We start from the raw sequence: 127,970 nt of genomic DNA on the forward strand, positions 1-127,970 counted from the left end.
ATAACGCATTAACTAACACTGAATAATTTGTTACAGTATTTATTAATCTTTAATAACATTAGTTAATAAAAATCCTGTTCATTGTTCAGGTGAGCTCAAATCTGTTAAATATTATGAACAGATAAAACTTTGATTTTAATAAAGTATTAGTAAATTGAAATGAACATAGATTAACAAATACTTTAGTTTTCATTGTTAGTTCATGTTAACTAATATTGTAAATTATTATTAACAAATGGAACCTTATTTTAAAGTGTTACCAAAAATCCTTGCAACATAATTTTTAGGTTTTTATTAATTAATAATATATGCTGAATTATTACCTACAAAACAAATCACAAGTTTAATAATTATTATTATTATGAATAATAATAATTTTAATCTATTGACAGCCTTTATCTTCATTTTACGACTAATTTTACTTCAATGAAAGGTTAGACTTTGTAGCTATCATTTATAACAATAAAAATTAAAATTATTGCTTTTAAGGATTCAGAAGAAAGTCTTCCCACTAGTGGTTATTTGGAATAAAGCAAATGCTGATGGTGGATAATGCAAATGTTAATATAACGCTTATAAGCTCCTCTGTGCATATCGAGTTATTAAGAGGAAGCTCAGGGTTCATATACACAGAGGTATGCAATGTGTATCGAACAAAAACTAAAATCTTGCTGCAGCGCTGCAAACGTGTACATATTAGAGCCCCACAGTGATTTTAAAATATGCCCAAAGTACTGTATCCCACTGAAAACATTTAAACTGCACAAACTGTAACCCTTGAGCCTAGTATATCTCAGGCAACACAGGACTTCACAGCTCATTTGCTACACAATTATACCTTTACAATACACAAGACACGTACTATTGGACTGAACAAGAATTCAGGAGCAAGTATTGAGACAGCAGCATAATCATCGCATAGGTTGTTGTCGTTTTGTTTTTTTTGGCTGTGGAAAAGAACACACGCACACGGAGAGTACATTCACATCATCTTTGAGTGCATATTATGTATAATACCAGTACAAGAGGATCAGACTCCTCCTGGTGGGAAACCTTTTCGGTAGTAGTGTGTTCTCGACTTGCTTGGAAGACTAAATTTCAGTAAACTCTTGCTGGATTCGACTAAAGCTTTCGTGTCCTATGTGCCCCCATACCATTGATGTTAAGTGTATGCATCCAGTTGGCCAACATCCTTCCCCCCACCATTTTACAGCCCTTGCAGTACGACAGTATTTTCTCACCTCATAATTGCTTGAAGTCAGTGCTGTATGTAAAGGCAGGCCATGCGACAGCACTTTCACATGCTGATATTGAGATTACAGGAAGCACTTCTCAAATGCTTGCTTTTTTTCATTGTTTGGTTTCATTTGATAAGAAATCATGCCTCTAGCCGCTAGTGTTTGTTTTGCTTGTTACAAAAAGTCCGAAAATCTGTTTTCGTAGTTGAGATCCATCGCCTATCGCCAGTGCTCTAGTTCAGTTTTCTTCTTTTTTTGACGCCCATCATGTGTCCGTGAAGAATGGTTTGGGTGTAGGTGTCAAGTCCTAGGTTGGAAAAATAGAAAGGAAGGTTACAATGAATCTGCGATCTTACAAGAATCATGACATTCAGACCAAAAAGGAGCTTGACATGGTCTATGTTTTGCAGCATGGTGGTCCAAGTTGGTCTACCAGCTCTTACCAGCATGATTTTACACAAACCTTTTATATAAGAAAAAATACAGCATGCTTTTATACAGGTCTGAATGACACCAAATACCAGTTAACAAAACTTGAAGAAATGTGTACAGGATCTTTGGAAATCTACAATAGGATAAAATTCCCAATAAGATAAACATCTGAGCAGAACATCAAAATTATTCTTTAGAAAGTTAGGAAAAGTTAGGTGTGTTTTTGGTACTCTAACGGTCATTGCACACTGAGTCCAAAATTTTTGCACGTTAAAAAATAAATACGACCTCACATTGTGTCAATCATGTTTGCACACTGCCATCCAAAACTTTCGTCCGTTAAAAAAAAATTCAGATCAGGTTCGATTTTCTGCGTTTTCACATCCGTAGCATGCATTTTGATAGGAAAGGATGAGGAATATGAAAAAAACGGAAAAAAACGAACACGAACATTTCGGAATCAGTGTGCAATGACCTTTACACAGTAAAAAAATCAAAAGTTGAGAAAACTTAATTTAAGGCAACCAGCAGTTTTCTCAACTTTTTATTGTCTAAACTGAAAAGAAGTTGAGAAAACTCAAAAATCTGCTGATGATTCATAGCACCTCTGCAGGTTCTTACCAAAAAAAGGTTCTTAAGATTTCTTCGCACTAAGAAAGAAACTAGTTCTTTTAACTGTCCACTAAATTCTTTAATGGCATTGCTGTGAAAACCCATTTTGGAACCTTTATTTTCAAGAATGTAGCAAGACATTATTCCAAAACCAATATCATTTTCATAAACATTGCACAACATCCAACAAGAATCCAAATTTCTGCAATTTCAATTCTGGTATGATTCAAGAGGATTTTTATCAGATCCCATTAGGATTCCAAATTATGAGAGGATGGGAATAGGATCCTGTATACATTCCTTTATAGTTTTTTTTTTTTTGTTGACCATAGGTAAAATACATAATCAAGAGTTATTCTGTAGCTAAAAGGGAGGGAGGGCAGACAAATGCTAATTGGACACTTTCATATATTAGCTTGAAATGGATAAGATGTCAGAGGTGTTTAGGAGGTAATGCAGTGAGGTGATAAGTGGTTCTTTAATAAAGTACAACACTTAATAGCATAACTAAGGGGACACTTTATACAAAATTAGAAGATGTATCTATGCCTAAATAGTTAATTTTTATTTTAAAACCCAACTTTTACCGCAGCCTTGCTCAGTCAGCTGATTTAGGCCCCCATTGCTTTCATTGTCCAATAAACTATCAGAGACATTGTTCCAATCAAACGCACTTACTAGCTGTAAATAAACAAGTTATCAGTATATTTCTGGAACAGAACTTCTTATATTATTTAAAATTCCTTATACATTTACAAAGTTGGATTCGATGCCCTCAATACTGCTGGATGATTAAATACTATGTTTTTAGTTTTCTGTATTTTGATTCATCTTATAAGACATCTAAATTCAAACAACCTTAAACTAAAATACCCGGTTCATCCTCAGGAACAGTGCATTATGTCCCCATGAATTACTATTATTATTAACAAGACAGAATGTAGTCTAATAATTCATTAAAATTGTTTAAAATATTATTTTATATCAGCATATTAGTCAATTTATTAGTCAAATTCATCAAACATTGCAGTCTACCAAAATTCTTAAATTTTTCATTTAGTGAAATTATAATATTTTATATCAATAATTATAATAACTGACACTAAAATAATTCTAAAGTATATCTTTATCTGTTTAGAAGTTCATGGAGTCCCGATTTTAATGTACTACCATTCAAAATATATTTTTTTTAATTCAGCAATTATGTAATAATTTGATCAAGAGTGACATTTATAATGTTTCAAAAGACATATTTAAAAAAAAATAGCTGTTAAATTTTTTATCATAGCTTCCACAAAAATATGAAGCTGAACAACTGTTTTCAACATTGATGATCAGAAATGTTTCTTGAGCAGCAAATCAGCACATTCGAGTGATTTCTGAAGCATCATGTGACACTGAAGACTGGAGGAATGATTCTGAAAATTCAGCTTTAAAATCACAGGAATAAATTGCATTTTAAAATATATTCAAATAGAAAAAAATTACATTTTATATTTTAAATTGAACTAGATCCCTGTTTTAGTATGTGTTTATCAATCAAATGCAGCCTTGGTGAGCTTAAGAGGCTTTCAAAAACATAAAAAATCTTTAAAACCACAAATATTTCAACAGTGTAGGACTTTAGGATTAGACTCAGTAATGATAAATAACCATTTGTACTTAGAAAGGCTCAAGCTGCATATTTAGGATTAAGGGTAATAGTTTAAGAATCTTACACTGAGAAACCCATATTAGTTGATCACTAATGGTGTCTATAGTACTTAAGGCCTGAGCTGGAAAAATATGTTTTCTTGAAATTTGATTGAATCCTGTTGGTTAGCAGGATTACATTAGCACAAAGTGCAGCAATGTCCTGTACCTGCAGGGAGGAGTGAGTCAGACTCACTGCTTTACTCTCCGCAGACTCGCACATTTGACTATTTGAGCACCTCCCCTCTTCATATCCACAACATCCGGCTACGGAGGAGAGCAGGTGGGGCGGGAGAGGAGAGGAGCAGTGGAGAGCGGCATCCAGGGGAGGACAGAGAAATGAAGGGACGGGAGTGTGAATGAGTAGAAACAAGGTGTAACAGAACAGATGGAGAGGGCACAGTGAAACAATTAGGTGATGTGTTAATGGAAAAGAGATCAAGTTCAATAAGCAGAATGTACAATAACACACAAAACAAGAAGATAGCATGGAGAAGATAACGGAAGAGAGACACGGGTTCAGGGAAAAATAAATAAGAGAGGATAAAGAAAACAGGAGAGAGAGAGAAAAGCAAATAGCATCAGAAAAGGCCAACACAGAAGGACAGGCACAGTCTGGGCAAAGTGAAGTTTAATTCAAGTCGAGCGTATACAGGGAAACTTGATATCAACCACAGAGAAACGAATGATAATGAACATCAAATGAAGTTATCAATGAGGGTTAACTGGGACACCCATAAAGAGGAATCACATATGAACCAACCTGGTGATGTAATTTCCTCTACAAGATCTACAAGACACAAGATTGCATAGTGCTTACTACACTGTAATGCTCACTGTAACCTGCAATATTTACCTTATAAAGATATATTTCTGCCTGCTTTAACCTGCTTTAAAAATACCTTTGCTGGTATAAATGTATATATGTAGCTTTAGTGATGATACACAATATATCTGACTTGAATAAAACTGGTTATTTTTAGGATACCATTTTTTCAGTGTATTTTAAAAATAATATGTGAAACAATATGCAGTATGCTATAAACAGTAGCATGCAACACAGGTCAATTTAATTTAAATTAATTAATTCAGCAAAATGTCTCATCACTTGTCAGTTAGATTAAATAAGGAGTAATGAAAAATATGTTAAATATGGGTTGATGATTTTGGAAGTTAATACTTCTGTATACCGCAAATTTGGGCAGATGTAATAGGTCAGTATTCCATGCACATAGATGTTTGCATAATGTACTGCAGAAGAGTAGCATGGTAGAATATAGCATTTTATATTTAGCCCCCCCCCAAAAAAATTATACCACACTGAGCATCCTGGTTCTGACTGATTCCTCTTTTTGGAATGGAAAGAAATTCAGGAAATGAAAAAAGTGCCCAAAAGAAAGAATAATGATGCACTGGGGTGAAATTAAGCACTATAATCCAATAATATGATGACCAGTTCTTCATTACCAATTCAAATCTGACTGGAGTGACCTAAAATCACTTTTTTATATTAATAATATAAAGGACAATTATGATAAATAAGTAAAAAAATTCTAATATTAAAGACGATTTTTAATTAAGTTTAAAGTGTATCTATACAGGCTTACTAGCTTCTCAATTCATCCAGAGCATATTTTGTCTACTTTCAGGACCTTGGAACATGCTATTTTTTCCATTCAGATGTCCTTTTCCTCAATAAGCTGAAGAACTCTTGTTGCATTTCTTAAAGGTGAAGCGTTTAATTTCCTTTAAAGGATTCATGGAGCATTCTTGCAGATACATTATCTCCAGGCTGCATTTATAGGCTGCATCTTCTATAAGATCTACAATGCAAAAAACAAAAAAACAAAAACGACAGACAAAACTTTGGTGTTTCCTGGTCTAAGCCTTCAAGCATCTATCAGTTTGCTTATTCTTCTTCAAACCACACTCTGTCAGCACAGCGAACTCAAAAGCCCACCTTGCTGTCACGGCCCAGGACGGCATAGCTCATGAACTGTTCTCCATCAACGTCTGCCTCATTGATATCCTGCGGCAGCCCTTCTATGATGAGCTCCTGTCCCCCTTCCTCCCCTTTTCCTCTCCGGACCACCTTCCTCACAATCTAGGTCACGGATGGGTGAGATCATTGAGAATCGGTGGATGAGCAGAAGGTGCATGAAAAGGAATGTATGAGAGGAAATTAAGAGATGGGAAACAGTGTAAGAAACATGCAAAAGTAATGTCTTAGGATGTTTGACAGAAAGGAAACATGTTCTTTAAAGTTGCACTTAAGGTAAAATTGTGCAAACCATCTATTTTAAGTCCGGATATGCTAAAGCTCTCAAGATCATCTCAACATAACAGTGCATTTCTTTGTCAATTATCATTAAATTACTCTGTTAAATTTTTACGTTATGTTGACTTTACGAACTGTTTGAAAATGTAGTGAGCTGCCTTGCTGTCTACTATTTTCGCAGACGCTGTCCTAATCCCATATGTGACACATTTAGTACATAGACAGTATCTCTTTCACTCAACACACACACACGCAAAAGTATACATACCCCTTCATTTATTTCACGTTTTGTTATGTTGTAACCTTATGTTAAACTGCTTTAAATTACTTTTTTCCCCCCACATCAATCTACACTCCACACACCATAATGACAAAGCAAAAACAGAACTGTCACAACTTTGTAAATTTATAAAAAATAAAAAACTGAAATAAGTATATTGCATAAGTATTCAAACCCTTAACTCATTACTTAGCTGAAGCACCTTTGGGTAAGCATTTTTGGGTATGATGCGACAATATTTGCACATCAGCATTATCTGTCATTCTTCTCCTTGTCTCTTCACCTCTCAAGCTGTGTCAGGTTGGATGGGGGGCAGACGCACATTTTCAGGTTTCTCCAGAAATATTTGAATGGGTTCAATCCCAGTCTGTGGCTGGGCCACTAGGACATTCACAGAGTTGTCTGTAAGCCACTAGGTTCATTGTACTGTTGGAAGTTGAACCTTCTGTCCAGTTTGAGGCTCTGAATGCTCTGGACTAGGTTTTCATTAAGGCTCTCTCAATATTTTGGTACATTGAGCTTTTCTTCTACTCTGATGAGTCCCTCAGTCCCTGCATGAGGCTGCTACCAGCACACTTTACTTTTTGGATGGTAACCTGCAGGTGATGAGAAGTACCTGTTTTTTTCTAGCATTGTGCTTGGAATTGAGGTTCATCAAACCAGAGAATCTTGTTTCTCACAGTCTAAGGGTCCATTAGGTGCTTTTTTTTTTTCTTTTGCAAATTCCAAGTATGTTTTCATGTGTCTTCACCGAGGAGAGGATTGCATCTGGCCACACCAGCATAAAGCCCAGATCAGTGGAGTGTTGCAGTGATGCTTGTCCTTCTGTAGGTTTCTGCCATCTGCATATGAGATCATGAAGCTCAACTAGAGTCACCATCAGCTTTTTGGTCACCAAGGCCCTTCTCCATCAGTTGCTCAGTTTGGCCAGGAGGCCAGCTCTAGGAAGAGTTCTAGTTGTTTAAAACATCTTCCATTATGGATAATGAAAGCTACATGATTATGTGAACCTTCAATGAAGCAATTTTTTGCTGAACTCTTCCCCAGATGTGTTTGATGCAAACCTGTTTCTGAGCTCTAGAGAGTTCTTTTGACCCCAGGGCTTGGTTTTTGCTCTGATATGCATTTTCAGCTGTTAGACCTTTTATTAAGATGTGTGAGCCATTGCAAATCATACCCATTCAATTGAATTTGCCACGGGTTAACTTCACTTGAAGTGTAGTAATATCTACAAGCAATATAAATGCTCCTGAGCTAAATTTTTAGCTGTCCCAGATAAGGGTTTGAATACTTATGCAATGGAATCATTTAAGATTTTTATTTTTTAGTAAATATGCAAAGATGTTAAGAACCTGTTTTTTTGCGTTGCCATTATGATGTATGGAGTGTATAATAATGTGAGAAAAAAATAATTTAAAGCAATTTAACATAAGGCAGCTACATAACAAAACATTTTTTAAAAAAATGAACGCGTATGAATACTTTCGCAAGGCACTGTGAAAGTATTCATACCCATTTATATATATATATATATATATATATATATATATATATATATATATAGTCCCCTCCAAAAGTATTGGAACAGTAAAGGCAAAATTGCTCTGTTGTCTGTGGAGTCAAGACATTTACAAATATGATTAAAAGATGAATATGAGACAAAACTACAGAATGTCACATTTTATTATTGGGTGATTCAACACATAGATGTTTTACCAGCTAAGAAGTTCCGCACTTTTAGAGTTTCATCCCCCTATCTAATGTGAGCATAAGTATTGGAACAGTTGCCTCACAGGTCTTTCTAAGTGATCAGCTGTGTCCTATTGCATTAATTCTTCAGATATTAAAAGCAGGGAATGTGTCGTATCAGTTATATCCATTACTTCTGTATTCTGAATCTTTCATTCGATGATGACACACGAACTAGGATGAAGATGAGGGAGCTGACTTTGAGAGAAAAGCAAGCAATTTGGATGCTAAAAGAAAAGAGGAAGTCAGTTAGAGCTATAGCAAAAACAAAGTGCATGGAGAAATCAAGAGTTTGGAAACCACCAGCAACACCAGCAATTACCTGATCGGCTGAGAAAACAACAGTAGTTGATGACAGACAAATCATAAAAGCTGTGAAAATGAACCCTAAAAAGACGTGTCTGTAAAATCACCAACAACTTCCAGAAAGCTGGGGTGATGCTCTGACAATCTACTGTCCTCAGGAGACTTTGACACAGAATTACAGATGCTACACAACAAGATGCAAACCTCTGACCAGCACCAAAAACAGAAAGGCAAGATTAGAGTTTGCAAAAAAGCACAAAGGTGAGCCAGAAGAGTTTTGGAACTGTGTTTATGGACCAATGAGACAAAGATGAACCTTTATCCAAGTGATGGGAAAGCAAAAATGTGGAGAAAAAAAAGGACCTGCAAATGATCCCAAGCATACAGCCTCATCTGTAAAGCGTGGTGGAGGTGTTGGCATGGCATGGGCATGCATGGCTGCCTCTGGAACAGGCCCTCTCAACTTTACTGATGACTTAATATATGATGACAGTAGTAGAATGAATTTGGAAGGGTACAAAACCATCTTGCCTACCAATATTCAAGAAAATGTCACCAGATTCATAGGGAAGCGCTTCACATTGCATCAGGACAATGACCAAAAACACCCTGCCAGTTCAGTCAAGGAATTTATAAGGGCAAAGAAATGGAAAGTCTTAGATTGCCCAAGTCAATCTCCAGATTTAAATCCGATTGAACATGAATTTCACCAGCTGAAGAGAGTAAAGAGAGTAAACTCCCCAAAACAAACAACAATTGGAATTGGTGCATTAAAGGCTGGGAAAAGTATTTCAAAGGATGAGACCAAGAGTCTGGTGATGTCTATGGGTCACAGACTCACTGCTGTGATTGTGTGCAAGGGATCTGCAACTAAATAATAGCTTTTAATGATGTTTTATGAACAAAGTTTGGGAGGAGCGCATCAGATACTTAGCCTAATTAACACAGGAGGTTCGCACCCAAGTTAATCAACGCACGGATATAAATACAGCTGACATATCTCTATTCATTTGACGGTTAATCAGCATCCATCCACCACCCCTTCTCCACTCAAGAGGTATCACTAGAGTTCTCACCACACTATGGGGGGGGGGGGGGGGGTACTCTGGGTTTGGGCCATTCCTGAGCCTGGAGCCCTTCCCCAGGACAGCACGCCAAATACGCATTACCTTACTCGTGCTAAATATATGTAAGTGTGAACTCGTGAAATCTTTTATATCTGCCTTATGTTCAACTGCCCCAATACTTATGCTCAATTCAATGAGTGGGATGAACTCTAAAAGTGCTGTTCTTTTTATTTGGTAAAACCTGTACATGTTGAAACGGCTAATAATAAGATGTGACATTCTGTAGTTTTGTTTCATATTAATCTTTTAATCATATTTGCAAATGTCTTGACTCCACAGCCAACAGAGCAAGTAAAAACAGCATTTTGTATTTACGTATCGTTGTGTAATATTAAAATTAGTTTGATGATCTGAATCTTATTTGACAAATAAGCAAAAAATTTAAAAAACAGGAAGGGAGCAAAACCTTTTCACAGCACTCTATATATATATACATATATATATATATATATATATATATATATATATACACACACACACACACATGTGCCCAACTGTAGAATCTTAATGTGTCTAATAAAATATTTAGTGCCTAAATATTTTTGAGTATACCCTAAGCATGAAAATACATAGTAGACACAATTATTGGGTATAATAAGCAATTTAACTTTTTTTTATTGGTAAAGTTCACTACTCAAAGAAATATAAGAACATAGACCCCTTTCTCTTTTTTAGGGTTCTTAGAAGCAAAAGTCATCATTGTTGGGTAAGAAGTTTAAATGGAAATGGTGAATGGAAAGACAACTAACTACCAAACTAATTACCTATCTAAATATCCATGATATTGGATATCCATCCAATATCCACCGTACCGGTGGTCAGAAAAAAGAAAAATGTCACATTTATAGTCGTTGTATGAGAAACAGTGAATTAGCATCCTTAACTAATTTTCTCAAATTTATAGGGCCTGTTTGTCGAATGAAAACTCAGCAACTTATTTGCTCATTCTCGCACTCACGTAACGTACGAGAGACTGAACGTGAACCAGTGCCCTCCCTGATATACTAATGGCAATGCTCTTTTTCGTTCTTTGCTTAGAATTTCAGAGAAATTGGAAATACTTTTGCAGTGATGCTGTTAATGAACAAGATGTTCACAAAAAAAAAAAAAAAAAAGATTAATTCATACAGGTCTTACATATTTGGAACGATATGACGGTTAGTAATTTATGACGGTATTTTCATTTTTGAGTGAACTATCCCTTTTAATAACTGCAAACGGTCTGTGAAAAGGGTCAATTCCTAGTTTCTTTCTGTGCCATCTTGGGTGGACTTTTTTCACATTTGTCAATGTATTCTGGGATTGTCTTCTCTGAGAACAATACATGAGATGTTTCTTAGAATTTGGTCTAAATGAGGTAGCCTACTTTTTGGCACAGCTGCTACTTCAGTTGAAATGCTGTCTACGTGGGCAGCTCATTAGACTTTGAAACAGAGCAACAAACCCAACCATGTTCATTTGTATAGCTTAACAAAATGATTGTTGAGATGCATTTGAAATGGATTTGGAATGGTAAATGAAAAAAGCAGGATGAGACTGCTGACCTTTTTGGTGACGATGTTGCCATGCTCATCTGTAAATTGCTCCTCGCTCACTTGCTCTCCTTGAAGATCCTCTGCCTCATCACCCTGGGTGAGATATGACAACAGCAACTTAAAAAAGCGACATGGTCTATTGTGTCTTCATGCACTCTTCGATTTGATATGCTCGCAATCGTCCTGTCTATAGTCAATAAAGGTGAGGATCTGCGATCATGCAAAACTAAGACTTTGATGCAGAGGCTTATGTATCTGTCATGAGTAGGATACATCTCTGTTTACCAGTGTTTCCAGCTGGTATTGTGAATTTGTGATGCAGGGTGATAGAAATGCCACAATTTAATGATTAAATGCAGAAAACAATAAAAATGTGAAATATTATTTAAAATGAGTCATTAAGTTTTACATTCATTATATTTACTAGGACAAAGTATTTTACATTTTCTATTCTATTTAAGTACATTTTCATGTATCTGGAATATATATCAGAGTATTTTTATTTTTACTTTACTACATTCCAAAGCATAACATTGTAATTTTTACTCCCTTACATTTCATTAAAAAATATTGTTCGTTCCTTGTTATGTCAAACTGAAGAAACAGACACTCACTCACAGATGTCATAATGATATCCAATTCATGAATGAACTGATTCTTTTCAGTGAACCCATTGAACAGGTTCGCAAATCGCCAAAATGAATGATTAATTTTGTAAAACTGATCTGATCTGAAAACTGCAGCTGTTGATGATATAAATCAATAACATTCTTCCTAAACTGTTAACATATTTTGCCCCATGTTATATCTGTTTTTTTATTGTCACCACACATTTTGGTTTTCTTCATTTTAAAATAGTATTTGGTATATTTTATTTTCACTTGTTTGCACACTTAAATGATCAATAACTTAATTAGATTATAATAAACTGAAGTTTAATATTTTGACAATTTATGTTTTGATAAAATGTATTTATTGAAAATTTGCAGATCAATACTTGTGTCTTTTCCACTAATCTTCCTTATTAAACTTAAATAAATATATAAAATAAATAAACAAACATAGTCCCTCAATCAGTATTTTTTACTTTTAATTCTTAAGTACATGTAAAATTGAGTACTTTTGTACTTTTACTAAGGTTAAATAAAAAAGGAGAACTTAAAATATTACCTCTTTAAAAAAATATATGTATATACTTTTACACAAGTACTTGATTTATGTAATTTGTCCACCACTGAAATGATCTAAATTGACATGAGTAATACTTTTTTTTAAATGATCTTTTGACATAACAGGCTATTGCATTTTAAAAACATAACAAAAGTTTCCGACCTTTATAGACAGGTTTTAAAGGAGACAATACTCCACAATATATGATTATACCAAAATTACTAGTGAACCTCAAGAAACATTTAAAAAGCATGTCATGACCCCTTTAAAAGCGTGTCCTTCAGGAGGTCAGCAAACATGAAAGGTTGACAGTCTCTTAGATATTGTATAAAATCAACCTATAAAACATTTGAAATAAAAAAAGCATAAGAATGTGTATGAGGAATGCAACATGTGTCAATGACTAGACTAGCCTTAAATACAGAGCTTGTAACATCCAGTGCTTAGTACCATATGGCTGCTTTGATATTCATCCTAATGTTTTATAAAAAACAATTTCACTCACACCGAACCAACTATAGCTGTTCACTGTACTACTGTTCTTACAGGCCACTGCATGCCATGCTTGTTTGCAGGAGTGCACTCAAACGAGGTCAAATGAAACTGAAACCAGCCGTCCAAGGGTCACTGTAATCCCCTAGATTTACAACCTACTACAGCTGAGGTCTCTGCAATTTCTCTTTAATGGCACTGTCTTTAAGAAATATCCCAGATTATATATCAACAACAATCAGCGGTACCTTCAGTATAACCCTGCGGCGCACAACTCGAGTGGTGACGTTTTCCTCTTCATCAGCCACACCTTCATTCTCACCCAACTCACGATCCAGCTGAGTGTGAATGTAGGCCAGCACCGATCGGACAGAGCTGCTGGCAATATGCAAGACGTTTTGGCAGCTGATGACCATGAAGGCCAACAGCACGAAGCTGAACAGCAGCTCAGTCACCAGTGCCCACATAGTGTGGCGGTCGCTCTCTCACAAGCACTCAGAAACACGCTCCAACAGCGAGGTGAGGTCCAGAGATTTGGGGAAGGATGCTATCTTCCCCTAGTTTCCGTCTTCCACTCTATCCACAGCTTTCATTTAAAGAAAGCAGGCAATTCTTAATCTGAGCCTATTCCTTCCTCTGTCATTTCCACATTCAGCTGTGTTGGGAATGTGGTTGGCTTTAGCTTCCTTTTTTGACTGCACTCTCTCTCTCTCTCTCTCTCTCTCTCTCTCTCTCTCAACCTTCCAAAAACATCTCCCTTCTGTCTAGTGTCTGATTGCACATGTGATCTGTATGCTTTAAATACCCACAATGTGAGGACAACTGTCTTGTTGTGGCTCTTAGTTTGTGAGTGAACGAACAGCTTCTAACATTTCAAAAACAGCATTTTCACACCAGGTGCCTCCTTTGGTTTACATGTGGTATTACACAGTTAAACTAAGCAGACATTTACATCAACTACAGACACAATAGAACCATTCGTTAGAATGCTTATGTCTGATTACTTTCAAGTTTCATGTTAATTATTAAAAACAAAGACCTTTTTTCCTCAGACGGGCACTACTGTTCGAAAGTTTGGTGACAGTAAGATTTTTAAATGTTTTTGAAAGAGGTCTCTAATGACTGGATTTTTGATGAAAAGTACAGTAAAAACAGTAATATTGTTGAAAACCGTTGTTCATTTTTTTTTCGGAAACTGTGATCCATTTTGGCAGGTTTTTTGATTGATAGAAAGTACAAAAGAACAGCATTTATTTAAAATAGTTTTTTTGTAGCATTATAAATGTTTTTACTGTCACTTTAAATCAAGTTAATGTGTCGGTGCTGAATAAAAGTATTATTCAGCAAAGACTAAAGACTTTTTAAAATGAAAAAGTTACTAACTCTAAAATATTGAACAGTAGTGTACATTGTAAGTGCATTTCTGGCAACGCATTTTTTTTTAATTCTTTGGTATGCAGCAACATGCAGTTCACTTTAACTAGAATATTCCTTATACACTTTTCACCTCCCCCCATAAAATGTTTCGCGTTTTTCATGCAAATTATACAAAGTCAGCTATTTTCCTTTATCATTTTAGCACAATTTTCACAGCTAAAAAAGCCATTGCAGTTTATGACCTTACTGTCCATGCTTTCCAAATCCATATATAACATTCCTCCTCCCACTAGCCAGTGCAGCAGGAGCAGCCCTTTGGATGACAGAAGGAGACAAGATCTATTTTTAGAAACCAATGGGTTGTGTCCTTCTAGGGGCTGGCTGTACTGTATGTGTGTGCGTGTTCCCTATGTTATGTCCTCACAAGGATCATAATACTATCATTTTTGACTTTGTGTGGACATTTTTTTTGGTCCCCACAATTAAACACCAAGCTTATAAATCATACAGAATTAAATTTTTTTGAAAATCTAAAACAGTAGAAAGTTTTGTGTGAGGGGTTGGTTTAGGGGTAGGGTTAGAGTTAGTAAATACAGTCTGTACAGTGTGAAAACCATTATGCCTGAGGGATGTCCCTATAAAACATGACCTGTGTGTGTGTGTGTGTGTGTGTGTGCACGTGCTCGCACACGCATTGCACCACAAGTAAGTACAAACATTTGTGTACTTGAGTTTTTATCAGCCTTAGGGGAATAAATATTTTTCAAAGCTTATTATCCATGTCCACTTATTATAAGCCACTTTGGGCTTGTTTTAACAGTTCCCTTGTAATATGGTCTGTCACAGATGGCATTTTGGGCTTGCTGGTGCTTGGTCTTAACGTCATTATTCATTGTTTTAATTTGTTTTACCATTTCCTTTCACTCCTCACCCATTTCTTCCCCTAGTCCAATGATGCATAAATTCACATTGTTTTTCAAATCTAGTCACAGAATATTAAAATGACTGAAGGCTAGTAAATAATTATCTTGAAGTACACTATGCAATATTTTTTTAATAGTAAACAACAAACCAAATCACACTAACAAAGCTTGCTGTCTTCACTACAAAGGTTTAAATCAGTATGATTCGGAAAGGTGCAAATGTTGGTTAGCATACCACGTAATGCCACTACAGATTACGTTTAGGTTTGAAAATGCTTTTGAAATAGTTTGCAATAAAAGCTGATTTTTTTTATGGGGAGATACCAACCTCCATGGCTCGCCCACTGGAGACATTCTGCCTTGATAACAAGTCTCATTATAGCTTTGAGGTCATTGAATTGCTGTCAGAGTTGTATGACAGTCAGTGTCATAGAATACCAAAGAAATTTATAAATAGTGCCAAAACCCAATCCTACCTGTGGCAGAATTAAGTCAACTTCATCCATAATATCATTGCAGGTCAAGGCAAAAACAAATAATCAATACGTGACAAAAAAATGTCCATGATATGTGAAAACACAAATTAAATCAGATAAAAATTAATCTGAATCCCAACTCTTACCTGTCCCCTTAGATGCATGTCCTCCCAACCCCGAATGTTAGCTGTTCTGTGCGGGAAGCCTAGTCCTTTCTCAAAAGGTTGAGTTCCCTGATAATGCCCGTGGATGATCTCAGAATGCCCTATGTCCCGCACTGGTTCAATTAGAGCTTCCTGGGCTAGGCAAGACTGCTTAGAATCACAGTCCACTGTGGCTCGTACTGATGACATCATAGACTCCATTGCCTGTCTAGGAAGAGAGCACTGTAGAGATCCAACTCTGTTCTGGGTTTGTTCTGGGGTCGAGAGCCAACCAGGAGCCCCCTGATCCTGTAGATAAGATAGGAAGGACCCACCACTTAACCTGAGAAATGAGACAGAAAATTAGAAAGAGAGGTAATGACAATGTAGTTGGCAGTAATCACTATGAGTGGAAGTAACTAGGGCTGGGCGATATATCGCATGTGATATGCATGTGGATCTCCTCAGTAAAGCCGGTTCCTTGATTAGCGCTAAATCTGCATCACCTGTTTTCAAATGGAGCAGCATTTAATACACAGCTATACACAATATCGCTTTCATTATCGCTGATATATCGTCTTCGATAATGAACGCGATATTGCCTAGCTTGTCAGTGAACTACGGCTCCGTGTATTAAATGCCGCTCCATTTGAAAACAGGTGATGCAGATTTAGCAGATTTATTGATTTAGAAGCAGTGTCTAATCTTGCTCCTGCAGGGCCAACTTCCAGCAGAGTTCCAGCCCCAATTAAGCACCTCAACCAGCTCATCAAACTCTTCAGGATCACTATAAACATCCAGGCAGGTTTGTTAGAACTAAATTCTGCAGGGATGTTCCCTCCAGGAGCAGGATTAGATACTGCTGGTATAGACCTAAAAACTTTCAAAACTATTTTATAGGGTTTTTGACTACTGAAAATCTTTTGGAAAGATGTTTTTGTCAGTTTAACAACTGGCATGTTGTTAAATAACAAAACAATTTATTTAACAATCTGTCCTTATATCCCTTACTGCCTGGTTTTCATTCCTGTCAAAAATGAAATATAACACTACCCTGACCAAAAGTCCATTTCTAATTTAGGATGAGGGGCTGTTCTCATTCTAGAGGCCGAAATTTTTTATAGTGGGAGATCATTAGTCATTAATATTTTCAGTCCATTTTCCCAGAAGAAAAAGACGAAACTCTTTGGCACTATTAAAACATCACACTGTTTGTTTGAGCTTCTCGACCAGCCTGAAACAACAATGGGTCTGGGACTGAACTATCATGGTCTGGAGAGAATTTAGTGCAGTTTTTTGCAATTCCATTTGGTGACGCTAGTAGCATGGAAATAAGACATGTAAGGATGACACATATTCTTGGCGGGCTCCCTAAAAAACATTGGCAAGAGTCTTTAAAATCAAGAATTGTGAATGATTACCTGATGATACTTCCTGAGGAATATATAGCAGAGTCCCTACTGGTCAACAAAGTAATTTAGAGTCTAATGGACAACTCACCTGTCATCACCAGGATCTGCCCGTCTTCTTAGCACAGGTGACTCACTCATTCGAGCATAAACTCGCTGTTGCCCTGAAATGAGAGATATGCTATCTTCTACGTTTGTGCTGTCACCTCCTCCTTCTCCCAAACCTCCACTGGAATCGTCTTTAATGTTGTTGACTTCTTGACCTACAGCACCTTCTAACCTCTCCGACCCCTGACCTCTGTCCAGAGCATTGATGTTGACCCCTTCGCTCAGACACAGCATCCCAGCAGCACTGTAATCTGAATCCGCCCCAATGGATTGATCCTCAAGTAGCTCGATGGAACCACTTAAGCCTCCCTGAGCAACAAGTCCCACTGGTCCGTTTGCACCGGGAGTCCCGCTCCTCGAGTGGCCCAGGCTCCTGTTCAGTAGCGCCTCGGAGTCATCAGCATTGCTGCACTCCAGTGAGGAGTCCTCTATGGCCACAATGGAAGGACTATTGCCTGAGGGCCAAACCTGTACCTCAGACATCTCCATGAGTGTGTCCTCTTCAGTGGTAGCGATGGGTGCACACTCCATGCTTGACACTTCTTGCCAGTAGGGCTCATTGCCCAGTGGCGAAGGTAGACTGTACTGCATGGAGGCCGGTGAGACTAGTTCTTCCTGTACCACCAGCCCGTAACCTGGAGCGACACAGAGAGAGGCACACTGATACAGGCCCCCCACTGCGCCCCCCAATCAGCCCCCACCACAAGTGAACCCAGGAGGGATGTGCTCCAGATCAGGGGGTTAGGGAGGGAACATTGGAGAGCAAGCTGCAAGATTGGAGATAGCTAAAGCTGCTGCAAGCCATTTCTTGTCCCAAGTACCTGACAGATATCACTGAAATAGATGCCCTGAAATTGTCTATGGGCACATGAGTGCATCTTGCACATGGTAGCCAATCAGAGAACTCTCTGCCTTTCAAAGATTTCACATAGTTGAGTTGGCAGACATTGGATTAATGCAGTGGTGCAGCATCATACAAAGTTGCAAGGCATATCTGGAGGAAGTAGGGAAGGTGGCCAGCATTGTTTACAGCAGCTTTGGGCCAGCAGCAAGAGCACAGGCAATTGTGGTATCACCAAGTATGCAATTTTATAAGACTGTTGCTGCCCCACTTCTTGTCACAAGAGATAAAGGGGGTTAAAAAGAACCTTTCAACTGTCACCAACCAGGAAGTAAAAGACACCCCTTCAGAACTGTGGAGTTGGGGCAGAGCACCCTGTACACACATGCTTCTTCCATGCTCTCATTCTCTGAGTCATGACATTTTAGCCTCTATCAGACTAAAGAGCATGCATGCAAGCAACCAGCAAAGATCAATAACCATTGTTCTCATGAAGAAGGGTAATGTCTTACACATACACAACTGTCAACAGTACTAAACACATACAGCTGAAATGAACTCATTGCAATTCATGTAACTTTGATACAAGTCATATCCATGTAGTTTATGTGTAAAGTGGTAGTAAAGTGTGAAAACACATTCTCTGAAACTCAAGTTCAGTTTCAGACATTCTTCCCAACAAACTGGAAATTACATAGACTCCAGTCTTAAAAGGGAAGTGTGTATTTCCATTGCTCTATTTGTTTGCACAAAAAAATTGGCTCAACCAATAATAGAGGGCTGGGGTGGGACAATCTGGTTGCCTAATCAATGGCAGTTCGACCAATGGAAACAGTCTTGTTTATTTGTTTGATTTTGTGATTGTAGTCATGCAGAAAATACACACTTCTCCTTAAATGACAACAAATTTGCAAACAAACAATAGCTATACATATATACCTGTAGATATGGATAGCAATATATAGATACTTTTATAGATACCAATAAAAATCATTGTGGCTTAAAAAAAAAAAAATCAAAAGTAGTAGACAATGAGTGTGTTTTCTTGTTAAGCCAACAATATGTAAGGTCATGTATGCATCTTAGTACTATTTTATTATTTGTTGTCTGTTTTTATAAGAAGCTCATTTTGGTGGTTATAAGTGTTCTGTTGTAAACACACTCATTGAGAGAAATGTCAATAAACTCAAGTGACACTATACTCTAGAGAGAAAGATGTGTATTGTCAGAGAGAGAAAGTTATGTGTATTGTCCAAAATAACATTCTTACTCTGACATAAACAATGGACCTCATTGACTAGTCTGTTTCCTCTCCCCAGTTTACGACCCCTGTACAGATAAGACCTCTCATACAGAGCACACTACACACGCCAAAGAGATATATTAACCACATGGCCCTGGAATGGAAGTTCAGAAGGTGGATAAACTCAATCATGTGACCTCATGCCTGTGTAGTTTCTTTGAAAAATTGCAAACACTTTACAGGATGGTTCCATTTGATAATATCAGTTCACTACATTACTTAATACGCATTAACAATTAAAACTACTTCTAAAGCATTTATTAATCTTATATCATTTTAATTTTAACATACTTTGTCTAACATACAAATGTACTGCTTGTTGTTCCTTATGTTAGTTAATGCATTAACTAATGTTAATTTATAGTTACTGAAAAATCATTTAAGGTTAAATGGATATTAGTTGGAATAAAATACTGTTACAGACATCTATTTAATAATCTAAAACAAATAAATAGCGATGTATAGTGATCAATGAGTTTTGGGGAAAACATTTAGTATGTTATGCAGCTACAGTATTATGTACAAAAGCCCTAAAAATGTAGTATGTATACTATGTACAGGACAGCATCCATTTGAGTACATATATTTCAGTACTACATTAACTCTTGTGCATTTTATGTGCATTAAATGCCTTTTATGACAGACAAAGAGTGGGAAACAGACATAGACATACAAAATACACTTACAAAAACACAAACGAATAAGGCACAATCACAAGCTTGTGAGGACAATAAAGTAGCCACAAAAGAAAAAACAATAGAAAAAATTCTGATATAAAAATCCCCCCCAAAAAAGCAAATCCATAACATGTTATGCATAAACAGAAACATAACATCCGTTATCACACAGAAAATAATTGTGAACAAATAGAGAAAAGACTTATTTGTATAAGTATTTAAAAAAAAAAAAAAAAAAACTTATTGTGAGGTGTTTAATAGGATCCCTGAATTCACAGGTAATAGACAGACATGAGGAAAATGACAACATTGAATATAAATAAGTGATTGTACAGTGACCAGGAAGGCTAAAAAGAAAGGTAACAAAGAAACAAACATATTTCTGTGCTCCTCAAGCAAAGAGCTTAACAGCTATCAAAGATTGAATAGCACCAGCAAGGACTTCATGCAGCTATAACATGCCATGCAAGTTCCATTGTTGGACATCATGCCAAAAAGTGATATTTTATTTGAAGGGCACCACACATGGAAGATAACATATGCCATAAAGACATTTTAGTGATAACAGAATATAATTACTCCCTGAACTGCACTCTTTTAGGTTAGGTGAAGTTAACGTTACCAAAAGAATGACTTTATTTTGTTTCACTTATCTTTATGGTAATGCATGCACCATGTGAATTGTCATTGTGTCCTGTTTCAGAGCCCTTCAAGCTAAAGTTTTATTGAATTCTCCATGGAGAAGCATTCATGCTTTATGCCCTCCTGTAATACATGCAGACAGGGTCCAAAATTAACCTAAGAGCCAACTGTGAGTAAAACTGGATTTGGTGCGTAAATAGAACAAAGTCACTGACCAGCTGGTTGGTTATCTATTGGTTTAAATCAAATAATCTGAATTTTGCTTATATACATCATGTAAGTCTGCCAAACAAAACACGTGTTGTAGTTTATTTGTTTTTTCTCTATGTGAGAAAAACATATATTAAATAATGCTTGCATCAAGTCACCAAAGCTAAAGTGGCTAAATAGTTTAATTGTCATATAGGGTTATACAAATTTGAATTAAATTAATTTAATTTATAATAAAAAAGAGAAACATACAGTTTCATAAAGATGTATGGCCACAAAATTTTTACCAGCCACTAGCAGATGGTTACTGGTTACTGGTGACTGGTTACTTTTGGACCCTGCATGCAGAGATTATGGTATGAGGTACATCCAAGAAAGTGCCACAGGAGCATGTAAACAGGCCTCATAGCAGAAAGACAAGAAAGGGTTGTTTGGGTGAAAGGAGACAGAGCGAGCGAGAGAGAGAGAGACACAGAGAGAGAGAGAGAGAGAGAGAGAGAGAGAGAGAGAGAGAGAGAGAGAGACAGAAAGAAAAGGAGACAGGTGAGTCAGAAACACCTCCCTCCTGTAGGGGGCGCTAAGCATACAACTGGTGATGGAGGGGGTTGATCACAGAACAGAGCAACAACTTTCCTTTTTTTGGAGGGGGGAAGGTGGCTTGGGGGGAAAAAGAAAACACACGACTTGTCTGAGGACAGAGAGATAAATGAGGGCCAGAGGTCAACATGATGTCTGTATGAGGTCAAAGGTCAGAGAGGAGGTGCACAGGAGGAGAAGGAGAAGGAGAGGAAGAAGGAGAAGGAGAGGAAGAAGGCTGGGCTGCATGTGACATATCAAGAAAGGGAACAGGTTTAATGCTCTACTGAATAAACAGAGAACTGCCATTTTGCCCACTATTCCAAGACGTCACTCAAAAAAAGCATAGTTCTCCCTTTTGAATTTACTAGGGTTTTGTGAACTATTCTTGTTATTCATAGCAGACTATACTCCACAGAGATAGGGACCATTAAAATTATGCTAACGTAAAAATAGCTTTCATTTCAGTATCTCACTATGGATACAAGCCATTTTCATTGTCATTGTATTCCACTGAAGCCCCTACTCCATCGATGCTTGTGTCTAGGAGTCACTCCACACCCCTGCATAGCAATGAGTGTGTTCCACTTTGATTTTAGGGTATGTTAACATTTGGAGATTAGTTCTGTTGGTTCTGGTATGGACAAAAATATGTTTAGGCCCGATTCGCTTAGCGAAGTATTATTTTTAACGTCAAACCAAAAGGCATAAGGATATAGTAACAATGCCTTTGGTCCATGTTGCATACATTCTAGAGTTCAACTGGAAGTAGACCGAGACCCCTTGAAATGGTGGGGTTTGTTTGGTGCACACTGCACACTAAGGTGCAGATGGCAGCATTCACATTTGAACCACACTAACAGTGCAGTCACACCAGAATTTGTAAAGCTTATAGCACTTTCCATTCATTCCTATGGTATCCGTAAACGGCGACTGACCCTGCGTTCCCTTCGGAAGGGCTCATCCCTATGCCCTAAACTCTTCAAAGTGTTTACCCTCCGGAGTGAGAGCTTTGAAGGGTTGAAGGGAGTAGGGGACCAAACAACTGTTTCGTGAAGTGCCATTCTGCGTCAACATCCCGTGCCCACACGGAGGCGCTATGGAAAGGAAAGAATCTGCACAAAGGATCATGAGGGCCCGAAGTGTCCATCAGTTGTACCCTTCGAAATCGTTCATTCCGAAGGGCCCTTTGAAGTGGCCAGTTTTGAACACTTCGGTTTGGAACGACCCTTCAATATGGCGGCCATGATTATTTTCACTCTGAAGTGCCCTTCGGAGGGTGATATATCCCGTTTGGAATGCACCGTCAGTATCGCTCAACTTTAACTAAAATTCAATGGCATCGAAGATACAGTCCCCGCCATAAGTATCGGAACAGTAAAGACAAAATCGCTCTGTTGGCTGTGAAGTCAAGACATTTGCAAATATGATTAAAAGGTGAATATGAGACAAAACTACAGAATGTCACATTTTAATATTAGCCGTTTCAACACATACATGTTTTACCAAATAAAAAGAACAGCACTTTTAATGAGTTCATCCCACTCATTGATGTGAGCATAAGTATTGGGACAGTTGAACATAAGGCAGATATAAAATATTAAAAATGATTTAGTTGCAGATCCCTTGCACACAATCACAGCAGTGAGTCTGTGACCCATAGACATCACCAGACTCTTGGTCTCATCCTTTGAAATACTTTTCCCAGCCTGTAATGCAGCCAATTCCAATTGTTGCTTGTTTTGGGGAGTTTCTGTCTTTACTCTCCTCTTCAGCTGGTGAAATTCATGTTCAATCGGATTTAAATCTGGAGATTGACTTGGGCAATCGAAGACTTTCCATTTCTTTGCCCTTATAAATTCCTTGACTGAACTGGCAGGGTGTTTTGGGTCATTGTCCTGATGAAGCACTTCCCAATGAATCTGGTGTCATTTTTCTTGAATATTGGTGGACAAGATGGTTTTGTGCCCTTCCAAATTCATTCTGCTACTGTCATCATATATTAAGTCATCATTAAAGTTGAGAGGGCCTGTTCCAGAGGCAGCCATGCATGCCCATGTCATGACACCACCTCCACCACGCTTTACAGATGAGGCTGTATGCTTGGAATCATTTGCAGTTCCCTTTTTTTTCTCCACATTTTTGCTTTCCCATCACTTAGATAAAGGTTCATCTTTGTCTCATTGGTCCATAAACACAGTTCCAAAACTCTTCTGGCTCACCCTTGTGCTTTTTTGCAAACTCTAATATTGCCTTTCTATTTTTGGTGCTGGTCAGAGGTTTGCATCTTGCTGTGTAGCATCTGTAATTCTGTGTCAAAGTCTCCTGAGTACAGTAGATTGTCAGAGCATCACCCCAGCTTTCTGGAAGCTGTGATTTTACAGACACGTTCTTTAGGGTTCATTTTCACAGCTTTTATGATTTGTCTGTCATCAACTACTGTTGTTTTCTCAGCCGGTCAGGTCGTTGTTGGTTGCTGGTGGTTTCCAAACTCTTGATTTCTCCGTGCCCTTTGTTTTTGCTCTAATTGACTTTCTTTTTTCTTTTAGCATCCAAATTGCTTGCTTTTCTCTCAAAGTCAGCTCCCTCATCTTCATCCTGGTTTGTGTGTATCATCATCGATTGCAGGATTCAGAATACAGAAGTAATGGACATAACTGACACGACACATTCCCTGCTTTTAATATCTGAAGAATTAATGCAACAGGACACAGCTGATCACTTAGAAAGACCTGGCAACTGAGGCAACTGTTCCAATACCTATGCTCACATTAGATAGGGGGATGGAACTCTAAAAGTGCTGAACTTCTTAGCTGGTAAAACATGTATGTTTTGAATCACCCAATAATAAAATGTGACATTCTGTAGTTTTGTCTCATATTCATCTTTTAATCATATTTGTAAATGTCTTGACTCCACAGCCAACAGAGCAATTTTGTCTTTACTGTTCCAATACTTTCGAGGGCACTGTATAATGGGATTGGTTATCAAGGCCGTTACACTTTCTCCAATAGTAAGTAACACACAGACCCTCTCATTTCCCAATAGACAATTTCTGGTTTTGCTACAACCCTAATTAAACAAACCTGATCCAGCTAATCAAAGCCTTTAGTGCTAGAAACTTCCAGGCAGGTGTGTTGAAGTTGGTTGGAGCAGGACAGTGGCCCTCCAGGAGCTGACTGACCTCTGGAATCAGATAAGCCCTTTACACAATCTGACATGGCTGCGGTTGGAATTGAACTGCGGGGTTCGTCTGGTCAGAGGAGAACTGGCCCCCCCAACTGAGCCTGGTTTCTCCCAAGGTTTTTTTCTCCATTCTGCCACAGAGGGAGTTTTGGTTCCTTGCCGCTGTCGCCTCTGGCTTGCTCAGTTGGGGACACTTAATTTCTAGTGATTATCGTCGATTTGATTGCACAGATACTATTTAAACTAAACTGAGCTAGACAATGACATCATCTCTGAAAATGCCTTTAACTGAAAATTTACTGTTTAATCTTATCATTATATATTACTGACACTCTATCCTCCAATTTGATACTGTTAAGTGCTTTGACACAATCTGTATTGTTAAAAGCGATATATTAATAAAGGTGACTTGACTTGACTTCGACATGCATTTTACAAATTTATGCACAAGGTGCACTTTGTGTTGTTTTAATTTATTTAAGGCTGTTGATTTGATGACCTCTTATGGAAATAACCTATTTTTTGGACAATAAAATACAGTGCAATGTGACAGTTCCATTGAGTAAGCGAGTGAGGTACCACCTCCTCTCTTTTCAATACTGCCATCATAGCAGAAATTGCAAAGGCTTGCAAGGAAATTAAAGGAAGAGCTTACAGAAGAAAAATAGCAGGTAAGAAAGTGCTCCTAAAATTGGTTGCAGTAACATGTAGAAACAAACCGTTCACAAGCAATTGCCCATCCAAGGGAGATCCATGCTCTGGGTTAATGGGATACTCCACATGACCCAATAGGGCCTTTATTGAACAACTCAGGGGTACAGACGCCACAAGCTCTAAATTCCCATCAAAAGCAGACAGTTTGCAGTCAAGCCTAACAAAATGGGCTTCCAATGGATTTACTGTCTTTCAGGGACTTGAACTCCACTTTAGTGCTCACCAATTACCACTTATCTGGGACAATGAATCTGCCATGCCAGAAAAGACACAGTGTGATCAGGCAGTGAAACTAGTGGGTGTTGTTAAAGATCTCTTCCCTTGACTTTAGAGATGCACCGAGCCATGGAAAAGGCCAGAGCCTCATGGTCATACAGGAGAAAAGGTGGCAGCTTAATCTCAGTCTATCATACAAAGGAAGAGTCCTGGATGTACCAGTGATCCCGGAGGGGATTTTCTGCACAGTTTTGATACACAAGCTGAAGTGATATAAGGAATATATGCAGTTCTGTTTACCAAGGAAGACACGATCTGTCCCTCCCACATCACCCTGCCAAACTGTTGTATAGGTGGCAATAAGCCACATTTATATTTGTTGGGTCAGAGTGGGATCCTGTCCAAAGATTTGTTTACTTGCTACACCACTGAGGGACAAACCAGGAACTCTCCCCACTAGAGGAGCGAGGAAATAGAAGAGTTTACTCTGCAGGGCAATAGCCAAAAGGCGAGCAAATAGTGTACTCACGAACTGTCACAAGCACTTTAAATGCCCACAGTTTCACAGTGTTTATCCTCAAAATAACATTGCATAGCAAACTAATCCACAAACTGGCAAAACATTTGAAGAGCTACTGCTCCCTTCAAGGTGGTGAGTCACTCTGTCCCAACACAGGCTGTTTGCACATTCACAGTGCAGTGCACAAACTCTCTTGCAGCTCCAACACTAGATGCCACCACAGTGCTGTGCATTAACAATGGTGAATATGCATCAAGTCCCAGACTACAGTTAGATCGCTCTCTCACATGCACAGGGTGTGGACCTGCTCTCCGGAAGCCATCATTTTTAGAGGGAATGGAAACATCCATTGTGTGTGATCGAACAGATTCAGAACCATTGAGCCAAACATTGGGAAGACAATCACCAAGCATCAACTTTTGCACTGGATAGTGGAAGTGGTGGTCTTTCTCGCATATTTCAGAAGAGAAACACATGGACACTCTAGCTTTCAGAAGAGGCCCTATCTGGTTTAATGAGCACATTTAACAAGGGAATGAATCCTTGTGTTCTGTTTCAAGGGTTGCAATATAGGATGGCTATGCAGCGGTGTGGTGTCTGCACTGTACAAGGCTTTATAAATAAATCGTGGAAGAAGTGCTCTTTTTTTAAATACAATGATGATAACCACATTACTTAGAGGTAAGGGGGTGACTAGACACAAGCATTGTATTTGTATTTTGTATTTGTATGTAAAAGGGGCTGGCATAATGAAACAGGCAATTCACAGAAGGGGCATATGAAGTAATGACACTCCTCACTACACTCTATTCATATATAAGTGTGAGCCACTTTATCAAAAGTCAATATCCCTGTGCTGAACACTGTGATTTAAAGGTTGTGGCTGATGGTCACAACAAGAAGATTTGTTTAAAACGGAACCATTACAATTAATATATCTTAACATACTTCTGAACAAGAACTAAATCCTTTTAATCTGAGATCTGATATCACTTAAATTGTTCATGACATGAAGAATATAGTTTTCCTTGATCTGTTGAAACTTCCTCCCAAATTAAGAGTGTTAACTGAAACAAGGCTGCAAAACAACTTTTCTACTTTGACAACTTTGTGACATCAAATGAATTGATCAAGTGCATGATTGCCTCCACAGCAACACATTTTTGCCTATTTTTTTAACACCACCTGGCGTGCAAGTAGGGGTGAAGTATTGTACTAAGGAAAGGGCTGGACAGGCACTACTATTTCAAAGGTGCTTAAATGCAGGATTTGTGTCCATCTGTGCTGTTTCTTAATTTTTTCCCCCTATGCTACTGATAGACATCTTTGACCAATGCAACATATCTCATTCCATAAGATGCTGTTTAACTGTTTAACTATTAAGAGTGCATCTTGCGAACCATGACTGCTGTTCAATAGTGTGCTATTTGTTATGAATTCTTTATTTTTATCTATAGTGAATGAGATGTGTATGCTTCACATAATTGTGTTTATTTATGATTATTTACTGCCATATACTGTAATCTACTTGATATGGCAGGGGTATTGATACGTATTTCCTATGCAAAGGGTTTTAACCCTGTCATGACAGTGGGGATTTACAGTGAAGTCATGAAACACAAGAAGCACAATAACAGCATCTTTAAATCACTGAGACACTGAGCACGTGGAGAATGGTCATGTATTAATAAAATATGATTATGTATGAAATATACATTATAAGTGAACCTCATGGAAAATAATACAATAAGAAGTTGTGTTATGACCCTTTTAGTGGCCCTTCAGTGTGATATATATTTGCACTGGACTTTACCCCCTCAGCATCTGTAGAACAAACATGTTTTACTCTATACTAAGGCTTTCAATCGTAAAGAAGTGCATCTCTCTGTACGAGTAAAATATATGATAATGGTTCCACAAAAACACAGGAAGCATGCTACTGAATTAACTGATATCTGGAATTATTTAGGTTACTTTTGTTAATGGTAAAAGGAACCAAATTTCATCACATATCAGGTAGCCAATGCACAGAAATTATAACTGACAGACTATATAACTGGGGTTAAATACAACATAAGCTGTATTGACAAGATCTGTTGCATGCTGTTGAAAATGTTAAAGTGTCAAGTTGTCTAAATTGTCATTGTGAGGTGGGACTACTTTTCTTTATGGACTTTTGATTACCTAAATTTTTCTGATGGATTTTCCCATGTAAACGTTAAAGACCATCTTCCAGGTGAAATGTATTGAAAACAGTATTAAGTAACGGGTGAAACAAAGGCTGTTGTGCCTGATTGTAAGTGATTAATTTGCCACCATATGGTCAAGGCAAATATAAAATAGTTACTGTCTGTAACAGAACTTGGGAAATGTTTCTGTGATGTCAGGGTCTTTATATACTTGGTAAAAATGTGCATGTGATCCAAGACAACTGATAAGGCTTTGCCGATCTCAGCGAATTTTCCACTTTTAAGAGAACCTACATGATTGTATCATGCCTCTTCACAGTATTTTTGTGTGAATATCAAGCAACAGTGGTCTATAAAGGAGTTCAAATTGGACAGACAGTGTTGGTAAGTGATTCTTTTACATTGTGGATGTACAAGATTTATATGTAAACATGTTTTCACTCATATTTACAAAACATGTATACTACAAGCCACAGATAATGTCAGAACTTAAGTTGTATTTCACCCAGTAATATAAATATAACTGAATAGATAACTTAGAGTCAGTCAGTAGTGTGACAACCTTCATGGTTTGTCTGATGCTTAATGTTCATTTAGACATACAAGAACATCTCCTTAAGCTCAAAGATTTCCCAATTTCAATGGGAAAAGAGGATCTTTGAGAAGTTTTAAAATATTTCCCTGAAAATTAGTCAAAACATTTGGACAGGCTACATAGAATAGCAACATAACATAGTTCTGGAGGGGTGTCTTCAGTTCTTGTCCTGGTGACAGCAGAATTGGAAGAGGAAACGTTAGGTTCATGGCCAAAATATAGTGGGGGGCAAGGGTTTGAGCAGAAAAAACTGCAGCAGATTATCAACTGGATGAGAGGGAAAAGCCAGCTATTGGAAAAAATTATTATGTGGGACAAGTGAGGAAAGTTTCACAAAGCAGTGTCTCTCACTTACCATTTGTGATGCCAGGAGATATATGGTCTCTCTCATGATGCCTAGACCTGGAAGCATCTTGTTCCCAGCCCCCCTGCTGACCTGTTGGTGGTCCCTGGCCTTCCAACATGTTCACAATGTCCACTCGGTCAATGCTCTTGAGGGCCACATACAGGCTGTCCACTACAGTGGTGAGAGACACACAGATGGTGGAGAAATGGAGAAGGGGAAGACAGGGTAGTTGGACATAAAGGATGAGGACAGAGACACACCACTGACAAAACCAAAGGATTTCAAGACACTATTAGGAAAGACATCCAAGTAACAATAATTTCAAAACGGCATTAGGGTTAAGTGTTCAAATCTTTATTTACTCTTGTTATCCAAAATAAGTAGATACTGTGAAAAAATCTGTCTCAGTCACGTGAACTTTTCTGTACAGCCACCATATTTATCACCATCATGTGGAAAGCAATGGTAGAGAATTAAAAAAAATCCCACAAGCTGTATCAAGACATAAAGTCAATGATAGGAGGAAGTCTTGGGCGGACTATCATGTGACCAGTGCGCTTTTCCTTATTTTCACCTAACAACACTGGGGAGGCCCACACCTGCATAAAGTTGCTCAACAGTACAATTCTCACTCTTATTTGTCTGTGTCTTTCTACTTTCATTGAGAGTCATTAAGCAGATGTTATTTTTCAGTCAAGTTCTCTTTTCCACAGTTTCAGCATTTTGCAAACTGTGTAACCCCTCCACGTAAACCATCCATCGGTAGGATGTGCACCAGTTTGGCAGTGTTCAGTGTTCTTGTTTTGGGAAGTTTTATTTTGACAAAAACTTGTGAGGTTTATGGAATAGGGCCAGGGGCGGATCTAGAAAATAATTTTTAGGTGGCAAAGGGGTGGCATGGGGTCTATGAGGGGTGGCAACACCAAAGCAAGCCCCCTTGCATAGTTTTTGGGGATTTATTGACTGACATGCGCAGTTGTGTTCACAAATATTGCATTACCATTAAGTAATCATCTATACTGTTTAAAATGAAAAATTTATACATTTCAATATCAATCATGGCACCAAGTCATTACACAATATAAAAAAACTTCAACAGGTTATAAATGTTTCTGAGCTTGTATCATTAAAGAAAACATGCGGTTCTATTAATGTTAGGCTGCTTAGATGGTATAAATCACATTTTAGTGCAAGCTTAAGAGCAAGTTTCAGAGTAAAACTTTTGAATTTCCTAACATTAGAAAGAAATACAATAATATCAAAGCACTGAAACTGGATCAGTTTTGAAAACAATGTTTGATTTTCTGTTATTACCAGAGGTTATTACCAGAGGAGGAAAACCTACATTTCACTGCTGGTTATACTCTGTATAATTGTGTATGTGACAAATAAAACTCTTGAATCTTGAGGTGGAAATGTCTGTAATCACCCAGAACACACTAATAGTCTAGCAACACCCCAGCAACTGCATAGCAAGAGCCTAGCTACCACCCACAATATCCTAGCAACCAACTAGCAACACTTTAGCAAACATCTAGAACAACTAACTGACCAAACTATTTACAGTATATGAACTTGGTATGCACCACAATACAGTACAGTAAAAAATAAATAAATAAATAAATAAGTAAATTCAGCATCCTCTGCATATTTGGTCAAATTTCATTACAGTATACAGTACTATAGCTGGCTACCAGTCGCAGCTCGCATCGAGTTCAAGACACTGATGTTTGCATATAGAACAACCACAGGCTAAACCACAGCACTAAATTCCTGGGGGTGCACATCACAGAGGATCTCACCTGGACCACCAACACCATGTCACTCTCCAAAAAGGCACAATAGCGCCTACACTTTCTCCGCCGGCTGAAAAGAGCAAGTCTCCCTCCACCCATCCTCACCACATTCTACAGGGGCACCATTGAGAGTGTGCTGACCAGCTGCATCACTGTCTGGTACGGGAACTGCAGACCCTCCAGCGGACAGTGAACACAGCTGCAAAGATCATCGATGCCCCCCTCCCCTCCATCCTGGATATTTTCCTTACACGATGCTCCAGCAAAACCAACAGCATCCTGAAGGACTCCATCCATCCCTCCCACAGTCTCTTCCAGCTCCTACCATCAGGAAGACGGTACCGGAGCATCAGAGCCCGTTCCGCCAGACTGCTCAACAGCTTTTTGCCCCAGGCTGTGAGAGCCCTGAACTCAAACCACCCCGCCCCCCTCTGAAACCCCATGCAAACCCCTACCTGCTGAAACATGGACCACCCCCCACCCAAAACCTTACCACACCAAAGAAAAAACTGTATGGAACTTTTTTGTGCAATTCGAAGTGTGCTACACACAGGTGAGTGGGCCTGTACAAACCACCTGTAGTAACACACACTCCTCTATGTGCACTAGACACTTTACACACACTGCTGCGTGTACACAATCCCACAAAGACTCAGCAATATATGTATGTTTACATGCTCATGCACTACAAATCATCCTGCACTGTTGTCCAACCAGCTGCTTGACTCAAAATGTTTCTCTTTGCACATGTACAGTATTTATGTGAAGCATTCATATAGTTTGTATTTTTTATCTTTTATATATATATTTTTTAGTTTGTATGGGGAAATATTTATATATAGTATACTTATAGTTCAAATCTGTCAGTAGGTTAGTTGTGTATAGGTTTATAGTGTTTTTTTACTTCATTGTTGTATGTTTGTATTTATGTAGCACCGTGGTCCTGCGAAGCACGACATTTCGTTCCACTGTATGTCCCCACATGTAGTGTGCAAGTTTCTTTATTCCCCCTTTAAATGTCTGCACATACCTTTCTGCAAGGCCGTTGGTAGCAGGATGACCTGGGGCGCTTGTTGAATGAAGAATACCATTTTGCCGCATGAAGTTTTTAAACTCCTCAGACGTGAATTGCATTCCATTGTCTGTGACAATGTGCTCCGGAAGTCCGTATGCTGCAAACAGCCTCTTCAGTCTTGCAATGGTAGATTGTGAGGTAAGGTTAGGCATTCTACCTCCAACCACTTTGAATATGCATCCACAATTATCATAAATGTGTGTCCCAGGAAGGGTCTATGTGCAGTCTTTTCCAGCTCTGACCGGGGAATTCCCAAGGGTGTAAAGGAACCTGACGTGGTGCTTTTTGTTTCATCTGGCATGATTCACAGGCTCTACTAACCTGCTCCAGCTCTGCATCCATTTTAGGCCACCACACATATTTGCGGGCAAGCGCCTTCATCTTTATCATCCCTTGATGGCTGACATGCAATTCTTTCAGCACAATTTTTCTCAATTTATCAGGAATTATCACCCTGGTGCCCCAAAGTACACATCCTCTCTCCGCAGACAATTCCAGTCTACGCAAGTGGTAGACTTTCAGACTTTCATTCACATCTGTTGGCCAACCTTCCATGACATACTTAAGCACCTTGGACAACACCTTGTCTCTGCGTGTTACACGAGACACCTGGTCTGCATTCAAGGAGGCTTGTTCGAAGTGCTCCACTATTAATGCATGAATATGCTCTGATAGGGCAGCCGTGCCCACATCAGTCGTTTCAGGCAGCGGAACACGTGAAATACCATCTGCATTACTGTGTTTCTCTGAGGAACAGTACTGTACTGTGGTAGTCAGAAGCAGAAAGGATGATTGCCCATCTTTGAATTCTGGCTGCTGCCATGGTGGGTAGACTTTTATGCTCTCTGAACAAAGTCAACAAAGGTTTATGGTCAGTTACCATCTTAAATTTCCTTCCCGACAGTTACTGGTGGAATTTTTTACTCCAAAAATTAGCGCCAATCCCTCTTTTTCAATTTGCGAATATTTTTTTTCAGCAGGTGCCAGTGTCCGTGAGGTGTACGCAATGGGACGCTCCTCTCCGGTGTGCATGGTGTGTTGCAAAACAGCTCCGATACCATATGCAGAAGAATCACAAGCTAAGGTGAGTGGTAGACTTGGATCGTAGTGTACCAGAACCTTTTTGTTTGTCAGCAAGTCTTTACATTTTTCAAAGGCTCTCTGCTCTGACTGCTTCCATTCCCAAGCTGCGTTATCTCTCAGCAGTCTGTAGAGAGGGGCGGCCACGGTACTCTGGTTTGGTAAAAAGCGGGCATAGTAATTGACCAACCCCAAAAAGCTCTCAGCTCCTTAACACAGGTGGGGGCTGGTGCATCCTTGATTGCAGCGGCTTTGCTTGGAGATTGATGGAGGCCCTGGCTGTTTAGCACAAATCCCAGACACTCAGTTTGTTTTATCCCAAATTCACATTTTGATCTTTTTACTCTCAAGCCATTCTCCTGCAGTCTTTGCAGCACAGCCTGTAGTCTCTGCAGATGCTCCTGCTCTGTTCTTCCAGTGACCAGAACGTTATCCAGGTAAACAACAACATCCAGATCTCTCATGAGATTCTCTATAATTCTTTGAAAAATGGAGGGTGCCGAATTGACACCGAAAGGAAGTCTATTGTAGCCAAATAATCCTCGGTGCGTGTTGATGGTTAGCAACTCTTTGGACTCATCTTCGAGAAGGACCTGCTGATATGCGGAAGCCAGGTCAATCTTGGAAAACACGGTATCTCCACTCAGTGTAGCCATCAACTCCTCAATCAGTGGTAGTGGATAAATCTCTGTAGTGACTGCTTGATTCACAGTTAATTTATAGTCTCCACACGGTCTTATATTTTTGTCTTTTTTTACCACAGACACAATTGGTGCCGCCCATTCACTGTGTGCTACAGTTTACTGTACATATAGAATAGTGAAATTTCCATCATCTAATGTACTGGTATTATTAAACCCATGTATATTATTCGTTCGGCTCTCTCCTCTATCCGTTGTTAGGATGCAGAGATTCTGATAGGTGTCATCAGTTTTGCTACCTAATGTCTAACTTACTCATTGTTAAACTTTTTGAGAAATGTGTCTTTGTTTTGAGAACTGACTGTTGCCTGGATTCACCTGGTGCCTAGTGATGAGATTGAAGCTTTAAAGGGATAGTTCACCCAAAAATAACATTTTGTCATTAGTTACTCACACTCATGTTGTTCCAAACCCACAAGACCTTCGTTAATTTTCAGAACACAAATTAATATATTTTCAATGAAATATAGGTTTTTTCTGACCCTCCATAGACAGCAATGCAACTACCACATTCAATGCCCAGAAAGGTACCAAGGACATCGTTAAAATAGTCCATGTGACATCAGCGGTTCATTTTATGAAGCTATGAGAATACTTTTTGTGCACAATGAAAACAAAAATTACTTTATTCAATAATTTCTCTTCCGTGTCAGTCTTTGATGTGCATTTACAAGAGTACCGCAACATGGTATGCAGTCCCAACGCATGGCGCATAGGCCCAAGTGTAAGTTTTTTACATGTATGCTAATGTATGTGCACTGTTGTACACGTAGCCTTTCAAAGTACACGAATGTAGGTGGTCCACATATGTGCTTTTGAAAGCTTCATCTTTGTCCAGCATCTGCTCTGTTTTTCTCCAGATGTCATGACCTATCAAAATGTCTTTGTACTCTTTTAAAATAAAATTGCAACCCTCTCATAACCCTCTCACACAAGCACTTGTAAATGTAGGCATCTGTTGTTGTTGCAATTTCCACTATTTTGTTTTTGTTTGTTGTAGTTTCGTTTTCTACTGTGAAACTGCAGCCTGGGCCAGTGTTGCCACCTTGTGGAACAACTGATTAGTGCAAAACCAAGTCAATACACATATGCACATGTTACAAGAATCGTATGGTAGGCGTACAGTACTCACATACTATTCTGGTGATGAAATTTGCGTCACACGCACTATACGTGGACCCTCAAGTACACGTAAAAATCCATGAGTTTTATCACTGAGGTGCCATGTAAATTTATTTTTACAGACGTCCACATGAGAAACAATTACCATCTGAATAGGGCTATTGACATCAAACCTAATCACTGATATTTCAGCAAAAACAATCAATCAAAGTGGCATCCTTATTTAAATGGAGTCAACAAGTGGGGTGCAGCCATAGGGTGACATGAATCCCTCTTAATTCAACAACAGTTATTTCTACCTCTGATTTGAAAAAGGTTCAGATATGGGGGCATGGAAAGCGTTGGTAAGATGGGAAGGTAGAGGGGTGGTTAGAGAGAGGAGCAGGGGAAGGGGCCTGAAGCGCAGCAAGACTGCTAATGTGCATACCCGCAATCTGGGCACTCACTTTGTAAAGTTTCATAAACAGAAAAAAACGTTTAGCTACCTTTGTTGAATCCCACAGGGCTGCACATTAAAAGCATGCTGATACTTATAGCAACAAATATGGCAGCATGTTCATATAGTTACGTCACATGAGACAGATGAATAAGGCTACATTTGCTCGCAAATAATTTAGGTATTCTTAGGATCATTGTGAATGGACACTATGGCACTCACTTTTGGCTCTCTTCCCCTCTCGAGCGGCCCACAGGTTGAGCAGTGTTGAGCTCTGCTCTAAAAGGGAGTTGGGATTCTCCACACGGATCTTATTTATTTCATCTACATTAAACTGCAGTTCACGTCCCAACTCTGCACAGGAATTAGATATGATACATTATGCCCTGGTATGAATTAATATGTTGCTTCACTATTAAATGACTCATTTTAGACTGAATGTATCATTTTAGTATGTACAGACTACTCGTACATTTGTGCCACTCAATAAAAGAGTTATTATATAACAAATTGACAAATCAATAATCAATCAAATATGAATTGTATAAATTGGTGAATACACAGATACATCAAGCAAAAAATAAACGATTCAACAATCAAACTATGAATCAGAAATCAGTGTCAACATAAGAACAAGTGGACAAAGCTAACATTTTGAAAGCACTGCACATTTATTTTCTTTTTTCCACAAAGATTTATGCTGTATTTATGCTCCACTTTTCTGGAAGAATATGCAAGTTTAAAATATGTTCAAATTTGCATATGTAAATTAAGTGTTTTTTGCAGGAGCGGGTGTATTGACAACAACTGCAGGCAATGGAATTGCAGTGAAATAAGAAAAAATTGCATTTATTTGCATTTATGATATAGAAGTATATGACATGATTTGACATGCCTCCTTCAAATTCTCACATCATTGCCACATGTTGTACAAAGAATATATTTAGTTAATTCAGTTCATTTAGAAACCGAATGTTAATTCTTCTTTAAATGTTAATTTATGTAACTGCTCTTTATCTGCACAAATTTTCCAATAGATTTACTAATTTAATCAATTGATTATTGATTTGTCAATTAATGAATCACTTGATTATTACGTTGCATGAATGGGCCCCCATAAGAAGTCCCTAGCATGAAAAAAGTTTAGCTTGTTCAAAATGATCTTTTGTAAAGCCAAAAAAAATAAAAATAAGCCAATGCTAGTCAGTATTTAATCTCATCTGCACATGCTAGACAATATGAAATGTTCTTGAGCACTGGTAAATTTGGACCTTAAAGTAAATGACTTGTCAAAACATTTTGTATTCTATATATAGCAGAGAAATAACATTCAGATATGCCTTGACAAGACATGACCAGTTAAGCATTTTGCTTGTTAAGCGAAAGAAGTGCATTCAAACCCTCACACTCACCAGCCCAGCTCAGGCCTAGCTGTTCAGCTATTAAAGCCATCTTTAACTCCGTCCTTTCCATGGCGCTCAGTGATGCTGCAGAAACCAGACCATCATTGGCTCAAGAGTTCAGCAATCTGATGCTGCAGCTCACATCTTATTCAAAGCAGGGTCAGGCAAAGGTTGTATGAGATTTGGGGGCTTAACATGCAGGAGATGTCGGTGTGGGAGCAATCTTACCCATGGCTGGTTCATTTAGAGCACTGTATCTTTCCCTCAGAGCCAACGGAGTCAGAGTTCTTCTTCGCTCATCACATCCTATAATCTGTTATGAAGAAATAAACACTGTTAGAGAACAGCTGTAGATTTAACTATATACTGTATGTGAGCATCTGTTTGTGTAGGAAATGTAAATGTGAGAACAGTGATTATCAGCATTTGCCATGTTACCTTAATGCATGGTGGCATGGTAACGTTGAGGTTGCACAACACATGTTGACTATCTTCGTATTTGGTTGATTTGCGCAAGAAAGATAAGAAACCAGAGGGATCTTTACTGCTGTCCCTCACCTGGGGAAAGGAGAAAGAGGTGGATATACCAACAGCATGTGATGATACAGGCAAATTTGTTCATAAATATTAAATGGCAAAGAAAACATCATGCAGTGTATTCTTTCTGGAAATATGGCTATGATTTCTTTTGTGGGCATGAAATATATATATATATTCTTTTTTTCAACAGAACACAAAAGAAGTTAATGTGCAGAGTGTCCAATTTCTTTTGTGGATCCTCTGCAGTGAATGGGTGCCAACATAATGAAAGTTATCACAATAATCCACAAGCAATCCACATGACTCAGTCCACCAATTTCTTGTGAAGTGAAAAGCTGTGTCTGAAAGAAACAAATCCATCAAGACATTTTTAACTTCAAACCATTATTTCCAGCTAAAATATGAGTCCTCTATCCATAATATTGCTTTCTCCAGCCATCTCATTATATAGAAAAATGCACAGATCAAGCACCGTTTACAAGAGAAAACCATCATGTTGGTGGATTTTGATGTGAAAGGACAACAGGAGATGATAGACTTTTTCACTGGAGGAAGGTTATTATGGATTATGGACTCATATTTTAGCTAGAAGCAATGGTTTAAAGTTAAAACGTCTTGATGGATTTGTTTCTTACAAACACGCAGCTTTTGGCTTCATAAGACGTTAAATTATGGACTGGAGTGGTGTGGATTATTATGATGTTTTTATCAGCTGTTTGGACTCTCATTCTGACGGCACCCATTCACTGTAGACGATTCATTGGTGAGCAATACAATGCTACACTTCTCCAAATCCAATGAAGAAATAAACTCATCTACATATTGGATAGCCTGAGGATTCACACATTTTCAGCAAATTGAACCACTTGAACACTTGCATCATAACCAAGAAAAATTGAACCTATATTTTTATGACCTAGTTCACTATAGGTGAATCTAATTTGGAGGAAATAAGGTGAACGTATTGAAACTGGCTGTGATGACTTTACCTTGACAGACACAGGCAGTCTGTTGTCTCTGAACGCTTGGAAGCTGAAACAGCGGGGCTGCTGTGCTGCCTTCCTTATGGGAACCAAATTTCCTGAGCACTCCAAATACAGCGGCATTCCCTCCATGACCTACAGAACATACGGCAACCAGCAGATGCAGTTTAAATCAAACATTTGATAATATCTAGCAAAGTCAACATAAAACATCAACAACACCTTTGCTTCTGTAATGTCACATATTCAAAGAGATAAAAAAAAAACAACTGTTAATTTGAAAGTGATTGGATTGTGAAAAACGTGTTTTATTCCAGAAGATAGCCAGATCTCAAATGCAAGTTTGTGTTAGATTATGGAGAGTAAACACATGGACGATGACACAATAGATGCATTATTATGTATTGTCTATATGACGTATGTAACACACTATATCATATGACCTCGATGTCTCTACTGCGAGCCACTTCAGTAAAGTTCTCGTGCTGCTCCAGGGTTTTGTCCATTTTGTCATCAGTCATGCAATAACAGCGGAGTCGACCCTCTCGTGCTTCATTCATCTTTGCAAAAACTACAAACTTGGCCATGTACGGCACGGCTGACAGCTCACGGTACAGGAGGTTGGCAAAGGACACAGCCTCTGCAGTCCGAGGACAGTCTGTCAGCCAGAAACTGTGGGAGAGCAAAACAGATTTGAGTCACATTTTTAATACGACCAAGGTTGAATAATAACATATTGCTGTGAAGACGACACTCTTCTGAACTTCTGAAATCACCTAACATGTGATGTGCAGGTTATGATACTTACCGGGCAGAGACATTGGTGGTGAAACTGGCGCAGTCATTGGCATATATAAGTTTGGTGGTGCCAGTTATATCTTCCCACTGGGCTGGAGCTGTGCCGCCTATGAAATGTAGAGAAAGTAAATATGCAATACATGTGTCTTTATTTTAAAGGTGCTTAAAAAACAGCCTTGCTCAGGAGCCGTATTTAATCATTCTGGATAATTTGTTTTTAAAATGAGGATAAATTGATATTTTTTTAACCTTAAAACCCTAATGCTTACATTAATCACTATTGCACATTTGCTGGGCAGTGTAATTTTTGTGCCACTAGTGACAAATAAATGGAATAGCAAAAATAATTTGGCAATTTTTTTTCAACATTTTCTAAAGAAGTCTCTATTTTTTCTTCATCTCGAAAAACAAATATTTTACAGCACCACAGCCTTATTGTTTAGTAGTCAAAATATGAACAGACACAATAGTTGTTTGTTTTATTATACTGGTATACGATATATAGGCTATTAACATTAAAGCAATTCACTTCATCAATTTGAAATAGTTCCTATTTCATATACTGTACATGTACTTGTAATTCTTTTAATTATTAATTCTTATATATATATATATATATATATATATATATATATATAACAAATATAAATGCACACAAATGATAGAAATTCATTTTCCCAATCAGTATTTTTGTCTTGTTCCCCAGTAAAATATTTAAATATCCTTCAAATAAGATTACTGAGAAACAAAATTCTGTATTTTTATATTTTTTAGATTGAAGTGTTAGTATTTTTGTCATTTTATATGTTCTTGTTTTCAATATGTATATTTAGATGTATTTGTATTTTAGTTTGAGTAATTTTAGTACATTTAGTACAATTGTTATTTGTCATTTTCTAATTTTAATTTTTTTAAGTTTGTTTTTTTTCATCTAGTATTTATATTTTCTCTTATTTATCTTGTGCACGAACGAAAACAATTTTGAAATAGTTTTAGTTTAGAATAACACTGACTTAAAAAGGAAAGAAAGATTTTCTATTTTCTAATAGGACAAGAAAAATAAACTTCAAATACATTTATGTAAAGAAAAACTGCTTAAAGGATGATTAGATATTTTCATAAGAAAATAATTATCAAGATTTATTTCCCCAATGTTAAAATGTGTGGCTGATTTTTACCGATGACACTGCAGAGCAGGCGGAGGCTGGTGGTGTCGCCCTCGCCAGCGTCCCGTGGACTTTCCCTCCAGGAGGGAGGCAGTGGAATCTTCAGGCCGATGGGACGGTGAAACTTGCGCCGACGAGGCTCTACTGTCACTACAGGGCTGAACGTGGCTTGGTTCCCCAGAAGCTTAGCCACCAGCTCATCAGGGACTGGCTGTGCCTGAGTGCCGAGGATGGAGGGGGAGAAGACCACCATAACAGAGTGGTAGAGCACAAAGTAAAAGATAGGGGTGGGGAAGAGCAAAGGTAAAAGAGAAGAACATGGAATAAAAGTCAGAAGAAATAGATTTGGTAGTGTGAGCAATGGTATATTGACATATGAATGCATGACAGATAGATTCAGTTCGGAAATGTGTGCCAAACATATTTTCATGAGAGAAATCAGGGAAAAGAACAGATAGAAAAGATCTCAATATATTTCTATTTTCTTATTATTGCACAATGCAATTCAAGACACCAAATTAAGCTTGTCAATCAGTCTTATTTATTAACTGGAAAAATAGTTACAAACATTATTGAGCCAAAGCTGGTGTAAAATTTATTCACTTGCAGTACAAGACACAGACACAACAAATTGACCCTGTATTGTTGTAAAGCTTTCGAAGATCTTTGAGTGTGCAGTTCATTATAATAACTGTGTTATTTATTTATGCTTACTCTCAGGCCATCCAAAATATAGTTGAATTTTTCTTCAGTGGAACAGTAAAGAAGATTTTTGGATGAAACCGTGGCCCTTGGGGATTCATAAAATGTAATTTAGTGGCTGCCCTCAATAAAAGCATATACAGGCAACACAAAATTAATACCCATGGCTCCTGATGATATATTGAGGTGTTATGAAGCGGAATGATCAATCTGTGCAAGAAAATGAACATTGTTTACAACATTATTTCCTGTAATCCAGAGCCTCAGGCACACGCTCCGGAGTGATGTCTTGTTGAACCAGTTCACCAAATCTGACTGAACAGTCTGAAACAGTCTGCAGCTCGACCAGCATAGATCTACATGTTACTCAATTAAACCAACTGGCAAATCTGATCCTGTGATGAATGAACTCATTTAGCGTTCCACATCCTCCAACAGTTACTGAACTGAGAAAACAGTTAGACTCGGACAAAGACCAATAAGCCTCTTATATGCACATGCGTGAACCAAGCACTTCAATGAAGGGGCCAAATGAACATTTTTACAGTTTCTCTTTGTTTATGTAAAATGAGGGGTTGATTTAGACATCAAAAGGTCACATAATTATTGGGTGCTTTAATAATATAACTGCGTATGCGTTATGTCATTGTGTGATTTTGTAAACAAACTAGTGAATTGAACCAGTTCACCGAAATGAACTGTTCGAAAGACTGTTCGTTTCTTACAAAGACCAATCGTTTCGCTTAATAAGACCTCAGTATATTGTCAGAAGCCACAGGTATTAATTTTGTGTTCTCTGATATGCTTTCTTATTCTCAAATACGGGTACTTGCATTTATTGAATCACAAATCACAGCAAAAATCTTTTTTACTGTTCGACTCAAGACAAAAAGTCACCTACATCTTGAATGGCCTGAAGGTGAAATTAACAGCAAATTTTCATTTTTGGGTGAACTATTCCTTTAAGCACATATTTATTGTACACTGTTGGATCAGGAGAGGAGGTATTGAGCAACATTAGACAGAAAGTGTATCATGGTCCAACTTTTTAAGTTCTGTTAAGAATCAGTGGTCAGTGCCAGTCAGTGTCATTGAACCGACCTGAGAAATCTTCCAAGAATATGATACAAAATCTCAAAGAAAACTGAAAAATACTTCTGTATGTTATTGCGGCAAAATATATGAACTATTAAGGTCATTTTAATTTTATGCCACCTCACAATAACTGACTTTCTGACATCCAGTGTTTTAAACTAAAAAAATTAAATGAACTGTTTATAATTCAACATAATGGGAACTGATCAAGTTTGTCAATACATTTATAGTTTTCAATTATTAGGTCAATTCTCGAAAAGAAGAAACAACAAAATGAAGCAAAACAGAAGAATAATAAAGTAACAAATGACACAGATGGTTAAACAAATGATGGGTTAAAAACAAGAAAAAAATCAGCTTTGGCATGAGTTGGTTGTTACACTTGCAGGGCAAAGAAAACAGAAATAAACATGCATGAGTTCTGCATGATCATTTCATTCTAAGTTCTAGGTTTTGACATTTAAAATATAAAACTGCATTTAAATTTTAAAAAATATCTTTGTGTAGCTAATAAAGTTTAAAAAAATATCTAATAAAAATTTCAAAAGGTAGTACAGTAACTCAGTAAGACATTTTATCTTATGAAAGTTTGCTTTTATAAGGTGCTTCAGATATTTGTAATAGGACAGAAAATGTTCATCATTCAATTAAAACTTTCAATTTTAACGAGCTTCAAGTTCCATGTCTTTTATCCTCCTCAACTTACAAATCCCTCAATCAAAACTTGCAAAACTTTCAGCCATTCTCAACTTTCGCTGTTTTTATGCACTACCATTTACTGCACTGTAAATGTGTCTATATATGTTCATCTGTAGAAATAACCTATGTTTAATTTAAGCAGGAAGTAGACAGATAGCATGCCATCACATACTATACCATATTTCATCATTCATTTTTACCATCGTCAAACTCAATCATAGAGATGTAAACAACTTACAAAATTACATTCATTCACATTCCAAAGAAACAAGGTTAAATTAGCTGAGCCCATAATTCATTTTGAGAGATGAAAGATGAGATGTTTCGTCATGTTCGGTGTCTCATGACCAGACAGGAAAAAAAGCTAAAAGCTGTCAGATACATTATGATAATATGCAGGAGATAAGCTTCCTTCATTTCCCATCACATCTTCCTCCTCATCATCCTCCCATCTCACCTGCAGTCCGAGACGGACACGCTTGGTGACGGCTGTCTCAGGAAAACTGGCCTGGACCATGGGCACCAGCTTACTGGTGAGATAACCCCCTTCTGGGCCAATCAGATCATTCTCCTGCTGGATACGGGACCCCACGGCAAAGTAGAGTGGGAAGTCAGTCGAGATGATCCGCCTGATTCTTTTCTTCCCAAGTTCCTCCTGACTCTCAAGGTCTTAAGTGTGCAGTTAATAGAGAAAAGACAATAAAAGAACAACATTTGCAAATGAATGTCTCTCTGTAAAGAATAGTTGACAAAAAAAATTCAAATTGGCTATAAACGTACTCACTCTCAGGTCATCCAAGATATAGTTTGTTTCTTCATGGAAACAGATATAGCATTACATCCAGGTTGCTTACATCATTTGCTCATCAATGAATCCTCTGCAGTGAATGGGTACCGTCAGAATGAGAGTCCAAACAGCTGATAAAAACATCACAATAATCCACGAGTAATCCACACCACTCCAGTCCAGTCCATAAATTATTATCTTGTGATGCAAAAAGCTGCATGTTTGTAAGAAACAAATCCATTGTTAAGACAACATTATGATTTTAACTTCAACCCCTTGCTTTTGCCCAAAATACAAATTCATAATCCATAACAATGCTTCCTCCAGTGAAAACATCCATTTCCTGTTGTCCTCTTACAGCTAAATCTACAGACATATTTGTTTAGAATTGTTTTGGCTTGTAAACTGTTCTTATTTCTCTCCTGATTTAGATGAGACTACTTTTTCTCTAGAGGAAGCAATACTATGCATAGAGGATTCATATATTTTATTTTATTTTTTGCCAGAAGTAACGGTCTTAAGTTAAAAATGTCTTAATGGATTTGTTTCTTACAAACAAGCAGCTTTTAATTTCACTAGATGTTAATTGATGGACTGGAGTAGTGTGGATTATTGTGTTTTTATCAGCAGTCTTGACTCTCATTCTGACGGCACCCATTCACTGCAGAGGATCCATTGATGAGCAAGTGATGTAATGCTAAATTTCTCCAAATCTGTTCTCATGAAGAAACAAACTCATGTACATTTTGGATGGCCTGAGGGTGAGTACATTTTTTGCACATTTTCATTGTTGGGTTAACTATTGCTTTAAGAACATGTCTGAGAGATCAAAATAAAACAAAATCTGCAACTACTTAACAACAAATATAACTGTATGCATGGTAAACTGTCAATATAGTATAACCAAATTTATATCACTTCAAATTACAGCAAGAATTAGTACACACCTTCATCCATGCCATTGAGGATGGTCTCCAGGACCTCGTCACCATAACGATTACGATGCTCCTTCCAGACTGATCCGTTCTCACTCCTCAAGACCACAAGTTCACGATCTCCCCGACCAAGTGCAGCGAAATGGGGAATCTCCACAATCACAGGCCTTCAGGAGCAATGCGGGTTGTGTTAGTTTGCATTCTCAGTTTTTTTTTCTTAAATCTTGTTTTAATAACAAAATTGGTTTCCTCACCCTAAGAACTGCATGCCAGCTGGACCAAGAGAGATGATACGGCTGGCGAGACCCTCACCCTCCACCAGAGGAGGTGGTGTGGCAAGTTTCTGCGGCTTCACCAGGCGGCAGGTGATGCGTGTTGGAGCGGCACAGGTACGAGGAGGAATGATGACACGCAGGCCGTTATGTCTGCTGCCTCTCATTGAGCCGCCACGAGCATCCACCATGAAGCTCACCAGGAACCTGCAGAACCATAAGGACAAAGACACTGCACAATTAATGAATTGATGATATTTCAATTTCAAGTATTTGAGTCCTCAAAAATGTGGACAATATTTCAGGCAGAGGCAGGAAACTAACCCGGTGTGGATGGGGCTTGCTACTGGACTGACATTGTCTGACGTCTCTGTGGCTGGACTGCTGGGGATCAGCGAATCCTCATCATACTCCTTGGGCAAAGGAAGTGGGGTGTGCTGCTGTACATGTGTAGATGTGTAAAAATGTAAAAATGATAAAAAAATAATAATAAAAATTAGACAATGCTAAAAAATAAATGTAAAATCTGCATTTGGCTAATAGCTCTTAAAAAGTGTTTTGGTGGTAACATGGTACAATAATGCAGTAATGTCATTGTATCTATACTTTTTATACAGCACAAACTACAATACCATGATAAAAGTAAAAAAAAAAAATGTATAGGCATGGTATTATATGGTAATCCAAGGTACTTCAAAGAAGGTTATAATATGGAGCCTCTTTTATTTTAGGTGGCTGTAATTATTATGTATTTACATAGAAAAAAAATTCAATATAATACACTACCGTTCAAAAGTTTGGGCATAGTAAAGTTTGTGATAGTTTTTGAAAGATGTTGCTTCTGCTCACCAAGGCTGCATTTATTTGATCAAACAGACAGTAAATATAGTAATATTGTGAGACATTACAATTTAAAATACAGTTTTATACTGTAATACATTTTAAAAATGTAATTTATTCCTGTGATTAAAGCTGAATTTTCTGCATTGCTGCTCCAGTCTTCAGTGTCGCATGATCCTTGAGAAATCATTCTAATATACTGATTTCCTGCTCAGAAAACATTTGTGTTGAAAACAGTTGTGCTGCTTCATATTTTTGTGGAAACCCTGATGCATTTTAAAGGATTCTTTGATGAATAGAAAGTTCAAAAGAACAACATTTATTGGTAACATAAATCTCTTTACTGTCACATTTGATCAATTTAATGTGTCCTAGTTGAATAAACGTATATAAAAAAAAACTTAGTGACCCCAAACTTTTGACATTTTGAAATTCAAGTATAGGAGTCGAAGATACTTGTAAAATGAGACCTATGAAACTCATGAACTCATTTAAAAAAAAGAAAAAAACAAAACATTCACCTGCTCCATTTCATGTTCTTTCAGCATGACTGTTTCAGGAGACACACAAGGGATCCTTGGAAGAGCAGGAGAATGATTCCTAAGAAACACAAGTTAGAAATAAGTCTGGCACAAAGGAATATGTAAATGACAGTTCCCCGGTCCCATCATAATTCATCTCGGTGGCCTTTCCTCAGTTTGGGCTCTGATCTTTTCTATTCAATCTAGTTTGAAACATTCTTGGTAATTTCTTCCAGCAACATTATGAATTTAGCTCCCCTCTACTTTATACATGTGTCTCTTCTTGTTAAATCTGAATCATCTTCAACATCATCACTGCAACTCTCCCTCGTACTCTAGAACATTCTTGGGGGAAAGGAAATCCTCATCATGGTCCTTTAAGTCCTCCATCTTCAAATACCTGGCACCTTCGTTCCCCAGCAGCTCCTCGCCTGCCGCAATGAGGGGATGCGGAAAGAAAAGAGAAAAAAGAAGATTTAGTGAAAAACATGCTGTCAACTGGAAATGAACACTGAATGAACACTGACTGGACAATATGGAGAGGATATAAATGGATTGAGAGCTGTTGAGAGTGAGTGTAACATGTTATGACAGTGACAAAGAAGTACCATGGTACTAACGAAGTTCTTTTTAAATACCTGAGTACTATGTAAATACCATGGTATTTATTCAGCACCATGGTATACCAAAGGACAATGGTATAACCAACACTGTACCATGGTACTGCCACAGTATTATTTTAAAGGGAAAGTAATGCAGTAATGTAATCAGATCAGAAGTGAGATAAAAACGTTCAGTAATCACCGTCACAATAACTTTTTTGTCATTACATTGCATTTACAATTTTAATGAACAAAGATTCATTTATAACCTAAACGTAACATTTTGAACAAAGTGATTACGATTAATTTCAACTGGTTGAAAGACCTGTAAACTAAAAAAATACAGAACTGATAATTTGGTATACCTTTGATTGTCCAAAAGTCGAAATTAACGTGACATGATTACTGTTCGAATGTCTTTTGTTACAATGTAGAAAAAGTAATTAGCATGTGTTGACTAATTACTTTTTGCAATAACCTCCCCAACACTGACTGCAAATGAGTAAGAATGAATAAAAAGGAAATATTTGTGATGGACATACTGCAGCAAACCTTTCAAAGCAAATTCATGAGAAAACGTGTGTGTGTGTGTGTGTGTGTGTGTGTGTTAATATAATATTAAATTAACTACAAATCGGAGGCATGCATGACCTTCAAAACACAATGCCTCCACTGATATCACGCTGCTAAATGCGTATAGTGCGTAAACTGTGCTTGTTTTCATTAAAAAGGAGACATTAATCTTAATTGTGTCTATTAAGGTCTTTATAAATCATCCTCTTGGGAAGTTGTTTTACAAACACAATATAACTGGTAGAGCATGAAAATGCCTTCTTTTTTTTTACTTAATCAACAAACAAGCATTTCAAAAACAAAAAGTTCAAGCAGGCTTCAATGGTATTTTAAAGTCAAGTTAAAAAAGTCTTTCATATTGTATATAGTATCTGTCTATGACTATACTGTATGTTTGTGCGCCTAGTATATATAAACACATATACTAAATATAGCATAAACATATTGTCTATAGCAAATGTATATAGTCAATGTATATACTGAATGATGAATCTTAATTTTTAGCATTGCATTTGCATAAGACAGCCATGTGAAGCACATCCATGTGAGAGCCTGGATGCATGTGAAACATTTTCAGGACATTATGTAAACACACCTTTAAACTCTGTAATAACACCAGGAGCTGAAATGTAGTACTGTACACAGTATAAAACCCGAAATTTTATATGACAAGCTGATTCTACAATACGCTCTTTAAAAAATTGGTGTGATACTTTGTACATTACTGATTTTGCCAATTGTAATTCTGAAGAAATTAAAAAATGCATGAATATAATGTAGTGATATTATATTTATAAGTACTTATTCAGCATTTCTGTCCTGTAAATTTATTTCATAAGCTAAATTGCACATGATAACACATTCGGAGACTATATTTCTATATTTCTTTGTATGTCTTATTGTCTTGTGCAGATTTGCTTCTCAAATAACTTTATAAATAAATATGTTACTGGACAAAAAGACAAAAATACTACATATTTAAAATGTAAAATAATATATAAAATACATAATCCCCCCCCCCCCCCCCCCCCAATATTGACCATGAACCACCACAGTGCATGATAACTGTTTTACCGAGAGAACTAAATCTGTGCTGCTTCAGAAAAAAAAAAATGAAAAAGGAGATGTAGCAGGTTAGTGGGACAGTTAAGTGTTCTGGAACAGTTAGACACCTTCAGGAATAAAAGCAGGCTTATTAACATCAATGCACACATGCTAATGACACATCCATTGTAATTTTCAAAGTGCACCAGAGAATGACAGTGTTTGTGTGTGTGTGTGTGTGTGTGTGTGTGTGTGCTTGAAATGAAGTCACTGACAATGGTCACCACAACGAAGAAGAAAGAGGGAAATTCCTACCTAACGTAAGCTGTGTAATTCCTAGAAAAACCAAGAGCAGGATGCTCTTTAAATGCCCATTCATTTAAAGAAGTCAAATTATTCTATGTCTTGTAATTCTAATGAAAATGATGCTAACAACTCTCAAACAGAGCATGACATGAAATAGAGAGCTGTATTTACCTTCATCTTCAGACACATCCAAGATCTCATCAACTGTCTCAGGGAAACTCATGCGATGCTTTTCTGTGGTGGTCTTAAAGGAAAATGTTCATTACAACACATGACTTTCTACATAGTCTTTTTGATTTATTTTACAGCAGCCATCGTATGAGATTAATTTTGTGAAAGCTGCAACTCACCATGGTAACTGTCTCTTCAGTGACCAGTTTGAGCACATCAATGACTGAGATGTATCCAAGGCGCTTTGCGATGGCAAGAGCTGAGGTGCCATTCTGTAGAAGACGGAAATGTTTTTGTGTGCATTTGTCAGTGTCCAACATATTTTAAAATGATGGTAATCAGTTAAAAGAGGTTGGGCTCTTACAGACGTAATTTCATTTGGTTGTGCGCCATGTTTGAGGAGAAGCGTCACAATGTCCGTATGGCCCTGCTGAGCAGCCTGATGTAGCGGCATATAACCCATCTAACAGTCCCAAAAAGAGGACAGACTCACAGTCAGACTTCATAAGAAAGAAAAATCTCTTCTCTTGCTCCTCAAATGTGTCTCCTCCAGAGTTTCAGATGCCAATATTGTCTTATTGTGCTCGAATATAAACAAATCGATTCTACTCTTATTCCAAGGAATAGCAATTCAAGGAAGAACATGCACAGTAATTTGAAAAATGAAACAACTTACAATGCCAAACAAAGCAAAACCAATCTTTCATTTACCCTGGTCTTGCAGTTTACATTGGCCTGTTGCTGTAAGAGGAACTTAACCATCTTGATATTGCCATAATGACAAGCCACATGAAGTGGAGTGTAACCCATCTGAAGAGAAATCAACAATGATTATATATTATTATCAATATTAATGTGAATCATTATGTACACTCCGTAGAAAAAACATTGTCTTTCATTGTAAGAGAGGAAAGTTTTACCCGCGTGGCAGCGTAGACAGACGCCTCATTTTTCACTAGTATATCAGCTATGCCAACATGACCCTCCTGAGCCACCAGGTGAAGAGCAGTCAGACCACTCTGAGGAGAGACAAGAGACGTGTGTCAATATATGGACATAAAGCAAGATATTGCATGCTATTCACAATGCGTGCATGTGTGTTTATAATGTTGAGAGAGGTTCAGCTTGAAAAGAGGTGTGCATGTTTGTTCACATTAACTAATGCATTAACAAATGTAAAAATTAAGCTATTAATGTTAAGAAAGACATTAATATATGTAAAAGTTAATAATAACAAATATTAACTCTAAACAGATCTTGTTTATTGTTAGTGTGTGGTAGATAATGCATTAACTACTTTATGTAATGTTAAAAAAAATGCATTAGTATATTTACAAATGAACATTAAATACTGGTATAAAGATGTTGTTCATTAATGTTAACAAATGCATGAACTAATGTTAACAAATACAATTTTGTGTTACCATTGCAATATTTGCATATTGATGTGTGATGTTCTTACATCTATTTTTTAAATTAATTGCTATTTTCTTTTTTAAGATATTTTACAATCTGACACAAAAGCAGCTTTATTTATTTATTTTATATTTTTATTTGACCTCTCAATCCTTCAAAAACAAAGAGCAGCAAATTAAGCCATTTGATTTGGCCTTTCATTCATCAGTGCACTGTAAAAAAAAAATCCCATAAAATTAACGGTAAAAATATTGGGCAGCTGTGGTTGCCAGAATTTTATGGTAAAAAATACAGTAGCAATGTTTTTGTCACGAATCCTGGCCATGCACTTCCACTCATTCACCACCAGAGGTCACCCGTTCACCACATGGACTTTTCACACTACACAACACATTGGACTCCATTTCCCACTATGCATTGCACAGATCAGCTGTCACCATTCACTCATCACACACACCTGATCACCATTTCACAATCACCATCACTCTATTTAAGCCTGGGATTGCTCTTGCTCACAGCCGAGTATTGTTAGCGTTTATCACTCATTCAGCGATAGCAACTTTACAGAGCCACTCTTATAGTCTTAGTCTTGCCTTGTTTTCCTGCCGTGTCTGACCCTGCCCGTGTTTACTGGATTTACCCCTTTGCCTTGCCGTTTGGACTGTGTTTGCTCCCCGTTTGGATTATTGCTCTCGACTCTGGATTATCTCTCTGCCTTGCCCCTTCGGATACTGTTCGCTGATCGTTGACCCACGCTTGCTCCACGGATTGCTCTGTCTTGCCCTTGCCATACCTGTTTGCTGTCTCCTGACCCTGCCTGTATGACCATGTTGTTTAATAAAGCTTTGCATATGGATCCGCATGTCTCACGTCTCGTCAGCCCCGTAACAGAATACTCGGCCACACAAGGATCCAGCGGCTTTTCAAGAGGACATTGGCCAGGTATGGACTGTGCACGACTGTTATTAACCCTCGAGCAGGGCTCGCGACTGCTCGAGGATTATATTCAGGAGTACTTAGACCTCGCCTATTTTTCTAATCTGCCGGACTACGCACTTATTGACTTTTTTTGTGAAGGCATTAATCAGCCTTCGCCTCAGTCAAGGTTAATCCGCGAGGGTCCCCGTTCATCTCTGTCAATTTATGGACTATGCTTTACTGTGTGTGGGCTCCTCTTTTACTGTGGGTGTCGCGGAGGAACGCGACACCTCACTCACTCACAAAATGGCGGCAGCAACAGCACCCCTTCACGTCATGCCTGTCAAGCCAGAGTCTGCTCACGTCGTCGCTGTCAAGCCAGAGTCTGCTCACGTCGTCGCTGTCAAGCCAGAGTCTGCTCACGTCGTCGCTGTCAAGCCAGAGTCTGCTCACGTCGTCGCTGTCAAGCCAGAGTCACACCACGTCTCAGTGCTCCAGCCAGAGTCTGTTACCACAGATTCAAGGTCAGTCCTTAGAGTTCTGATATCCAGTGTGATGGACCCACCACTGATGTCGGTGCGAGTAGCTGGCATTCCCAGGGCCTCAACCTTGGCTGTTACAGAGACTGTTCCCCTGACCTCAGTGCTTCCCGTTATGGCGGTTGCCATTTTGAGTGTGTGGGCTGCACACTGTGCTCCTGAGGCCTCTCCTGTCCACGAGTGTGCTGCTGAGGCCTCTACTGTCCACGAGTCTGCTCCAGTGTCTCCAGAGGTGGCGGCTTCCGCTGCAGAACCTCCCGAAGTGGTGGCACCTACTCCTGAACTTCCTGTCTGCCCTGTCACGGCCACGGAGGCCGTTCCTGACCTCATGGTCTACCCTGTCACGGCCACGGAGGCTGTTCCTGAACTCACGGTCTGCCTTGTCACGGCCACGGAGGCCGTTCCTGACCTCACGGTCGGCCCCGTCATGGCCACGGAGGCCATTCCTGAACTTACGGTCTGCCCCGTCACGGCCACGGAGGCCGTTCCTGAACTCACTGTCTGCCCCGTCACGGCCACGGAGGCCGTTCCTGAACTCACTGTCTGCCCCGTCACGGCCACGGAGGCCGTTCCTGAACTCACTGTCTGCCCCGTCACGGCCAAAGAGGCCGTCTGTGAGCTCACGCTCTGTCCTGTCACGGCCAAGGAGGCCGTCTGTGAACTCACGCCCTGTCCTGTCACGGCTAAAGAGGCCGTCTGTGAGCTCTCGCCCTGTCCTGTCACGGCTAAAGAGGCCGTCTGTGAGCTCTCGCCCTGTCCTGTCACGGCTAAAGAGGCCGTCTGTGAGCTCTCGCCCTGTTCTGTCACGGCTAAAGAGGCCGTCTGTGAGCTCTCACCCTGTTCTGTCACGGCTAAAGAGGCCGTCTGTGAGCTCTCGTCCTGTCCTGTCACGGCTAAAGAGGCCGTCCGTGAGCTCTCGCCCTGTCCTGCCACAGCCATAGAGACCGTCCATGAACTCTCGACCTGCTCGGTCACGGCTCCTGTGACCATGGGGACTCTCTCTGTGGTGTCTGTCTCTGTTCTCCCCAGATCCCTGATCCTGTCATGGCTTCCTGACCAGTCCGCTCTGCCGTGGAGATACTCTGCCCTGTCTACGCCACACTGGTGGGCTCTGGTCCCGTCCTGCCCTGCAACGAAGACTCTCCCAGTGTTGTCTCTCTCTGCTCTCCCTGTGTTGTCTGTCTCTGTTTCCCCCAGATCTCAGACTCTGCCATGGTTTCCTGCCCAGTCTGCTTCCTGGCTAGGGTCTTCTGCTCGGGTCTGGTGGTCATCTGCCCCACCGTGGTGGTCTTCTGCTCGGGTCTGGTGGTCATCTGCTCCGCCGTGGTGGTCTTCTGCTCGGGTCTGGTGGTCGTCTGCTCCGCCGTGGTGGTCTTCTGCTCGGGTCTGGTGGTCGTCTGCTCCGTCATGGGGGTCTTCTGCCCGGGTCTGGTGGTCGTCTGCCCTGCCGTGGTGGTCTTCTGCTCGGGTCTGGTGGTCGTCTGCTCCGCCCTGGTGGGCTCCAGTCCCGTCTGCTCCGCCCTGGTGGGCTCCGGTCCCGTCTGCTCCGCCATGGTGGGCTCCGGTCCCGTCTACTTCGCCCTGGTGGGCTCCCGTGCCGTCTGCTCCGCCCTGGTGGGCCTCTGCTATGTCAGGCCTTACCTGGCCTCTGGCTCCGCCCTGGTTTCCTGCTCTGCCGGTTCTTCCTCAAGGACCTGACCCTCCGTCCCTCCCCCTGCTCCACCTCCGCGCCACCGCCCTCCTGGATTGTTTAGGAGCGTCTGGAAGCCGCTCCTTGGGGGGGGCTATGTCCCGAATCCTGGCCATGCACTTCCACTCATTCACCACCAGAGGTCACCCGTTCACCACATGGACTTTTCACACTACACAACACATTGGACTCCATTTCCCACTATGCATTGCACAGATCAGCTGTCACCATTCACTCATCACACACACCTGATCACCATTTCACAATCACCATCACTCTATTTAAGCCTGGGATTGCTCTTGCTCACGGCCGAGTATTGTTAGCGTTTATCACTCATTCAGCGATAGCAACTTTACAGAGCCACTCTTATAGTCTTAGTCTTGCCTTGTTTTCCTGCCGTGTCTGACCCTGCCCGTGTTTACTGGATTTACCCCTTTGCCTTGCCGTTTGGACTGTGTTTGCTCCCCGTTTGGATTATTGCTGTCGACTCTGGATTATCTCTCTGCCTTGCCCCTTCGGATACTGTTCGCTGATCGTTGACCCACGCTTGCTCCACGGATTGCTCTGTCTTGCCCTTGCCATACCTGTTTGCTGTCTCCTGACCCTGCCTGTATGACCATGTTGTTTAATAAAGCTTTGCATATGGATCCGCATGTCTCACGTCTCGTCAGCCCCGTAACAGTTTTAGGGTTTACAGATTTAACTTAAATTTGCAATTAAAATCCTCATTTCTTTAACTGATGTAATGTTAATAAACGTATTGAAGTTCTGAAATCTATTTTGTACCTACACTGATAACCATCAAAATCAGGTGGTCCTGAGAAAGTCACATGATGAACCAAGCTCACCACAAGCAGCTTTTCCACAAGCTGAGAAGGTCGATACTAATATATAGAAGGTGCACAACATCATTCACACAAACACTAAACACCATCATGGTGAGACTCATTAAACTGAAATATGCAATAAACATTAATTTAACAACATTAGATGTAACATACAACCCTAATAAACATAGCTGATAAGAAAAAACTAAGAAGAAACAGTTGTTTCAAAGAAAAAACATCAAATTTGAAATGCAATGCAGGGAATTCTGGGAAAGTCAATTTACAGTTTTTCCCTGTAAATTTTACATTATTTTTTCACTTCCAAAAACGGCATTTTATTGTAAAATTGTCTGAAATGTCTATTACAGTTTTTCACCATATATATTACCGTTAACCATTTAACAGTTTTTTACTGTAGCATTTTCACAGTTTTTTACCGTTAAAATCACGGTCATTTTTTTACAGTGTGGGCAGTGCATGAATCGCTAAATAAGGTACAAAAGTATACTTTTTGAAAAGGTTCTTAACCAGTGTCAGCTTTAGATCCCTTTTCTTTGAGAGTGTACCTTACTTTGTATACTGTAAAAAAAAAAAGTTGAGCCAACTTAAAATTTTAAGACACCCAGCTTCAGCAGATTTTTGAGTTCTGAAGCTGGTTGCCTTAAAATTTAAAGTTGGCTCAATTTTTTTTTTTTTTTTTACAGTGTACATCAAGTTCTTTTATCTCAAATGATCAAGTAAAAATTTTAATCCTCATGATTTGACTGCTTTAAAATCTTTTTGCTAAAATGCAAATACTCGCATTCAAGTGTAGAATATCAGAGACTGAATCAGACATATTTAAGATGCATCAGAACATTGAAACCTGAGGAGCTGGAATTCAGAGAGGTCCCAAGGAAACAGGACAATGTCATAAATTAGATTCTGGCACCACTAGTGTGAAGCAAGCAAACTAACCAACTTTTTCACAGAACAGCTTACAACCTTGAGACAAAAGAACACTTATTGATAATTCCAATTCAGGAAGGAGTCAAATTTGTTGCAAATAATCAAGACTGATGGTCAAAGACATGGCCATCACGTGTTCCAAGATTGAATTCACGAGCTTCCTTAGACTGACTTCTCCCCCACATAGAAGACAGACCAAACCAAAATTCATTTGTCTAAAGAACATGCCTTCGTTCTCCATAGAACTATACAAAGACTTTATTTTTCATATGCACATAAAATCATCCTAAAAGGACATTTCTATGCAGAACCCCATATTATGTTTGTAACCCACATATTAGACTATCATGTTTTAATCAAATATTATGTATGTCTTTTTAATCATTATTGAATAGCATTCAGATGCGTGTTTGGTATGTATGAGTGTGAAAAATCATGCTTTAAATGTTTCTTCCAATCAATTCTTTGTCAAATGTATCATATTCTGGTTATAGAAATCACATCCAAAATTATACTTTGCAAGAGTTTGTAAAATTCGGACCATGTGACTGATAACATGCTGATTTATGATGGAAGGAACACCCCTAGCTAAGATAATAGCCTATCTAATTGGTCAAGACACCAGAGGGGATGTGTCCAGAAGCCGAGTTTAAAAACTCAGGACACCATCAAACTCTCTCTTTGTCACCCTTCGCTCTTCTTCTTAAAAATCCTCTTCTTCTTAAAAATGCTCTCTTGGTCCCCTCCCTTCTCCTGTTCTTCTCTTTTGAAACTCAAAGCAAGGGTTAAATAAGTGATTGATGGTTGTTAAGGTCTATGCAATTGAAAATATTGCTATAAACTTGGGATATCACATTTCCATTCTCTTAAACTCATCCTTTCCTTACTTTCTCTCTTTCTGCAACGTGTGAAAGTGTGAATGCTTGTGTTCATGTGTTAGATTAGTTTACATGTCTTAGGTTTATATAAATAAAATCTTATTTATATTGAAAAGAGAAGTATCTTGTGTTTTGTGTTCACAAGTTAATGTCTTAAACTGGCGATCTTGTTACTGTGCTATTAAATAGTGTTTTCACTATATTTTGGATTTTAATATCCAGTGCAGAGTTTGTTATACGGCTCGTTCAGTGAATCGCCGTAACAGTGAGTCTGTTCAAATTCCTTATAAAATCATAAATGATTCCCTTTGAGCTAAATTAAACAATTTCTTTAAATTACATATTAATATTACGTTTTTTTATTAAAATTGTGGAGACTTTGTTTCTCTTTTTGTCATCACTGAAATTGCTTTTGGAAGGGGGGGGGGGGGGGGGCGACTTTAGTTAAAAAAAAAAAAAGGATGCAAAAATTGAAGTACAGTGATCTTACCTTATTGCCCAGATTTACGTTGGCCTGCTTTGAGATAAGCAGCAACACCATGTCTGGTTGGCCCTCTTGGGAGGCTAGGTGTAACGGCGTGACCCCTTGCAATGACTCAGCATTGGCAGAAGCTCCATGCTGCAGTAAACTGCTCGCTACCTCCACCTGGTTCTGTTTGGAAGCAATGTGGAGCGGAGTGTAGCCATTCTGAGGAGAAAATAAACGAGCAAGTTAACAAGTTAATGCACTTTGTGGCTAGAAAAAATACCTCAAAATAACGATTAAGACTAAGAGCAGGGTGATAAATAGTGTCATACCCGAGCGGCACTGTGTGGTGATCCGCCTTTGCTGAGCAAAAGATTGACCACATCGAGGTTGTTATGATGGACGGCCACGTGCAACGGTGTGAGTCCAACCTATAAAGGAGAAGACATCTTACTTGAATGATAAGACAATACTACACCCTTTGTAAAAAAGAAGCCTGTGCACTTATATTGTACTTCAAATTATAAAAGTACATTTAAAAACATACTTGCAGATAATATAATATTAATGAAATATAAAGGCTACTTGTGTAATTACAGAGAGATACTTTCATGACGATGTTTAACACACTTAAGTACTCTTTAGAAAGTGAACTTTGTAATTTTAAGGTAAGTTTTAATGATCTTTTGTTGTGCTTTAAAGAAGTACACTTATTTTGATGTACTGACTAACACACTAAAGCAGATGTAAATGATTGATTAAAATTTTATCATTATTAATTTTATGTTTTGTATTAGTACATTTACATTTACATTTAGTCATTTGGCAGACGCTTTTATCCAAAGCGACTTACAATTGGGGAATACAAAAAGCGATTAATCTTGAAGAGGCAATCAGACAGAGGAAGTGCTCGTAACACCAACTCTCAGTCATTGTTCAAATAAGTACAAGCTAGTAAGTGGAGAGAAAGATAGAGGGAAAGGTTTTTTTTTTGAGTTTAGGATGAAGTCAAGTACAGCCAATTAATGTAGTATAATGTAGTATATATTAATGTAGTATTACATTAATATATTTTAAATGTACTAAATTGCAATTGAATTTTTACAATTTATAATTATATTTTGTAATATTTAATACATACCAATATACCATCTTTAATATAATAGTAATATTTAATATATATTTTCAACAAAAATGACTTTAAAGTATATTATTATTAATTAAGTATATATATATATATATATATATATATATATATATTTATATATATATATATATATATATATATGAATTTACCATAAATGCTTGTCAGTACATTCATCAGGACACTTTACCTTTCTTTCAAAGACAATATAAGTAATTACTAAACTGCATGTACGATGTATTTAAGGGGTTTAAAAAGCACTCGGCTGAACAAAGGTCAGCTAACTCCATGTAACATAAATTTAAACATTAATACATTTTCATTTCATTGGAATTAACGTGCAATTAAGTGTCTAAAAACATTACATTAATTTCACTCTTAAGTACATTATTTTCATATTAAAAGTATCCTAAAGTGTACTTTTTCACAAGAGTGGTGATAGATCATTTGCACATTTTAAAATGATCAGTTTTAAAATCAACCAACAGCCTCGTCAATGGACAGAGACAGAACTAATAATTTTTAAAGTCAGTAATATGTTACTCGTTCAATTGTAATTACTTGGTTGTGTCTGTTTGCACATTTGGTCAACCACTAATGCTAATAGCATTTCATCAGACAGAATAACATTCTATAAATAAATATAAACACATGCATGCGTGCAGCTGATTCATACTTTTCCTGCAGCGTTTGAGTTGGCTCCTCTCTCTAAAAGCAGCACTGCTACATCCACCTTCCCATATTTGGCTGCTACATGAAGGGGAGTGAAGCCTTTCTGCATGGAACCAATCAAACAGCATTACGGTTTCAAGAGAGAGTCTCAACAATTTTAATACAATAAGCAGGTGATCTTGGATTTGGGCAGCACTGTACCTTGGTCATTTTGGTGAGCTGGGCGTTCTTGTCCAGTAGGATGCTGGCAGTTTGTGTGTGTCCCTCACGGGAAGAGATGTGCAGTGGAGTGTGTCCTGCTGTTGTGGTGGAGTTGGGGTTTGCCTTGTGCTCCAACAGCAGCTTCACCATCTCGTTGTGGCCCATGCGGGCGGCACAGTGTAGCGGCGTCTGGTCATCCTGATTGAAGTACAGGTTGATATCACGTTATCGACAAGTGATGCATTTTTAAAAAAAATAACAGTGACACTGAAATAAATGATACTTTGGACCAACTTTTTTGCCTATTTTTTGATCAGTGCTATCTCAGGGAAGGAGAAGTCAAATACTAATAAATGAAAATACAAAAAAGTGGTCACATGATCCACAGGAGTCCAATTTGTTTCCACTTTCAGGACATGTGCATATGTCACATGATATTCCATATTTTGCTCAAAAAGTGCTTTTTCCCATAAAATTTCATACATATAATTGGAAAGTAAAAAAGTATTTTCAAAAACTTTACATGACATATGAACAAATGTATCAGGAAATTACAAAAAAACTGCATGTTGCCTTAGGGCAACATTGTACCGTAATGGAATCTCATAAGGCCATGCAGGCATACTGGGTTAGAAAACAAGTCTATGATATTTATAAGGAAAAGAGTTAGGGTTATCTGAATGTGTTTGTATTTGTGCATGATTTTGTAATGTATTTGTAAGAATAGTAAATCACATGCTAAATCTGCACATATTATGATTTTTCTGTTGAGAGGAATTGCTTCCTCAGCTTTCACAAGCAATGAGGTGTCTTTAGTGAAGGAGATTTTACACGCATGTGCTTGTGTGCATGATTGCAAGGATAAGGACTAAAATTAAAATGCACTTTAAATAAATTACATGGTTATTTTGCTGTTTTCTGTGTACTATTGTAGTATTTAAACAACAATGTTTTTCTCTCATTTTGCTTGGCTAGGCTTTAAACAAACCCCATTTATACAGCAAAAACAAATCTAAATTTAATTAAATACTTAAACTAAAATACAAAAAAAAAAAAAGAAATTCAATGAAAATGCACCTTGGCTTTGGCGTCCACTGGAGCTGCATTCTGCAACAGGAACTCAGCAACTTCACATTGACCAGCTCGAGATGCCATGTGCAGAGGTGTTTCAACTTTCTACAAATACACATTAACATACAGGTACGTGACCACATACAGTAAGATTACAGTACAAGCACAGCTTGCAGTCAAAACATATATTCAATAAGAAATAAAAGAAATTTGCTGCTTTCAAAATGTGAAATTCCATGTCTACGTGGGCTCGTATCATACTTCAGTGTGCACCTTTAACTGTTGATATTGCTTACCACATTTGAGGCATGTGGTGAAGCTCCTTTTTGCATCAGTATCTTCACTATATTCAGATGACCCATGAAGGAGGACACATGCAGTGGGGTCAGTCCTGACTGTTGGACAGAAAGCAAACAGACACAGAGAACTGAACATGTCAGAGCTTTTAATTATGGCTGCATGAAATGTTTACATAGATCTCTATACTAGACCTTGCTCTAATCATAAAATAAATGCTACTTAAGGAATATTTCACATAAAAATGATCATTTTCTAAAGTGTGTGGATGTGGATTATTGTGATTTTTTTATCAGCTGTTTAGACTCTCATTCGGCACCCATTGAGTGCAGAGTATGTTCTAACTATTCCATTAAAATTTGTGTTTTTTTATTGTTCTTGTATTGAAATGCATTCACGGTCCTTTAAATGACAACTGTATCTGTTTTATGTTTTGGGGCACGTTTATTGTGAATTTGATCCTTGTTTTCTGTCTTAATTTATGTTATAGTGTGAAATGATCCTGTTGCTCACCTCGGTTACAGCCTCCAGGGATGCAGAATGCTTTAACAGTAGGTCCATTACACGCACGTGGTTCTTCTTACAGGCAATATGGAGTGGCGTGAAGCCATTCTAAGCATGTCATGAGATATTTATATGTAAGAGAACAGCTTCTAGGTATTTCAAAACAACAATATTATCATGTACATTAGTTGTGCCATGTGTGTCTTTTAAATGTGTACTAACCAAAGCACGGGTGTTTGGTTTGGCTCCTTTATCCAGGAGCACCTTGGCCATACGATGATGTCCACAGTGTGCTGCCACATGCAGTGGGGTCAGGTGGTCTAGAGTGATGTCATCAATCTCGGCATTGTACTGTAATAGCTGTCTGATACAATCCAAATGATCGCCCTGGGCTGCCATGTGTATTGGAGAAAGGCCATTCTGTGCAGTAAACATATGGGAACATTTAGAGCTGCCAATGGTATTTTCTTTCAAATTTATGGCAATCAGGAGGGTTTTTTCATTTGTATTACTTGTTCTGTCTTACATAATTTTTTGTGTTTTAAGGTTGTTGAATATTATTACTTCATTTAAGATTTATGCATTATTTTATTTGAATTACATAAAAATATCCATCCATTTAGATTATACAGTTTAACATAAGCAAACTAATAACTTAATGTAATGCATATTTGGCAATAAAACAGAAATGAGGCAGGTCAGAATTCTGTAGAAGTACTAATAAATCGAATGTGTTTTAAATTCACAGTAACCAGGGCTGCATTCAGCCCCGAAAAAACGGTGCAAAACATTTATTAAACAGAAACGGTGTTGCGTTGAACACCCTGTTCTGATGACGCAAGCGTTGCAACTATGGCAGCTGAGAAGATCACTTGCCGTCCAGAATAAAAGAGTTCCAATCGAGTGAAGGGATTTGTGGAAACTGTGGTTCCTAATTATTGTGATCCAACATTTGCCTCGCATTTCAGGATGAAAATAAATTTCAGGTAAAGGATAATCCACTTCTTACCTCCGAGACTGTGTTATGATCTATATGACCTTACTATATTTGGGGGTACACCTACTTTGGTCTTGGCCTGTATTGGCGCTCCTTGGTCCAGAAGTATCTCGATTATTCTCACATGGCCATTTCTGGCAGCACAGTGAAGAGGAGTCAACTCATCCTGTGATAAAATTTAAAGAACAACAAATGTGTATACAAATTCTCTGTCATTAAAGTTTAGAATTTAAAATGTAGCTTTAAAACATACTTTTGTCTTGGCATCAATCTTCGCTCCTCGGTCCAGCAGAAGTCTGACCATGATAACATTTCCTCTCCTGGATGCAATATGTAGAGGTGTGATCCCATTCTGAAAGAAGGCCACACTCATTTGTAATTAACTGTAAACAGGCAGAAGTTCAGTGTAGAAATATTTAAAAAAGGGGAATATAAATATTTAAAAAAGGGGAATATTAATATTTAAAAAAGGGGAATATTTAAAAAAAAGACAGACCTTGGGTGTGAAGTTCACATCAGCTCCTCTGTTTAGAAGTAGCTGGGCAACATTCAGGTTTTCATAGTGGGCTGCGATATGGAGTGGTGTGAAGCCTGTCTGCAGAGGATCATGGGAAACTGAGTAAGTAACCAGCACACTTTTCCTTGTAAAATACAGTTGTTACTCTGATTGCTTCATTTTCATTGCAAAAATCCATTAACTGTATGCACTACTGTTCAAAAGTTTGCTCATGTTTTTGAAAGGAGTTTCTGCTCACCAAGGCTGCATTTATTTGATTAAAAATACAATAAAAACAAAAATATTATGAAATATTATTACCACTTGGAATAGCTGCTTTCTATTTCAATATATTTTAAAACGTAATTTATTCCTGTGACGCAAAGCTGAATTTTCAGCATCATTACTCTTATGTCACATGATACTTCAGAAATCAAGTGATTTTTTGATCTGCTGCAAAAATTAATTTTTTATTAGCAACGCTTAAAACAGTTGTGCTGCATCATATTTGTGTGGAAATTTTGACCGGGATTCTTTGATGAACAGGAAGCTCAAAAGAACTGAATTTATTTGAAATAGAACATTTTGTCTTTCTTTACTGTTACTTTTGATCAATTTAAAGCAACTGTATGTATTTTATTTTTTTTATCTTGAGTATGTTTGTTGAGCAGGAATGAAAGTGAGTGAAATGGGAAGATTGCTTTACAGCAGGAAACAAACACACGTGTACAGCTATCGAATGTATTTACGATAGTCATACTAAAGATAATTCCACTCACTCCAAAATTGCTAAAACTTCTCACAGTTCCTTTGATGCATACTTGCTGAGTAAATGTTATAATTTATTTAAAAATAAATAAAATTAAATAATAAAATCCTGGTTAACATAATCAGGCAATGGAGACAGAACGATACATTGTATAATATGAAAAGAACAATAAAAAGGTTTTCCATCAGTTTACACAAACCTTGCTTAAGACATCAGGATTTGGGTCATTCTGTAAAAGCACAGCGGCAGTTCGGGTGTCATCGTTTCGGGCAGCGATATGCAGTGCAGGAAGGCGGACCTTGCCCTTAGTACCGTGGTTGATGAGCAGGGCCACCACATTCTCATGGCCCTGCTGAAGAGCCACAGCAAGAGGGGTAAAGCCATCCTGTCAGAAAGACAAACACAAGACACATATTTACTGATTTTGTTTTTACATGAACATCCATATTTCTCTCAATAACCTGTGTGAAAATGGGTGAGGCGTGGAGTCTTTGTTGGCTTAATGCTAAAAGTTTATAAACGACATACAGGTTTTAATAAACTGCATGTAGAGTAAGTTATTACATTTTCATTTTATTCTAAGTTTAGTGTCTAAAAAAATACATTCAGGTTGTACTTCTAAATACTCTGTATGCTTAAGTGTAATTTTTTTTAAAAGGGCAGAATTACCTCGGTTGGAATGGTCTGATTGGCTCCGTTATCCAGGAGAAACTTCACAACCTCCAGGTGATTCTCTTGTGCAGCCATATAGAGAGGAGTGAAGCCCTTCTGTTGCAGACAGACATAAACACCCATATGCAGATAAAATACCAAACTAACACAAGCACACAAATACACAGATGACAATACAAGCAGACAGATTTTAGTTTGGAGAGCAACACTATATACATTCAAAATCACTACTGTTCAAATTAAAACATCCAACTGGGGAGAAGAAAACATATAAACCCCATTATATATTGTGCTTTAGGTCAACATTACTGTAGGTGAATACTAGCAGATTATTGAATATTAGTAACCAACCCCTTATTTGCCCACCTGAGACTGAGCATTGACATTGGCTCCATAGTTAACCAGCTCTGTGACCACCTGTTCCTGTCCAGCTAACGCAGCGATGTGAAGAGCAGTATTTCCTTTCTATGAGAGAAATATGTATTTAATGACACAGACCATGTTTTTCTAATCATATGCATTTTTTGAAAATAAATAATTTCCTGGTGAAAAAGTAGTGTGCTTAATTGAAATGACATTAAAGTATATTCTAGTTCACCATTTGCTTGTCTGTACAATCATATTTCAAAGACAATAGAAGTAATTATGAAATTACATATAAAGATGTACAAGTCCTACTTAAGTGGGTCCAAAAAAGCACTTTAAAGTTCAGCTAATTGTATGAATTTAAACTATAATATAACTTTAATTAATTAGAAATAACATGCAGTTAAGTGGCCAACAACATTCCATTCCAGTCACACTTTAGTACATCATTTTGAAGTATATTTTATCATAGTCTTTTTAAAAGTATGTTTTTCAAGGTACATGTGATGAAATTAAGTTCTTGTAACTTCTTAACCGCTTCATGAATGTGAAAAAAAACAAAACTTGAACACCTTACGTCACAGTTAAAATCTATGGATATCATTGTATTAGATTAAACTAAATTGGTAACACTTTACAATAAGATCCCATTAGATAATATTAGTTGACTAAAAAAACTACATGTTACAGTATTTATAATAGAATAATTAAAACAATATCAACAGTTCCAACTTTTGATTTGAATAACATATTAGTACATGTTGAAATTACCATTAAGATTAATAAATGCTTTAAAGGTATTTTTCAGTAGTTCTTGTCTAGTCAGTGTATGGTAACTAATGTAGTTAACTTATGTTAACAAATTATTGTAAACTGTTAAAACATCAAGTGGAAAACCAGCACAAGCACAGTATTTCTCAAAAATTAGGGACATATATAACAGATGAATATGCTCAAAGTTAATGTGATGAATTTATCTTATGGTTCCTCTGCTATGATTCTTACACGAAATTGAGGGGAACTGATTTCACTTTCAGATCAGTTAGCTAAATGTAAATGTGAAACAATTCAGAAGAGTTCATTCTGGTAGAAGCTCTAGCATCTAACGCAGTGACATACTTTTGTTAACGTTCAAATAGTTTTCATGGCCACTGTAGCTCTAACTCTTACCTTTGTGGTCGTCTCAAGAACAATACCATGGTGCAGTAGTTCCAGCATCATTTTAACATGGCCTTCTTTCGAGGCCAAGTGCAGCCCGTTGAGTCCATTCTGTGAAGGGAAAGAGACATCAGAGCTAACTCACTCTGGACGTGATCTAATCTCAAATCAAATGGTCAGTGTGATCTGGTAACATCGCAAAAAGGCTTAAAAGGGGATGTGAGGGGTTTGTAGATCACTCTTCCTCTCACAGAAGCATTGTCAAATAACATCAACCGATGATGATGATAATGATGATGATGGTGGTGGTGATTTAGGTGGATGGCAGGCCGGTGGTCTCTCTGCTGGGAAGAATACGGGCCATGTGGGATAGGTCTAACCTCACACAGCCTTCCTTCAGCCTCACAGGACATGTGAGGTTGGACCTTTCTCACATTGCTGATATTATCCCCTCTGAGTGTAGAGACCACTCACCCCATCTCAATATGACTCAAAGAAAGAAACAAAGGAACAAAAGAAAAAGAATGGATGGATGGATGAAGAAATTCCAAACAGTTATAAAACTGCATCAGAATATCATACAACAAATGTTGCATCATATGGAAATGAGGAGATGTCAAACTCTGGGTTTCTGTTATTGGAAAAGGTGTGATGATCGATCAACTTGCATACCTTATATGGCCAGTCATATACATAAAAACACTGATGTCACTGAAAACTGTTTTATATTAGACAGTAAATGGTAATAGACATTTACAATATATGTGTGATTTGACTTGCTACTGTAGTTTCCTGTAATGTAAATCAATATATTAAATACTGACAGAACAGCTTCTGGTCTCTCTGTTGGTACATACAGCTGAAATAAAATAAAATATAAATATTAGATGAAAAACTAAAGCCAAATGAAAATTTGAAACTAAAATTGCACTAAAATTGGTAATTGGAAATAAATAAAAAGCAAATAGAACTAAAACTAATATATATATATATATATAAAAAGGCAGTATACGGTAGATTGCTAGTGCTCTATTCCAAACAAATGCTAATATCCAAACAAAAATATTTTCTTAATTAGTATATAAAAAGATAAATGTATCTTTAATTTAATGAACAATATATTAAGGCAGATAATATAGAAACTATAGGTATACATATCAATATACTGCTTGTTTGTTTTTCTTCCGCATTGACAAATGCTTTTTTATTTATTTATTTATTTTTGCTAAAAATAAGACAGCAAAACATGAGATTGACATATTCACCAAAAACAAGTCTTTATATCTCACACAATTTTGTTTGTCAATCTTGTTTTCAGAATGTTTAGATATTTTAACTTAAGCCAAGAAAATACTAAGAAAATGTTGTTTTTGCAGTATAGCTTATGTGTCCTAGCTCAAGGTTTTCTCAGCAGTGCATGTAGACATGGCCACTCTCCAGAGAGCTCTGTCGACCTGCTCACATGTTTGCTTCAGTATGACGACTAAATGGAGAAAAGCGCTGAAGTCATCACTCACAACACATGCAGTCATTAATCAAAGGGCATTATCATTTCAATTACTGCTGCTGTTCTGATGCATGCAGGCCCACCACACAGCAGAAAATGTCAGTGTACAAACTAGACTAAAGGGAAAAGAAAAGGGAAAAGAAATTTCCCCCCAGAGGTCCACTAAGGTAAAGTAGGCACTTTAACACAAATATCAGGTGAAACCATCAGGCTTGCACCATGTATGCACACTCTTAGTTGGCATGACAATTTAAATGAAACCAAACATGTTCATTAAAGAAGAACAATAGGGTAGTTGACAAATAAAAATTGGACTGTGTCCTATGGTGTGACATGTAGGGAAAACATTCAAACTTAACATACAAATAACATGAGAAAAATGTATATTCATTCCTAGAGTTAGAAATAGCATGAGAGAGGTTTATCTTCAAGGCTAAAGGTTATTATTTTTTCCGTCACACCATAGGACACATTGATATGTCAACTACCCAATTATGAAACTTGAACATTTAGCTGCTCTCCTTGAGCTATATTCACAAAACATCTTAAGGCTAAAAGTAGCTCCTATATCACCAGATTTAGGAGAAACTCTTAAAAATAATAAGCATGTCAGTCCTAAAACCAGGTCCTAAATCTGTGAAAAAGGATTGTTAAATTGTTAAATTCTACTGCTATTTAGGAGAACTCTTAAAAAATCTTTGTGAATACGGCCCTGATCTTCATCACCCAAGAATAGCATTGATGGCATCAACTGTTTTCGTGACGTTGAAAACCACTCTTAGCTTGGCCAGGAATAGCGATCAATTCCAAACCCCTGGCTTGTCTTGCAGTTGCTTTCTGCCCAGCCCGTTACCATCTCTGGAGCAAAATCCAAGAGAATATGGATTTTTTCCCCATTATAGGTAAGGTCCTTCTGCTCAGCAGATCTCCTACCCTCTTAAAAATATAGGTCTTGGCATTGATACTTCCAACCATTAACATCCATGGAAGCTTTACACTGTACAACAGGTTTTTATAATGGAAAAGGCTTTTAAAATATTCTTTGCACTAAGGGAAATTTTTTTTGGTCCCACTTTATATTAGGTGGCCTTAACATCTATGTACTTACATAAAAAATAAGTACAATGTACTTACTGTGTTCATATTGTATTGCAAAACACTTTTGCTGCTATTGAGGTGGGATACAGGTAAGGTTAGGGACAGGTTTGGGGGTATGGGTGGGTTTAAGGATGGGTTAAGGTGTAAGGTATAGGTCAACAGTGTAATTATAAATGTAATTACAGAAATTAATTACAGATGTAATTACATGCAGGTATTTTTCAAATATAAGTACGATGTAAAAACATGTATGTACACAATAAGTGCATTGTATCAAATGATTACTTTAAAAGTAAGTACATAGTCGTTAAGGCCACTTAATATAAAGTGGGACCTTTTTTTTATTTTAGGATCTATGAAATGGATCACTGAAAAGTTCTTTAAGGAACCAAAAATTTGGGGAACCTAAAGGAACCAAACTTTTGAAACCTTTAGTTTTAAGGGTTAGTTTCCATTCCGAAAGCTTTCCATTCTTTATGGTGAAAAATGTTCTTCACACTAAAAAAGTGGAAATGTTCTTTGGGGAACCACAAATGGTTCTTCTATGGCATTGCTGAGAAAATCCCCTTTTGGACGCTGTTGTGAATTTGATTCATTTGTTTCCTTTTTTCAATTTTTTTCCCCGTATTTACTTTGCACTACATCTCCCACAATTCCTAGAAAATTACATTTAGAGTGAACTCCATATATGGTGCACTACATTACCCATGTTCCCCTGGTTAAGGTCTATAAATAGACCTCACTTCCTTCCTTTTGTCCCCTTTCTTGCATTGGTGAGGTGTGGTTGTTTGAATGGGCACCCAACCATGTGCTTTGAGTCCTTTCCTTAGGATGCGTCACGGAAGTTTGTTTGTCAATTGTATAGTTTGAATTTGTTTATTTGAATTTAGATATTTAATCCTTATTTGGATTGAGTATAATACTGATGTATTAATGAGTTGTTTGTAGGAGTTTGATTGTTCTTTTTTATATTGTTTGTAGTGACCTAAAACCATCCTGTTTATCCTGTACATCCTGATCATGTACTGCATGTCATGTCAGCTGTTAATATTTGTGATTATTCACTTCAGTGGAATAAAAAGAGAGCAAAGGACTGGTGTTCCTTCCAGTGTTTTAATCGGACACGCCACCAAGTTTCTACATTTAATGAACTTTGGATATCTTAACATCTTACATTCAACAGACGCTTTATTTTTATGTGTTTAAAGATTGATTTTACATCACAGAAATAATGAAGTGTGCAAAGTGGCCCCGTATCATCTGGCCCTGTGTGCTCTAGATTTATCAACTAGAAATAACGCGTCTTTCAAGAGCTCTTAGAGCACATTATGTCTTCTAGAGCACCCCTTAAGATTTATCTATAAAAAGATTCAGTTCTACAAATAGATATTTCTCCTCTGAATGAAGCCTGCCTGTGACCTAATCAGATACTTAATCAGACCTCTTTAGGAATACAGGGAGTTGAGGAAGTCCTACCTGATTGGCTGTGTTGATGTCGATACCATTCTTGATGTGGTCTAGAGCCTTTTCCAGATTACCTGAGCGAGCTGCACGGAGGAAACTGGTTGCAGCATCAGCCTGAGAAAAAAATACAGGAAGTAATACAGAAGGATAGAATTTTAAATATAAAAGTTAGAATTTTTCATGACTTAATTATATCGTAAAAACTGTATACTTTTTGCCAGCCATCCATATTTCATAGACTTGTAACTTCATAGAATCTCACATGTGAAGAGTGTTAAAAAAGTGAAAACGTTTGGTTAATATCAGTATATTTTTTTTTAAAAAGACTGACATTGAAGTAAAACAACAACAGCAACAACGACAAACCTGAAAACACTGAAAATTAAAACAAGCTTTTCAACATTAAATATATACATAAATACATATTTACAACATGCACACACACACCTGGATACAAAGATAACACATTGTTAAAGGTCCCACGAAATTAATTTACTATTTCCTTCCAAGATGTTCTTTTTTTTTTTCCTGAACGAGAAAGACACAAATGTGTACTGTAATTTACACATTTGTGTAATTTAGTCAATTTTAGGAACACAAACAGTCAGATTACCTCAAAGAACAGACACAGACTATATAACACTGCAAAAGGAAAGAGTAAGATGGATCAGAGCAGTGTCCATAAAGAAACAAAGACTGGAAAAAGTTAATTCATATTTTATCAACCGTTAAAACTTAAACTCATTTGTTCAAATCAACCGATTCTCAATAAAACTCAAAACCAAAGCACAAAGACAGAAAGAGAAAGAAGATTTTCTTCTATTTCTATTGTTGTGACCTTCCTAACCTGATCACATTCATCTAAATATAGAAAAAGTATTTTACGCAAAAGCAGTGAGTTTTTCCTCTTTTCAGCAGTGCATCTTCAAAATCATGTTAAAAATATTTGGCATAAAGACTCAAATAATAAATAAATTTAACACATTATTGAGCGTGCAGACAAGCTTTGTTATACTTAATCAAATTTACAGTAACACAGGCTGCAAAAAAGCACATTCTCAAAATTGTCAAAACAAAACATGCTGGCAATAGGGGTCCAGCCAACAAAAAAAATTTGGGCACCCCATCCTGAGATACGAAGTTTCACTCAGTGAGAACTGAACCATATGATGGTTTCTTCTGTCTGATAAACACACTCAGTGTAGAGAGAGGTTTTCACACTTTCAGCCAAACATCAAATTATTTCTAAAAAGCCTATTTATATACAATACATGCACATTTACATAATTCCAGAGCATCTGCCTTAGATTTTAGTCACACATCTGGATTCAATTGCTTCTGTGGCTTAAGTGCATTTGAACAGATTTCCACAGATTTTCACATCCTTGAGACTGAGATGTTGTTTTGAATCAGTGTAAGTTGATTGTATCTGTTGAGTTGTTGCTGTGGTGGAGGCAGTGGGAATGTGTGAGAGTGTGTACCTTCACGAGCAGCAGGGCTCGTTCATTGATCAAATATACTTGACAAGTACACGGAGACATGGGCACACACAAAGTGTGACTTATAACCTCCTAAGAATTAGGAGCACAATTTTTCTCCCCCATCTCTTTGGCTGTGTCAGAATTCAGATACTACACTAAAGGGGTTTGGGGTCTGCAAGAGTTATTTCTTTTTTGATTGAAATTAATATTTTTATTCAGCTGAATATTTTTTATTCATGCTGAAAATTAAGCTTTGCATCACAGGAATAGATTACATTTAAAAAAATATTTAAGTAGAAAATAGTTCTTTCAGATTGTAGCCTAATAATATTTCACAACATTACTGTTTTTACTGTATTTTTGATTAAATAAATGCAGCCTTGGTGAGCATAAGAGACTTTCAAAAATATAAATAAAATCTTAGCAACCCCAAACTTTTAACCAATAATGTATACTACTATAATATAAAAGCATGGATTTTGCTGGACATGGGACACTCTATGTAGAATAGACACTCTATGTAGTAATAATGTGAAGAGTGTGTAAGTTTAAGGTTTTTTTTTTTTGCATATTTTTTGCACACACACACACACACATACACGCACACGTGTCATTATACAAATTTGTGTCCTCATATGTCACAAAAACATGCACCTGCGCATACACACACACACACACACACACACACACACACACACATGTTGGGTTTCCATGTTTTATGGGGACATCCCATAGGCGTAATGGTTTTTATACTGTACAATCTGTATGTGCTATTGCCCTACACCAACCCTACACCTAAACTTAGCCCTCACAGGAAACATGCTGCATTTTTAGATTTTCAAAAAACTTTATGCTGTATGATTTATAAGCTTGTTTCCTCATGGGGACCAAAAAATGTCCCCACAAGATTAAGATTTACTGGTATTACTATCCTTGTGGGGACATTTGGTCCCCAGGACGTGATGAATACCAGGTGCACACACACACACACACACACACACACACACACACACACACACACACACACAAACACACACTTATTTATTTATTTTCCAGTTATATATCTTAACACCACATGCTATATTACACAGTCAAAACAAGAGGGATGGCATCATAAAAATGTCTTATATTTCAATATTTTAAAAGTCTGTTTTTAAAAAATAAATACATTTAAAAAATAGAGCAAAGATAATGCATTTAATCAAAATCATATGTTTTTTAACCCTGAGTTGAGTAACCATTTTTGGAGTCCCCTTCATGCATAAAATGTGAGGTCACTGTACACAAGTGTGTGTTTGCAGCAGATAAGGCGGTGGAGGCGATCATGTAGACCACACCTAATTCTTAGTCTCTGGCTTGCTAAATTCTCCATGCCTCTGCAGTGTACCATTATATGCAAAGAGAACAAGCAAAACATGGCAAAAGATGCTGTTTTGACCCTTCCAGTTCAAAAAGAAAACAGCTTTGGTAAAATAAAGCATAAATAAAGAATGAAACATAGAACAAACCTCCTCATACACAAATTATTAATATTTCATGAATCATAAGCCAGGCTGCCAGAATCGATAGGCTTTCTTGGAAATTACATCCTCACATCAGGAAAGAAGTACTTTAGAAACAAAATTAACAAAATTAGTTAAATTAGTGCAGTCCTGATGATTCCTCATTGTGAATTATAAAGCTTTCAATGAATAATCTTGCAAAACGCAAGTGATAGTTAATGCAACAGTTAAGAAAACCTCATACAATGATATGAAAAAAGATAAATAAGCACGTCAGCACCCAGCCCCAGCTTTCCTCCCCTCTCTAAGATCTAGAAGTACTGCAGCAGACAGGATGACATCATCACTGAGACGCAACACTGCAGTGTGTGAGTGTGTGTGTGCATGTTTATGTGGTTTATGAGGACACAAATTTGTATAATGACATGGGTATGACAGAGGTATTACAATATGAAGGTGGTTTATGAGGACACTGCCTATGTCCCCGTAATTCAAAAGGCTTAAAAAAACATACTAAATGGTGTTTTTTTGAAAATCAAAAAATGCACAAAGTCTCCTGTGAGGGCTAAGTTTAGGTGTAGGGTTGGTGTAGGGCAATAGCACACACAGTTTGTTCAGTATAAAAACCATTATGCCTATGGAGAGTCACCATAAACCACAAAAACCTGTGTGTGTGTGTGTGTGTGTGTGTCTATGACTGCATCCGAGAGAGAGACGGAGCGAATGGACGAAGGAGTCTTTAAATTCACCTCTACTCAGAAACACACACAGACAAAGGCAAACACACAGAGGGAATGCGATCCATCACAATAGCTGTGCTTGCACAGCAAACAACAGCCGCTCACATGGGACCAGGTGGTGATGCGTAATTCCCACAGAGGGAAAGTGAATGGGATCATACGTCACAACACCATAAAATTCAGCTCATGCACATTAATGTGTTGCTATGTTCGTGTACACCATATATTATGAATATATACTTAGCGGCCATCTCCTTCAGATTATGCACTGGATGGATTTGGGGCTCATTAATCAGGATCATAAATGAACAAATGCGTGTGATGTTGGTGTGTTTTGGACTGATTTAAAGAGCATGCATTGCTGTGGAGAGGTATCGCTCATCATAAATATTCATATACTGACTGAGATATTTGCGAAATGCATAACTATTTCCATGCATGCATGGGGACACAAAAAGACAGGCTTCACTGACTATTCCTGCATTATATATGATGGTGAACAGATAAAAAGTGCAAATGTTAAACAGTATGCTTGCCGAGATGTTTGCAACTGAATGTTAAAAGAATTATAATCTGCTGGAAAAATAGTCAAAGTCCGTTTAGTTTTAAAATACAGTTAGCTGTAGTCACATTTTGACAATACTTGTGATTATTTTAATGTGTTTTGTTCCACGTTACATTTTAATAACATTAAAGTATGCGTCATTTCAAGAAACTAAACACTAAAGCAAATCCTAACCCTAAACATGTAGTAAGTACATGTTGTTAATTACAGCTACTCAGTACTTTTTAGTGTAATTTCAGTGTAACAAGGACACAATCAAATTTTTAGCGTTCCCAAAATGTATCTAAACTGCATCTAAAAATCTGTAAATCACATTGCATTAGATATAATATCAGATAAATATTAGATAAAATATCAAACCAAGTAGCATTTGTTTTGAAGATCAATATTACAAACGAACTTTACAAAGAAAACATTTCACAAAATAAAAAGGCTATACGTTTTAATATATTAAAAATAGATGAATGGACATGTTGTTGTTGTCAAGCATTTGTGTTCATAGTGTGATGAAGTATACTGCAGCTGTAGTGAACTTGAGGGGAATCGATTTTATACATCCTCTAAAATCACCTTGAAATCAGATGAATAAAAGTAATTGCAGAATGGCTCAGAAAAAAAAGCACCACTTAGTTTGCGATTTAGCAAATGAAAGATGTGTCCAAATATTTGAAGGACCGGTGAAATCTACATCAAAGAACATACAGTATCTGATGTGAATATCCCGTTATTCTTCTAAAAAATAAATGAAGGTGAGACTGTGAGTTCCTCTTTTAGAGGTTCCCTGTTCCTTATTCAGCAAATAAAGGTGTTTGTTTGTGCCACAGCTACACAGATCATGTAATGCACATTGTGAAAGTCTTTATTAACACCTAACTTTTTTTAATTTCATGTATAAAAGTGAATATTTTTATTCTTAGTCGTTCTTTTAAATCCCATGCATATTCTTTACATCAGTGCTTTGCCCTCCCTTGCACATTATGTAAAGAATGAAAATCTTTAGGGCATCATTTGAGAGAATATTTGGCAACAATACAGTTTCCTCTCTCTCTTGACTACTGTAAAATACAATTTAAATTACTACATATATAATAGTTTGGGTTGGGACTCAAAGACCAGATTCTCCTATGAACGGAGCAAAGCAATTTTAAAATATAGCTGACTGAATGGCTGCTTTATAAATGTAGTCACATTTTTGTAACAAATGTACCTATTTAAATGTGCCTTGTTACACAGGTTTGATGTATTTACTACAGTAATAACAGTAAATGATGCATAATTTCAAACAACCAATGGTAACACTTTAGTATAGAGACCAATTCTCACTATTAACTAGTTGCTTATTAGCATGCCTATTATGAACATATTGGCTGTTTATTAGTACTTATAAAGCACATATTCTGCATGACCATATTCTACATCCCTAATTCTACCCAATATCTAAATTTAACAACTACCTTACTATTAATAAGCAGCCAATTAGGAGTTTATTGAGGCAAAAGTTATAGTTAATGGTTTGTTAATAGCAAGAATTTGACCTTATAATAAAATGTGACCCAACTAACACTAAAGCAAACTCTAACCCTAATTAATATTACTCAGTACTCTTTTGTGAAATTACAGAGTAAAAAGGACACATTTAAATAATTGTTACACTTTATTTTAGTGTTCTTGTTACAAAGTAATTATACATTTAAGTAATGAGTAATATGAATTAACTACATTATTTACTACTGTAAATGGTTAGGTTTAGTAATTAGTAATTAGTGTTTTGTTTAGTATTAGTTGCATGTGATTATGTGTAATTTATTGCTACTAGTAAATACATGTAACACCGTAAAATAAAGTGTTACCAAAATAGCATTAAGAATGTATTTAGTGACCCCAAAACATGTTTGCATAGAGAATTTTGAGGCAAAAATCATGTTTCCAGAATGTTCCATTTTGCAACATTTAACAAAAACAACAAAGAAGATGAAGGAATCTTCAGGAAAGTTGTACTTACTCCACAAATGATGGCCTTGGTTGGCATCCCAGTATACCTTCTCTCTTTCTCTCTCTCTCTACGTCTTTTGCCTCACTGCTTTCCAGTGTTACACTATCTGGGTGTAGAGGTCCGGGCACTGCCCCTTTGAGGGGCTGGGTGGGGCTGGGGGCTTTGAGGCCAGAGGGGTTTATCTCCAGAGGAATGCTGTCAATATCGACACATACACTTCTACCCAAAACTAGATAATGGCACAAGTCTCTCTCCCCATTTTTCCATTCAGTCGAGCGTTCTCGATCTGCGTGGACCTGCTCGATGCATTCTGACAAGCAAAGGGCCCTTCTGAATGAGCCTTTGGGAAAAGGACACATTATGTGTGTGTGTGTGTGTGTGTGTGTGTGTATGTGTGTGTTTGTGAGGTTTGGCACTGTTTCAGTCTGCAGAAGGACTTACAGTGACAAAGACCCTTGGAGGGGTGGGATTGGGTGGGGTGGGGTGTACTTCAGGAGTACCAAGCCTGGTGACAATGGCCCAGACACGGATGGGGAGGGCATGGTGTGTGTGTGTGTGTGAGGGGGGCCCAGTCTCTTTCAATAAAAGATCTGTCACTCCCAGCCTGAAAAGGCCCCACCATCTTCTCTCTCCTAGGCCCATGCTGGGAAAAGCACATCTACGCCAATGGTATGCACCCAAATAAATGTGCGTTGCAGAAGTGGACGGAGCAAAACTACATCTAGAGCTCAGGTTATCAATTAAAATGGGAGAGTTTTCAAGTGAGCAGCTTGATATGGAGGAATTGAGATTACTATGGTGATTCCCTCTCAAGGGGATTTATTGCAGTGGCAGTGAATCACACGGCCCTTTGAGGGGACTCAGGAATCAAGAGGTGATTCAAAGTACTCGTCTTAGATTCTTTCAAAGAAATAACAAGAGCTATTCCTTCTCTGCAGTACATTTTTATGACCCATTAATACACTGTTTTAAAAAAAAAAGTAAAAAAGTAAATAAAACATGTAAATGTAAATAATAAAAAATGTTTTACAAGAAAATACTACCTAAGTCAAATAAAAAATTTCACATTTCATTTAATATGTTTTTAATTGTGAAATGTACTAGTAATTTCAGAGTAAAAACTGTTTCTATCATTTTTTTCCTGAGTAGTAATAAACTGGGTCACACTTTATTTTAAGGTGTCCTTGTTACATGTAATTATACATTTAAGTACTAAGTAATATTAATTAACTACATGTACTTTCTATATGGTAGGTTTAGGATTAGGGTTCAGTTTAGGGTTACTGGGGGTAATTAGGGTGTGTAATTATGCATAATTCATTTTTATTATAATATTTAGTACATGTAACATGTAACAAGGACACCTTAAAATAATGTGTTACTATAAATTGCATGATCTTAATGATATTTAGTTGCAGTTGCCTTCAAAATCCAGTCATTTCAATAGGAATCAATACAATTTCACATGAGAGCAAAAGATTTCCCCAGATTTCCCATTTGGATCAGCTTAGTCACTTGAATTCGCTGTCCTGACCAACAGAAAGCTGCTTGATTTGAAAGGGACTTCAGTGTGTGCTGTGCTTTATACATTGCAACGCCACTGATAACATTACAATATTGCATAATTTCAACTTCAAACTATCAATATCACAATTTAGGGGTCAATTTTATAACTTTACTGCTTTGGTTTGAGAGTTTGTTGACATGTTGTTAAGTTGAAATGTTTCCAACAAAATCATTTTCTAGGCAATATTGGTTAAATTACTGTGGAAATCAATCTACAGTTGTTGTTTTTTTCTACATTCAAATATATTTGCCAAATACTTTGTTAAAAAAGTGAAATTACAGAAATTGCTTAGATAATTTAAAGTTTAAATCTAATTTTTTTAATTTACCAATTTCAAAATTAACCTTGTTTACCAAAATTAACATTTTCCACATATACTAGGAAGTTAGTTCAGTCGCAATCCCAGCTTTTTTTAGGCCCCATCCATCCTGTTCATTTTCTTGTCGTTTTCAAAATAATAAAATTATAATTAATAAAGTGTAGTGTTCCAAACATATAATGTTATACTTAAATATTTATATAGAAAAGATCAACAAAGTTAACCAACTAGAAATGAACTATAAATGGAATGGAATCAGACTACCTTCATTAGGGTTTTTATTATAACAACTATTTTAATAAAGTACATTTAATTATCACAATAAATTAATGTAAGTTTGTAAACATGTCTTTATTTTCTATTAGTGTTAAAACTCACCCTGGTAATGGGGTAGGTTGAAATAGCTACTCTTTGTGCCTGACATTTAATTATGCAGTTTAGGAATAATCAGTCGATTTCTAAATGAATTTATCACGTAATTATGGGAATATAATAAAATAAAATAAAATAAATCTTGGTAATGCAAGTGCACTACACAGCCTGCTGTTCTGATGTAAGTACTGTAGATTCTAACCTGACCCGCAATGCCCTGAAACCCCAGATTTATTTCACAATAAATGTCAAACTTAAAGGACTATTTCACTCCGTATTTAAATTGTCATTTACTCACCCTTATGTAGTTCCAAACTTATATGCATTTATTTGGAACACCAAAGATGCTGTCCATATTGTTTCAAACCCCTTTGACTTTCACTGTAAGCATAAAGGAAATGGAACAATTTTCTTTGGTGTCCCACAGAAGAAAAACAAGAAAAGTCATACAGGTTTGGGACAACATGATGGTGAGTGAAAGATATTTTTTAATTTTGAGTAACACTTTGATAGTTACAGTGAGAAAAACAAATAAAATACTTGAAAACCCATGAAAACCATGTGCAATGATAAGAAATATTTAGAAATGTAAACACTATCTTTTCAATAGACTGCTTAAATTGCATGTTAATACAAGGCCAAAAGGACACATATCATATCATTCATTGGTAAAATAAATATATACTTACTTACTAGTAGCAGCACTAGAGGGCGCCGCTTTTGGAATACGTGAGAAGCAGAACTCGATGAGGCTATGAGTATTCTGTGCTATTTTTGTGCAAAGATGCTGCATTGTCCTCATGTTTTGTTTCAATTTAATCTAAAATCATCCTGACATAAATCAGGTGATACCTGTCAGGTAATTGACTGCAATGCTAGATACTTACATGTCAATGTGGAAATAATAATCTCACCGCTTTTTCTGTCGTCTTATCCATTATGTTTTAATATGCATCACTTATAAAAACATCAATCAGAAATTGTTACATTATCATAAAAATATGATAAATTATCCCCCCCCCCCCCCTCGTATTTACATATCAGAAATGACAGCAATCCAGCTGCAAAGTAATTTACTTTAGGAAGGCTGTAGCATTCAGTCCCCAAATCGTGAAAGTAGGCTACTTATATAAAAGTGACTTTTGTAGAACATTGAATTGGTATCGGCATAATTTTTTATCCATATTCAAGTAAATAATTTTAACCTTATTTGGGAAATTTCATGAAAGCTTGCAGTAATCTCACTGAATAAAGTAGCTACTTAATACAGCTAAAACAGCCAACCTCTCATCAGTCCTGCATTCTACTAGATCCATCAGCAGCAGTGAACACTGTGAATCCTCCTTTTTACTACCGATGAAGTAGACATTACAGGCTCAGAACAGAACTAACCAGATACCATGAAAAGGGTCTGCTTCATCTCCACAGCAACTTTGTGTTCCACCAGGATCAGCACTTGGATCAAATGTCCTCTGCATTCACACCAAATCACTTAGTGAAGTTATCACCTGGAAATGTATTTGTGCATGGATAAATGCCCATCATCTGAAGTGGAATTTACTGAAAACCACACTGCTGTTCATCCTGGCCAAGAGTCATCCTTGCCAAGACCTCGTCATAGACAACACAGTCATTTCCCCACATCAAGCCAAGAACCTTGGCGCCACACTGGACAACGGTCTGTCATATGCATCCCACATACTATCCAAATTCAGTGTGCAAAAACAGCAGGGAACAACATCTTGTCACTGGGGCAGTACCCTCAAAAGGATTACATAAGGTGCTTTCACACTGTGTAGTTCTAGGAACTAGTCAGCAGGGTTGTTCCTAGAGAACCAATTTTTCCCTCGGGCATTTTCCTGGTTGCATTCGCACCGGCAGCAAGAACTCTTATGCAGCTGACAGCAACGTCTTTATTCACGGCATTTACAAATGTCAACAACCAGTGAATGGAGAACGACATGATCAGAGCTGTTTTTGTTGTGTGTTGTGGGTTTTGTGATAACGGAGATGTTATGTAAGTGTATGGTTTACGCAATCGAAAGAGCATGAAAATCTGACCAAATCTCCTATGACTACTTGCATTGTTACATATCATCGAAGCTGAGAAAAGAACACAGCGCTGAGGACAACAGGTAAATGGCTTTTATGCCGTAAATATTTTTACACAATTTTTTAAAAATGGCAGGTAGCCAGTGTTTCGTATGCGTTTGATCAATCAGCATACACCATGTCACTGATAGTTCCTATTGAACTGTTTTAGACCCTGCTCTGAAGTGTGGGCTAATTTAGTTCCCCTAAACGGAGTTCCAAGAACTGAATACGTTCCTAGTTCTGGGAACTATGGAAAGGTTCCTCTGGTGCAAAAGCACCCCTTATTTACGCCTAAAAGGTTCATAGCAGTACCTTAAGAATGTATTTTATTACTACAAACATTCAACTTTTAGGGGCAGATAAAGTACAAAGTTGTCTTTTTAAGGGTACTCCCCCAGTGACAAGCTGTTTTACCTCTAAAGGAACAATTTAAAAAAAAACAATTCTGGCAGTGTGCAGTCAGTACAGAGTCAGAACTTTCTAGACAATACTCCTAAGCCCTAGTCTAAAGTGTTACCGCTTTTCCTTTTAGATAATTTTCTGAATTGCTGTTGATTACAATTATCTTACATACAGTATGAAGCTAAAGCATAGAAATCATCAGCCACTATGTCGACATGCTCTGAGATCCTGGTAAGGAGTTAATAGTGGTTAATTGTTTGATAGAAAGACGTGAATCCCACCATCCATATTGCACTTGTAATATGTGGTGAGGACTTCCTCCATGTTCATCCTTACACCAGGAAGATGATACAAAAGAGCTTAGGTGGAGTTTGTTGGGTGGAAACATGAAGTAAACATCCGGAGCACAACATTTGATCAGTTTAATCCTCTTTGGAATAATCTGGTGTCTTCAAAATTGCAAATTTGTAGTTAATGTCTTCAAAAACATCCTTACCTTCATGTTCTCAGCTTTTAGGTCACAATTTTTGTTTCCTATATTCCACTTTCTTCAGCTAAGTGTCTCAATCCTAACCCTTTGTCTCGTCTAACCCTGGGGTTTTCATTCCTGGTCCTGGAGGTTCTGGTCCCAACATACCTGCCTTGAAGTTTCTAGTAATCCTGAAGACCTTGATTGCCTAGGTTCAGGTGTGTGTAATTGCGTTTGGAGCTAAACAAACTCTTTTGCAGAACAAAAGCAGGAATGGGCAACCCTGACCGAACCCCTCTTGAGGACATTATTTGACATAATGTAGATGGCCTCTTCTATGCTTTTTTCGCCACCTGTCCTCCCCATTCAATATTCATACACTGTTTCTTAAATGAGTGGTATTTCCATCTTTGGGACTCAAGTATACAGCAGAATCTATTCCAGATTTTGAGCCCACTTGGAATCATGAAAGGTTTGAGCAGACAAGAATGTTGGAAACGTACTGCACTTGCTCCCTCAGGTACTCTGAGGATATGTTGATCCATCTCTTCAGACCTACGAGGCGACATGTTCTGAACATGGTCTTCCATTCCAAGAGAATAAAGGCTTCAGATGAGGAACCAGCCTGAAGTTTAAGCAAGGCTAAAAGTGACAAAATCAAGAAAGGCATGAAATCCTCATTGGTCCTGCTGTCATCTCATCCTTTATTTACTTTGTTTAAACATTTTACCACAAACAATCACTATCAAATACTCCTTAACATTGAACTACAGCAAAAACTTCATTAACTAGCTTACATTGGGTAGGAGAGATTGTTTATCCATTATGTCTTAATATGCATCACTTATAAAAACATCAATCAGAAAAGCAGTAAAAGCAACCAATGCCAAACAAATGTCATGGGAGGTTCATGCATAGCAACCACCCCTGCCAAGTATCCTGCTAGTTAACATCCAGTCCATGGAAGGAAAATGGAGCCTATTCCAAACCAGGGTTAAATAATGGCATTTTAAAAACTGCAGCATTGTCTTCCTGATCATGGTTGACTTCCTTAATCTGGCTCCTTTGATGTTGGATTTTAAGAAGGATATGGATCCTGGATCAGCTTCCTTTGTCACTCCTGGTACAACATTCCCATTAATCAATTGTAGCCCTTTTACTAAATTAAAACCATAATCAACCTCTAAAATCTGAGAGAAATTATGGTCGAAAATGTCCAAGCCACTAACCTCAACCTGTATCTTAACCCTGAAATCTAATAGCCATCTTGTTTCAGGACCTAAAAGGATAATAATGTAGGAATACGCAGTGTTGGGGAAGCTACTCTGAAACTGTAGTTTGACAAGCTACAAGCTACTCGCAAGTTAAAGTAGTTAAACTACAGTCAAGCTACCCTTTTGGAAAAGTAGTTAGCTACACTACAAGTTACTATCAAAAAGTAGCTAGCTACATTGAAACTACTTTTGATTTTTTTGAACAACGTATATTATAAATAACTGAATAAGTGTCTGAGGAATGTTTTAAGTAAAATATTTAGTGTTTAAAACAATGCAATACAATTATGATTTCAAAGAGTATTGTTTTATTACACACAACACTCAAATATCTCAGACTGTTACAAAAAGTGTAACCTTTACTTGTCGTTTCTTTGAGAGATATGAACTTGGACAAAAAAGGCCATGGGTAATTAACGTTAGTTGTTTCTCCATCCTCCAAATCTGCCGCCACGTCTTGCTCCATCATGGATAATATGGGTGTGTCAACCCACTTCTGTACGTCAGTGAACCGTTAGCCGCAAGATGCGTGATTAAACAACAGGTGGCGGTAATGGCAAAAAATGAGTTTGTAATCTAACAAGAAGAATATCCTTGCATCGCGCTGATTCGCGCAGGCTCGACAAAACGCAATGTAGCTTTTGCTCGCGCTACACCGCTACTTGCTGCAAAAAGTAGTTAGCTACTGGAAAAGCTACACTGTTTAAAAAGCAACTGAGCTACTGCCAAGCTACTGAAAAATGTAGTTAAGTTAGTAGCGTCGCTACTTGTAGTTAACTACTCCCCAACACTGGGAATACGTATGTTTGACCTAGACCACACAATATAGTCAGTTGACGCATTCAATGTTCATCACTAGAGCTAAATTAAACAAATTGAATATAAGAGGCCTTTTTCTTAGCAGTTAGTGTGATAATACAAATATCACTTGGTGCGTCAAACCTGGTGTGCTTAAACCTGTCTCCCCTGAATCTTTCCTGAATTTGATCTTTCTGTCCGTCCTCAACTGGCCTTGTGAAATCCATCCAAAGATTTGCTCATCCATCAATTCATCTGGCTGCCTGTTTTCCTGTCTGTCAATCTATCGTCTAACTATCATAATATCTGTGCATTTTATAACAGTCCTTAGATTCTAAACATGCTAATTTTGCCATTTCTATTGCCTATATTTCTCATTCAAACTAATTAGGAATGAATTAGGAGTTGTAGTCATTTTAGAGAGGAATATTGAGCCCAATATTCTTTAAAAATCAAGAAACTAATTCAGCTGTGAGGTTTTTGACTTTTGGTTAAGACCAAGAAGTACACTTGAATATGCACTTGTAATGTACTAACTCGAGAACACTTAAAAAAACGCACTTTGCAATAATGTAAAATTAGATGCTTTACTTCAAAGTACAGTTTAATTAATTATGTATTAATTATGTTAAAGTACAGTAGCACACTTATTTTGATATGTTGACTAGCATATGAAAGCAAATGTAAAGCACTTGATTTGATTTAAAGTTCATATGAAATTTAAATGCACCAAACAGCAACTTTTAAACTAACCTGTAATTACTAATGCATTTAAATACATTACACACACTTTTAGAATTAAGTGTACTTGTTTTTCAGAAGAGAACTCAATCACACATTTTGTCATTTAAAATTCAGCTCTAGTTGGAGGGATTTGTACATTTCTAAACAGTACTTTAGCAGGGTACCTCAGGTAACACCTGGACTAGTCTGTCTGATATCTTGGTGAAAGACCAATAAAAGGGATTTGGACAGAGCACCATCTATCACTTTGCCCTGTTTCTATGCTCACTTTCATGTGTATTTCAACAGTGTGTTGCATACTAAAAGAACAACTCTTACGCAAATTAACACACACATAAAAACACCCAAACATCTCACATTGCACACAAAGCATAATTATTCACTGAGGGTCAATTACTGTACCTAAGCAAACAGCAAAATCATTTTTGATACACATGCACAAGAAATCATGACATAATTGATAAATGTGACATAAGTCAATCAGAGCTCATATTACAAGTATCAGAGAACTTGAAATTTAACTGTACTGACTTTGATAAATCTACCTTATACTTGTGTTAGAAAACATTTGATCAAAGAAACACATATACAGGAAAACACAAAGCAGATTCATATTTGTACAGAATTAAACCATGTCTACACTGGAAGTGACCAACATTTGATCATGTTGCAATGAAACATCTTGGAAGGCTGTACACCACTTCAGTCACTAACCAGAGACTAGTTGTGAGCTTAGACTAAACTCAGCAACAATAAAATGGGTGAATTTATTTATTTATTTATTGTTTTATTGCTTGTTTATTGTTGCGGTGCAACAAAAATGTTGTCCATCAACTGCAAGCAGGTAGTTGACATACTTTTGAGAAGTCCACACATCCTATGCTATGTATCTAAAATCATATTAAACAGTTTATTGCTAATTATTTTATAATTATTATACATGCAGTTTCTATGATTATCGATATGTTAATTTACAGACTGCAAGGAATATTTGAAAATTCCTACTGCAGAACCATGTCAACTGTGAATAGTGGAAAAACCTGACCAGTTGCAGGAAGATACATACTTCCCATCATATATTCATATAAATTTTATCCAATAATCTTGATGTTGACTTAGAAAAAAGTCCACAGATGTTATCCATCAACTACCCAGGTGCAGATCATGTCGCTTGCAGTGTCAAAGGCTTTGTTGATAATAATGGACATGGTTTAGTTTTGTTGTATCGCTCACTTCCAGTGTGGATATCTTCCAGCCTCTAAAAACGTTGCACACTGTTTTGCATTTTGTGTATTGTGCTTGTTTGGATAGATAATTTAAGACTAATATTGAGAACAGTGGGGTAAGATGTGCCACTTTCTGGCAAATTTCTTCTAAGCAAGGAAAAATGAGAGGTAAAATGGGTCACACTTTATTTTAGGGTCCAACTCTTGCTATTAACAAACCATTAACTATGACCTTTGCCTCAATAAAATCCTAATTAGCTGCTTATTAATAGTTAGTGATGTAGTTGTTAAGTTTAGGCATTGGGTAGGGTTAGGGATGTAGAATATGGTCATGCACAATATGTTCTTTATAGTGTAAGTACTAATAAACAGCAAATACTGTATGTTAATATAAACAACTAGCTAATTGGTGAGAATTGGTCCCTATACTAAAGTGTTACCGTAAAATGAATACACCTCAATACATTTTAGGACTGTTATAAACTGAAATAATAAAGCTTCAGCCTACAAAAAATAAATAAATAAAATATAATAATAATAATAATAATAATAAAACTATAAATAAATAAGTGCATAAAACTGTGACACAACTTTCCCTACATTAGGAATAAATTTGTCATGTCAAGTGGGTTAGTTGGTTTTAATTAATAAAATAAAATAAAATAAAATAAAATAAAATAAAATAAAATAAAATAAAATAAAATAAAATAAAATAAAATAAAATAAAATAAAATAAAATAAAATAAAATAAAATAAAATTAAATTAAATTAAATTAAATTAAATTAAATTAAACACATCCTAATCTTCTTTTCCTGGACATTATTCACATTTCCTGTCAGAATCAGTCAGAATATTCATATAAATGTATTTAGTATTTCAATTATTAATTCTAAATCAATTTTTAGTACTGCATTTAGAGGCTATGGAAACCCTGAGAGGACAAGGTGATGTAAAAAAATGAGATGCACATTTCTCATTTCTAAATGTGCTTTCATTGGACAAAAATTGTGCATCTGTTCTCCATTTAGGGGGGCAGCAAAACATCCACCAGTGACACATCTTACCACACTCTCAACAACCTTGAGCTCAAGACCACAACAAACAAAAAAAAAAAACTAATCTAAAATTTTAGAATTTAGAATTTAGAATTCTAAAAGGTTTAGAATTATGATGACTTGGAAGATGACTTGGAAATCTGTCTCAATCCTCCCTTCATTCAGAGAAATATATAGAAAAACTGGAGACTTACCTGAGTCACAGATAGTCAAAGCATTCTTTAAATAGAAACACTAACACTACACTAAACATCAAATCCACAACACAGCACACACACTATGAAATGAGCACTATCACGACACAAAAACACATACAGCACAAACACAGGAGCACAGATGAAACAAACTGAACCTCACTCACCACTCAGATTCAGCTCTCACGGCACAACATGGACGTGGATAGTGTATGAACATCAACACACGTCAGTGCATGCAGAGGTGTCTGGATACAAATGTGTTCACATGATAAAGTGTTTGTGAGTAACACATGTGAAAAGTACACTTAAGAACCCACAGGTAAAATAGCTTTGTTTGACTTATTGTATCCTACCCATACTGTGCATGTAGTTTATGTTATGTTAAGGTGATGTGTTAGTAATGTTTTTTGCCCGTGGACTCTTTTATGCTGTGAGTACACTGATAAACGCAAAAATAATCCACACATCACAAAAACGGAACTCAAAATCGGAACGCAACCAATAAATCTCATAAAACGACCAGGTGAAACAAATAATAAACAAAGAAACCAACAACAACAAAAAAACAACGACTTGTCCAGCCTGGACCACTACCACATCTACCGTTACTTAAAAAAAAGCCAGCTCAACACCAAACAGTAATACGAAACTCTCAAATAAAACCACAGTTTTGTTAAACTGAATGTTACATAAAAACTTTATGGTGCCAAAATCAAATTCACAAGAAAAAAATGCAGATGAAATTAGAACCACTACACCAAAAACACTAACAACAATGACAGAAGCATAGCTAGTGACAGATAATGTCCATATACAATATGTATATGCATATAGATATATATGAGAATAAAAATTTAGATATATGTTGCAGATATTTACTGTTTCATCATAGTGCCACACTCCCTGGCCATCCGGCAGCTCAGAGCTCACACTATTGTCCTGATCGATTAGCCAGCGATGAACGACGTGGGCCTAAAAGGACACACGACATAAACACAAGAAGCCATTAAATCTTCACACTCTTGAGGTAAAAGGAGAAAACGAGAGACAGATACAGACAGAGCGAAAGAGAGAGAGACAGAGCTAGAAGAGAAGAGAGTCCCATCTATCGCTTAACATGAATGAGAGAGCCTACGCTTGAATTAGTCATGTCATATAATGAGAGAAGCAGACAAACATGAAAAAGAGAGGCAGAATGAGAGGAAAGTGCAGGAGAACAAAGGGACACAAACAAACCCGGGGGAAATTGATAGCTTAGAGGACATTTCAGATTCTCCTCTTGGTGTCGGAGAAGCATCAACTGTTTATATCACACAAAAAATTCCTTAGAAGGAATCAATTCAGTGAGAAAGAGTTGAGATCTCAATTGTGATTTTTCTGCTATAGGGATATAATCATCTTCCTACTATTATGCAAACTGGATAGGATTATAAAGATTTTTGCTCTGAAAGCTAAAAGATATAACACATTCACACCAGTGACATAATGAACATGTTGACAAACACTTGTGTAACTCACTGACCCAATATGATCTCATATTTGCATGTATTTTATGTAAAATGTAAATTCACTGTTTTCATAATCAATAAAATGTTCAAAACTGACATATTAAGATCATAGCTTTTTTGGCCATGGGACACAGCAGTTTTCTAACCAAGCTATGACAATAAATAAAAAATGTTCTTCCTGTACTATTTTTTATATTGGTGAAAATGGTTAAGTTTAGATCTAATAATACAAATATAAAGCTGTAAAAATGCAATACAAATATATTTATGATAAAATGGATATTTTACATTTCTATAGCTATAATATTACTGTTAGATGCTACCAGTTTTCAGAATTTTACCCAAATGTACAAAAAGTACATATTTTTAATCTGTAAATGTTACATATGAATACCTGTGTATAAGCAATGAGATCAGGCTGACTGTGTCTCTGTGTCTCCATGGAGTTACTTGCCATTTAGCAGATGATTTTCATTCGCAGTGGTTTAGTGTACATTTATCATATGGAACGTTTAAATTACGGTAAGTAGGGTTCTAGCTGTAGCTGACTGAACCTTGTACCATTAATTTACCACCAGTCAAATGTTTTCTTAATAGTGGTCACCAAACCCCTTAAATTAAGAAAACCATAGAATATACTGTACAGTACACACTAGAACAATGGTGCCATGGTTATTATTAAAAGCGTAAATTTTTGTGTGAACAGAAATGTTGGTGTAATGACTTTTTTTAAAACCTTAGTTTGGGTGATTCTGTCAAGCAATGACAAACTTCATGTTTGAATGATGCAAAACATGTAAGAAGCTCCAGCTGCAAAATGCAGAGATGAACCATAGTAAGGTTGATGAGAAAAAGCACCAAAAAACACCCCATAAAACTTTTATGTTCACTTGATTTTACAAATGACAGAAAACTTAATGCAAACCTCTTAAATGAGTTGATAACAGCACCAGAGTGACATTATGGGATGTGTGAATAAAAGTAGCTAGAGTGACTTTTTTTTTCTTTTGAAAATGAGATGTTTCTAATGTCTTTAATCACTCGAAAAGTGCATATTTAGTTTCTGCTTAGCCTAATGAGGGCTCCACAAAACACTTTTGTAACCTTTAGGAACATTATGTTCACATGATATGCAACACACTCACACAAAATACGTTCCTCTACAGAAAGTCACTCGAAATACCCAAATTCTCTTACGCTGCAGACTTTAGCAAAGGACAGTTACAGTCAGTCAATAAGGTCAATGAGAGAACAGAACATGAGGAAGGGATAGTTGAAACAGCTGCATTAAAGGATGGTGGCAGCTTCTCATTCAAATTTTTTCTACAGGTTACAAAAAGAAGGTGAAAGTAGGAATATTTTCTGCATTTAATAACTTCAGTTACTCCAAAAAAAAGTGGTATCTCAAATATCTCAATATCTCAAAATCCTGCAGCCCCAAAATACACTAGTTGAAACAGACGTTTACGTCAGACTGTTAAGCAGTCTTAAATTCAACAAATGTAGTCTTGTCTACTTGACTGAAAACACTGAAAAAGTATGTTTCTTAGAATTTGGATACACTATTTAATGTTTAATTCCATGATTTGGTAATCATGATGTTTTTTGCCTTTTTAATTTAACGGTGTAAAAATGTTGTGAATTTTGTCAAAAAGTGAGCAGAGCTTTAATATTGCTCAAGTTCAAACAGGAGGTGTGCATTACATCATTTAGCAAAAATACACATTATTTCAACTCATTTGTTTCTTTTCTGTTGATTTTTTTTTTTTAAATGTTCCCTTTCCTTCTTGAACCCCTGATGGGAGGCATCTAATAAACATAATTCTCTCATTAATGTCTTAAGATTTCCTTTTCATACAAACTTACCTGCTGTTCTACAAAAATTGAACCTGAACCACTCCAAATTAGCACTTTTTGTAAAAATACAAGAAAAGCAAAACACAAGTTTAAAAATAACACAAAATATTAGCGTCTAGACTCTATAACTATTATGTGAGCAATTTCAGAATAAAAAAACTGAGTCAGCAACATCTGTTCTGCAGAGAACAATACCAACTCCCAATACAGACTCCTATGGACTACCATTAACACTGTAACAAAGACTTCATAACTCATTTCTCCAAGTTAATGCAGTTCACCTGCTATGTGCACCAGTATAGTGCTGGGTAGTTATGGGAACTCTGTGAACTGGTTCTTACAGTGCTTCCATTGATTTGATTCACTAATGATTAATTTATGTAATTATGCTATGATATTACGTATACGAAATTATATTATTGAAGCACTCAGTAATGACAGAAACATGGATGTTTTACAGATCTACAGCATATAAAGTGAATAATAAACCATCAGATACTATTAATAAAAACACATTAATTTTGCCCCTTCATTCAAATTCTGAGTTCACTCACATATGAGCGGTTCACCGGTTCTTTGGTCCGAGTCGGAACTATTTCCTCAGTTCAGTAACTTCTGGAGGAACTGGAACGCTGAACGAGTTGGCAAAAACCAGCATCATAGGATCATAAATGCCAGTATTTTGGTTCGAGTTGGAGTGACTGTCAAGCATGTCTGAAAGTGAGTTTTGATTGAGTAACTTGTAGATCTGTATTGCTTGAGCCACAAACTGTTTCAGACAGTTCGATTTGGTGAACCACTTCAAAAGAAAATTTTGTTTGCAAACTTTGCATACTGGAACTCACTAGTGCTATGCCATGCATTTGGGTGGTGTGATGGCACATAATATAAATCTCTAATTAATCAGAATCAACTACTTGATGAATAAAAAAATCTTGCCTACCGCACTGTTCCAATAGAATTAAGAACTGCTGCGATCACTCCAGATCTTTATGTTTATTTCACCTAAAAATCTAATTCTGACATTATTTATTCGATATGACTATTTGTTCGACAGTGGGAGACAGAATGAGACATTTTAAATACTCAGTATGGTCTTTCTTTTACTTGCAGCTAATGATTGATGACTAGAGCCTTCAAAAAAGATCCAAAAGCACCATAAAATTATTATTAAAAAGGTCCATATGACTTGTGCATTGTTCCAGGTCTTCAGAAATATCAGTGGCACTTTATTTAGAGCCCTGTTCCGTGTGTGCATGCTATGTACTTGTTATAGCAATTACAATAACTGGGTAATAACTAGGTACTAACCCCGAACCTACCCCGTTACCTTATACTACCCTGCACTTTCTAACTAAACTTTCATTTCAATTACATTTTAAGCTGTCATTAATTGTACATAGAATTTTTTTTGGGTAGGGTCCACCACTTCATATAAACCTCACATGTGAACGACGTGAAATTACCACTGCAAAAAATATTTTGAAGTTTGTCCTTCTATATAAAGTACAGTACAGATGCTTTCTGTATATATATATATATATATATATATATATATATATATATAACTGAATACTAGTGAAAGAGTTAATGAAGATGCAAAAGGTTTATAATAAGATGACGGCGGAGGGGCTCCGCAGATTTCTCCATAATGAATAATTCAGTAGTAGAAGCTGCCAGCTCCATGCAGACATACTGCATCAGCAAACAGTTCAGAGGTACAGCAAGATCACAAACAGACAGCGGAGGAGAAAGCAGAGAGAGAAGAAGGGAGAGCTGATATAAGTCTGCCTTTAGATATTCAAATTTACAAAAGACTTCAAGTAGAGCCCCATCTGATATATATATATATATATATAACATCATTGAATCCACCTAAATGCAGTGATTTATGCCAACAAAACTAATTTGGTAACACTTTAGATTAGGGAACACATATTCACGATTAACTTAGAATTTTCCCTCAATGCACTCCTAATTTGCTGCTTGTTGATAGTAAGTTGTAAGGTAGTTGGGATCTAAAATATGATCATGCAGAATAAGGCATTGCTATGTGCTTTAAAAGTCCTAATAAACAGCCAATATGCTAGTAATATGCATGATAATAAGTAGTGAATAGTATTTCCTAATCTGGAGTTTAACCGCAAGTTTTTTTTATGTGATATTGGGTAGAAATATCTCTCTGAAGTAACAACTGTAAGTTATCACTGTTTATAGGACAGTAAACTAAATGCAGGTATTTATTCATTCAAAAATCATGCATTGAAGAGGAGGTACAGTATCTTTGTGAAAAGCCATTTAGTCTTAGTGTGAAAAGGGGCTAATGAGATTTATATTGTGTAAATCATCATGTTCACATTTAAATTAAATGTCTATAAACTCCAGGACTACAAGAGTGTTTAACAGCCAAAAACAAAATATAGTACTGTATACTGTACATCACATATTCAGGAGATTATTTCATGTCTATTGGCCAACATCAAATGACATTGCCCTGTTTTCATATAACACAAGTAGAGAAAAACGACCTAGGTTACGTATGTAACCCAGGTTCCCTGAAGGGAACGAGAGCTGCGTCCGAAGACGCTATGGGAACGCTCTCAGCGTCATTCCGCTCTGAATATCGTATGTAATCAGTCCAAATAGAAGGGCGAAGCGTCACGGGCGGGTGACGTCACGACCAGGAAGTATATAAGCACGTGAGGCGGCGCCCGCATCAGCTCCATGTCATGAAGCAAGCGCTGGCAGGGATGCTCGCAGATCCAATATGGGCCTCAGCCCCCCATCCTTCTTTGGAACATTGAAGTATCGGCTGTAGAAGCCGGCGCAAGTCTCGTGAGGAGGAACCAACTCGATGGCTTCCTTCCTTACTAAATTCTCGACTTCTTGTTCCAGAACCAGAGCCTGCTCGGGGCGGACCGTAGTCACGCAAACCCCATTGAACGGCGGAGGTGGCCCATCGAACTGGATGGAATAACCATGCTCTACCGTCCGCAGGACCCAAAGAGACACATCTGGCAGCCGCTGCCAAGCCGCTACATGATCTACTAAGGGAATCAGTCTCTCGAGACTGACCTCTGGTGTTAGAGATATGGCCAGACCACTGTCTTGCTGCGGCTCTCCGGAGGAAGACGCGGTCTCTGGCCCTTGAGGCGAGTTTCTCAGACCCGCAGTCACAACCGGCGGGGGACTCTGAGAACAGCACTCGCTGGGACCTACTGTGCCCTGGAACTGCAGGGTTGACAGACAGATCCCCGGAGGGCACCGAGGTGAGACGGTCACCGGGTACCGCGGTGTAAGCCGCTCCACCCCAGTAGGGGCCGCCCTCCGAAGTCCTGGAGCACGCCCATCAGGACTTGTGTGCTGAGGACCTCCTAGCCATAAGGGTATCCCGAAGATCAGCCTTCGGCTTAGAGGCACTCGGCGCAGAGCGCCGCCGCACTCGGCTCCGCCGCGGGGGAGCACGAGTGGCTACGCTCTGCTTCTGCGCAGCCCGGTACGAGGAGCTGGTATGCGGAGGGCACTGCTCCCGCCCAGCAGTCCCCCGAGTTAGAGATCGGCGAGGGAGGAACCGCTGAAACGCCTCCGCCTGCTTGCGAGCCTCCTGAAATCTGTCGACGACCAAGCTGACTGCGTCGCCGAACAGACCAGAAGGCTGAAGCGGGGCGTCCATGAGGTAGAACCTGTCTTTCACCTGAATTTCAGACAGGTTCAGCCACAGGTGCCTCTCCGTTGCCACCATAGCTGCCATGGAGCGGCCGATGGCACGGGCCGACTCCTTGGTGGCGCGGAGGGCAAGATCAGCGGTCTTCCTCAACTCAGAAATATCTTCTGGTCTAACCTCACCGCCCTCATCTAACTCTCTCAGCAGTTCGGCCTGGTACGCCTGTAACACCGCCATGGTGTGCAGACACGCACCGGCCTGGCCTGCTGCCGCATACCCCCTGCCCACTGAGGATGAAGTCGTGCGCAGAGGCTTAGTAGGCAGGGTAGGAGCCTTCAAGGACGACGCCGTGAGCGGGGACAGATAGCTCGCTAGCGTCCGTTCAACCCGTGGCATCGTCCTGTACCCGCACGCGTCCAGGTCCCGCACATTGCCATAGTAGTGTGATGCGGGGACGAACGGGCGGGACGAGAACGGTTTCGACCACGATCTCGACACCTCAGCGTGGAGATCGGGGAAAAACGGAAGGCTCCTGCGGCGAGGTGGTTGCCGCGAGCGCAGAAAACGCTCATCTAATAGACTTGACTGCGGCTTTGTTGATTTTTCGGGGGGCCAACTGATGTCAAGCTTGGCCACTGCCCTAGTAACCACCTCTAAAAGCTCCTCGTACTGGGGTGTGGGCGGCGAACCCTCGTCGGCGCTCGACGCCTCAGCCTCCTCAGAGGACGAGAGACGGAGCTCCGAGCCCTCGTCTCGAGAGGAAGGAACCGCTCCCTCAAGAGACGGGGCACCAGATCTGGCGGTTACGGGAGGAGATAGGGAAATTCCCGTCTCACTCTCGTCCGCCAAATCAGCCTGTGAGCCCCACGAGTGCAGCCGCCGCTCTGCCTCGGCAAAAGCGGGGCCAGCACCGCGCGGAGAACTCACAAAGGCTCCCTCACGGAAGAGAGCCCTCCGGGTGCGGAGTGTGCGCAGCGAGAGCCGCTCACAGTGCGGGCAAACGGCTCCCTCGAGAGCCGCTGCCGCATGCTCCGCACCCAGGCAGACCACGCACAGATCATGTGTGTCCTCACCCGTAATGTAGCGCGGGCAAGGACTAACACACAACCTATAACGTGATCTGAGATCACCCCCTGTCTTTGTCTTAGCTTTTGGCATGTCTACTTTCTCTCTACGGACAAACAACAGTAAATAAAACTCACAAGACAGATTGGACTGACACACACACAGAGTGCTTGCTGAATGACAGAAAGCTGACGCTGGCGCTGCCTCACGTGCTTATATACTTCCTGGTCGTGACGTCACCCCGCTCGTGACGCTTCGCCCTTCTATTTGGACTGAATACATACGATATTCAGAGCGGAATGACGCTGAGAGCGTTCCCATAGCGTCTTCGGACGCAGCTCGACGTTCCTGGAAGGGAACACTAATTCTTGGTGATGGCTATTTCTTTTAGTCTGCAATTGGATCGTGAGAACTATACTAACAGATCAGTCTGATTCTTGAGTGGTTCATTAGAAAGAACTGTTACAAAAGAATGATTCTTACACAAATCAGATTGATCCAACTCACTAACCAACAGCTTACTGGTGGAAAGATTATCAGTGGACAAAGCTATCACACAAAGCAATCATATGTCTTCATAAGACTTTGAATATAGCAAAGCCATATGGTACTTTTCATCTTTATTGCTTTCTTAAAGATGAAAGTGCTAAAACCATGCATGTAATGAAACTTAGGGTGTATTCACACCAGGAAAGTCCACTAGTTCACTTGCTTTGGTCCGCTTCGGTGCGGTTCGCTTTCACACTGCCCTTTTTGCAAGTGAACCAGAAACTGTAAACAAAACCACACGTGTTCTTAATGTCATTCATTCATTGGTTAATCCATTCAACCATACCAGAGTTCGTTTGGAAACGGACCGAGGCGACCTCTTCAGCTGGGTCTTGGTACGGTTGTTTGGTGCGCACCAGAGTGCGATTGCTGTATTTACACCTGCCCAAAAAATCCACACCAAGGGGGGAAACGAACTTGAGTTCGATTCAATCGAACCAAACAAGACAGGTGTGAATACACCCTTCAATTAATGGATGTGGACTTTCTTTTGCCCCATGGACAAACATGAGATTGCTGAATACAGAACTTGAGTTTAGTCACTTCCACTGTGGCTATAACTGTTATGCTGGTCTAAGCTTTTCTTTTTAGACAGTGTCAATGTCAGCAATGTTTTTAACTTAATCCTTTTATTATTCCTACAATTAGTAACACAAATATAAATATATATAAACGATATAAACAGTTCAAAAGTTTGGGGTCATTAAGAATTGTTGTTGTTGAAATAAATTAATACTTTTATTTAGCAAGTTGACAGTAAACAATTAAAAAAATATATATAATACAATAAAATAAAATAAAAAATAATGTAACAGTTTATTTTTTAAAATTAATTACAAAATAAAACAGAAAATAAAAAGCAATAATAACCTTGGGGTCTACCTCCTGTGAGTGTACATTATTTTAAATATATATTTCTTTCCATGTATGTGTGCATGCGTGTATGTATTTATTTTTGTATTTTATTATTTATTTATTTATTTATGCATATATGTGTCACAATCTATGCTGGAGCAAGGAGCGAGGAGAACATTCAAAACTTCTTTTAATGAAGAATCCAAGGAGTACACACATAGAGCACGGGGGTAAGACAAACAATAGCGGACCTCAGATAATTAATAACACAAGGCTGGGGACTAATAAACTAATGATGACACCAAACAAGGACAGGAACAGGAAGACCAAATATGGACAAAAGAGGGAGGGAAACACAGGACATGGGGACACAAGTCTGACATCATGTAGGGGTTAGGGGTAACCTACGTAGTCTCACGTAGCCAGACCTTCAGACTGACGGCAGAAGGTCTGAACGTTGTTTAGCCAACGTTCCGTGGGCGTGACGTCTGAGGCTGAGACTAGGGGTAACCCTGCAGTTGAGCACCTCAAATTATCATATTATTTCAGTTAATGCTTTCATAGACAAAAAATAACAATATATATGCAATATATTATATATATAGGACCTACTATAACATTTCTATAAAAAGAAAGATTTTACACAGAATTAGCTGTATAATCCAAACAGAGCAGATGGTTCTGTTAGAAGAAAAATAAAGAGTTGCTGACAGAGGATGAGAGGAATTTCCTACAGCAGTTGTTGATGGTTTATCAGTGACTTACAGAGGTGCGCTTACCCTCCCTGACACTCTAATCAAGCTCTCACGCTCTTTTTTTATTTATACATGAGGGAAGCCCGTCTTTCCCAAACTATTTTTATCAGGCAGGGCATTAGCATGACAAAACATTGACAGAAGAATAGACAGTAACAAAGAACCAATGCACAGATTTTCAGAGCCTATTTTCATCTTTCCTTCCCATTTTGCATGAGAGGCCTGGGTATTATTCATGTCAGAGCATCATAATTGCCTTTCAGACCACCTCTTTTGTACTCGCTCTTGAGTCTTAGCAAACGCCTTTTCAGACTCGCTCGCTCTCTCTCTCTCTCTCTCTCTCTCTCTCTCTCTCTCACACACACACACACACACACACACACACACACACACACACTCTTTTATATTCACATATACATACATTGTACACACACACATATTTTATAAATGTTTTTATGAACAACTCCATAAAATACATTTTTAAAAAATAGTATGAGAGGTTGACATGACTTGTATTTTAGTAGGCCTGAAAAAGAAGCGTGTGTACTTACAAATCTTACAAGTAAAAAAATAATAATACTCGCATTTAATATAATATTAATGAAAAAAAGGCACTTTACTAATATTCTTAACACACTTTAAAAAGTGCATTTCTTAATGTCAAATCAAAAGTTGTATCTTAATGTACACTTCAGATAGTTATGTATTAATAATCTTTTGTCAGGTTTTAAAAAGTAAAAAAATTTATGTATTGACTGACATACTAAATGTAAAGTACTGAATTGTGATTTTTAACTGTAGTGTGTTATTTAATATTATACTACAGGGCTTTTGAATGCTTCAATCTGATTGGTTGATGAACATTCTAAGGTGTGCAATTATATTTAGGGAAATGCACGGTTAAGATTTTCCAGGCAGGTCTTAACCGCATTACATGTCCATATCACTTTGCCAAATAATTTCAGTTATTTCATAGGTCCTTACAGCCTACAACAGCAAAAGAACTAAATCCCACAACGACGCTGACAAAGCAAATAAATATAGACAAAGACGTGCACATTGTGTGCAGGGATAAAAAAACAAAACAGATTTTGATGTACTGTAAGTTAATCTAACATTATAATAAATAATTTTATAATTGCACATTTCATTTCGAAATGTCTGAATGTCTGAACTGTAATACATTGTTGCAAATAAAGCACACAGTGGACCAACACTGACTGCATCGATCACTATGGAGATTCATCTACCAAATTCAAATTCAAACATGTACACCAATAACTTACTAAAAGCAGAATAATGCAGAAGTTCATATGTAATACATAGTTATTAAATATGATATGTGGTTGCTAGGGTGTTCCAGGTGGCTGTTAACTGGCTCAGCACCAAAATACTCATTCCAATATCAATGATGGGGAAAACCAATATCAGTGGGAAGTCGTGGCCTAATGGTTAGAGAGTCGGACTTGTAATCCAAAGGTTGCGGGTTCGAGTCTCCGGCCGGCAGGGATTGTAGGTGGGGGGAGTGAATGTCCAGCGCTCTCTCCACCCTCAATAACACGACTGAGGTGCCCTTGAGCAAGGCACCGAACCCTCAACTGCTCCTCGGGCGCTGCAGCATAAAATGGCTGCCCACTGCTCCGGGTATACTGCCCACTGTTCACGGTGTGTGTGTGTTCACTGCTGTGTGTGTGCACGTTGGATGGGTTAAATGCAGAGCACAAATTCCGAGTATGGGTCACCATGCTTGGCTGAATGTCACTTCACTTCACTTCATATTCTGGTCTATAGGGATCATATCCCTCCTTCAATGCACATTTAAGAGATTTTTTTTCAACCATTTTGTCTCACACCAAGTGTAAAATCTGAGCGCTTAATAGCATCGTTCTCCTTTGTAGGTTCAGATGAAATGTCACATTTTGTATTCAAGATAAACAGCAACACAGACAATAATGCTTGCATATTAGGTATAATAATGCAAATTGATTTTCTCTAAATAAAACTGATCAGCCAAACATCTCTATCTAAGCATTTCCCGCAGTTTTTTTGACCTTGCTGACACGGCCTGCATGTGAGGAGCATTTCTAGCCATCCTAAAGCCCATCCATCAGCTGCTCTCCTCTTACAGTTATTCCCTCCACAGATTACACACACACACACACACACACACTTGCTTTGTCATACAACAATAACTTTTTTTCACACTCTAAATAGGATAAAAGGGCATAGCAACACATTGCATTAAAGTTTTGGCACCAACTAAATGCTTTTGCTAACATGAATTGTAAATCTAAATGCAGAGATGGAAAGTAACGAAGTACAAATACTTTGTTACTGTACTTAAGTAGATTTTTCTGTTATCAGTACTGTGTTTGACTTTATTTTTATGCAATATATTTTACAGTTAAAATTGCACTCATTTTTTACAGTGTGACAATTTTTCTTTCACTCATTTTCTTTCACATTTTTACACAAATATCTGTACTTTCTACATCTTACATTTTCAAACCAGGCTCGTTGTGTGCCATTTTCAACCTAATGTAATACAGAAAACATGACTCCCCAAGCACCATAGACATAGGCTAATCTACGTAGCTACAACGGAGCAAGGCAGAAAAGAGCAAGAAGAATTTCTAACATTATGGGACACATAGATATGTATAGGTAGAAGCCAAATTCGATGGCTCCAAGACACGTCGATGCATCGGCCATCCCGGAACTAGGGGTGTCGAAATTAATGCATTGCGATGCAGAAGTGGATGATTCTGCATCGCTGCAGTAATAGACCATAATCGATTACGCGTTTGTCACGCGAGTATTAAACACAGATTCTCTATTTTTAAATCTGACCACAATAAGCAGGGTGGCCATCCATGACCGCTCCCCAACCGGTGACAAGGAGCTCCCAGCACCGGGCCCTGAGGCAAGAACCAAGGTTGTCTCCACATGTTTAAGTCACGTAGGCATCGCTGCGTGACCTTGATGATGCGAAGTGGGTTTCCCCTCGGGGGGGGGGGATCCCTTGGTTCTGAGCCACCACTGTAGGGGTCTCATGAACAGCAGGCCAATAGGTATCACGTTGGACGCAGCTGCCATCAGACCCAGCAGTTTTTGAAACTGCTTGACAGTGAGTGACTGGCCTTCTCCCACTCTACTGACTGACGTGAGGATCGACTCGATCTGAGCAGGAGACATGCGTGCCTGCATCGTGGTCGAATCCCACACCACGCCTAGATATGTGGTTCTCTGTACTGGAGAAAGCACACTTTTCTTGGCGTTCAGTCTCAACCCCAGCGCTTTCATATGTGCGAGAATGACATCTCAATGTCAGGATCAGGAGCTAGGATCAACCAATTGTCGATGTAGTTGAGTATGCGGATCAGAGTGCGGCCACGCTGGTGGCGTTCCCCTAGCGCTTTCGATGCAGCTCGAGTTCCTGGAAGGGAATGCTATTTTCTTGAAACTTCATAAAAACCCTTGTCAGACCAACAAAATTACCCCAAATGTTGGCCCAACTAGTCAAACACAGTTGTCACATTTATCATGTTTAAATGCATTCAGCATTCTGCAGACTCATAAATAAGTAGAAGATGGGAATAGTCTGGATTTAGAAGCTGTTCTGGAGTCACAGACATACTCTCTGGTTACATACAGCATATTGATGCATATTAATGTCCTCTGCGCTGCAGCTATTTTAGACCACTGCAGTGAACACAAACTACATACATGCTTATCAGCATTTTTCCGGTCACCACTGAGACCATTATCACACAGATACTCACACACACATGTATGTGAAACACTCTACACACCTGAATACAATACAATACGGATGAATATTTACTTCCTGATATATCGAGCAGTTCATGTCCAGCCAGAGGGATGCATCTGATTACCATGCTGACAAACACAATCAGCAACTTTCAGTGAGCAATCTCCCCTACCACACACACACACACACACTGCAGATACAATTCTGCCCAAGTTACCAATGTGACTTCAAATCCGTAGATACTATAGAAAACAAGCTTGTTTTTTAGTAGGCAATACTGATTGGCCAAACACTCAAGTACCCAAGTAACCATAAATTATTTGAAACAAGGAATTATACAAATTTGCTTCTGCAATGTGATCAATAATTATCAATTTGTGATCTGTTATGCACACCTTTGTATATGTCTGCATTACTTGTGACAATTAAGCTGATTTCCTTCTGAAATTATCATTACTGTAATACAGTGACTGCTGATTGATGATGGTAATTTAATTAAATATTTGAAAAAAAAAACATATAAAGTAATAGCATACAGTAGCTCATATAAGCTGGTCTTTTTTCAAGAAGAGTAGTTATTATGGAAGTTACTTTAAAGAATGTACTATATTGTGTGCTGAATGATAATGTTATGTGCAATTAAAATGAAAATGTTAGAGTGTTTTTTTTATGGCCCTCTTATGTAGGACTTAAACATGTCTTTATATGTAATTTCATAATTACGTGTTTTTTGTTTTTTTGTTGTTGTTGTTTTTTTATATGCTTTAAATGCACTGACAAGCATTTTTGGCAAACAAATTTTTGTTTAATTTCTATTGAAATTTGTATATCATGGATTAAAATATACTTGTAATTCTAAATTTGTAGTTATGAATTGAAATTTAGGACATTTAAAATATATAAACTTTAAGAATAATATCAAATAACACACTACAGTTAAAATTATAATCATGTAGATTATATTGTGTTTTAGTACATTAGTCAACAAAATAAGTGTACCTCTATAAAGCATAACAAAAGATTATTAAAACACAATATTTTAAAATATTTCTCAAAGCAAAATTTCAAGTTTTACATTATTACTTATATTAGTACACTTCTTAAAAGTCAAGTGCATTTTGAAGTACACTTAAAGTGCACATTCAATACAATTAACTGCACTTCTTTTTAACGGCATAATGTGAGACATTTATGATTGCTGGATCTTTTTCCAAACAGTCTAAAAAAAAAAAAAAAAAAAAAAAGGCTCAAATCACTCTTGATGTAATTTTACTGGTGTCACGGGGAAATTGTTGAGATATATCAGAGATCTTTAAAGATGTTCTGAGATCTTCATAACACTATAGTGTTCAGATGACCAACGCTGTCAGCTTTAAAGGAGGAACTGCTGACAGTGTTGAAGTGAGTGAGGAAGTACACTGTGTCAGACCTCTGATGTGTGTGTCATGTGTTCCTGCCTCTTGTGTCCATATTTGGTTTGTTTCCTGTGCTTGTTAAATGTTATCATTAGTTAATTCTTGTCCAGCCGTGTTCGTCTCGTTATCTATGATTTACCTGTGTATTTATAGTCCTGCCTGTTTAGTTTGATTTTGTCGTGTCTACTTGTTACTCCCTGGTGTTCCTGTCTGTGTCAGCCTTGTCTTGCCCTGCCTTGATGTCTTTAGTAAAGACTTTTATTTGAGTTTATATCCTCGTCTGCGTGTTCCTGTTTCCTCCTCGTGTGTGCACCGTGACACACTGTGAGTTTAGCTCTGAATTAATAATAATCACTATCGCTCTCCTTTTCCTCCTTCTCAAACATGACATCTGAAAAATTAATGTACCAGTCAGGTCCACTTATGTGAAACACTGCAGATTTACACTGAAGACTGTCACACTCCGTTATTTCTCAAATCAAAACTACATTAATTTTAATTGAAGATTAATTAGATTAATATTCAGTTGTATATTTTAGAAATGTTGTCTCTAGTATCTTTAGCAGTAATCCTTCCTCATTATGTTTTATTTAGTTATTAGCTATATGCTCTAAAAAGTAATTGAGGGGACTATCACAAAAGTCTAATTAAATGCATGGTTGCAAGATCAAGATTCTTATTAATTTATTTAATTTAACATTTATATTTGCAAGCATTATTTTGATGAGTTCTATTAACAGAATGTTTAAAAAATGCATTAATTGATTTTTAAAGTATTTTGTAGTAACGTGTTGTAGAAATTGTGCAGTAGATTTCATGCTTTGCACAGTGAAATTAATTTACTTTGAATCAATTTTCATTCAGAAATTGATAGTAAATACCACAAATAATTACAAAGAAATGGCAAGTAACACATTGAATTAAACATGAAATTTTGAAAGATGAAGACTCAAATAGTATATACTTGTAAAATAGACTTCAAACAATCTCTCTCTCTCTCTCTCTCTCGCTCTACACAGTAGATAGGACCGGATGAGGAGAATACATGTTGAAATTAAGTATATTTTAATTATAATGATTACATTTTAATGCTGTTACATGTAACATTTAAAAGAGTTTCTGTTTTGTTGAACTTTTTATCATTGGGCTGATGACTGCTTAATGCCAATGATAAGTAATACTTAATTGTTCATTAAATTTCCATGCTAATTAAGTTCCTCATCTGCAGTGCTAGCTGTTAATTTGAACTGAAATAGCTAAGATTAATTGTTTTCAGGGTCACCTCTCCATTTTATTGTTACCAAAATCTCCAACTAAACTGTTACCTGATGACCCACTGGACTTATAAACAGTCACACAAGTACACTGCTGATATGATATCACAGATATTAACTGAAAAGTGCTGGAGAATTTTTGTGCTGTCAACATCTTACCCGTTTGCCGACATTCAGGGCTGTTAATGGTGCATTGAATGGCTGCCAATACCTTAAGGAGCCACTCCGCCTAGATGCCAGCTAGATCTGCCTCACTTCTCCTTCTGTTCTTCCATATGCATTGCTGCATTTTCTAATTAATAACGCATACACCTATGCCTTTGGGGATGATAGCTTTGTAAATCATTACATACTTTCCAAGATCCATCTTTTTCACTCTTGGTGTCAGTGATGGTCACATGCTAGAGGTTACCATTTCTGCCAAATCTCTAGGTGCACTTTGCCAACTATCAGCTTCTGTCATCATAAAATAGGGTTGGGATAATAATGCACATCCAAATACAGTGTTAATTTTTAATCATTGTGCAGCAGTTTAATAAAAATGCCCAGAAGTAAAAGACAAAAAAAAAAAAAAAAAACTGTCAAAAAAGGTAAAAAAAAATGTAATGTGGAAAGTTTTATTTTTTATTATTTTATATAAAAAAAAAAAAAAAAAAAAAAAAAAAAAATATATATATATATATATATATATATATATATATATATATATATATATATATATATATATATATATATACATACATATATATAATTTACTTATTTTATTTGTTATTTATTTATTTAAGTCTTGGATATGTCAATTAAAAATAATAATAATTTAATTTTAAATTAATTGTATAAATTGTAAACATGTCTCCTGAATGCAAGTCTATTAAAAACACATGCTTTTATGACTTTTACTGGGATTAAATATTGTGGATTTTACTCAGTGGGAACACTTTTGTGCTTAAGGTCCTGAATACAACAATTTTGTACCTAGTTTCCAGGATAAGGCCCTGGAAACCTTTTAAAACTTTATGAACTGCAAGCAAAATGAGATTTTATAACCGGTGCCTTAAAATTATTAAGTAAATAATAATTTTAAAAAATACGTTAAGTGAATTGTCAAGTTCTCTTAACTTTTTTTTTTAAATTATTATTTACTTAATCATTTTAAGGCAACAGGTTCCCTCAATTTTTTTTTGTCAACTTATCACTTTTTACAGTGTACCTAAATCTGGTTGTCTCATCTAGATACAGAAGCTAAGAATGGGCCATGGATGGATCTTTATGCAGGACAATTCAGGGATGCCAATAATCTGTGACAAATGCAGAATACTGTCCATCTGTTTGTGCTATTTTTGAGGGCTTACCTTTACATTACAACACTCCATTTGTGAGCATGTCAAAGATAAGCCTCTTTAGATCTACAATCTCCTGACATTTGATGGAATACATGATGCTAAATAATGCTGCCTTCAAGATTTAGGAGAATATATTCGTATTAGTTCATAGCTGCTGGAATGTTAATATTGTGCTACTTATTTGTCCCTTATTTGTCATTAATGACAAAACAGTATTTTGTCAGTGTTTTGTTATCACATGCTTCAAAATATTACAAAATACAGCAAGTAACACATAATCTTTTCATTTGCATTTAATTTATTTGCATCCATTGGCTCAAACGGAAATGAGATGAAAAGCAACTAAAAAAAGATATAACTCATTTTTTTCCACCTTGCCTTCAACCCTCTTCCTCTGTTTTCACTCTAAATAAACAGAGAAATCCATAACTCTAAATAATTTATGGCACTGCATAAGACGATTGCAGTTTTGATAACTGGAATGGAGGAAAAGAGTTAAGCATTAAATAATTGCTTAACTATATTTTAAGAAATCATCTCTTACACTTATGCTCATTTGTAAAATTCACATTTACTGGTCAAAATTCAAAGAAAAAGTGCAAACATAAAATGGTATTATTTTATTAAACACAAAACCAAACACTAAAATCTAAACTACTTGTATTTATGTGCACTCACAATACCAACAAAAGGTAGTTCTTTTATAAAACAAAGAAAACAAACATGATGCGCTTTCTGCCGTCTTGAACAGGAGCGCTTCACAAAAATGAACCGAAGCTGAGCGAATACATGCCTCACAGACATGATAGATATATCTATAGAAAGCTTTAAATGATCACTTAACGAAAAAAACAAAAACAAAAACTCTTTCATTATAATCTTAATCATAATCAATAAAGATTCATTTCTCTCTAAAGGCGCGTCTAATGAGGAGACGGCGAGTCAGGATCAGCAACTTCATCCTTGCGACACAGACTCAGAAAACATTAGTTTATTAGTAAATAATTCAAATATCTCCTTACTATTTCCCGCAGACACTTTCATGGTTATGTTTGCTGGGGTTTTGCAGCAAGCTTTAGCCTATTGCGTGCATTTGAACACAGAACTCTTCATCTGCGCTGAAGTCACTTGAGCACCTGCTGCTGCTGCGGGACACTAAACACCATCAAGCTGCTCTCAGTCGCGGCACGGTCTCGTGTTGTTTCCAGCAGCGCGGCAATTTTTTTATCGCTAATCGATAGATGTCTACAATATAAAAATAAAGAGAAACCCAAAACAGGCCCGATGCCCGGCCCGCGTCTGAACTATGGCGTGGAAATTGGCCCGAAGCCCGGCCCTAGAGGCGTAAAAAAGTCGGGGCCCGTCGGGCCCGGGCCGAAATGCAGGTCTCTAGCGAGCGGCTGTCAGCCTACAGGCTTTGGACGGGGGACGAGGACAATTCCTCCAAGTGGCGCCGTTTTGCGGGCACAGGTGCACCACAACCGCACTCTCCGCCTGGGGAATGCCATCGTCACCCGTAGCTGCCCCGCTTCTGGCCGTAAAAAGGGGCCATCCACGACTTCATGCTGGCCGTAAAAAGGGGCCATCCATGCTCCTCGTGCATTTCTGGGAAGAAAGGTACCAGGGCAGGGCGTTGTGAGGTCTCGGGACTGCGAGGTGTGCATGCCTCCAGTCCGATGCTCGTGGCGGCCCGGGAAAGCACCCGAGGGGGGCAGTCCCACCGAATCTTCATTCTAAGAGGACGATTGCCCATCCCCCGATATAGCGATCGATTTCTGATCCTCTATCGGCGTGCCGAATGAAACGCTGGGCACGCCATGAGACGGCACAGCAGAATCACTGGGGAGCCACACAGAACAGCTGCTGCGGGAGGAGTGAAAGGTCCGTGGGGACTGGCCTGGCGGAAAGGCTCTCACTGTAACCCTCAGATATCCCAGCGCACTAGCTGATGGTTCTCTGCTCATGGCAGAGATGCCAGCGAGGGTAGTGACAGAGGGAGCCCCTCCCATCCACGTGAGGAGAGAGAGGAGAGAGAGGTGTGATCGCAGCGCTGCCATGGTTGCACACTCAGAACGAACGCATAAACCATCCACGAATGCAGCTTCAGCGTGCTGGATGCCCAGACACTGAAGACAACGATCGTGGCTGTCGAAGGATGATAGGAAATGACCGCAACCAAGAGGATATGGCCGCAATGGCATCCGCAATGGCATCAAGATGCGAACCGACCGTGATTTACTCTTTTAGTTGAAGTGCCCAAGGGATTCACTGCAGACAGGGCCACCGCTGTTCGCACCGTGACGCCAACCAGAACAGCTTCCAGACAGATGATGAATGGCTTTGTGGAGATCAACACGTTCATCCACTCGGCTCCGAAGCAAAAATCTGATGAGTGGATGCACCTGTCGCCTATTTATACCCCTGTGTTCTGGAAGTGGCTCAGTTATGCAAAATCCACTAGCCAATATTCATTGGCATTTTTTCTTAAAGTCAGAGGTGATTGGGGCTCCCAAGTGAATCCCCTAATGTCGTCACAACATAACTTATCCATAATGGATATGCATCCTTTATTGTGGTGTAACAGGCATCCAGTATATTACAGTCTCTGGTGGGACATGTAACATGCTGTCTGTATTTTGACAGTTCACGGGAGAGATTTGCTTAATTAAAGTCCCTGAGAATGATTAAAACAGAGTCTGGGTGTTGTTGTTCTGTGTCTGTGATCTGATCAGTGAGTTTCTGTAAAGCCAGGCTCACGTGAATGGAAGCAATTACGAGAATGAATGAGCAAAACTCCTGTGGCGAATAGAAAGACTTACAGTTAATGAAAAGTGCTTCTAGATCAGGACAGCACATCTTCTTTAACACTGTTATGTCTGTACACCACCTCTCATTGATGTAGAAGCATGTCCCGCCGCCTCGCGATTTCCCCGTTGATTCTGCGTCGCGATCTGAACAGCTGAAAGCCCAGCAGACTTAACGCGCTGTCCGGAATGACGTCATTTAGCCAGGTTTCCTTGAAACACAGAGCAGCAGAATTTGAAAAATCCTTATTTGTCCGGGAGAGCAGAAGGAATTCGTCCGTTTTGTTGGGTAGAGAGCAGAGATTCGCAAGATGGATGCTAGGCAGCGCTGTTCGAAATCTGCGCTGTCTAAGCTTCACGTGCACTGAGCTTCACGTGCGCGCCTGCTCACTTCCCCCGTCTGCACGTTTGATCAGCGCCACTGCTCTGCTAACTACAATGTCCAGTAAAACATCAGAATAGTTGAAAACCTGTGAAATATCAGGTGGTATGTACTGCCGAATGTCCAGCAATTCCTCTCTGGTGAAACTGATTGCAGGGATATAACTAAAGACAGGACAAACTAATAAAAATATAAAAACAACTGCAGAGCACGCTACGGAGGCTGCAATATCTAAAGTTTGTGGCTTAGAATCTTTAAAATACGTCAGAGAGTTTTACACAATGTTGCCCCGATGTTGCCACATTGTTGCCAAATGTTGCCACTGTTATTGTGGCAACATTTCCATGCCCCAAAACATTACACTGAACGAAGCGAACTGTGATTGGTTGTTTGACATGTCGGTCAAATGGCCTCATGGGCGGGCATTGTCCAATGAAAGCTACCATAGATTCCAGACCTTCAGCCGTTAGTCTGATGTTTTCACAGAAGAACCAATTTAGTACCCCAAATAACTTTTCAGGATACAGTGAAATAGATAATAGAACCAACTTTTCCTAATGTAAAGAACTTTTTAAAAATTTCAAGAACTTTTTTTCTACTATAATGAACTTTTTGTTCATTATTAGAAAAAGGCATAGTGGAAAGGTTCAATGGCTGTTAAAGGTTCTTCATAGATGTCAATAAAATACCATTTTAATCTTTAATACTATTTACAATTGCCACACTTTTTTTTTATAACTATCCTATTTGTTACAACTGTTCCATTTACACATGGCCATATAAATGTGTCTCCACAAAACAAATATAAATTTGATCTTCAGTTCCTGTGCTACATGCAAATTCAATAGAACTCACGTCACCAAAAGCAAAAGACATGCTCTAGATTTTATATATCATAAACTGATTTCAAGATCAAAGACCACAAAAGTTGCGATTTTGGGAGGAGTACAATTTGTGGCTTCAATAATGGCCTGCCCAGCTGCATCTGGAATGTGCTGTTCAATCAGATTGCAATGCATTGTAAGGCGTTTGCAAGCATTACTGATAGCTATCCAATCAAAGAAAATGCATGAAGTGGCCAAGCGTATAGATCATTATTTTAGTGTACAGAGCTATTTTCTGTCTCATCTAACCCCATAAATTTCATTCTGTTTGTGTAATAATGTAGTTAGGTTGATTCAGTTATGTTTTTTTCAGCATAGATGCATACAGAAGGATTTCTAAAAAGTCATATTTTTATTCTTCTGTTGTCATTTTGCATGCACCTAACACTAGTCAGTAATATTCAATGCTGATCATCCACTTTCAGACTTAGGACCTATTTGACATAATTTCAACATTCACTTTACATATTCAATTAATATAATGTAAAACATTTAAATTGACTGTTTACTCAAATGAATACTAAATTAATTATACAGTGTCATCCTCTTATTGTTATCATTAATATATAATTATCATTATATATTAAGCAACTATGCAGATTGGAAATAAAGAATAAAGGAATATAAGAAGAATAAAATCTCAAGATCTCTGTGAGAACAGAAAATAAACATTTTGTGTGCAAATATTTCATTCTTTTTTGTTAATTTGATATTATTTTCCAATAAGCCATATAATTGGAGCTTGTTCTTCAACCTCATTTTAATCCAATTAGACTTAAAGTGTCACTTTCACAAACCCTGTTATTTACCTCCAAAGTCACCATTCACAGGTTTCTGTAACACGTCACATTTTCACCTTTTTCCCCTTAATGGCAGCAATCTATTTGTTGCTTCAAGCAACTCACTCATGTGGATATGTTAACTATGGATGGAGCAATAGAGATAATACAATAATGTTCAATTAGTGAAATGACATCCACTTTAAAATCTGCACTGAGAAGTTAAACCTGTTATAGGAACAAGTTACTAAGAGAGGAGGGCAGAAAAAGAGTGAAGAGGACAGAGATAAAGTTGCTCACATTTCAGCAATTCAGCAGAAAATGGAATCACATAGAGCCAGCAAAAATGAAGATGTAGGGAGGGGAGCTGGGGGAAAGAAAGAAGGAAAAGGAAGAAAACACAGCCAAATATATACAGGTCCTTCTCAAAAAATTAGCATATTGTGATAAAGTTAATTATTTTCTGTAATGTACTGATAAACATTAGACTTTCATATATTTTAGATTCATTACAACACAACTGAAGTAGTTCAAGCCTTTTATTGTTTTAATATTGATGATTTTGGCATACAGCTCATGAAAACCCAAAATTCCTATCTAAAAAAATTAGCATATTTCATCCGACCAATAAAAGAAAAGTGTTTTTAATACAAAAAAAGTCAACCTTCAAATAATTATGTTCAGTTATGCACTCAATACTTGGTCGGGAATCCTTTTGCAGAAATGACTGCTTCAATGCGGCGTGGCATGGAGGCAATCAGCCTGTGGCACTGCTGAGGTGTTATGGAGGCCCAGGACTCTACTCCAGAGTCTTGGGTCTTGCGTCTCTCAACTTTCTCTTCACAATATACCACAGATTCTCTTTGGGGTTCAGGTCAGGAGAGTTGGCAGGCCAATTGAGCACAGTAATACCATGGTCAGTAAACCATTTACCAGTGGTTTTGGCACTGTGAGCAGGTGCCAGGTCGTGCTGAAAAATGAAATCTTCATCTCCATAAAGCTTTTCAGCAGATGGAAGCATGAAGTGCTCCAAAATCTCCTGATAGCTAGCTGCATTGACCCTGCCCTTGATAAAACACAGTGGACCAACACCAGCATCACTGACTGTGGGTACTTGACACTGGACTTCAGGCATTTTGGCATTTCCCTCTCCCCAGTCTTCCTCCAGACTCTGGCACCTTGATTTCCGAATGACATGCAAAATTTGCTTTCATCCGAAAAAAGTACTTTGGACCACTGAGCAACAGTCCAGTGCTGCTTCTCTGTAGCCCAGGTCAGGCGCTTCTGCCGCTGTTTCTGGTTCAAAAGTGGCTTGACCTGGGGAATGCGGCACCTATAGCCCATTTCCTGCACACGCCTGTACACGGTGGCTCTGGATGTTTCTACTCCAGACTCAGTCCACTGCTTCCGCAGGTCCCCCAAGGTCTGGAATCGGTCCTTCTCCACAATCTTCCTCAGGGTCCGGTCACCTCTTCTCGTTGTGCTGCGTTTTCTGCCACACTTTTTCCTTCCCACAGACTTCCCACTGAGGTGCCTTGATACAGCACTCTGGGAACAGCCTATTCGTTCAGAAATTTCTTTCTGTGTCTTACCCTCTTGCTTGAGGGTGTCAATGATGGCCTTCTGGACAGCAGTCAGGTCGGCAGTCTTACCCATGATTGCGGTTTTGAGTAATGAACCAGGCTGGGAGTTTTTAAAAGCCTCAGGAATCTTTTGCTGGTGTTTAGAGTTAATTAGTTGATTCAGATGATTAGGCTAATAGCTCGTTTAGAGAACCTTTTCATGATATGCTAATTTTTTGAGATAGGAATTTTGGGTTTTCATGAGCTGTATGCCAAAATCATCAATATTAAAACAATAAAAGGCTTGAACTACTTCAGTTGTGTTGTAATGAATCTAAAATATATGAAAGTCTAATGTTTATCAGTACATTACAGAAAATAATGAACTTTATCACAATATGCTAATTTTTTGAGAAGGACCTGTACACCACATATGTTCAGTTTATAGTTAGAATCAAATGTAATGTTCAATATCTGTAGATATGCTTGTTCACAGTGAGAAAATGCTCACAGTGATCACAACAACTTAATAGTAAGATACTTTCTGGGTAATATCTAGCTCAAGAATCAACTAACAAAGAGGGGAAAACTAGCAGCTACACTCTAAAAAGTGGTGATCTGCCATCTCTCCATAAAAGGAGTCATTTCTGTGTGATTTAACCAATAAAAAGGAGTTGGTTGGTATAAACATATGTATATAAGTTAGTACAGTGATGTTAGATAATATTTTTGCTTTGAATAAAACCAGTTAATTTCAATGTTACCATTTTTTTAATGTAGTAGCCTAGTAGCCTAACCGTAACCCCTTTAACTAACACAATTGTGTAGGAAATATGTTGCCTAGGACAATGTCAGTTTTATGTATTCTCCATTGCTTCTAAAAATTAAGATGAAAACTTAAGTTGTGAGTTTACATTACCATATAGCAGCCATTTTAAATAATTGTCCTTAGATAAAATAATTTGAGGAGAATTATTCAGTGAACTCATCACATATATACTATTAATTCACAATATCTCATATAAAAAGTGACTGATTAAGGCCAGGCTCTTGTAGACGCAGAGAACAAATTAATTGTCGCAACAGAAAAGCCTTGTTTATATTCTGCAAGCAGCATCAGAATTGTTTTTTTAAATCCTATTTCGTTTTCACTTTTTTAAAAATATACACATAACACATACCCATCACAAAAATACTCTAACCTTCATGCAGGTTAATGTTCATGCTGAGCCAGATGTTCAGTCTGAGGGGGTGAATGCCAACTCGTCATGGTACAAGGACACAGGAGGTCATTTACAGATCCTAATGCATAAAAATATTGGCTTTAAGAGCCACAATATAGACTGAAAATATATCAAGCAGGTCTGGGATCGAGTCAATAGATTAAACGTTAACACAAATACTGTACACGCACAAGCATGCAACCAGAAACAGATCCATCAAGTTGCATCGCTTCTCCAGCTCCGGCATGAATCCACCTGTGAGGCAGCAGCGCGCCTGACGTAAGCGAGCGCCTTGCACCGATCAAAAGCAGTGTGAGGCACAGAGATATCACCAGGACCATCTGGAGACAAACCTAGTACTCCTATAAATGGACACAGAAGATTTGTAGGGATGGAGCTGGTTCATTTACCAAGGCAAGATGTCCTAAAATACGCCAGCAGAAAATCAAGGAATGTGGGGCTATTGCCATACAAATAAGAACCTGGAACTGCCAAAGGAAAAAAAATGACAGTTCTGATTGTTAACTTAGTATTTGTACACTTTGTTCATCATTAGTGATGTTAATTAATGCAATCATCACTATTGTTGTTGCTCATTCTTAAAGTTGGCAATTTGAACTTAACCCAAATTACAAAACTTTGGCATGTAACTAACCCCACAGTGTGTGCTTGATTTATATCTTGATTTATATAGCTGTGCTGCTTAATATTTTTGATGAAATCATGATACATTTTTTCAGGATCCTTTGAAGGTTCCAAAGGTATACAGTATAAAGAAATTAATTATTTTCTCAAGCAAATCTAAATTTTATATTTGTCAAAAGTGTCAGTAAAGACATTTATAAATGCTGTTCTTTTGAAAATTGTTCACAGTTTTCACAAAAACATTCTGCAGCACAACTGTTTCCATCACTGATAAAAATAAACATTTTCCTTGAGCATGCATTTCTGAAGGATTATGTGACACTGAAGACTAGGGTAATGATGCTGAAAATTCACCTTTGCATCACACAAATAAGTTAAACCTTAAAACATATTCAAATAGAAATCTATTATTTTAAATTGTAATAATACTTCACAATATCACTGTTTTTACTGTATTTTTGATCACAGAAATGCAGTCTTGGTGAGTAGAAGAGACTTAAAATCATTAGGAAATCTTACCAACCTCAACCTTTTTGAACAGCACTGTAATTTATTCTAGTACAAAGAAATAAATATGATAGTAAGAATACCCCAGGCATAATTAGTGAAAGAGTCCCTTTCACATGGATGCAATACTAATATGCCATAAACAGCAATAATTGTGCTAAAAGAGAAATCGTTTGTTGATAAATGTTGCGACTACTTTTCTAAGCGATCAGACTTTTCAGCTGGACAATAAAGCATATACAATCATGGGGGACCCAAGTCAGATCAAAGGTACAGAGACTAAGTGAGTGGCCATTAAGCCCAACCCAGCAACCATTCAGTACACTCTAGCAATCGCATACTGTAGCAACGTGTAAAAAGCAATGCTCAGAACACCTTAGCAAACTGCATAGTTACGCCCTGGCAACCACCCAGAACACCCTGGCATTGTACAAGGTAAGCACACATTTTCTTTAGAACACACAAAAACCTAGTTATTGTATTTTCTTTCATTTTAAACTACCTAATACATTTTGTTGATGTATATTGCTGTTTGGTGTATTTCGATGTTAATTAGGAGTATTCTGCCTTAAATACATCTAAAGCTTTATGTCAAAGTCATTTTGAGCCTATTTCTGTGCATAAGTTGAAAATTGATGTCACGTGGAAGATACATTGCCAGTTCAACTCATGTTTTAACACACAGCAGGAAGCAGATTTGTTAAGTGTCAACCTCATGTACAAGCAGCAGATCAATTTCACTGCAGACACGGCAACTGGAGAGGAAAGCACTGCTTTTACCTTGAGGGAATCAATTATCTGCATCATATGTTAGGATAAGGCAGGGTGGAGAAATCTGAGAGAATTCAATGAAGCACTAGCATGAATCAAAACCTTTTGTACCGCCTTCTTGACAGAGATGATGAGGACTTTGAAGGAGCTTCACTATTTCGTCTACAGCAACTTCAACAAAAAGGAAATGTATGTGTGTTTTTGTGTGTGCTGTATTTTATTTAACTTGAAAAGTTTCCAACGTCCTACTCATAAAATTGAATGTACTTCCAGCTTGGCCTGGAAGTTTCAAACTTCACTTTTCTGAGATTAGCTTAAAGGATGGTGCCATAATGGTTCTGGTTATTCTTCTTTCACTTTTATGCAAATTAAATTAAACAATGAGGCAAAATTTCAATGTTAAATTATAAACAGTTTGCAGAGTCAGATATTAAGGAGAAAGGCAATATGACCAAAATATTATATCATGATATAAATAATTTTATTTCACAATTACAATATATCAGAATTTATTTCAGAATTAATTAAAATGTTTTTAGAATTCTTGTGATCAATTTCAATTTGACAAAATTAATACAGACTTCACTAACATTAGATAAAGAAAAAGCTCTTAAGCTTACTGAAGAAAAATAAAACAATCATAATAAAAACAGTCAGAAAACAGTCAGAAATAAGCAATAGGACCTATTTCTTCGAAACACCTTTGAGCTACCATAGATCCGTGGCGATTACGCAATCGGTGGGTGGGTTCGGAAACTCCGCCTTCTTTGATGCGCAATTTCTTTTTCCCGGTTTGTTTCTCATTCAACAAAGGTCAGGCAGGAGAACAACAACTCCAAGTCACTAGCAACATAAATACACTGTGTCGAATAACTGCCACAAATATATCCGCACCTGTACGATCGCTCGCGGGGAGACTTTAAAGATTCAGAGAAAGCATTTCATTCCTAGAAAGAATTCACAATGAAGCTTGGTGTCGACGACCCGGAGTTATGCAAAAAGCGACGTAGAGAAACATCAGATGCAAGTTTTCCAAAGCCATGAAAAGAATGTAATGAAAGAGTAAAGATATAAGGTAGCAAGTACCAAATACATGTGTTTCAAATACTGCTGCTGCTGTTTTTGTTGTTCTTTCAATGAGCGAATTAAAAGGTATACAATAAATGAAATGCCAAAAGAACATACAATAATAAACCTTTGTTTTTAATCAAATTATGACAACACATGAAATATAAAAATGTGCAATAATTTATCCAGTTTAATAAAAGACCTAGATACACCATCATTGCATCATTGTTGTGTTTAGGGCATTCGAGCGAGCGTCGCGACACATGTTTACATTAATCTACACCCCGCCTCGAGCAGCGCGGGGGTGTCAGAATGTTCGAAAAGAGTATACCATCGCTCAGCCTTTTCAAAGTTCTTTTTCCCCCCGAACAAAAACGAAAACGAACTTCGTTTGAAGTATATCGGGGTCTTTAGGCTCTCTGTGAGCCTCTTTGTCTAGCTGCTTTTACATGTGAGTGTTGTTAGGCTTCCACTCACTGTAGGCCATTCTGACTTTCAATGTTGAGTTGTCAGGATTCTTGTGAATTCTCCACCATTTTAACATTTTTGGATAGGCCCTCTAGTGTAGGCCTCCCCTTCATTTCTAGGGACTTTGGGTTGTAAGGCAAGTTGGCCTCCTATTTTGGTCCCTTTTCTCCATCAAGTTGTAAGGCTCTTTGTAAGCCTCTTTGTTGGAGAGCCCTAAGTTGAGTTTGGCTACTACTTCTTTGCTCTTAAGCCCGAAACACACCAAGCTGATGCTGACGAACTAGTGACTGCAGGGTCGGCTTACGACGGCAGCGTCTGGGTCCAACGTTTTCCTAACACACCAAGCTCATGCTCGACACCCGACGGCCAAGTAGCACATCTGTTCTGCGCTTTTCTTGTGCACTGGTTCACCAACTGATCAGCCAATCAGAATGATCCGATGGCCCGACTGACCGAAGAGCTCCAACGCCAATTCAACATGTGGAATCGGCCGAGAAAAGCCGACGAGGACCAACTTCAGCCAACGGTGCGGAACACGCTGAGAAAACTTAGTCGGTCGATGAACAAAAACTACCCCAAGGCCGAGCGTTGGTGTGCTTTGTAAAATATTCTGCTTCCTGAGGCTAGGAGCATGATTGTACTCTTCTTGCTCCTGGGGGTTGTTTGTGAGTACTTGACTTTCCAGAATGGTGCTAAGGGTAGTCCAGAGCCCTTAAGAGCTCTTTCTTTGTGGAGGACAGGCTGTTGGCTCTTTACGTAGTCTCCCTGTCTTCCTGAAGCTTGGAAATGCCTGCAGCTTGATGAGTTGTTAGGCACTCATTGAGCATTCTTGTCAAATTGCTGTCAGACAAAAATCTTCATATTACAGTATCAGGTTGTTAGGCCTTCTGTAAGCCTCCCTGATAGTAGGCATGTAAGGCTTCTCTTTAGCCTCCTTGATACTAAAGGATTTGAAGATTGTTCATATAGCAGATTTTTCAATAGATAGGCTCTAGTTGAGTGTCCTGATTATGCCGTGCCTTAGATGCCTGGAGCTCCATGTCAGATTGTTAGGCTCGATATGAGCCTCCTTGATAAGCTGCCTTGACTCTGAGCTCCAGCTTTATTAGGTTGCTAGGCTCCCTGGAAGCCTCCCTAATGAGCCACACTTTAGGCTGAGCTCAGCATTTTTAAGTATTTGCTCCCAAGAATTCTCCATCTGTACATGGGTGAGCATGTTCAGTACTCCTCTCACTTTAGAGAATCATTAAGCTGAGTACATAGCTCTTTGGAGTTCTGTGCTGCAGCTGGTTCAAGTTGTTAAGTTCTCTGTGAGCATTCTTGGTAAGCTGCCCTTTAGGTTGAGCATGGCAGTGCTCTCCTCGCTTGTAAGGGTTATTATCCAAAGGTAGTGAGCATGAAAGTATTCCCCTCACTCTGAGTGTCATTATGATGGGTACATGCTTCTGGGAGCTCTATCATGTGCATAGGTTGAGCGGGTTTAGTACTGCTCTTTCTTTAGATGGTCGCAATGCTGAGTACTTCGCTCCCTAGAGCATAGGTTGTCAGGCCTTCTAGCCTACCTGTAACAGCTTTGTATGAACCTGATTCAGTCTTATTGCAGGTTGAGTGTGATACTCCTCTTGTGGTATCTCCATGCTATCAAGGATAGCTTTTTGCTATCAGCTTGGGCTTTTTGGCCAAAGGGGTTAATGGCACTGACAGCCATAAATGCACCCGAGGAGCGACTGCGATGGTCTCCCATGGAGTTGGCACTTAGTGCTTCCCTTTTAGGCAATATGGCATGAATTCCCCTCAGCATGGTAGAGGTTGTTAATGTTATGTTAAGGTTTGTTAAGGTTTCAGTTTTCACCACATTTCTTTAGTATGAATAAAGACAGTTTTACCATGATAAAACAACAAATCTGAATGTGTCTCTCAGCAGGCACACTTTCTGGCTGTGTTTAAACATGTTATACTTTTAAAAGCAGATTTACCTCTATATTTACCCACATATTAAACATTTTTTTATAGCTGCATTGCTTTTACTTATATCTACTGTGCTAATGTAAATTAATTTAACATAGACTTTTCTACCAAAGAAAGAAGGTTGATCTAAACAGGACATAACAAATAACAAAACAACAAGACTGACATCACACACAGCGTACTGATGCATTATCCCTCATGAACAAATATAACGTCTGATGTTTGCATACATGCATACCAGTGTACCATTACGGCAACTTTCAAGAATAAGCATGAAGTTTGATGTTTGTATTAATTTAATTACTAAATATACTAATATACTTTTGGCCCTACACTCAGCTCGCACAAGCCTCTTTTGCACGCCACAATGTGGCACCACTGACTCCGTTCATTGTTTCACAGTTAAAATAGAAATTAATGAGAAGGAACAACAATAATCTACTGGAGATGCAACAACAACAGATACCCACGCAGACGTATACGGTGTGTGAGGGGTTTAATAAGAGATGAACGAGTACAAAGAGATTTTTTCATCAGCTATATCTTCAGGAGAGAAATACTGCAGACACTGAATATAGATGAAACTTTCTAATGCATTTATCAAGCACTTTTGTTCACTCCAAGTGTGCCTTACACGTCTTGAAATGTGAAGCCAAAACATTTTGATCGCCCTCTGCTGGCTGGCTACAGAATAGGCCATAAACCCTGCATGTAAATGAATGGGACGTAAACCAACCTAAAAAATCAAATTACACTTTACACTTTTTTCTCAAATATAGTTTCTGTCATTGTAGGTAGTTCTTCTCACACTGATATATGTTCAAGTGTTTGTTTTTTGGACCCACTTTATATTAGTGGGCAGACTTTCTATTTTACTGCAAATTAGCGTGAGAGTACAATTAAATAAAAGTGTTGATAGGAGTGTAAAGTTCTGCTGGTTATTACTAACTATGTGCAAATTAAAGAACACAGATGTAGCCAAATCATTTATATAATGACTAACAGAATCTTAAACATGCTTTTTTGGCATTAAATAATGTCACAAATACTAATAACTGACTACTTCAAAACTTTGTAAATCACGCTGCATGATTTATTTAAATAACCTCCCCCAGCAGCTGGTTCTTACATGTTATCAAATGCAATATATTTTGTTCAGCTGTATGCAAGTGCTAAGTGTTCATATCTAACCTGAAGTATACTTTTACAGTAAGGCAAACGTTTAAATGTTTTATTGATGTTTTATGTTAATCATGTTTCTAAAATGTTTCATTACATTAACAAAAATGTCTGTAAATACAGCATTGTGACTTTGAACAAACATGGTCAGACGAAAACAGATGCTAAAGAAAGTGCTAAATGATGAATTCTTCACACCAATCGTAGTATTATTCTCCACTCCCCTCCTCCACCATGCCTGTCTCCTGTTAGCGTCAGATCCATGACGATCTGTTCTGGTCAGTCTAAGTCTCTGTTGTTAATGCAGAGCTTTATGAAATGACTGGCATATCAGAATACCATTTCTAAGGAGGGATTATCATTCCCTGGCAGATGGAGTCAGAGGGGGTTGAGAGGGAGACAGATACAAGACGACATGGGTGAAATTGTCATGATGTACAATATAAAAGTGGATCCAGACAAATGTTAATGAAGCTACTTTATAAATGGGCCTTGCCAAGCTACAAGCTACTCATAATTTCAAGTAGCTGCTCTTTTAAAAACAGATTTTAAATGACAAGCTGTAAGTAGCTCAGTACACTAAAGGTACTTGGTTCACCCAAAAATTCTAATTTTATCATAATTTACTCACCTTTATTTACTTCTAAACCCATAAGATTTTCATTAATCTTCGAAACACAAATGTAGATATTTTTATAAAAATATATATTTGTGGCCCTCCATTGAAATTCCATTATAATAATATGCATTCATGTGTTAAATAGTTCTTAAAAATATGATTAGACTTAATAATAATCCACATGAATTGGGCATTTAAAAGTTTTGAGATGCTCAAATGTGCTTGAGAACTAATATTCTCTTTATAGTCTTTTATTTTTTATTTTTAGGTTTATTCTCTTGCGTCAAACAAGTATGGATGAGCTTTGCTTTACCATATTTGGTGTTCTCTGTGTACAACATATGCATTGATCAATGTTTATAATGAAAGCATAAATCAAATCTGTTCATCATATAAAGCGAGTGTGTTCTCTTTACAGTCTCTTTTTGAACAACAAAGATTTAGTATACAAGATTTTTAGTGAAGGTACAGAAATCTTTCAATTTTCAATCAAGTTTAATTAAAAATATATTTTATTTTTGTTTAAATAATCAAAGATGACCTTATGGGCTTAAAAGGGTGAGTAACATAGGCGGAGTTTCACATTTTTGCCTGGGGGGGCACCTACCGGTAGACCATGAGCTCTGATTTTTTATTTTTTACACACCGTATATACCATATTTTTTATTTTATTTTTTGCACACTGCATATACCATATTTTCTACATTTTCAATTATTTATAGCCTATATATTTTCTTCTTCATTTAAAGGAGCACTGCGTAAGTTCTGAAATTTCTAACAGTTACTGACACTAGTGGCCGTTAGAGGAACTGCAGCCAGTCTCATGCTCGTTCTCGGTGCGCACTAAATGAGGCTTTTTTGTTTGTTTGTTTGTTTTTTGTTTTAAGCTTACGATGAGCTTTTGTGGGTGTCTGGGTTGTGCTGGAGGCTGGTCGCTTCTTTCCGTCCACAGAGTCCATTTCAAACACTACCGCTAGCGATTGCCGCTGTAGACGAGAACGCGCATGACGTCACATTTTGTGACTTTTCGCGCCAATTTGGACCCGATTCCTCCAGACACAACTGATCCTACAGGCTGATAGAGGCAACCTTGGTGGACAGTCAAGGTGTCATTCTTCCTATTACATTATGGTTGGCTCATAAATGGACAAATGAAAACTCTTATCTTAAAGATTTTTTTAAGTAAAAACCTACACATAGCCCCTTTAAAATACATTTACAACAACGACTGGTTGGCTATACAAAGAGTGGAATAAAAACTTATGTCTTACCTAATGTAGAAGAATCCGCCTCTTTTGAGAAGTGTCAAAGTTAGAGACCTCCACGATTTTTATTGTGGGTTTATTAAAAAAACGACGAATATACATTTTGTTCATTTAGCGTATCTTTGCAGAAAGCGGGAAGAGAACGAGAAGAGAGTCCACTCACGCGATACTTTGAGATTTGCGAGTTGTGAGAGTAGGTTTTTTTTTTTTTTTTTTTTACATTAATTACAAATAATTTAGCCTTAACATACTCCTTAAAATAAGATAATGCAAATAAAATGAGACAATCTGAAAATATTTTTGTATTCATAGATCTGACAAAATCGATTGCCCCCCCAAACTCCGCCTATGGTGAGTAATCAATAACTTTTCTTTTTTTTTTAAGGCGGTCATCGGTTTGAAAATAAGGTATGGTATTTTTCACCACTGGTGTCACAAAATAGAATAATAAACAAAAAATAATAACTGTTGTAAACAGGTTTCCCAAAACACTACCCGATCAGATCAGCAATATATATACAATATAAATACACAATAAATTGCATTTGGCTAGTTATGTGAAGACTGGGCTGGAACAAATGTAATGTAGTAAAGTAATAATATCAATAAAAGTGAATTAAAATTAAAGCTGAATCATATTTTCTCAAATCAATTCTGAAGTGCATTAAGGCCTTCCAGAGGAAAGTATGGCACCAGAAAACCAATAATCGTATGTGACGCCGAGATCAGATCCAAGTAATCAGAGAAACCGTTTTCCCCTGACAGCTGTCATACTGAGCTTTGATTACATTTCTCTGATTTTTAATTGACTCAGTATGATGGTGTGTGTTTTGAACAAGGGAACTGCATTTCTTAAATGTATAGTTCAACTAAACATGAACACCTGTCACCAATCCGTTTATAAGATAGTTTAGTAAGAGGAATAGACCAAAGTTGTTTTACTGATAATATTGCCTTGCCTTGAATTCTTGATACAAATCTTTTAAAGATTCAGATTTGTTGCATTTATGAAAAACCACAAGCATCAGTGAAGTTTGTTGCAGTCCTCCACCTTTTTCTTCTTATATGTCATCTCTATATGCAAAAGTGTACAAACCTCTGTATTCAAACCGCAGTTTAGGCATATCGTGAATGTATGCTGAAGGCGCAGAGAGGAAGGCAAGACAATGACAATGCCAACTTCATTTTAAGGCTTAATAAAACTTGAGGACCACTGACTGTTCGGAGTCATACTGAGAATGAATAGATGACAAACATTTTTCAGCTCTAATGTCTATATTGCTGTGTTCAAGCCTTTTTTAACCAAATATTCTAAAGCATTTATTAATCATATTGTTCATTTCAATACCCACTAATACGTTATTTAAAAAAGCTTGTATCTGAAGGAAAAATTAACAGTTAGATACATTAACAAAGATTAATAAATACTAATTAATTAATAAAAAAACGGCTGTATTTTTAATTTAACATTAACAAAGATTAATAAACAGTGTAATGAATGTATTGTTCATTATTTGTTCATGTTAGTTCATTCATTAACTTATAATACAGTTTTTCTCAGTCGCTTTGGTACATTTCTCAAGTCATCCTTGACATTTGTAAAACAGTAAGTGCATTTCTCAAAACAACTCGTACAAAACACCATGAATTACCTGCAAAAGCCAGTTTCTTGCTCAAAATACTTAGTTCATCTCTCAAAAATACAGTAAATATCTGTGTCAATGAACATGTCAGTGCCATCAGAATGACAAGTCCTTGTGTCATTGTGTACGGATAAGACAGTCAAATTGCTTAGTCATGTTGTCAATATAATAGTGTACTCTGGAGGGATGTTCTGATGTAAACTATGGCTACAGTTTGGATGGCAGTTACTGTACTGAAATGCAGAAGGCTGCACTTCTTATGTATGTCATATATCCTTTCAAAAGTACAAATTTACACATTACTGTATGTGGGATACTGATTGAAAGAGAGTCTTTCAAAATGTTTGAATTATTGAGGATATGGTCGATCTCCCAACTTTTAGCTGCATCCTTCAGCCATTGTAAGGCCATGATTGACAACATTATTTCATCTGATATGCACCTCTGTCCTTGGCCTCTTCTTCCTCTTCCTCTGTTTTCCTCTGTACACTTCCATGCATCCTTACTCCTCTTCTTCCTCTCGGCTGTTGTTCCTGAATGTTTTCTGGATGTTCATCCATCGTCAGAATCTGTCAATTTTGTGGTGTCCTCTGTCTGTATATGCTTTCCAATTGAAGGGTCATGAAATGCACCTTTGAGCTATTTCAGAGAACTGGTTTATAATTGGTTGATCTATATTCTCTTCATTAGTGAGAGTCAAGATTCACTTGCACAATTCATGGCAAATTTACAAAAAGTCTAATAGAGATGTGTAGAAAATATGCTTGGCAGTTTATGACAACTAGATCAACCATTTTGCATTTAATGACTTATACGATCTAATGATGAACAAGATGTACAAGATGAACTAATGACTAGATGTTTTGAGGGGTAAGACAATAGCACAGAGAACTATATAATACATTTTGAGCAACATGACATAGGCGATTGATAATGTAGGAAACAGCAGATAATTGTACATAATCATTTGCATGGATGTACCAAAGCATTTGCAACTTGTTCAAAGAAATGAGAAACAGTTTTTTTTTTTTTTAAGTGACACAATGATGTGAAAATAGAACAGGTAGTTTTGAGAATTTCAATTCTGATCTGAGAAATGTACCAAAGCGACTGATAAAAACTGTAACAAATGACTCCTTATTGTAAAGTGTTGGTAAGTGTTACCCATTAACTAATGGGACATTAAAGTGTTAATGTTAACAACAATACATTAACTAACAGCATTTATTAACCTTTGTTTATGTTAATTAATAAAAATGCTCATGTTCATGTTAGTTCACAGTGTATTAACTAATATTAACAGATATAACTTTTGATTTAAAAAATGCATTAGTAAATGTTGAGATTAACTAAGATTAATAAAAGCTACAGAGGTATTGTGCATTATTAGTTTATGTTAACTAATGTAGTTAACCACTGTTAACAAATGAAATGTCGCAACACTATTTTAGGGACAAATTCTCACTAATATCTAGCATATTGCATATATAGCATATTGGCTGTTTATTAGTACTTATAAAGCACAAATTAAAGCCTTGTTTTGCATAACATATTTTAGAACACTTAATCCAGCCAATACCTAAATTTAGCTACTATTAATAAGCAGCAAATTAGGAGTTTATTGAGGCAAAACCCTATTGTAGTGTTACCTCTTTTCTATCTAAGTGCATGAACTCAATCTCTTCCATTTCCATTCCAATACATTTATTCAAAGTCAGCTTTCTATTTCTCATAAATACACACACATACACACAACCCCCACCCGCACACACCCTTCACTCAATTAGAAATGGTGGTAAAGGTGGCGTTTGAAAGAGGCCTACACTCAGCTATAAATATGAGTGAGTGATGCTCACAATGTGCTGAGTCATGTGTCTGCAGGCCAAGCACAAATCCCACTGGACCACTAACAGAGTGACAGAACCCTGCAATCAACACGGATAAACAGAAGCTGTGCACCATTAAGAAAATCTATCTATCTATCTATCTATCTATCTATCTATCTATCTATCTATCTATCTATCTATCTATCTATCTATCTATCTATCCATCCATCCATCCATCCATCCATCCATCCATCCATCCATCCATCCATCTCTCTCTCTCTCTCTCTCTCTCTCTCTCATCCATCCGTCCATCCAAGTCCCAAGGGATTTTCAAGCAGCTCTATTACAAAAAGATTGCACAAATCTGGTCTACATGAGAGGTCAACAAGAAAGACGCTTGTGCTCTCAAAAAAAAAGTGTGGCATCCAACGTCTGGACCAAAATGGATATTGTCTTCCAGGACAATTTGCTCAGGACAGATGATTTACCATTTTTCTCAATTGCTTTGGCACATTTTTCAAAACAGTCTTAACATTCTCTAAACTGTGAGTGCAAATGTCACAACTGTTTGCTGGAACTTCAGAACTTTATTGCATGTCTAAAAATTTTTATTACTCACCCAAAACTTTTCATTCATGCTTCAAAACCTAGTTATCGTGTCAGTAATTTTGCCAAGGCCACCAAAAAAAGTATTTTTGTCATCTTGTGAGCCACACTTCTCAAAATGTTTAGTTGTTTTTTCACCAAGAAAGTCAACCAATGGAAATTAAGGTTTCATAAAAATAATCTGATATTTGTTTAGAAGAGTCAATAGTACATAGAAAAAAAGAATATGAACATTTGTATTTATACAGTACATTTATTTTTGTACAAATGTATTACATGTAAAGCAGTGTGAAGTGTAACAGTGCTCTCTGTTACAGTAGTATTACCTGATGTAAACTATGGCTACAGTTTGGATGGCAGTTACTGTACTGAAATGCAGAAGGCTGCACTTCGTATGTATGCCATATATACTTTCAAAAGTACAAATTTACACATTACTGTATGTGGGATATTGATTGAAAGAGACTCTTTCAAAATGTTTGAATTATTGAGGATATGGTCGATCTCCCAATTTTTAGCTGCACCCTTCAGCCATTGTAAGGCCATGATTGACAACATTATTTCATCTGATATGCACCTCTGTCCTTGGCCTCTTCCTCTGTTTTGCCTCCGTACACTTGCATGCATCCTTACTCCTCTTCTTCCTCTCGGCTGTTGACCCTGATCGTTTTCTGGATCTTCATCCATCGTCAGAATCTGTCAATTTTGTGTTGTCCTCTGTCTATATATGCTTTCCAATTGAAGGGTCATGAAATGCACCTTTGAGCTATTTCAGAGAACTGGTTTATAATTGGTTGATCTATATTCTCTTCAGTAGTGAGAGTCAAGATTCACTTGCACAATTCAAGGCAAATTTACAAAAAGTCTAATAGAGATGTGTAGAAAATATGCTTGACAGTTTATGACAACTTTTTTGATCAACCATTTTGCATTTAATGACTTATACTATGAACTAATGACTAGATGTTTTGAGGGGTAAGACAATAGCACAGAGAAATATATAATACATTTTGAGCAACATGACAATAGCAACTGATAATGTAGGAAACAGCAGACAAATGTACATAATCAGTTGCATGAATGTACCAAAGCAATCGCAACTTAGAATGAGAAACTGCTTTTATGATGTGCACAAGTGACTAGATGATGTGGAGGTTGAACAAGTAGTTTTGAAAATGTAATTTCTGTTCTGAGAAATGCACCAAAGCAACTGAGAAAAACTGTAATAAACAGAATGTTATTGTGCGTTAATGTGGATGCTAATATAGTTATCATTATAGTTATCTTCATAGTTATCATTCTTGGTGAATGGGCCATTAGAGTCACGTTTGAACCATGATTCGTTCCTAGTATGTAGTGGGTAAAAAAAACTCTATGTGAAATAATTAGTATGTCAAAATTTGAAGTACACATAAAACAGTAGGTGAAAGGCATCCAGATGACCTACTGCTTCTGTTAAGACACTGAAGTGTGCATCTGATGGACACTTTACTATCCCATGAGGGCAGTGAAGCAATGACAATGTCAACATAACAAATGTAGTACAGTTTACTACATGAAGTTTGAAGTTTGCACCTTGATAGATAATGATAAGAAATGCCTACAAGACGTTATTTCTGCCAAAGAGGGCAATACCAGCTTCTAAAGAATTAGTTTTCTTTTGTCATTATTATTTGTTAAATCATATAACCTACACCCATACTGTCCAAATAAAGTATTTTACAGCACTGTATGATTTTTTTCAGTTTGCTTGTCTATCCATCCATCTATCCAGATATAATAATCATGTAGTATTTAAGCTACATATTATTGACAAGTCCATCAGCTTCAGTAAGCATTATCTGCTTCAGAATTGATGATCGTGATGCTTAGCTCAGCACCGAGGTCTTCTGGAATTGTCTATAAAGGCAGAGAAGACTGAGGTGAGGCTAACTGCAATGTAAATAATCAATAAAAAATTCAAAAGGTCAAAAATCTTAAGATGTGAAACGTGACATGCCTAGCAAATATAAGACCTCTAGGGACTTGGCTTTGACTTGAGTTGCAATTTTTAATGTGCAGAGACAACTGTAAGTATGCAATTGCGACAGAGAAAAAAGGTACAAAAGCTGTCACTGTGACGGTAACCTTACAAAAGGTACTAATATGCACACTGCAGGCAATAAAATGTACACTTATATAACCAAAATGCATCCTTTAGGGATAAATAAGGTACAAAGGTACTACTCAAACAGCTTTTATACCTATCTTTCTGTATGTTGACTTCTTAAACAATCCGAACACTGTAACTCTGTGGCACTTTCAAAGCATTGCTCTATTTAATTGTGCTGTCCGATTTGTCCTCAACTATAATGGTGTGAGTTTGAGATTGTTTGGAAGAGTTTTAATTATATTTTAATTACATTCAAAAGCTCAGGTGTGTTCCCAAGACACTGTAGAAATATATCTGCTACACAAAATAATAGACACAATATAGTTAAATCTAAATGCGGAGGATAATTTATTTCAGTCTTGTATATCGGCATATACAGCCTTAACATTTTCTCCCTTAAAGCATTAAGGCATTATAAACATAACAGTATGATGTTCTGTAAAGTTTTATGTAAAGCACTAATATAAATTTTACTCTGATTTTGACAAACCTCTTGAAAGTCATTAATTTTGGTGCCACTTGTGAAAGCAGCAACCACTGCATGCTAGAATGTGCCCAGATGTTAATGAAAACAACAGCTTATTTATTGAATCTGGATCTGTCCCAAAAACAACTGCCTTCAATTTCAAAGAGCTGCCCTTGCAAAAATATTACTTAAGGAAACTTACGCTTAATTTGTGGTAAATCTGCTGCAAATAGAAACCACAAAGCTCATTTGTTTTGGAAAATAGAAACTTGCTTCAAATTTTGTCCAGTGTTCACTCTAAGCTGAAAGAATGCTGTAACATTGAAACAGCAGCCTGAAAAGACCTGAGAAACACTGCATATACAGCAATGCGCTCCAACGCACAGCCTGTTGCAACATCTGACTTCATACATCATTTACAAACCTAAAGTTCTATAAAGGTAATTGTTAGCTGGCAACTGTCAAAAATGAAATGTTATTCACAGTACTGTGAGAAGCCAGCTGGCTAGCTGGACTCAACCACACTGGTTCATAAAGAAGTTGCATCAACAAATGCAATCCAAAAAATTTATAATAAATAACACAGTATTTGATTTCAACACTTGGGTGTTTGTCATCCTAAACCACAAAGTGATCAAAATAAAAAGCATATTAAAAAAATGCATGTTTGGATTAGAACGTTTTACAATATTGCATTATGTTCGATTCTTTGTGTGTGTGAATTACATGTTGCAATAAAATATGCACCACTGTTGGTGGAAGATTAAAGAGGTACTGTGTATACAGTAATAGACAAGACAAATAGATGGTGAAAATGTCTTGCCCAAGGGAAGCACAAAGCAGTAATTCTCCATCACTTAGCATATAAATCATGTTTAAGTAGCATGGAAAGAAAAATCACAAAAGTGCTAGATTAGCACAAAAAAACGAAGACCAAATACAAGACAAGCTTTGAATATAACTGAATGCAATGCATAATATATGTGTATTTGCGTGAGGGAGTGAATGTATCATTGCAAGATTGTTTCTAGGTTTTTGAAACACAATATTATAACAAACCGCATAGAACTTCAAAGAACAGTACTATATATTTTGTGTGAAATTGGGTTTGAAGACTATGATCTCACCAGTAACTGTGGGCTTTGGCTCAACTATACTCAAATTTAAAGAAAACTGAAAATTGATGTTTA

General features: G+C 37.6%; 1 protein-coding gene across 14 annotated transcripts; it reads right to left on the reverse strand.

Moving 5' to 3' along the window:
• Positions 1-420: 420 nt before the first annotated feature.
• Positions 421-75,502, reverse strand: LOC306871551 (ankyrin-1-like). 14 transcript variants are annotated; one of them, XR_013784344.1, is made up of 44 exons: positions 75,398-75,496; positions 69,120-69,221; positions 65,051-65,149; positions 63,881-63,979; positions 63,512-63,610; positions 63,042-63,227; positions 62,074-62,172; positions 61,831-61,929; positions 61,645-61,743; positions 60,803-61,000; positions 60,590-60,688; positions 60,076-60,174; positions 59,786-59,884; positions 58,709-58,906; positions 58,512-58,610; positions 57,024-57,122; positions 56,716-56,913; positions 49,930-50,028; positions 49,721-49,819; positions 49,374-49,472; positions 49,189-49,281; positions 49,010-49,082; positions 46,648-46,744; positions 46,314-46,392; positions 45,277-45,392; positions 44,935-45,159; positions 44,693-44,847; positions 43,416-43,627; positions 40,475-40,679; positions 39,307-39,403; positions 38,942-39,170; positions 38,505-38,633; positions 37,414-37,533; positions 37,204-37,288; positions 36,985-37,059; positions 35,795-35,926; positions 29,372-29,533; positions 17,331-17,982; positions 15,834-16,173; positions 11,259-11,342; positions 5,935-6,078; positions 4,738-4,764; positions 4,144-4,241; positions 872-1,545 (listed from the first exon to the last, which is right to left on the reverse strand). XR_013784344.1 is itself a non-coding variant. In XM_079419583.1 (43 exons), the coding sequence occupies exons 1-42, from the start codon at positions 75,422-75,424 to the stop codon at positions 4,167-4,169; spliced, it is 5,805 nt and encodes a 1,934-aa protein (XP_079275709.1). In that variant the 5' UTR covers positions 75,425-75,496; the 3' UTR covers positions 824-1,545; positions 4,144-4,166. The 14 variants fall into 14 exon arrangements, 13 of the variants coding, with proteins under 13 accessions (XP_079275710.1, XP_079275705.1, XP_079275700.1 ...); XM_079419583.1 differs by lacking the exon at positions 4,738-4,764 and having other exon boundaries at positions 824-1,545; positions 45,277-45,389; positions 46,714-46,744; XM_079419582.1 differs by lacking the exon at positions 4,738-4,764 and having other exon boundaries at positions 824-1,545; positions 46,714-46,744.
• Positions 75,503-127,970: the final 52,468 nt, after the last annotated feature.

The sequence above is a fragment of the Barbus barbus genome (assembly GCF_936440315.1).
Source record: "Barbus barbus genome assembly, chromosome: 6".
NCBI lineage: Eukaryota > Metazoa > Chordata > Actinopteri > Cypriniformes > Cyprinidae > Barbus > Barbus barbus.

Bases quoted from the DNA above. Each gene is read 5' to 3' on its own strand.
- LOC306871551 (XM_079419572.1), bottom strand. From the start codon at position 75,424: ATGCCAACCAAGGCCATCATTTGTGGA. The intron at 58,611-58,708 runs GTACAGTGCTGC...GGTTCCATGCAG, and splicing joins AGCTCACCAAAATGACCAAG to AAAGGCTTCACTCCCCTTCA. The intron at 37,060-37,203 runs GTAAGATTGCTC...TGGTTTCTGCAG, and splicing joins TCTAAATGAACCAGCCATGG to CATCACTGAGCGCCATGGAA.